Source organism: Phyllobates terribilis, unplaced genomic scaffold (assembly GCF_046119375.1).
Source record: "Phyllobates terribilis strain yellow unplaced genomic scaffold, ASM4611937v1 Scaffold_5__5_contigs__length_657084704, whole genome shotgun sequence".
In the NCBI taxonomy this organism is placed as follows: domain Eukaryota; kingdom Metazoa; phylum Chordata; class Amphibia; order Anura; family Dendrobatidae; genus Phyllobates; species Phyllobates terribilis.
In genome coordinates this window covers 383,592,477-383,736,655 of record NW_027362765.1, presented here as the reverse complement: position 1 = coordinate 383,736,655, position 144,179 = coordinate 383,592,477, and the positions used below count along the sequence as shown (strand labels likewise).

Genomic DNA, 144,179 nt, shown 5'->3' with positions numbered 1-144,179 from the left:
TTTTTACTGCACCTAGTGAAGTAAAATCTTTTGGGCATAGCATCATTCTATTAGTCCATCTATACTGACCTCCATCAGGTTGCAAACTGAATATAATTTTTTTCTGCATCTAGCTCTGAAAAAATATTGGGCTTCTAGCTGTGTGTGGGTCTTGTTCTATTAATCCATCTATACTGACCTCCATCAGGTTGCAAACTGAATATAATTTTTTTCTGCATCTAGCTCTGAAAAAATATTGGGCTTCTAGCTGTGTGTGGGACTTGTTGTATTAGTCCATCTATACTGACCTCCATCAGGTTGCAAACTGAATATATTTTTTTCTGCATCTACCTCAGAAAAAATATTGGGCTTCTAGCTGTGTGTGGGTCTTGTTCTATTAATCCATCTATACTGACCTCCATCAGGTTGCAAACTGAATCTAATTTTTTTCTGCATCTAGCTCTGAAAAAATATTGGGCTTCTAGCTGTGTGTGGGTCTTGTTCTACTAATCCATCTATACTGACCTCCATCAGGTTGCAAACTGAATCTAATTTTTTTCTGCATCTAGCTCTGAAAAAATATTGGGCTTCTAGCTGTGTGTGGGACTTGTTCTATTAGTCCACCTATACTGACCTCCATCAGGTTGAAAACTGAATATATTTTTTTCTGCATCTACCTCTGAAAAAATATTGGGCTTCTAGCTGTGTGTGGGACTTGTTGTATTAGTCCATCTATACTGACCTCCATCAGGTTGCAAACTGAATATATTTTTTTCTGCATCTACCTCTGAAAAAATATTGGGCTTCTAGCTGTGTGTGGGACTTGTTGTATTAGTCCATCTATACTGACCTCCATCAGGTTGCAAATTGAATATAATTTTTTTCTGCATGTAACCCAGCCAATAGTTTTGGCCTAATACCACAGTTTGGCCACTCAGCTCTGCTCGGTTACCATCCATTGTTTTTTTGTGCAAACAGCTCCAGAGTTGTGAATTAGTTAACCACCAAAATGAGTGGAAAAAGGCCTGCTGCTGGTGGAAAGGGGAATAGGCGTGTTGGGAAGGGGAAAAAAGGTTGTGTCCGTGGGGTAGGTGTTAAAGCAACAGTAACATCTGCAGAAGAAAGACCATCTTCCAGCCAAACTAAAATGTCTACTTCTTTTAGCGGACAATGTGATAAGATCCCTTTCTTACGGCCACGCCAATTGCTACAAATTCCAGATGAGGCACAAAAACAGCAGGTGCTTCAACGGATATCAAGTGCTCCTTTAAGTGGGCTCTCCTCCACATCAACTTCAACATCACAAATACTCCAGTCCTCAAAGGTGTCACCCAAATCGCACTTGCTTCCTCACAGCTCCCAAATCTCCAGCTGCCCGTCTGAGTATGAGGTAGAACAGATGGTTGAGTCTGCAGAGCTGTTTACTCATACTATAGCCTGGGAATCAGAGGTCGACTCCAGCGCTTCTGTGAATCCAGACGAGGAAATGATCTGCACTGATGCCCAGAATCTTTATGAGTCGGATCCAGGACCAGACGCAGAAGGTTCTGACCATAATGTAGACCCTCATTCCCAAACTGTAACTCCTGTTGGTGGAGACAATGAGGAAGATGATGATAAGACTCAAATACCTGATTGGAGCGACAACTTTAGATTTTTGTCAGGGCAGGAACAGGTTGGCTCTGAGGACGACGGGTGTGATAACACACAGGGTGATGATGATGAGGTTGGAGATCCCACTTACTGTCAACCCACAGTCAGCCAAGAGATGAGGTCAGCAGAGGAGGTGGAGGAAGATGCTAGTGACGACGAGGTCAGGTTGCGCCTTCCTGGACAGAGACGTAGTACTGGAAGCACGTCAACAACTGCATCCTCAAACACAACTCTGCCTCTCACCACAAGTCGTGGTGGCTCTTCAGGTCGCATGGGTACTAAGCCTTGCATAGCCTGGGCATTTTTTCAGATCGATAAAGATGACCCAACTTGTGTTATCTGTAACATTTGTCAGCAAAAGCTAAGTAGAGGCCAAAAAATACATAGTTTGAGTACTTCATGCATGAACCAGCACATGGACATGAAGCATAAGTTGCAGTGGGAAGCTCAGTGTGCTACAATGCGGCCTAGCCGGCCGGGCCAACCACCGTCTGCCATATCTTGTGCATCCGCGGCCTCTTCATCCTCTGTGACTGGGGGGACAGCAGTCACACCTGTTTTGGGGCGCAGACCTGCCACCTCTTTACCCGCAACAGCCAGCGTGATTGGCAGATCATCATTTTCTTTGGAGGTGGGAACACCAGCTGGTGTTGAGCGCTGTCCGACATCGATAGCACCACCTTTGGATCAAGGCAACCTAACATGTCCGCCTGCATCTTCCTCACAGACCGGCAGTTTGCCGGGGACACCCTTATCAACCCCGTCTAAGCACAATAGCCAGCCCTCGGTCCCTCAGATGTGGACAAGTAAAAGACCATTTCCTCCTAGCCATGAGAAAGCTAAGAGGTTGAATTTCACCATCTGCAAGCTCTTGGCTACAGAAATGCTGCCTTTCCGCCTGGTGGACACAGAGGATTTTCGAGACCTTATGTCCGTCGCAGTGCCCCAGTACCAGATGCCCAGTCGGCACTACTTCTCAAAGAAAGGTGTGCCTGCGCTCCACCAGCATGTCGCACACAACATCACCGCTTCTTTGAGAAACTCTGTGTGTGACAGGGTGCATTTCACCACAGACACTTGGACGAGTAGGCATGGACAGGGGCGTTACATGTCGCTGACTGGGCACTGGGTAACTATGGTGACAGCAGGACAAGGGGCTGCTGTCCAAGTCTTGCCGTCCCCACGAGTTGTGCGTCAATCCTCTTTATGTCAAAGTTCCTCCACTGCTTCTGCCTCCTCAACCTCCTCTCGGTCTTCCACCTGCACCCAAAGCCTGTCTGGTCATGCCACAAGCTTTCTAACTGCGCAGAAGGGATCCTGCACACCTCCTTACTATGCTGGCAGTAGGGCTCAACGTCATCAGGCGGTTTTTACATTGAAATGTCTGGGAAATGTGAGTCACACAGCTGAGGAGTTGTGGTCAGCTCTGGAGAACCAATTTCATGAATGGTTGTCTCCACTGGACCTGAAACCAGGGAAGGCCGTGTGCGACAATGCTGCAAACCTGGGTGCGGCCCTTCGCCGGGGCAATGTCACACACGTGCCTTGTATGGCTCACGTGTTGAACCTGGTTGTCCAGCAATTTTTAGCCCACTATCCCAGACTAGATGGCCTTCTGCAGAGGGCACGGTCACTGTGTGCTCACTTCCGCCGTTCGCATCCCGCAGCTCAGCGACTTACATCTCTACAGAAGTCGTTGGGCCTGCCACTTCACCGGCTAAAATGCGATGTGCCTACCCGGTGGAATTCAACTCTGCACATGTTGCAGCGACTGTGGCAGCACCGACAAGCCCTGGTGCAATACGTTCTGACGTATAGCCTGGGCCAACGAGATTCAGAGGTGGGGCAAATCACGCTGGAGGAGTGGTCTCAGATCAGGGACCTATGCACCCTTCTGCACAGTTTTGAAATGGCGACGAAGATGTTTAGTGCTGACGATGCCATTATCAGCATGACTATTCCGGTGATTTACATGCTGGAGCACATGTTAAACAGAATTCGGAGTCAGGTGGTGGCACAAGAGGAGGTGGAGGAAGTAGAGGAGGAGGAGTTGTATGCGGAAGGGCTAACATCTGCAAGGTCCAGACGGTCGGCAGCACCAAGGTGGCAGGCATGTGAGGGTGGGGGAGATGGTTTTACCAGGGCGCATGGTAGCAGCCAAACTAGTGAGGAAGGTGCAGGAGCCCAGGAAGAAGTGGAGGACGAACTGATGGAAGACTCATCAGATGAGGGAGACCTTGATCACATTTCTGTTGTGCGAGGTTGGGGGGAGAGGACAGAGGAAGGAAGCATGATTGTTACCTCGCCACCAACACAACAGGTACTTGGTGCTCCTGGATGCGCAACACACATGAGTGCCTTCTTGCTGCACTACCTGCAACATGACCCTCGAATTGTGAGAATTAGAAATAATCCTGACTACTGGGTTGCCACACTGTTAGATCCCCGGTACAAAAGTAAATTTGCAGAAATTATTCCTGCCATAGAAAGGGATGCACGCATGCAGGAGTATCAGCAGAGACTGTTGCAGAATCTTACATGTGCTTTTCCACAAAATACCAGTGGTGCACGTAGTGAATCTCACAGTTCCAACTTGCCAACCGTGGGACCGTCAAGTGTTCAGCACTCAAACCGTAACAGAACCACAGTATCTGCTGGTAACATCAATTTTGCGGAATCATTTCACCACTTTTTTAGCCCATCCTTTGCAAGGCCACAGGAGACAAGAAGTCTGACACATAGTCAACGCCTAGAGACGATGGTACAGGAGTATCTCCAAGTAAACATTGAAGCCACGACTGTGTCACTGGACCCTTGCTCTTTTTGGGCTTCCAATCTGGATAAATGGCCGCAGCTAGCCACTTACGCCTTGGAGATCTTGTCATGCCCCGCAGCCAGCGTTCTGTCTGAACGTGTGTTCAGCGCTGCTGGTGGTGTGCTGACAGATAAGCGCACGCGGCTCTCCACTGATAATGTAGACAGACTCACGTTCATAAAGATGAACAAATCATGGATCCGAAACGACTTTTCTACCCCTGTGTCATCCTGGGGAGAGTAAAAGCTTGATGATTGGTTAAAATCACCCTACCAACCGTTTTAAGCTTTCAAATTACTAATCATGTTTATCTGTATCTTGACTGGAAAATAATTTGGGCTTTGTAGCAGTGTGCAGCACTGATCCTATTAGGCCATCTATACTAAAGCTTCACCAGATTTAAAATTTAAAATAATTTTTAGCTGCATCTAGCCCGGAAAATAATTTTGGGGCTCCGAGATGCGCAAGACACATAAGTGCCTTCTTGCTGCACTACCTGCAGCATGACCCTCATATTGTCAGAATTCGAAGTAATCATGACTACTGGGTTGCCACACTCTTAGATCCCCCAAACTTTTCGATCAACCTTTTCATTTTAATAAAGACCAAAAAAATGGTCATTTTTGAAATTATAAGCATTAGCAGGTTGTTAGAAACTGAAATCAAACAGTTTTCAACTCAAAACTTTATTCTAGGTGATGTTACATTTTCACATAGGACCCCTTGTTCGAAAGGAGCTTCTGAACTCTCTCGTCCATTTAATTTGTCAGGTTTTGGATGGTTTCTGCTTCAATTGTTTTGCATGAGGACAGAATACCCTCCCAGAGCTGTTGCTTAGATGTGAACTGCCTCCCGCCATCATAGACACTCCTTTTAATGATGCTCCAAAGGTTCTGAATGGGGTAGAGGTCAGGGGAGCATGGGGGTCACACCATAAGTTTGTCCCCTTTTATGCCCATATCAGCCAGAGATGCAGATGTTTTATGTGCAGCATGAGATGGTGCATTATCATGCAGAAAAATGATCTTGCTGTGAAATACACGGTTCTTCTTCTTGAACCATGGCAGGAAGTGCTGTTTGAGAAAATCCACATACATTATGGAGTTCATCTTTAGCGCCTTCAGGGATCCTAAAGGGGCCGACAATCTCTCTCCCCATGATTCCAGCCCAAAAACATTACTCCACCTCCTCCTTGTTGGCGCTGTAGCCGTGTTTGCGTGGGGTGTCCATCAACCAGCCATCCTCCACTCCATCCATCTGGACCATCGAGCGCTGCACGGCACTCATCCGTGAACAAAACTGTTTTGAAATCAGTCTTCATGTAATGTTTGGCCCACTGGAGCCATTTCTGCTTGTGTGAAGTGGATAGAGGAGGTCGACAGGATGGCGTATGCACAGCTGCAAACCTCTGAAGGACCCTGCATCTTGTTGTTCGGGGGACGTTGGAGGCACAAGCAGCTTCAAAAACTTGTCTGCTGCTATGACAAGGCTTTTTGGCCGCTGCTTTTTCAACCTGACGTAATTGCCTGTAGGAAAGAGTCCTCAATTTGCCCTTATCAGCACGCACACGTGTGTACTGTGAATCAGCTACATACTTCTTGATTGCCAAGACACTTCATCCTGATCATCGCACAATGTTGATTGTAGTCATGCCTTGACCTAAACACTCCACAATTTGTTGCTTCTCAGCAGCCGACACATCCTTTTTCTTTCCCATTTTGGCAGAAAATGTAGGCTGCTTAATAATGTGAGAGAGCCTTCTTAAGTAGTCTTGCCTTTCATTGGACACACCTGACAAACTAATTAGCACAGGTGTCTGCAATTGCTTACAGTGATATAAAGAGCCCTGACATACATCACCATCAATGAGTTTAACTGACAAACAAACAAATTCTTCCCTTATCACTCCTAAACACTTTTTGCATAATAATTTGGAACGCTGTGTACATGTGCTTTTCCACAAAATACCAGCGGTTCACGTAGTGAATCTTACAGTTCTAACTTGCCAACCGTGGTCTGTATGGAGTTGTTCAATAAAGGGCCCAAAATTAAGATAACATAGATGGGAGAGGTCTCTATGAATAGGAATTCCTAAGTATTTGATACCCTGTGAGGGACAGGCAAAGGGAAAGTTGGACTGGATGGAATCCTATATGGATTTGGGGAGGGAGACATGGAGGGCCTCAGACTTCGCTGCATTGATTTTAAAATTTGACCATGTAACAAAGTGATCTATTTCAGCCATAACAGCATGGATGGATATATGTGATTGAGTGATATATACTAGGACATCATCAGCAAATAGAGAGCACTTGTACTCGGTGCCTCCCACCTCAATCCACCTAATATTGGGGTTATGGCGAATTGATGAGAGCAGGTGCTCCGTCACTAGGATGTATAAGAGAGGGGACAGAGAACATCCCTGCCTTGTCCCATGGTGATTGTGAAAGGTGATGAAAATGTTCTGACGCACCCCCTGGGCCTTGGGACACCCGGAGCCGGACCCTTTTTGGTGGATGCTGGTGGTTGTAGTCTCCGTGGCGGCAACCCGGTTCCGTGGCTCAGGGCGGTCAAACCAGTGGCGGAACTATTTATGTAGTTTTGATGTTTAAATGTCCGACCACGCCACCCGTGGATTGCGGTCAGAGTGAACCGCCGCTCCAGGGCAGACCGCTGAGGCTGGTGTTGTGGGTGCAGCAGAGCGTAGCATAACTCCCCACGGGAGGAGTATAGCCTCAGGGCAGTGTATGCGGAGGATGGGGGTGATGGTGCAGGGCAGCAGCAGTAACGACACGGAGTCAGTGATGCAGTCCAGGGCCTTTACTCACAGTTCTTATTATCCAGACCACGTCTGCAGGTAACGGCTGCCCACGTCGTAGTGTGCTCACCAGGTGAGGGGCTCAGACAACTCCCAGATAACTTTGGAGCACTTCACAGGACCCCCTTTGTGTGTCCTTTGTCTGGCCTTTCTTACCAACACTTCTGTCCGGCTGCCTCGGGCCTCCTCTTGGTAAACTTGGCGCCAGTTTCCCTGACCCTATGTGGTGCCTTCCTAGCGGGTGTAGTGAGGGGGCTGCGCCACATAAAATGTCAGAGCCTCCGGTTTCTAGCTGAGGGTCGTTTCCTGCCTCCACTAGTTCGGGGACCGGTCTCCCCCTTTGGCCTGACCCCTCCACGCAGGTGGATTCGGGTGTGCGGTGGCGACTCGCCCGTCCGCACCCCTGGGATCCCTTCATTCCTCGTTCCTGGAGCCTTCTCCGCTCCTCTTCCTTCCTTCTGCCTCTTCCAGGCCTGGGCCTCTGTTACTAGGCCCGCCTCCGGAGCAGAGCTCATGCAGAGTCCCTGCTCCCTGCCACTTCTGCTCAGACTTCTCTGCACTGAACTAAGATGGTGCCCACCTTTTATACTCCCTTCTCAATGCACCCAGGAACTGCTTCCTCCCTGCTCCTGCACTACAGGGTTCCCCTTCCTTGGTGTTCCCTCCCCCCACTCCAGCCAGGGACAGGGACTGTCGTGCCCATCTCAGGGGCATATTGGTCGCCCTGCCCCACGGCAATGTGGTGTAATGCATGCAGGTGTCGGGTCCTGATCCACACTCCATCCTTACCTGAGAGTGAGATATCACACCTCTGGGTGAGGTGCAATACGTCTGTAGCAACCGAGCCCTCAGGGTGCTACAGTTCCATTTATCTTCAGCCTAGGTGACGTATTGCGATACAGGGCCGTGATTTTGGCTATAAAAGGGTCCCCTAGACCCCTACCCCAAGCTTTTTAAGAGAATCATATATGGCGTGCCAGGAGACTCTATGGAATGCTTTCTCAGCATCCAACGAGAGTATCTAATTACAAATTTTTAACTGCATCTAGCCCAGGAAATACTTTGTGCCTAGTAGCAGTGTCTGCTAGTCAGCGGATTATCCCGGCTGTTAAGCAAGCTACACCACCTGTAGTTTAGACACTTAATTTTTTCAAAGGAAATGATTCGGGACCATGGAATACTTAGTGAAGAGCATCAGGAGGCACCCCAAGGCATAGGGGCTGGGACTGGCATTAGGATGCCTTGCGGTGGACAGCCGAGCTCGATCCTTATAAAAGCTTTTTAACTGCAGTAGCTTTAGTGGACGCTACTGGAGCTGGAATTACGCGGCTGCTGGCATGAGACTTGCCCTCCAATAGATCCTTGTAAATGGATTTAAAGTGTATTCATTCAAATTAGAGAGACAATTTAAATTAAAAAGCTTAGAGCTGCCTCCACCACAGGGGGGCTCGCTCGACCCACCAGCGGACAGGCACCAGTATTGGGAGAGGTGGGCTGGCCGTCAGGGTTCACCGCGGCTCTGGCACAAACCCGGCGACACGGAGGTGGCACGGGCAGGAGCGGACTGGCCGTGTCGGCTTCTCACTTTTTGGATTTTAGAAGGGCATGACATGCCTATATCTGTGTCTCCCCCTCCTTTTACTCCTCCACCTCTTTTATTTTCGCATGACTATATGTACTTGTCACTTTTCCATGTGTTAGTTATGTCTTCTGAGCAGTTTGTCAGCTTTTGGACACCTTTGAAGGTGTTTTCTATGTGTTTCTATGTGTTTTTGTTTGCCTGCCATTGTTTTTAACGGTGTTCGAAGGTGTTCGACGAACAGTTCGACGAACAGTTCGGCGAACACACGGGTGTTCGACGAACCGAACCGAACTCGAACACTACGGGGGTGGCTCAACACTAGTCCTGATCCACACTCCATCCTTACCTGAGAGTGAGATATCACACCTCTGGGTGAGGTGCAATACGTCTGTAGCAACCGAGCCCTCAGGGTGCTACAGTTCCATTTATCTTCAGCCTAGGTGACGTATTGCGATACAGGGCCGTGATTTTGGCTATAAAAGGGTCCCCTAGACCCCTACCCCAAGCTTTTTAAGAGAATCATATATGGCGTGCCAGGAGACTCTATGGAATGCTTTCTCAGCATCCAACGAGAGTATCTAATTACAAATTTTTAACTGCATCTAGCCCAGGAAATACTTTGTGCCTAGTAGCAGTGTCTGCTAGTCAGCGGATTATCCCGGCTGTTAAGCAAGCTACACCACCTGTAGTTTAGACACTTAATTTTTTCAAAGGAAATGATTCGGGACCATGGGATACTTAGTGAAGAGCATCAGGAGGCACCCCAAGGCATAGGGGCTGGGACTGGCATTAGGATGCCTTGCGGTGGACAGCCGAGCTCGATCCTTATAAAAGCTTTTTAACTGCAGCAGCTTTAGTGGACGCTACTGGAGCTGGAATTACGCGGCTGCTGGCATGAGACTTGCCCTCCAATAGATCCTTGTAAATGGATTTAAAGTGTATTCATTCAAATTAGAGAGACAATTTAAATTAAAAAGCTTAGAGCTGCCTCCACCACAGGGGGGCTCGCTCGACCCACCAGCGGACAGGCACCAGTATTGGGAGAGGGGGGCTGGCCGTCAGGGTTCACCGCGGCTCTGGCACAAACCCGGCGACACGGAGGTGGCACGGGCAGGAGCGGACTGGCCGTGTCGGCTTCTCACTTTTTGGATTTTAGAAGGGCATGACATGCCTATATCTGTGTCTCCCCCTCCTTTTACTCTTCCACCTCTTTTCTTTTCGCATGACTATATGTACTTGTCACTTTTCCATGTGTTAGTTATGTCTTCTGAGCAGTTTGTCAGCTTTTGGACACCTTTGAAGGTGTTTTCTATGTGTTTCTATGTGTTTTTGTTTGCTTGTCATTGTTTTTAACGGTGTTCGAAGGTGTTCGACGAACAGTTCGACGAACAGTTCGGCGAACACACGGGTGTTCGACGAACCGAACCGGACTCGAACACTACGGGGGTGGCTCAACACTACTTAATACCTCTGACCACGTTGTTGACAGCAGTGACCTGGGGGTCAGAAATGCTTCCTGGGACGATCCCCATGCTGTCCCCATGTCATTTGAGCACTGTCACTATCGTTTTGGGCACTTGTTAGGCTTTTAAAAGACTGCTGGGGGTGCCGCCCAAAAATGCTTGGGTCTCCCATAGACTAACATTGGGCTCGTTGCTCGGGTCGAGCACCCGAGCATCACGGCGAGCTCAGCCTGAGCTTCGAGCACCCGAGCATTTTAGTGCTCGCTCAACACTAGTCATTGCCACTCACCATCTTGGTGGACTCCTCAAAGTTTGTCAGAATGGTACATATGTCAGACATCCAGGTCCACTCCTGAGGTCTTATGTGTGGAGTCTGACCTGAATATCGACGGCCTTGTTGCAGCTGGTACTCCACAACTGCTCTCTTCTGCTCACAAATCCTTTGCAACATGTGGAGGATAGAGTTCCAACGTGTGGGGACATCACACACCAGTCGGTGTGACGGAAGCTGCAAACGCTGCTGCAACACAGCAAGGGCGGCGGAAGCTGTAGCCGACTTGCGAAAATGAGCTGACAGGCGGCATACTTTGATGAGCAGATCTGGCAACTCGGAGTACGATTTAAGAAACCGCTGAACCACGAGGTCAAGCACATGAGCCAGGCATGATACATGTGTGATCTCGCCTCAGAGCCGCCACCAGGTTACGGCCATTGTCACACACGAACATGCCTGGATGTAGGTTCAGCAGTCTCAGCCACAGATCTGCCTGCTCTTTCACAGCTGTCCACAACTCACAAGCGGTGTGAGGTTTATCACTGTAGTGCTTCCAGCTTGTAACTGATGTGGTGATATCTGAGATGGAGGCTGAAAAAGAGGAGGATGATGCGCAGGAGCTGTACACTGTGGGGGCAGCTCTGACTGACATAGGGCCCGCAATCCTCGGTGTGGGGAGGATGTGTTCCTTCCCAAGGTCCGACTGGGTCCCGGCTTCCACTATGTTTACCCAGTGTGCCGTCAGGGAGATGAACTATCCCTGGACACAAGCACTTGTCCACGTGTCCGTTTTCAGGTGAACTCTCCCAGTAACTGCTTTGTTGAGGGCACAGCAGATGTTTTGGGACACGTGATTGTGTAGTGCGGTGATGGCACACCGGGCAAAATAGTGTCGGCTGGGGACCGAGTACCGAGGGACGGCCACCGCCATAAGGCTGCAGAAGGATTCCGTCTCCACCAGCCTAAAAGGCAGCATTTCCATCGCAAGCAGTCGTGAAATGGGCGAATTTAGGACTGTGGCCTGTATGGCATTGGCTGCGAATTTGTGCTTTTGTTCAAAGGTCTGGGATATGGACAATTGAACGCTGCGGTGGGACGTGGACGTGGACGTTGATGCTGTTTCTTGAGAAACTGCCATAACAAGTGAAGACTGAGAGGAGGGGGCATCTTTGCATGCAGTATGGACAGGGGATTGGCTTGCACGCACAACAGGGGGTTCTATTACACGCACTGCATGGAAGAAGCAGTGGTGACACCCGCTGACACTGGTCGTGAACCCTGGGGTTCGCCCCACAAAGTCGGGTGCTTTGATGCCATGTGCCTGATCATGCTGGTGGTGGTCAGGCTGGTAGTTTTGTCACCCCTGCTGATGCTGGCCTGGCAGTTGGTACAAATGGCCTTTTTGGGGTTATCAGCAGAGTCTTTAATAAAATTCCAGACTTTGGAAGATCTACCGGTTGTACTGGCAACGTCCCTCGTGTTGGTGTTACGGGGATCGGTTACCCGCCTTCTGTCTGTGGCCACCACACTGCTTCTTCCTGTCTGTTGGGGTACTCTGCCTCCCTCCCCCTGTATGCTGATGGCCTCACTCTGCTTTCCTCCTGCCACGTTGGGTCAATTACTAGATCATCCACCACCTCCTCCTCTTCCACTTCCGCACCACGGTCCTCCTCCTCACTTCGTGGCAATTGTGTCTCGTCATCGTCCACCTCTTGTGACAAATTGCCAGCGTCACCTTCCTGTGGCCGTGGCTGTTCAAATATTTGTCCATCGCTACATGGGATCTCCTCTTCCACCACTTCAAGCGGAGCAGACGAGGGGCCCAAATATGGAAATGGTCCAGTGAACAGCTCTTCAGAGTGTCCAACTGTGGGATCAGTTGCTGTCTGATGACACTCGGCATGGTGGGAGGAAGGAGCATCAGGGTGAGGAGCAGTATGCAGTCGAGACTCACGGCTACTAACACTTGACCGTGTGGAAGACAGATCGGAGGTGGTGGTGCCCAGGTGACTGGAAGTATTATCTGCTATCCAATTAATAACCTGTTCACACTGATCAGTTTCCAATAGTGGTGCTGTTGTGTGCTTCCCTAGTAATTTGGTCAAGAACTGGGAGCGAGAAGATGTGGCTGTTGGTTGTGGCACATTTTCACCTTGGCCACGGCCCCATCCTCTGCACGCACCATCACCAGAACGTCCAGTTCCACATCCCTTGCCACGCGCCTTGCCCATTGTAAATTAAATAAAATAGCTTACACTCGCACTATCAATGGCAAAAGGGTAATAAAAAGGAGATTTGAACCGTGGAAGAGGAAAAACAGCGTTCTAGTTCTCTGGCCTACACCAGACTCTTTTAAACAGATATATTGGTGTCTGAACAGTCAGCGAAACACTGAAAATGTTTTTTTTTATGCAAAAAAGTCAAAAAAGTGGATAATACAGAGATTTGAACCATGGAACTGCAAAACCACAGTTATAATTTCCTGGTGTATACCAGACTTGTTAAAATAGATATATTGGTGTCTGAACAGTCAGCGACACATTCAAACAGTTTTTTTTTATGGAAAAAAGGCAAGCAGGTTGATAACTAGTGTTGAGCCACCCCCGTAGTGTTCGAGTTCGGTTCGGTTCGTCGAACACCCGTGTGTTCGCCGAACTGTTCGTCGAACTGTTCGTCGAACACCTTCGAACACCGTTAAAACCAATGGCAGGCAAACAAAAACACATAGAAACACATAGAATACACCTTCAAAGGTGTCCAAAAGCTGACAAACTGCTCAGAAGACATAACTAACACATGGAAAAGTGACAAGTACATATAGTCATGCGAAAAGAAAAGAGGTGAAGGAGTAAAAGGAGGGGGAGACACAGATATAGGCATGTCATACCCTTCTAAAATCCAAAAAGTGAGAAGCCGACACGGCCAGTCCGTTCCTGCCCGTGCCACCTCCGTGTCACCGGGTTTGTGCCAGAGCCGTGGTGGACCCTGACGGCCAGCCCCCCTCTCCCAATACTGGTGCCTGTCCGCTGGTGGGTCGAGCGAGCCCCCCTGTGGTGGAGGCAGCTCTAAGCTTTTTAATTTAAATTGTCTCTCTAATTTGAATGAATACACTTTAAATCCTTTTACAAGGATCTATTGGAGGGCAAGTCTCATGCCAGCAGCCGCGTAATTCCAGCTCCAGTAGCGTCCACTAAAGCTGCTGCAGTTAAAAAGCTTTTATAAGGATTGAGCTCAGCTGTCCACGGCAAGGCGTCCTACCGCCAGTCCCAGCCCCTATGCCTTGGGGTGCCTCCTGATGCTCTTCACTGAGTATCCCGTGGTCCCGAAGCATTTCCTTTGAAAAAATTAAGTGTCCAAACTACAGGTGGTGTAGCTTGCTTAACAGCCGGGATAATCCGCTGACTAGCAGACACTGCTAATAGGCACAAAGTATTTCATGGGCTAGATGCAGTTAAAAATTTGTAATTAGATACTCTCGTTGGATGCTGAGAAAGCATTCCATAGAGTCTCCTGGCACGCCATATATTAATCTCTTAAAGAGCTTGGGGTAGGGGTCTAGGGGACCCTTTTATAGCCAAAATCACGGCCCTTTATCGCAATACGTCACCTAGGCTGAAGATAAATGGAACTGTAGCACCCTGAGGGCTCGGTTGCTAAAGAGGTATTGCACCTCACCCAGAGGTGTGATATCTCACTCTCAGGTAAGGATGGAGTGTGGATCAGGACCCGACACCTGCATGCATTACACCACATTGCCGTGGGGCAGGGCGACCAATATGCCCCTGAGTTCAGTGCAGAGAAGTCTGAGCAGAAGTGACAGGGAGCAGGGGCTCTGCATGAGCTCTGCTCCGGAGGCGGGCCTAGTAACAGAGGCCCAGGCCTGGAAGAGGGAGAAGGAAAGAAGAGGAGCGGAGAAGGCTCCAGGAACAAGGAACGAAGGGATCCCAGGGGTGCGGACGGGCGAGTCGCCACCGCACGCCCGAATCCACCTGCGTGGAGGGGTCAGGCCAAAGGGGGAGACCGGTCCCCGAAACTAGTGGAGGCGGGAAACGACCCTCAGCTAGAAACCGGAGGCTGTGACATTTTATGTGGCGCAGCCCCTCGCTACACCCGCTAGGAAGGCACCACATAGGGTCAGAGAAACTGGCGCCAAGTTTACCAAGAGGAGGCCCGAGGCTGCTGGACAGAAGGGTTGGTAAGAAAGGCCAGACAAAGGACACACAAAGGGGGTCCTGTGAAGCGCTCCAAAGTTATCTGGGAGTTGTCTGAGCCCCTCACCTGGTGAGCACAGTACGACGTGGGCAGCCGTTACCTGCAGAAGTGGTCTGGATAATAAGAACTGTGAGTAAAGGCCCTGGACTGCATCACTGACTCCGTGTCGTTACTGCTGCTGACCTGCACCATCACCCCCATCCTCCGCATACACTGCCCTGAGGCTATACTCCTCCCGTGGGGAGTTATGCTACGCTCTGCTGCACCCACAACACCAGCCTCAGCGGTCTGCCCTGCAGCGGCGCTTCACTCTGACCGCAATCCACGGGTGGCGTAGTCGGACATTTAAACATCAAAACCACATAAATAGTTCCGCCACTGGTTTGACCACCCTGAGCCACGGAACCGGGTCGCCGCCACGGAGACTACAACCACCAGCATCCACCAAAAAGGGTCCGGCTCCGGGTGTCCCAAGGCCCAGGAGGTGCGTCAGAACATTTTCATCACCTTTCATAATCACCAATGGGACAAGGCAGGGATGTCCTCTGTCCCCTCTCTTATACATCCTAGTGACGGAGCACCTGCTCTCATCAATTCGCCATAACCCCAATATTAGGAGGATTGAGGTGGGAGGCACCGAGTACAAGTGCTCTGCATTTGCTGATGATGTCCTAGTATATATTACTCAATCACATATATCCATCCCGGCTGTTATGGCTGAAATAGATCACTTTGTTACATGGTCAAATTTTAAAATCAATGCAGCGAAGTCCGAGGCCCTCGATGTCTCCCTCCCCAAATCCATACAGGATTCCATCCAGTCAAACTTTCCCTTTGCCTGGCCCTCACAGGGTGTCAAATACTTAGGAATTCCTATTCATAGAGACCTATCCCGTCTATGTTATCTTAATTTTGGGCCCTTTATTGAACAACTCCATACAGACCACGGTTGGCAAGTTAGAACTGTAAGATTCACTACGTGAACCACTGGTGTTTTGTGGAAAAGCACATGTACACTGTGTTCCAAATTATTATGCAAAAAGTGTTTAGGAGTGATAAGGGAATAATTTGTTTGTTTTTCAGTTAAGCTCATTGATGGTGATGTGTGTCAGGGCTCTTTATATCACTGTAAGCAACTACAGACACCTGTGCTAATTAGTTTGGCAGGTGTGTCCAATGAAAGACAAGACTACTTAAGAAGGCTGTCCCACATTATTAAGCAGCCTACATTTTCTGCCAAAATGGGAAAGAAAAAGGATGTGTCGGCTGCTGAGAAGCAACAAATTGTGGAGTGTTTAGGTCAAGGCATGACTACAATCAACATTGTGCGATGATCAGGATGAAGTGTCTTGGCAATCAAGAAGTATGTAGCTGACTCACAGTACACACGTGTGTGTGCTGATAAGGGCAAATTGAGGACTGTTTCCTACAGGCAATTACGTCAGGTTAAAAGAGCAGCGGCAAAAAAGCCTTGTCATAGCAGCAGACAAGTTTTTGAAGCTGCTGGTGCCTCCAACGTCCCCCGAACAACAAGATGCAGGGTCCTTCAGAGGTTTGCAGCTGTGCGTAAGCCATCCTGTCGACCTCCTCTATCCACTGCACACTAGCAGAAACGGCTCCAGTGGGCCAAACAATACATGAAGACTGACTTCAAAACTGTTTTGTTCACGGATGAGTGCCGTGCAACGCTCGATGGTCCAGATGGATGGAGTGGAGGATGGCTGGTTGATGGACACCCCACGCAAACACGGCTACAGCGCCAACAAGGAGGAGGTGGAGTAATGTTTTGGGCTGGAATCATGGGGAGAGAGATTGTCAGCCCCTTTAGGATCCCTGAAGGGGTAAAGATGAACTCCATAATGTATGTGGAGTTTCTCAAACAGCACTTCCTGCCATGGTTCAAGAAGAAGAACCATGTATTCCACAGCAAGATCATTTTCATGCATGATAATGCACCGTCTCATGCTGCACATAACACATCTGCATCTCTGACTGATATGGTCATAAAAGGGGACAAACTTATGGTGTGACCCCCATGCTCCCCTGACCTCAACCCCATTGAGAACCTCTGGAGCATCATCAAAAGGAGTGTCTATGATGGTGGGAGGCAGTTCACATCTAAGCAACAGCTCTGGGAGGGTATTCTGTCCTCATGCAAAACAATTGAAGCAGAAACCATCCAAAACCTGACAAATTCAATGGATGAGAGAGTTCAGAAGCTCCTTTCGAACAAGGGGTCCTATGTGCAAATGTAACATCACCTAGAATAAAGTTTTGAGTTGAAAACTGTTTGATTTCACTTTCTAATAACCTGCTAATGCTTATAATTTCAAAAATGACCATTTTTTTGTTCTTTATTAAAATGAAAATCTGAGGGTCATGTTGCAGGTAGTGCAGCAAGAAGGCACTCATGTGTCTTGCGCATCTAGGAGCCCTAAAATTATTTTCCGGGCTAGATGCAGCTAAAAATTATTATTAATTTTAAATCTGGTGGAGCTTAGTATAGATGGCGTAATAGAATCATTACTGCACACTGCTACAAAGCCCAAATAATTTTCCAGCCAAGATACAGATAAACATGATTAGTAATTTTAAATCTGGTGGAGCTTAGTATAGATGGCCTAATAGAATCATTACTGCACACTGCTACAAAGCCCAAATTATTTTCCAGCCAAGATACAGATAAACATGATTAGTAATTTTAAATATGGTGGAGCTTAGTATAGATGGCCTAATAGAATCAGTACTGCACACTGCTACAAAGCCCAAATAATTTTCCAGCCAAGATACAGAAAAATATGATTTGTAATTTGAAAGCTTAAAACGGTTGGTGAGGTGATTTTAACCAATCATCAAGCTTTTACTCTCCACAGGATAACACACGGGTAGAAAAGTCGTTTCGGATCCATGATTTGTTCATCTTTATGAACGTGAGTCTGTCTACATTATCAGTGGAGAGCCGCGTGCGCTTATCTGTCAGCACACCACCAGCAGCGCTGAACACACGTTCAGACAGAACGCTGGCTGCGGGGCATGACAAGATCTCCAAGGCGGCCATTTATCCAGATTGGAAGCCCAAAAGAGCAAGGGTCCAGTGACACAGTCATGGCTTCAATGTTTACTTGGAGATACTTCTTGTCTCCTGTGTAGAGATGAGCGTTGTTCTACTCAAACTGTTCGCCAATCTCAAATTCGAGCTGTTTTGGGCGGTGTTCGTGCCGTTCGGCGAACACGAACAATTAGAGAAAAATTCGGCTGTTCGAGCTTATGTTCGATAACTGTTCGTGCACCAAAATCATAACTGGATTTTTTCTCAGTAATGATGAAAATTAATGTTAATACGCAGTTTGAGTGTACAGCGGGGTGGGGGGAGGGGCAGGGGATGGATCTCTGCAGGAACAATGAAGATCTCCATTTTTTTTTTCTCTTTCCCGCATTTACAGTGGGGAGGTGCAATCTGTCAGCCTATCAGCAGCGCACACACGGAGCGAAGTGCTTTTTTTCACACAAGCAAGGGCATGTGTCATTGGCAGTGTATGTCACATGTCCTTGCCCTATAAGACCAAGCCATTTTCCCCGTCGCCACCATTTTCTCACTGCTGCAGCTGCGTGTTAGACGGCACCGCTGTTGCTGTGTGCGCTATACCTTGTTAATTTCAAGCCAATTTTCGCACAAATCTACAGATAGCTTGGGAGTAGGGAATAGTTGTGATTGCAGTCCTTTTAAGGACTAGGTTACAGCATTTCCTACGACTTTTATCAGGCAGGTCTCTGCTCTTAAATAGATAGATTGTGGGAGTAAAGACTAATTGTAATTGGAGTCCTTTTCAGGACTAGGTTACATCAGTTCCTATCAGTTTTTGCCAGGCAGGTCTGTGCCAGTGCTGTGCAAGTTTTTTTCACAGCATTTGGCTGAATCTAGCAAAGCTAATCCTTTTTGGCCTATTGCAGAGTGTGTTAGTCAGTGGAGTAGCCTATCTGTGTTGCAAGATATACCACCTGTGTATAGAATACCAATTTTTTTACTGCACCTAGTGAAGTAAAATCTTTAGGGCATAGCATCATTCTATTAGTCCATCTATACTGACCTTCATCAGGTTGCAAATTGAATATAATTTTTTTCTGCATCTAGCTCTGAAAAAATATTGGGCTTCTAGCTGTGTGTGGGACTTGTTGTATTAGTCCATCTATACTGACCTCCATCAGGTTGCAAACTGCATATATTTTTTTCTTCATCTACCTCTGAAAAAATATTGGGCTTCTAGCTGTGTGTGGGACTTGTTCTATTAATCCATCTATACAGACCTCCATCAGGTTGCAAACTGAATATATTTTTTTCTGCATCTACCTCTGAAAAAATATTGGGCTTCTAGCTGTGTGTGGGACTTGTTGTATTAGTCCATCTATACTGACCTCCATCAGGTTGCAAACTGAATATATTTTTTTCTGCATCTACCTCTGAAAAAATATTGGGCTTCTAGCTGTGTGTGGGACTTGTTGTATTAGTCCATCTATACAGACCTCCATCAGGTTGCAAACTGAATATATTTTTTTCTGCATCTACCTCTGAAAAAATATTGGGCTTCTAGCTGTGTGTGGGACTTGTTGTATTAGTCCATCTATACTGACCTCCATCAGGTTGCAAACTGAATATATTTTTTTCTGCATCTACCTCTGAAAAAATATTGGGCTTCTAGCTGTGTGTGGGACTTGTTCTATTAATCCATCTATACAGACCTCCATCAGGTTGCAAACTAAATATATTTTTTTCTGCATCTAGATCTGAAAAAATATTTGGCCTTCTAGTAGTGTGTCGGACTTTCTCTATTAGTCCATCTATACTGACCTCCATCAGGTTGCAAATTGAATATAATTTTTTTCCGCATCTAACCCAGCCAATAGTTTTGGCCTAATACCACAGTTTGGCCACTCAGCTCTGCTCGGTTACCATCCATTGTTTTTTTGTGCAAACAACTCCAGAGTTGTTAATTAGTTAACCACCAAAATGAGTGGAAAAAGGCCTGCTGCTGGTGGAAAGGGGAATAGGCGTGTTGGGAAGGGGAAAAAAGGTTGTGTCCGTGGGGTAGGTGTTAAAGCAACAGTAACATCTGCAGAAGAAAGACTATCTTCCAGCCAAACTAAAATGTCTACTTCTTTTAGCGGACAATGTGATAAGATCCCTTTCTTACGGCCACGCCAATCGCTACAAATTCCAGATGAGGCACAAAAACAGCAGGTGCTTCAACGGATATCAAGTGCTCCTTTAAGTGGGCTCTCCTCCACATCAACTTCAACATCACAAATACTCCAGTCCTCAAAGGTGTCACCCCAATCGCACTTGCTTCCTCACAGCTCCCAAATCTCCAGCTGCCCGTCTGAGTATGAGGTAGAACAGATGGTTGAGTCTGCAGAGCTGTTTACTCATACTATAGCCTGGGAATCAGAGGTCGACTCCAGCGCTTCTGTGAATCCAGACGAGGAAATGATCTGCACTGATGCCCAGAATCTTTATGAGTCGGATCCAGGACCAGACGCAGAAGGTTCTGACCATAATGTAGACCCTCATTCCCAAACTGTAACTCCTGTTGGTGGAGACAATGAGGAAGACGATGATAAGGCTCAAATACCTGATTGGAGCGACAACTTTAGTTTTTTGTCAGGGCAGGAACAGGTTGGCTCTGAGGACGACGGGTGTGATAACACACAGGGTGATGATGATGAGGTTGGAGATCCCACTTACTGTCAACCCACAGTCAGCCAAGAGATGAGGTCAGCAGAGGAGGTGGAGGAAGATGCTAGTGACGACGAGGTCAGGTTGCGCCTTCCTGGACAGAGACGTAGTACTGGAAGCACGTCAACAACTGCATCCTCAAACACAACTCTGCCTCTCACCACAAGTCGTGGTGGCTCTTCAGGTCGCATGGGTGCTAAGCCTTGCATAGCCTGGGCATTTTTTCAGATCGATAAAGATGACCCAACTCGTGTTATCTGTAACATTTGTCAGCAAAAGCTAAGTAGAGGCCAAAAAATACATAGTTTGAGTACTTCATGCATGAACCGGCACATGGACATGAAGCATAAGTTGCAGTGGGAAGCTCAGTGTGCTACAATGCGGCCTAGCCGGCCGGGCCAACCACCGTCTGCCATATCTTGTGCATCCGCGGCCTTTTCATCCTCTGTGACTGGGGGGACAGCAGTCACACCTGTTTTGGGGCGCAGACCTGCCACCTCTTTCCCCGCAACAGCCAGCGTGATTGGCAGGTCATCATTTTCTTTGGAGGTGGTAACACCAGCTGGTGTTGAGCGCTGTCCGACATCGATAGCACCACCTTTGGATCAAGGCAACCTAACATGTCCGCCTGCATCTTCCTCACAGACCGGCAGTTTGCCGGGGACACCCTTATCAACCCCGTCTAAGCACAATAGCCAGCCCTCGGTCCCTCAGATGTGGACAAGTAAAAGACCATTTCCTCCTAGCCATGAGAAAGCTAAGAGGTTGAATTTCACCATCTTCAAGTTCTTGGCTACAGAAATGCTGCCTTTCCGCCTGGTGGACACAGAGGATTTTCGAGACCTTATGTCCGTCGCAGTGCCCCAGTACCAGATGCCCAGTCGGCACTACTTCTCAAAGAAAGGTGTGCCTGCGCTCCACCAGCATGTCGCACACAACATCACCGCTTCTTTGAGAAACTCTGTGTGTGACAGGGTGCATTTCACCACAGACACTTGGACGAGTAGGCATGGACAGGGGCGTTACATGTCGCTGACTGGGCACTGGGTAACTATGGTGACAGCAGGACAAGGGGCTGCTGTCCAAGTCTTGCCGTCCCCACGAGTTGTGCGTCAATCCTCTTTATGTCAAAGTTCCTCCACTGCTTCTGCCTCCTCTACCTCCTCTCGGTCTTCCACCTGCACCCAAAGCCTGTCTGGTCATGCCACAAGCTTTCTAACTGCGCAGAAGGGATCCTGCACACCTCCTTACTATGCTGGCAGTAGGGCTCAACGTCATCAGGCGGTTTTTACATTGAAATGTCTGGGAAATGTGAGTCACACAGCTGAGGAGTTGTGGTCAGCTCTGGAGAACCAATTTCATGAATGGTTGTCTCCACTGGACCTGAAACCAGGGAAGGCCGTGTGCGACAATGCTGCAAACCTGGGTGCGGCCCTTCGCCGGGGCAATGTCACACACGTGCCTTGTATGGCTCACGTGTTGAACCTGGTTGTCCAGCAATTTTTAGCCCACTATCCCAGACTAGATGGCCTTCTGCAGAGGGCACGGTCGCTGTGTGCTCACTTTCGCCGTTCGCATCCCGCAGCTCAGCGACTTACATCTCTACAGAAGTCGTTGGGCCTGCCACTTCACCGGCTAAAATGCGATGTGCCTACCCGGTGGAATTCAACTCTGCACATGTTGCAGCGACTGTGGCAGCACCGACAAGCCCTGGTGCAATACGTTCTGACGTATAGCCTGGGCCACCGAGATCCAGAGGTGGGGCAAATCACGCTGGAGGAGTGGTCTCAGATCAGGGACCTATGCACCCTTCTGCACAGTTTTGAAATGGCGACGAAGATGTTTAGTGCTGACGATGCCATTATCAGCATGACTATTCCGGTGATTTACATGCTGGAGCACATGTTAAACAGAATTCGTAGTCAGGTGGTGGCACAAGAGGAGGTGGAGGAAGTAGAGGAGGAGGAGTTGTATGCGGAAGGGCTAACATCTGCAAGGTCCAGACGGTCGGCAGCACCAAGGCGGCAGGCATGTGAGGGTGGGGGAGATGGTTTTACCAGGGCGCATGGTAGCAGCCAAACTAGTGAGAAAGGTGCAGGAGCCCAGGAAGAAGTGGAGGACGAACTGATGGAAGACTCATCAGATGAGGGAGACCTTGATCACATTTCTGTTGTGCGAGGTTGGGGGGAGAGGACAGAGGAAGGAAGCATGATTGTTACCTCGCCACCAACACAACAGGGACTTGGTGCTCCTGGATGCGCAACACATGAGTGCCTTCTTGCTGCACTACCTGCAACATGACCCTCGAATTGTGAGAATTAGAAATAATCCTGACTACTGGGTTGCCACACTGTTAGATCCCCGGTACAAAAGTAAATTTGCAGAAATTATTCCTCCCATAGAAAGGGATGCACGCATGCAGGAGTATCAGCAGAGACTGTTGCAGAATCTTATATGTGCTTTTCCACAAAACACCAGTGGTGCACGTAGTGAATCTCACAGTTCCAACTTGCCAACCGTGGGACCGTCGAGTGTTCAGTAGTGTTGAGCGATACCTTCCGATATCAGGAAATATCGTATCGGAATGGATCGGGCCGATACCCAAAAAGTATCGGATATCGCCGATTCCGATACCGGAAACCAATGCAAGTCAATGGGACACAAATATCGGAATGAAAATAAACCCTTTCTTTCCTTGTAGGTTAATTCTACATGAAGTAAAACAACTAAGAATAATGTAGAATGACATGAAAAGCCGGCAATTCATCAGCGGCATTCACCGGTACCCGACAATTTACAACAGAAAGAATAGAGCTTCACACATAGATTAGATAGATAGAAACATGTCAGTCACATATATATGAAGTACAGTGATAGTGTTGCTTACTGTACTTGTCATTTAGTGTAAAGGATTTATTAAAAAAAATATTAGTGTTTTCGTGCACCGTCTCTTTAAAAAAGCCGGCCGGCAATTCAGCAGCGGTACCCGACAATTTATAACAGACAGAATAGAGCTTCACACATAGATTAGATAGATAGAAACATGTCAGTCACATATATAAGAAGTACAGTGACAGTGTTGCTTACTGTACTTGTCATTTAGTGTAAAGGATTTATTTAAAAAAATAATAGTGTTTTCATGCACCGTCTCTTTAAGAAAGCCGGCCGGCAATTCAGCATCTGTACCCGACAATTTATAACAGACAGAATAGAGCTTCACACATAGATTAGATAGATAGAAACATGTCAGTCACATATATATGAAGTACAGTGACAGTGTTGATTACTGTACTTGTCATTTAGTGTTAAAATAAAGGATTTATTTAAAAAAAAATTGGCGTGGGGTTCCCCTTAATTTTAGGCTCTAGCGGAGGTTAAGCAGACAGCTGGGGCAAATGTTTGAAGCCTGGGAAGGGGGTAATACCCACGGAGCTTCCCAGGCTACTAATATCAGCCCCCAGCTGAATACCTAGCCTTTACTAGCTATTAAAATGGGGGAACCCCCCAAAAAAAATAACGTGGGGTCCCCCCTAATTTAATAGCTAGCACAGGCTAGGCAGACAGCTGGGGGCTGATATTAATAGCCCAGGAAGGGTGCCATGAATATTGGCCCCCTCCCAGGCTAGAAACACCAGCCGTCAGCCGCCCCAGAAATGGCGCATCCATAGGATGCGCCAATTCTGGCACTTAGCCTCGCTTTTCCACGCTGCCCTGGTGCGGTGGCAGGGGGTAATAGGGTTGGGGTTGATGTCAGCTTATAATGCCAGCTGACATCAAGCCCAGGTTAGTAATGGAGAGGCGTCTATAAGACACCCCCATTACTAACCCCATAGTCAAAGTTAAAAGAAAACACAAACACCCAGAATAAAGTCCTTTAATTGAAATAAAGACACAATGCTTTATTGTTCTAAATTAAACCATACTTACCATCACGCCCATTCCAGCTGAAGCCAACGATCTCCTGCAATAAAAGTAAAATAATAAAGCAACCTCATCCTTACCTTTCCATGGTTCCCAGGACACCTTCAAAGGTATCCAAAAGCTGACAAACTGCTCAGAAGACACAACTAACACATGGAAAAGTGACAAGTACATATAGTCATGCGAAAAGAAAAGAGGTGGAGGAGTAAAAGGAGGGGGAGACACAGATATAGGCATGTCATGCCCTTCTAAAATCCAAAAAGTGAGAAGCCGACACGTTCAGTCCGCTCCTGCCCGTGCCACCTCTGTGTCGCCGGGTTTGTGCCAGAGCCGCGGTGAACCCTGACGGCCAGCCCCCCTCTCCCAATACTGGTGCCTGTCCGCTGGTGGGTCGAGCGAGCCCCCCTGTGGTGGAGGCAGCTCTAAGCTTTTTAATTTAAATTGTCTCTCTAATTTGAATAAATACACTTTAAATCCATTTACAAGGATCTATTGGAGGGCAAGTCTCAAGCCAGCAGCCGCTTAATTCCAGCTCCAGTAGCGTCCACTAAAGCTGCTGCAGTTAAAAAGCTTTTATAAGGATCGAGCTCGGCTGTCCACCGCAAGGCATCCTACTGCCAGTCTGAGCCCCTATGCCTTGGGGTGCCTCCTGATGCACTGAGTATCCCGTGGTCCCGAAGCATTTCCTTTGAAAAAATGAAGTGTCCAAACTACAGGTGGTGTAGCTTGCTTAACAGCCGGGATAATCCGCTGACTAGCAGACCCTGCTACTAGGCACAAAGTATTTCCTGGGCTAGATGCAGTTAAAAATTTGTAATTAGATACTCTCGTTGGATGCTGAGAAAGTCTCCTGGCACGCCATATATGATTCTTTTAAAAAGCTTGGGGTAGGGGTCTAGGGGACCCTTTTATAGCCAAAATCACGGCCCTGTATCACAATACGTCACCTAGGCTGAAGATAAATGGAACTGTAGCACCCTGAGGGCTCGGTTGCTACAGAGGTATTGCACCTCACCCAGAGTTGTGATATCTCACTCTCAGGTAAGGATGTAGTGTGGATCAGGACCCGACACCTGCATGCATTACACCACATTGCCGTGGGGCAGGGCGACCAATATGCCCCTGAGATGGGCACGACAGTCCCTGTCCCTGGCTGGAGTGGGGGGAGGGAACACTGAGGAAGGGGAACCCTGTAGTGCAGGAGCAGGGAGGAAGCAGTTCCTGGGTGCATTGAGAAGGGCGTATAAAACGTGGGCACCATCTTAGTTCAGTGCAGAGAAGTCTGAGCAGAAGTGGCAGGGAGCAGGAGCTCTGCATGAGCTCTGCTCCGGAGGCGGGCCTAGTAACAGAGGCCCAGGCCTGGAAGAGGGAGAAGGAAGGAAGAGGAGCGGAGAAGGCTCCAGGAACGAGGAACGAAAGGATCTCAGGGGTGTGGATTATTTCTAATTCTCACAATTCTCACAATTCAAGGGTCATTTTGCAGGTAGTGCAGCAAGAAGGCACTCATGTGTCTTGCGCATCCAGGAGCACCAAGTCCCTGTTGTGTTCGTGGCGAGGTAACAATCATGCTTCCTTCCTCGTCCTCTCCCCCCAACCTCGCACAACAGAAATGTGATCAAGGTCTCCCTCATCTGATGTCTTCTATCAGTTCGTCCTCCACTTCTTCCTGGGCTCCTGCACCTTCCTCACTAGTTTGGCTGCTACCATGCGCCCTGGTAAAACCATCTCCCCCATCCTCACATGCCTGCCGCCTTGGTGCTGCCGACCGTCTGGACCTTGCAGATGTTAGGCCTTCTGACTCGCCGTGGGGCACTCGGATCCGGGCAATAGGGGGAACGATGGGAGTAGTAGTGGCAACCCGGTTCCGTGGCTCAGGGTGGTCAGTCCAGTGGTAGTCCGTTATGTGTTATTGATTATGTCCGACTACGCCACCCGTGGATTTGCGGTTATTAGGAACCGCCGCTGCATGCAGACCGCTGGGGCTGATGAGGTGTGCAGCTATGGTAGTGTGACTCCCCACGGGAAGAGTGCGGCCCCAGGGCAGTATAGTGGATGGTGGGAGTGATGGTAGTGAGAGTCCCAGTGCTTATAGTGCTGGAGGAGCAAGGAGCACACAGACAACAGGTTGCAGTCCAGGGTCTTTACTAAAACAGGTAAATTGACCCACAAACAGTCCCGGCTAGGAGGGGACCTGGATGTCTGAGAGCAACGGGGAAATTGGCCCTGTTCAGGGTGAGGGTGTAGGCCTACCGTGCTTTCTGCGCTCCTTCTGGCTATCTCCTCCTGATAGGGTAACAGCCCACGTTTCCAAGCTTTCCGTGTATTCTCGCCTGTATGGCCTGCGACGTGGGTTCCTTTCTGCTCCCAGCCTTGTACGGCTTTACTGGTCCCTTCGGTTGTGGCAGGGCCTCCAGGCTTCTTAGGCCAAGGAATGTACAGTCCCTTGCGGACTGGTTCTCTGCTGGGGGATGTGGAATCCTTCCAGCCTCAGACACCAAAGTCTGGTAAAGTAAGTCTTTTCTCTGCCAAGACAGGCTCTCTTCGCCTCTTGTCTCTGGCTTGTGGCTCTCCTACTGCCACACTTCCTCTTAGGTGCAATCAACTTTCTGTCCCTGCTCCACTCTGGGACACGTCTCAGTGCTGAGACAGGCCATCCAGTTCTCTCTAACCCTGCCCTCAGTACCAGCTTTTATAGGGGCAGCCAGCTCCCCCTACTGGCTTGAGACAGGAGGCATTGCATGCTAATGTTCCCCTGACTAGAGAACCTCCCCCTTGCTCTCAGACACAGCTTTAAGTACACTTGTGGCATCCAGGCCAGGGTGACACACTTCCGCATAGAACTCCTTCTCCTCTACTTCCTCCACCTCCTCTTGTGCCACCACCTGACTCCGAATTCTGTTTAACATGTGCTCCAGCATGTAAATCACCGGAATAGACATGCTGATAATGGCATCGTCAGCACTAAACATCTTCGTCGCCATTTCAAAACTGTGCAGAAGGGTGCATAGGTCCCTGATCTGAGACCACTCCTCCAGCGTGATTTGCCCCACCTCTGGATCTCGTTAGCCCAGGCTATACGTCAGAACGTATTGCACCAGGGCTTGTCGGTGCTGCCACAGTCGCTGCAACATGTGCAGAGTTGAATTCCACCGGGTAGGCACATCGCATTTTAGCCAGTGAAGTGGCAGGCCCAACGACTTCTGCAGAGATGTAAGTCACTGAGCTGCGGGATGCGAACGGCGGAAGTGAGCACACAGCGACCGTGCCCTCTGCAAAAGGCCATCTAGTCTGGGATAGTGGGCTAAAAATGAGCCATACAAGGCACGTGTGTGACATTGCCCCGGCGAAGGGCCGCAACCAGGTTTGCAGCATTGTCGCACATGGCCTTCCCTGGTTTCAGGTCCAGTGGAGACAACCATTCATGAAATTGGTTCTCCAGAGCTGACCACAACTCGTCAGCTGTGTGACTCACATTTCCCAGACATTTCAAAGTAAAAACTGCCTGATGACGTTGAGCCCTACTGCCAGCATAGTAAGGAGGTGTGCAGGATCCCTTCTGCACAGTTAGAAAGCTTGTGGCATGACCAGACAGGCTTTGGGTGCAGGTGGAGGACCGAGAGGAGGTAGAGGAGGCAGAAACAGTGGAGAAACTTTGAGATAAAGAGGATAGACGCACAACTTGTGGGGACGGCAAGACTTGGACAGCAGCCTCTTGTCCTGCTGTCACCATAGTTACCCAGTGTCCAGTCAGCGACATGTAACGCCCCTGTCCATGCCTACTCGTCCAAGTGTCTGTGGTGAAATGGACCCTGTCACACACAGAGTTTCTCAAAGAAGCGGTGATGTTGTGTGCGACATGCTGGTGGAGCGCAGGCACACCTTTCTTTGAGAAGTAGTGCCGACTGGGCATCTGGCACTGGGGCACTGCGACGGACATAAGGTCTCGAAAATCCTCTGTGTCCACCAGTCGGAAAGGCAGCATTTCTGTAGCCAAGAGCTTGCAGATGGTGAAATTCAACCTCTTAGCTTTCTCATGGCTAGGAGGAAATGGTCTTTTACTTGTCCACACCTGAGGGACCGAGGGCTGGCTGTTGTGCTTAGACGGGGTTGATAAGGGTGTCCCCGGCAAACTGCCGGTCTATGAGGAAGATGCAGGCGGACATGGTAGGTTGCCTTGATCCAAAGGTGGTGCTATCGATGTCGGACAGCGCTCAACAGCAGCTGGTGTTATCACCTCCAAAGAAAATGATGACCTGCCAATCACGCGGGCTGTTGCGGGTAAAGAGGTGGCAGGTCTGCGTCCCAAAACAGATGTGACTGCTGTCCCCCCAGTCACAGAGTATGAAGAGGCCGCAGATGCACAAGATGTGGCAGACAGTGGTTGGCCCGGCCGGCTAGGCTTCATTGTAGCACAGTGAGCTTCCCACTGCAACTTATGCTTCATGTCCATGTGTCGGTTCATGCATGAAGTACTCAAACTATGTATTTTTTGGCCTCTAATTAGCTTTTGTTGACAAATGTTACAGATAACACGAGTTGGGTCATCTTTATTGATCTGAAAAAATGCCCAGGCTATGCAAGGCTTAGCACCCATGCGACCTGAAGAGCCACCACGACTTGTGGTCAGAGGCAGAGTTGTGTTTGAGGATGCAGTTGTTGACGTGCTTCCAGTACGACGTCTCTGTCCAGGAAGGCGCAACCTGACCTCGTCGTCACTAGCATCCTCCTCCACCTCCTCTGCTGACCTCATCTCTTGGCTGACTGTGGGTTGACAGTAAGTGGGATCTCCAACCTCATCATCATCACCCTGTGTGTTATCACACCCGTCGTCCTCAGAGCCAACCTGTTCCTGCCCTGACAAAAAACTAAAGTTGTCGCTCCAATCAGGTATTTGAGTCTCATCATCGTCTTCCTCATTGTCTCCACCAACAGGAGTTACAGTTTGGGAATGAGGGTCTACATTATGGTCAGAACCTTCTGGTCCTGGATCCGACTCATAAAGATTCTGGGCATCAGTGCAGATCATTTCCTCGTCTGGATTCACAGAAGCGCTGGAGCCGACCTCTGATTCCCAGGCTATAGTATGAGTAAACAGCTCTGCAGACTCAACCATCTGTTCTACCTCATACTCAGATGGGCAGCTGGAGATTTGGGAGCTGTGAGGAAGCAAGTGCGATTGGGGTGACACCTCTGAGGACTGGAGTATTTGTGATGTTGAAGTTGATGTGGAGGAGAGCCCACTTAAAGGAGCACTTGATATCCATTGAAGCACCTGCTGTTTTTGTGCCTCATCTGGAATTTGTAGCGATTGGCGTGGCCGTAAGAAAGGGATCTTATCACATTGTCCGCTAAAAGAAGTAGACATTTTAGTTTGGCTGGAAGATGGTCTTTCTTCTGCAGATGTTACTGTTGCTTTAACACCTACCCCACGGACACAACCTTTTTTCCCCTTCCCAACACGCCTATTCCCCTTTCCACCAGCAGCAGGCCTTTTTCCACTCATTTTGGTGGTTAACTAATTCACAACTCTGGAGTTGTTTGCACAAAAAAACAATGGATGGGAACCGAGCAGAGTTGAGTGTCCAAACTGTGGTATTAGGCCAAAACTATTGTCTGGGTTAGATGCAGAAAAAAATTATATTCAATTTGCAACCTGATGGAGGTCAGTATAGATGGACTAATAGAACAAGTCCCACACACTGCTAGAAGCCCAAATATTTTTTCAGAGCTAGATGCAGAAAAAAAATATATTCAATTTGCAACCTGATGGAGGTCAGTATAGATGGACTAATAGAACAAGTCCCACACACTGCTAGAAGCCCAAATATTTTTTCAGAGCTAGATGCAGAAAAAAATTATTTTCAATTTGCAACCTGATGGAGGTCAGTATAGATGGACTAATAGAACAAGTCCCACACAGTGCTAGAAGCCCAAATATTTTTTCAGAGCTAGATGCAGAAAAAAATTATATTCAATTTGCAACCTGATGGAGGTCAGTATAGATGGACTAATAGAACAAGTCCCACACACTGCTAGAAGCCCAAATATTTTTTCAGAGCTAGATGCAGAAAAAAAATATATTCAATTTGCAACCTGATGGAGGTCAGTATAGATGGACTAATAGAACAAGTCCCACACACTGCTAGAAGCCCAAATATTTTTTCAGAGCTAGATGCAGAAAAAAATTATATTCAATTTGCAACCTGATGTAGGTCAGTATAGATGGACTAATAGAACAAGTCCCACACACTGCTAGAAGCCCAAATATTTTTTCAGAGCTAGATGCAGAAAAAAATTATATTCAATTTGCAACCTGATGGAGGTCAGTATAGATGGACTAATAGAACAAGTCCCACACACTGCTAGAAGCCCAAATATTTTTTCAGAGCTAGATGCAGATAAAAATTATTTTTAATTTGCAACCTGATGGAGGTCAGTATAGATGGACTAATAGACCAAGTCCCACACACTGCTAGAAGCCCAAATATTTTTTCAGAGCTAGATGCAGATAAAAATTATTTTTAATTTGCAACGTGATGGAGGTCAGTATGGATGGACTAATAGAACAAGTCCCACACACTGCTAGAAGCCCAAATATTTTTTCACAGCTAGATGCAGAAAAAAATTATATTCAATTTGCAACCTGATGGAGGTCAGTATAGATGGACTAATAGAATGATGCTATGCCCAAAAGGTTTTACTTCACTAGGTGCAGTAAAAAAATTGGTATTCTATACACAGGTGGTGTAGCTTGCAACACAGATAGGCTACTCCACTGACTAACACACTCTGCAATAGGCCAAAAAGGATTAGCTTTGCTATATTTAGCCAAATGCTGTGAAACAAAAACTTGCACAGCACTGGCACAGACCTGCCTGGCAAAAACTGATAGGAACTGATGCAACTTAGTCCTGGAAAGGACTGCAATTACAATTAGTCTTTACTCCCAACCTATCTATTTAAGAGCATAGACCTGCTTGATAAAAGTCGTAGGAAATGCTGTAACCTAGTCCTTAAAAGGACTGCAATCACAACTATTCCCTACTCCCAAGCTATCTGTAGATTTGTGCGAAAATTGGCTTTAAATTAACAAGGTATAGCGCACACAGCAACAGCGGTGCCGTCTAACACGCAGCTGCAGCAGTGAGAAAATGGTGGCGACGGGGAAAATGGCTGGGTCTTATAGGGCAAGGACATGTGACATACACTGCCAATGACACATGCCCTTGCTTGTGTGAAAAAAAGCATTTTGCTCCGTGTGTGCTCTGCTGATAGGCTGACAGATTGCACCTCCCCACTGTAAATGCGGGAAAGAGAAAAAAAAATGGAGATCTTCATTATTCCTGCAGAGATCCATCCCCTGCCCCTCCCCCCCCGCCCCGCTGTACACTCAAACTGCGTATTAACATTAATTTTCAGCATTACTGAGAAAAAATCCAGTTATGATTTTGGTGCACGAACAGTTATCGAACATAACCTCGAACAGCCGAATTTTTTTCAAATTGTTCGTGTTCGCCGAACGGCTCGAACACCGCCCAAAACAGCTCGAATTTGAGATTGGCGAACAGTTCGAGTCGAACAACGCTCATCTCTATTGATAACACCCAGATTTGAACCATGTAAGAGGAAAAACACAGTTCTAGTTCTCTGGCCTACACCAGACTCTTTTAAACAGATATATTTGTGTCTGAGCAGTCCTCTGAGGCAGATGGTAGGGCAGCTTGTGATGGAATGGCTCCCCACAGGTGGAGCGGGCCTCAGGGCAGCGTGGGGTGTACTGGATGGTGTTGCAGGGGAGAGACGGCAGGACGGTCCCGGAGGAAAGATGAACACTCACACGGGGGTAAGCTTCAGTACCTTTACTGGTGATGCTGCAGGCACGGTCCAGGGTACTCCAGGTGAAGGGCACTCTTTTGGACTCTCCCCAGTGAGCGGGTATAGGGCCTCCTGATCCGCTGCTTTACTCGCTAAGCTTCTGGCCTGCCTGGAACTAGGCCTAGCTTGGTTACTGTCTCTCTCTGCACCTGCTGACCTGGTGGTAGGGCCTTCTCTTTGGAGATCACTCTCCCTGGACACTGGGACCTCCGTGACTCCTAGCCCTGGTACTGTAATCAGCGTTTGGTGAACCTGGGACCTGTAGTCCTCCAGGGGTTCCGGTTGTTCCTACTGGGTATAAGGAGTCTCTGTAGGCGCGGACCTGGTGTCCGGTATACATATCGGGGTGAGCCTGGTATGCTCCTCTGCCCCCTTGCTACTTCTTCCTTCTCCTCTCGCCTTCGGCCCACTCAAGGCCCTCACTAGGCTTTCACACGTGCTGTAGGCCTTGGCTCGCCTAAGCACTGCAGCCAGCTTGCTGCTCTTCACTGCTTTCTGAGCGTCAGCACGCTCTCTGCTCAACTCTGAACTGTGTTTCTCTCTGTGTCTGAACACTAAACTGAGAACTCACTGAGCTACCTGGCTCCACCCTCCCTATATATCTCCCTAACAGGCTGCCTCTGGTGGTCTGAGGTGGTAGGGTGGAGGTGTGTGAATGTGTGAGGGCCTCTTGTGGAGAAGTCCATCCATGCACCCTTCTGGGTTCTGTGGCACCAATGCGTAGCAGGGCGCCACACTATACATACCAGGAAGAAGGATCAGGGGTGCCATGCATACCAGGAAGAGGGATGAGGGGTGCCATACATACCAGGAAGAGGGATGAGGGTTCCATACATAACAGGATGAAGGGTGCATTACATACCAGAAAGAGGGATGAGGAGGCCATACATACCAGGATGAGGGATGAAGGGTGCCATACATACCAGGATGAGGATGAGGAGGGCCATACATACCAGGATGAAGGATACATTGCATACCAGGAAGAGGTATGGGGGGGCTATACATACAAGGATGAGGAATGAAGGGTGCCATGCATACCAGGATGGGGATGAGGGCCACATATAACAGGAAGGAAGGGGCCATATATATCAGGATGGGGGATATTAACAAAATTAGGTGACATTACCCCTATAACAGTGTCAGCAGCAGACCCCCTCCCCCTTAACAGGGCATTATGACCACATTTTTTGCTTACATTTTTTTTCTATTTTCCTCCTCTAAAACCTATGTGCATCTTATGGTCCGATGCGTCTTATAGTCCGAAAAATACGGTAATATGACTACAGACATCAGATATTACACCAGTCGCATATTATCCTGTATATAACATCTGCTGTCTGTGCACACAGTACACATAGTATAGCACATACAGTATACATGAAAATACATGACTGGTACATAGAGAAGAGTGCATTAATTCGCAGGACCCAGGTAAGGTCATTATTCTGTGGCTGCTGAACGAGAGCCCTGCGACACTCCTCCTACCTGCTGACATACTTGGCTTTTCCTTTAATTTGTAGCCTGGCTCCAATGTCATGGATGTGTCACACTGCAAAAATGAGGAGGAAATGCTGGCAGGTAGGAGAAGGTCTGCAGGGTCCTTGTCTGGTGGCCACGGACTGCTGATGTTTGGCTCATCTGTATGCTGTGCTGTGACTACAGAACATCAAATATTATACTGGCCATATATTATCCTGTGTATAATATCTGAAGGGGCATAAACGATAGGAGTCACAGAGGATGCAACCGCGCCAGGCCCAGGGGGCACGCTGACGCCTGCCTAGTCTACAGCTGAATGCGCCCTTGTGATTGCTGGCCTATCAGAAGCGGTAGCTGACGTCTGCATGCCTGTTGTGTATAGCTAATGAGGTTACACCATGAACCATCTGATGTCTGCGCACATAGTACAGCAAAGCTAGTATACAGATTAGCATATGATGTAATGTGGCTACAGACCTCAGATGGTTTATAACAATGTGTAGACTGGATGTGTTATACTGTGCACAGGTATACAGTGTTATATGCACTAACTGATCCTCAGCCTACAGGACCTCACATGCTGTAATATATCGTTATATGTATACTATGTGATGTCCTGTAGGCTCAGGATCAGATAGTGCAGGGTGCTGTATACACTGCCTGCATTCTTTATCTGACCCTCACTGTGATTTATTCCTGCCGATGCCTCCCATTGACAGTGCGGACCCGATCTGTGTGTAGGTCCAAGTTGTTGCAATAAATCAGACAATACCACAGCACAACTGCAGACAGAGCAGTAGCTGTGAACATACCAGGAGGTGAGTGTGGTGCTGTCACTGTGGGAACATCAGAGACCTCCTGCCTCGCCTCAGCCTGTGCTGATCCTTTCCAGGCTGCTTTGTGCTTTCAAACTCCTCTCCTGTCGGGCGCGCTGGGTGACGTCAGTTGTGCAGACACGCCCACACTGTGCGCAGTGCGGGCTTGTATGCAATACAGGGATCCGGTCAGCACATGGCTTGAAAGCAAAAGACAGTCGGGTGGCCCGAAACAGCTGCTGGGGAGACCGGCCCGGGGGGCATTTGCCCCTCTGCCCCCCGGCCCAGCCCGCCCCTGTGCACACCTCTGAAGAGTTGTTCACAGGTGTAACAGAGCAGACAGATCTGTGGCTGTCACCACTGAACCAACAGCCAGGCTTGGTTGTGTGTGACAAAGGCCAGAACCTGGTGGCGGCTCTGATGCTAGGCAAGCTTGCACACATACCATGCCTGGCCCATGTGCTCAATCTAGTTGTTCAACAGTTTCTCAAAACCTACCCAGATCTGCCTAAGCTGCTTGTTAAAGTACGCCACGTTTGTGTCCATTTTTGAAAGTCACCTACAGCTTTCACCGCCATTGCCGTGCTTCAGCAGCGTTGCAGCTTCCAGCTCACCGACTGATGTGCGATGTCACCACGTGTTGGAACTCAACATTGCAGATGTTGGGAAGGATTTGTGAGCAGCAGAGTGCAGTTGTTGAGTACCAGCTTCAACACACCCGTCGTTATTCAGGTCAGCCTCCGCACATAAGAACTGATGAGTGGGCATGGATGTCAGACAAACTTTGAGGATGCCACCAAGATGGTGAGCAGCGATGATGCCATAATTAGCATCACCATCCCTCTTCTCTGTCTTCTGAAACGCTCGCTGCTCACAATTAAAGAGGAGGTATTCCAGGCGCAGCACGATGAGGTGGCACACGTAACAATACAGGGTGATGCTGCAGAGCCCAGCATAATCACATCCCAACGCAGATTGGGTGATAATGAGGAGGAGGAAGAGGTACTACCCACGCAACTGTAACTGTCATACAATCTGTTCAGCATGGATGACCTTAGGAAAGGGAGAACGAGGAGGAGGATGAGGAGGAGAGCATGGACAGTCGTCCTCTTGGTCAGGACAGGGAAGACTTGGCTGTTACCAGTCTGACACACATGACTGACTTTATGTTCCTCTGCAGTCACTCTGTGTGAGTGCAGACTTCTAAATCTCCCCCAAGTGCACTCACTGTGTGCTGCGAGGATTCGCCGATTTCTGAGCCCCGACCGGAGGGTACGTATGTGTTATATGTGTCACCCCAGGCCTGGATGCCACAAATGTCTTTTAATGTTGTGTCTGAGAGCAGGAGGGAGGTTCCCTGGTCAGGGACAATTAGCATACAGCACCTCCTGTCCCAGGCCAGTAGGGGGAGCTGGCTGTCCCTATAAAAGCTGGAACTGGGGGCAGGGTTAGGGAGAACTGGACGACCTAGCTCTGGAGTGAGACTAGTCCCAGAGAAGGAGGGACAGTTCAGCTGTAGCTGAGGAGTCCGTGAGGCAGAGGAGAAACTGCAAGCCAGGGACAGAGGCGACGAGAGCCGGTCCTGGCAGAGAACCAATCTACCGGACATTGGGGTACGAGGCTGTCAGGGTTACAAACCCAGCAGCAGAGAACCAACCTGCGAGGGATTTCAGGTCCCTTGGCCTAAGAAGCCTGGAGGCACCTCCACACAGAGGGACCAGTACAGCGAGGAGCAAGCAACAGATACCCAAGGCCCGAGTCACAAGCCATACAGGCGAGAAGTACACGGCCAGCTCAGGGACGTGGGCTATTACACCATGAGGAGGGGGATAGTCAGAAAGAGCATAGAGAGAACGGTAGGCCTACACACTCACCCTGACCAGTGGGGCTCGCCCGAATACTCTCAGACACCCAGGCCCATTCCTAACCGGTACTGTTGGGTCATTAATAACATCTACAATAAAGACCCTAGACTGTTTGAAGCGGACTCTGAACTCTTACTATTGCGGCCTGCACTATCACCCCCAACATCCACCTACACTGCCCTGAGGCTACACTCTTCCCGTGGGGAGTTATCCTACCCCTGTGCTGCACACCAACACCAGCCTCAGGGGTCTGCCTCGCAGCGGCGGTTATCCCTGACCGCAATCCACGGATGGCGTAGTCGGACATTTAAAGCACTGATTGACAGACTGCCACAATTTGGTCTGACCACCCTGAGCCACGGGATCGGGTTGCCACTACTACCCCAGCATCGTACAGAAGGCCCGGTTCCGGGTACCCCACGGCCCAGGGGGCGAGTCAGCTTTGGCATAGTCGGCAGGATTGTGACCAACCCGCCACAAACGGGTATTGCGTGCCTGAAAAGACTTTATACTTACCTGAGCGAAGTTTCCCGCCATTCGGAGCCGTTTCCCGCCATCTTCAGCCGTTTTCCCGCCATCGGACGCCATCTTCGGGACGCCGAGCGGGAAGAAGAGGGGCGTGGACGTCAAAACCGCGTGAGACCTGAAGCCCCGCCCTACGCTGAGATGCTGCGCAAGGTCCTGGAAGGAGAGAGAGCGACGCTGACATCACCAGGACGCGACGCAAGGTCCTCGCCCAGAGCAGCGCAAGCGGAACCGCGGCCTACGGAAGAGGATCAACGGAAGGTAGGCCACGGTTAACTAGGGGGGAGGAAGATGTCGGTAGCGGAGGGGCCCACTACCACCAGCGTGGCTGCAGCAGCGGTGATGCCGTTTTCCATGCCCTATATCCCCGGAGCGGCCTGGCTGCCCCAGTACTCAGGGGAATCCCATACATTAAGTGACTTTAAGGAAAGACTGCACAGTTTATTTAAAGTCTATCCCCTAACAGAAGAGCAGAAAATCAGCATACTGACAGGGCAGTTAACTGGTGCGGCCCAGCGGGAGGTAAAATCATGGCCAGCTGAGGAGAAAAACACTGTAAAGGACATTTTGACCCGGCTGCGGGGTACCTTTGATATCCGTACCTCCGCAGAAATCAAGATGCGGTTCTATGGCTGTAAGCAGCGAGCCCAAAATAGTATCAGAGACTATGCCTTAAACCTGCAGGAGCAATCAAACAAGCTGACCCTGGCAGCGTGCAGGATGCTGATAAACTATTGACTGATCAGTTTATAGAAGGTCTGCTGTCCAGCGCCCACAGAACTCAGCTGCGCCTCATGGCCCTACAGAACCCCGATTTGACTTTTGCACAGTTCAAAGATAGGGCCATCCGGGTGCTCCGAGAACCCGCGCCAGGTGGCGCTGTAGCTTCCCGGTGTCCTGCCATCACTTACCACCAGGGGGTGGCGCCCTATCCTGCAGACCTTGTGGGGGCTGATGCGCAGGCCCTAAATCCACCTCCGCCTGCAAACCTGCACCATCAGGTCCAAGAACTAACAAAGAGTGTTGCTGCATTGACCAGGACCGTACAGTCGTTACAGATGGACCCGTCAGGACCAATCAAGCTGGCTTCCAGTCCGGAGGATGTCCCGTGGCGTCGACAGAGGAGGATCCCGTCGTTCAGAGGGAGGCCCGCCGATCGTTACACTGAGGATGGACAGCCGATTTGCCGCCGTTGCAGCCAGCCGGGACACGTAGCCAGGTACTGTACTTTAAATGGGTCCGACCTGGGGCAGAGGGCCAACCCCCAGGCATAAGGTCATCAGGCCCGTCTAATTGGTGTGATAAGTATGTAGGGGGACGCCCGGTTTTACCCGTAGTGCTGGACGGTATCCCCATGAGTGCACTGCTGGACACCGGGTCCCAAGTGACTACCATCCCCTATGTACTTTTCAAGCAGTACTGGAGTGACACTGATATAACTCGTTATCCAGACGATGACTTGAGCATCATCGCCAGCAATGGTCAACCCGTGCCGCAGGTGGGGTTCAGAGAGATGACCATTAAGATTGGTAAAGTTGAACTGCCGGTACAGGGAGTGATCATTGTGGACATTGACCGTCGAGAAAGTCACCCTAAAATAACCTTGCGTACTAACGTGAAAATTGTCTTTCAGAAGTAATTGTAATTTTGCAGCAGGTGGCGATAAATGCGAGCTCCAGCCAACAGAGGGTCCTCCAGAAAGAGATAAGAGCCCTGATGAGACGGCAACAGGTAGAACTGTCTGGTGGTGAGATCGGTAGCGTGAGGATGAGCGACCCGTTCCCCATTGCCTTGCCTCCCAAAAGTGAAATGATGATCTGGTATCGGACTGCAATCGGGTTAAGAGGGAGAGACTACCAAGCCATGGTAGAACCCGTGTACTCAGACAGCAGGCCCACCATTTTGACAGCCCGGGGGGGTGGTTGATGTCCACCATGGAATGGTGCCCGTACGGATCTTAAACATTGGGGAAAGGGAAGTACACTTGCCCCGGTACGCTACACTAGCCAAATTGTATACTGTTGAACACAATGCTGTCAGGGCCGTGGAACCCTTGCCTCCATCTCCCCAGGCGGAGGGTAATGGCTCCCAGAAACCCAAGGAGGACTGGTGCAGGAAACTCCACGTGGGTGCTGACTCCACTCCCTTGCACCAAAAACAAGGAGTCTACCGGGTGGTTCAAGAGTACGAGAGAATCTTTAGTAAGCACCCGCTAGACTTCAGCAGAGTAAAAGGGGTAGAACACCACATCCCCACGGGGAGCCACCCACCAATAAAAGAAAGATACAGACCTGTACCCCCCCGCACACTATCAGAACGCAAAGGGCATGCTGAGAGAAATGAAAGAAGCTGGGGTCATTAGAGATAGCTGTAGCCCCTGGGCAGCTCCCTTAGTTTTGGTAAAAAAGAAAGACGGTACCATGAGAATGTTCATGGACTATAGAAAGGTCAATCGTATCACCCATAAAGACGTGTACCCGTTACCTAGGATAGAGGAGTCTTTAGCCGCGCTAAAATCAGCTAACTTCTTCTCTACTTTGGACCTTACTAGCGGGTACTGGCAGGTTCCTGTGGCAGAGGCTGACAAGGAGAAGACCGCCTTCACCACCCCGATGGGATTAAGTGAATTCAACTGTATGCCATTTGGGCTCTGCAACGCACCCGGGACCTTCCAGAGGCTGATGGAATGCTGTCTAGGGCACCGAAACTTTGAGATGGTCCTACTTTACCTGGACGACGTGATTGTCTATTCGAAGACTTACGAGGACCATCTAAAGCACCTGGCCGAGGTGTTCGAGGCCCTGGCATGCTTTGGCATGAAAGTGAAACCCTCCAAGTGCCATCTGTTAAAGCCGAAGGTACAGTACCTGGGACACGTGGTGAGTGCAGAAGGAGTAGCCCCGGACCCTGACAAAATCACGGCAATAAAGAACTGGCCAAGCCCCTCTAACATAAAAGAAGTGAGGCAGTTCCTCGGGTTGGTAGGCAACTACCGAAGGTTCATCCCCGGGTTTACCAAGATGGCAGCCCCTATGCAGGACCTCCTTATAGGACAATCGAAGACCAGAAGCTAAAAGCCACCCTTCAAGTGGGACAAGCCAGAAGAGGAGTCCTTCCGCCAGCTGAAGATGGCCCTCACGGGGGATGAGATCCTGGCCTACCCCGATTATGGCCAGCCTTTTATCCTCCACACAGACGCCAGTAATGTGGGTCTGGGAGCCGTACTGTCACAGAACCAACAGGGCAGAGAAAGGGTGATCGCATACGCCAGACGGAAGCTGAGGCCCACCGAGAGAAACCTGGAGAATTACAGCTCCTTTAAGCTGGAGTTCTTGGCAGTGGTGTGGGCCATAACGGAACGTTTCAAGCATTACCTGGCCTCTGCGAAGTTCACTGTGTACACGGACAACAATCCGTTGACGCATCTGGACAATGCGAGACTTGGTGCCCTAGAGCAGCAGTGGATGGCCCGGCTAGCAAACTATGACTTCACCATCAAGTATCGGGCAGGCCGAGCCAATGCCAATGCAGATGCCCTATTGAGAATGCCCCACTTGCCCGATGAGGGAGAAGATCCAGACAAGTTGGAGGAAATAGAGCTCCCTGCATTCCACCGGTATGGGGCCACTCAGTACTCCCACCGTGTAAGAGACAAAGACTTGACCACCGTCATGTTCAATCCCTTACCTCACCACGGTTGGGCTGAAACGCAAGCTAGTGACCCTGCAATTCGCCTGGTGAAAGACCTGTTGACCCAGGCAGACGCTAGCCCTGGCTCGGACGCTCCAGAGGAAGCCAAGCAGTTATGGAAGGAGAAAAGCAGGCTATTCCTCTACGAAGGTAAGCTGTGCAGAAGGCTTGTCAACCACCGGACGCACGAGCTGACCTGGCAGGTAGTGGTCCCAAGACGAGATGCAGCAATGGTCCTGGAGGCCTACCATGACAGAGCGGGACACTTCGGGTGGAAGAAACTGGAGTTCCTACTGAGAGAGCGGTTCTACTGGGTCAGAATGAGAGGGGCCATAGAGAAGTGGAGCAGGGACTGCGGCCCATGTAACCTCAGAAGGAAGGATGGTACCAGCCAGAAGACACCCTTGATGCCCATCGTCACCAGGCAGCCTCTTGAGCTGGTAGCTCTGGACCATGTGAAACTGGCTCCAAGTCGGTCCGGCTATGTCTATGCCCTGACAATAGTGGACCACTATTCCCGGTTCCTGGTTGTGGTTCCTGTTAAAGACTTGACAGCCCAAACAGCGGCCAGAGCCTTCCAACAACACTTCTGCCGTCCACACGGGTATCCGGAACAGGTCTTGACAGATCAAGGTCCAGCGTTTGAGGCTGAAAGCTTCCAGGAGTTCTGCAACCTCTACGGCTGTAAGAAGATTCGGACAACGCCTTACCACCCGCAAACCAACGGGCTGTGTGAGAAAATGAATAATATCATCATTGATCTCCTCAAGACGTTGCCCCTGGAAGAACGCAGCCTGTGGCTGGAGAAGCTGCCAGACCTGATTGACTTATACAACCATATCCCGGTGAATGCTACAAATTTCACCCCGGCTTACCTGATGCGAGCAAGACCAGGTAAGCTGCCGATCGACCTGGAGATGGGAGTCCTGATACCCGAGGACACCTCACCAGACGCGGACTGGGATACGGAACGGCGGCTACAGTACAAGAAGGTACAGGAGAGTGTGGAGAGGAGTCTGGCTCAAGCGAGAGAAAAGCAAGAGAGGCTCTTCAACCAACACGCCCCTGCTGGTCCCCTGGAACCTGGTGAGCAGGTCCTGAAGCGGAAGAGAAGGCTTCACAAGCTAGATGACCAGTGGGAGAGCGACCCGTACACAGTGCTGCAGTCCGACCACAACAACCCGAAGGTATGTGTAATTACCAAGGATGGAGGAGAAACCACTAGCACCGTCTCCAGAGACCACCTAAAAAGGTCCCCCGAGCAACTACAGAGTGCAGAAGAAGATCAAGATGACCTTGAACCCGCAGAGGACAAGGAAGAAATGATCAGCACAGTTCTTGGAGAGTTCCCCCAGTCCTGGACTCGGATAAATGATGCAATAGTGGTACCCGTCCTACACTTCCTTCAGCCAACTCAGCAGGAACCTACAGGAGAGCAGGAGGAATCAGAAGACCAAGCAGCCCCAGAGGCAGAAGAACCCATGCCAGCAGCCCAGGAGAGTCAACCCTCTGCTGACAGTGAGCCCGCCATGCCTGCGGTAAGCCAAATGACCCGCAGACAGCTGGCTGCTCTGCCTGTAAACCCAGCTAGTAGCTGTACCCTAAATGCTAGTGGGGAGAGTCGGGTTAGACCACCACCAGACAGTGGGTTGCGCAGGTCAACCCGGAGCACTAAGGGGCAAATACCAGCTCGCTGGAAGATCTAAATGCTGTATATTGTAAATGTTTTATGTTTGTTACCTGGTTGCTAATTATGTTTTTCCAGTCTTTCTAGTTCATGGACTGACAGGTTATGGACGCTGAATAACCGGAACTGCGTTGTAGATAGTTGCACTTGGGTGCCCTCTTTCGAAGATAGCCACGGAAGAAAAACCTGTCCGGCGTGGCCTCCTTGTGGCCCAAAGTAGGTAGCTCAGCCTTGTCGCCACGCCCAAGGTCAGGAACTTGGGGTTTATAGAGACAGGTCCCCACACCGTGGAGAAACTTCACCTTGTTGGGAGAAATGGACACCCGGTCACGGAAGCACCGTGACCTCAAAGACAAAATATACTTGTACATATGTTATGTTGTCATTTATACCCTGTATTTGTGTTTCCTGTTTAGTCCGGAGTACTAAATTTTAATAGGGGGGAATGTGTCACCCCAGGCCTGGATGCCACAAATGTCTTTTAATGTTGTGTCTGAGAGCAGGAGGGAGGTTCCTTGGTCAGGGACAATTAGCATACAGCACCTCCTGTCCCAGGCCAGTAGGGGGAGCTGGCTGCCCCTATAAAAGCTGGAACTGGGGGCAGGGTTAGGGAGAACTGGACGACCTAGCTCTCGAGTGAGACTAGTCCCAGAGAAGGAGGGACAGTTCAGCTGTAGCTGAGGAGTCCGTGAGGCAGAGGAGAAACTGAAAGCCAGGGACAGAGGCGACGAGAGCCGGTCCTGGCAGAGAACCAATCTACCGGACATTGGGATCCGAGGCTGTCAGGGTTACAAGCCCAGCAGCAGAGAACCAACCTGCGAGGGATTTCAGGTCCCTTGGCCTAAGAAGCCTGGAGGCACCTCCACACAGAGGGACCAGTACAGCGAGGAGCAAGCAACAGGTACCCAAGGCCCGAGTCGCAAGCCATACAGGCGAGAAGTACACGGCCAGCTCAGGGACGTGGGCTATTACACCACGAGGAGGGGGATAGTCAGAAAGAGCATAGAGAGAACGGTAGGCCTACACACTCACCCTGACCAGTGGGGCTCGCCCGAATACTCTCAGACACCCAGGCCCATTCCTAACCAGTACTGTTGGGTCATTAATAATATCTACAATAAAGACCCTGGACTGTTTGAAGTAGACTCTGAACTCTTACTATTGCGGCCTGCACTATCACCCCCAACATCCACCTACACTGCCCTGAGGCTACACTCTTCCCGTGGGGAGTTATCCTACCCCTGTGCTGCACACCAACACCAGCCTCAGCGGTCTGCCTCGCAGAGGCTGTTATCCCTGACCGCAATCCACGGGTGGCGTAGTCGGACATTTAAAGCACTGATTGACAGACTGCCACAATTTGGTCTGACCACCCTGAGCCACGGGATCGGGTTGCCACTACTACCCCAGCATCGTACAGAAGGCTCGGTTCCGGGTACCCCACGGCCCAGGGGGCGAGTCATATACATACTCCCAACCAGAGCCCGTATAGTGGGCGCGGCCTTGCTCCATACACTTATATTGAGCAAGGCTGTGTCCACTGGATGGTCATATCACTAGACTGGGCATAGCCTCACTCTATACAAGAGTATGGAGCGAGGCTGCGCCCACTAGACGGGCTCTGGCCAGGAGTAAGCATAACCATACATAACCGCCGATCGTGGCTCAGAAACCCTTGCAGCGCACAGTGTGTGCATTAAGGCGATTTAGAAGTCTGCAGTCAAACAGAGTGACTGCAGACTTATCAATTTAGACCGGACAACACCTTTAAGTAAATCAGAAGTTGGGGTGATAGCCTATGATACACAATCACAAAATTTATTTAAAAAAAAGATGAATGGAAATTAAATGATTTGGGAAATTAACATATTAAGGCTACTTAAAAATTGTGGTCAGTGATCCTCATTGCTATGTAAGGGCGGATCATGGTTACTGACCACTGCAGTGATTTCCTGTTTTCTATGTAATAATATTATATGAGATCTTACCCAGGAAGAGCCGACACTCTGGGCCCTGACCATAGACCACAGTCACTACACTCTGAGAAGGACCAGAACATTTACAGCACACAGAGAATTACATTGTGCGGCTACATACATGGAGACAACAGGTAAGATCAATCAAAAATTATAGAAATAATAATTATATTAAATCAACCAAGAGATAAATTATAAAAAATGGGAAAAGTTTGTGCACATTCTACGAAATGTTACATTTTTTGTTAAAGATGTAAAATCAAATATTTAATTTGAGTAAATGATGGAAACACTTTAGGTTTACATAGGACATAAACGTAAACAGTAAAAAAAGATATATTTTAATGTAAAGAAGTTCAAATGAATCCACATTATGTAGATTTTTTCCATTTTTATGTAAAAGTAGATATTGATTAAACAGCACAAGATAATCAGAGCTTCAGTGACTTTAATAAATCGACAATAGATATCAGTATATCAATCAGATGTAGCTGATCACTAAACAATGTAAAAAATGACAAAGTTATAAACAAGGAAATATATACAGTTGTGCTCAAAAGTTTAAACACCCTGGCAGAATTTTTGCTTTCTTGGCATTGTTTCAGAGAATATGAATGATAACAAAAAAATATTTTCCTCCACTCATGGTTATTGGTTGGGTGAAATGATTTATTGTCAAACTACTGTGTTTTCTATTTTTAAATCTTAATGACAACCAAAAACATCCAAATGACCCTGATCAAAAGTTCACATACCCCAATTCTTAATACCATGTATTGCCCCATCTAACATCAATGACATCTTGAAGTCTTTTGTGGTAGTTGTGCATGAGGTTCTTTATTTTCTCAGATGGTAAAGCTGCCCATTCTTCTTGGCAAAAAGCCTCCAGTTCCTGTAAATTCCTGGGCTGTCTAGCATGAACTGCGCGCTTGAGATCTCCCCAGAGTGGCTCAATGATATTGAGGTTAGGAGACTGAGATGGCCACTCCAGAACCTTTACTTTGTTCTGCTGTAGCCAATGACAGGTCGACTCGGCCTTGTGTTTTGGATCGCTGTCATGTTGGAACATCCAAGTACGTCCCATGCGCAGCTTCCGGACTGATGAGTGCAAATCTTCCTCCAGTATTTGCTGATAACGTGCTGCATTCATGTTTCCTTAAACCTTAACCAAGTTTTCTGTGCCTTTGTAGCTCACATATCCCTAAAACATCAGCGATCCACCTCCGTGCTTTACAGTAGGAATGGTGTTCCTTTCATCATAGGCCTTGTTGACCTTTCTCTAAATGTAACGTTTACGCCTTGTGGCCAAAAAGTTAAATTTTGGTCTCATCACTCCAAATTACCTTGTTCCAGAAGTTTTGAGGCTTGTCTCTGTGCTGTTTGGCGTATTGTAGGCGAGATACTTTGTGGCATTTGAGCAGTAATGGCTTTCTTCTGGTGACTTGACCATGCAGCCCATTTTTCTTCAAGTGCCTCCTTATTGTGCATCTTGAAACAACCTCACCGCTAGTTTTCAGAGAGTCCTGAATTTCAGCTGATGTTATTTGTGGGTTTTTCTTTGCATCCCGAACAATTTTCCAGTTGTGGCTGAAATTTTTGTTGGTCTACCTGACCATGGTTTGGTTTTTACAGAGCCCCTGATTTTCCATTTGTTAATCACAGTTTGAACGCTGCTAACTGGCATTATCAATTCTTGGATATTTTTTTGCATCCCTTTCCTGTGTTATACAGTTCAACTACCTTTTCCCGTAGATCCATTGTCAATTCTTTTGCTTTCCCCATGAATTCACAATCGTCAGTGGCTGGATGAAAGATGACAGAGTCTGTCTGGATCCTAGAAACTCACTCAGCTTTTATGCACACACACGGATTACAAGCAAACAGGTCACAGGTGAGGATGTTACCTTTAGTAGCCATTCAAACCTATTTGTGTCAAATTCTGAGCTTGTAATCAGGCCAAAATCACCAGGGTATGTGAACTTTTGATCAGGGTCATTTAGATATTTTTGGTTGTCATTAAGATTTAAAAAGAGAAAACACAGTAGTTTGACAATAAATGGCTTCACCCATAACCATGAGTGGAGAATATGTTTTTTTGTAATTATTCATATTCTCTGAAACAAGGCCAGGAAAGCAAAAATACTGCAGGGGTATGTAAACTTTTGAGCACAACTGTATGTGATTTTCAAATTAATCAGAAACAAATATTTTTTATGAATTCTATATTTCATCATTCTGATTTGAAGTTGTTTCAGATTTTGAACTGAACTATACAAAAAACTAGATTTATTATTCATAATATTAAAAATATTGAGACAATACATATTGCTAAAAAAAAATCTATAGTGAATCCATTGTCTAGAGCAGTTTGTCCTAACCTGTGGCTCCCCCATTATGGACTCATTTTTATTTTTTTGTAAAGACCATAGAATGTGACTTTTGATTTTCTGGATTAATGTATCATCTCTAGAACACTACTGTAGTATTAATATTTTGTAATATTAGAAATTTTAAGAAAAGCATCCAGTAGAGCTGAAAAAAATTATTCACACGACACTAGTCTAGTGATCCCGTCAGTAGTCAGTCCCTGCCGAACCAGAGGCTTGTGAACCTCCTCATATCTGCCGGAATCCGTTGGGTCTCTTCGGATTAGTAAAGTAATGATGATGTTGTGCCAGACCTACTTATCAGAAGAAGAGCTGGGTAGGAGGTTTGCAGGTCTTTAGTCCGGTACTGACGGACTACCGACTTGGCCACTGAACCAGGGTCCTGAGAAAAATTTTGTTCAACTCTATCATCCATGACTTTTTTGTACTTGTCTAAAGGGGTTTCCTCTTTCAACGTTCTGTACTCCATCTGGGTGTTAAAAATAACAGAAACAGCCAGTCCAGACTGCAATCACTTGGCTCAGCACAATTTTTGACTACAATGTTGCAGTCATGATTAGTGTTGAGCCACCCCCGTAGTGTTCGAGTTCGGTTCGGTTCGTCGAACACCCGTGTGTTCGCCGAACTGTTCGTCGAACTGTTCGTCGAAAACCTTCGAACACCGTTAAAAACAATGGCAGGCAAACAAAAACACATAGAAACACATAGAAAACACCTTCAAAGGTGTCCAAAAGCTGACAAACTGCTCAGAAGACATAACTAACACATGGAAAAGTGACAAGTACATATAGTCATGCGAAAATAAAAGAGGTGGAGGAGTAAAAGGAGGGGGAGACACAGATATAGGCATGTCATGCCCTTCTAAAATCCAAAAAGTGAGAAGCCGACACGGCCAGTCCGCTCCTGCCCGTGCCACCTCCGTGTCGCCGGGTTTGTGCCAGAGCCGCGGTGAACCCTGACGGCCAGCCCCCCTCTCCCAATACTGGTGCCTGTCCGCTGGTGGGTCGAGCGAGCCCCCCTGTGGTGGAGGCAGCTCTAAGCTTTTTAATTTAAATTGTCTCTCTAATTTGAATGAATACACTTTAAATCCATTTACAAGGATCTATTGGAGGGCAAGTCTCATGCCAGCAGCCGCGTAATTCCAGCTCCAGTAGCGTCCACTAAAGCTGCTGCAGTTAAAAAGCTTTTATAAGGATCGAGCTCGGCTGTCCACCGCAAGGCATCCTACTGCCAGTCCCAGCCCCTATGCCTTGGGGTGCCTCCTGATGCTCTTCACTAAGTATCCCATGGTCCCGAATCATTTCCTTTGAAAAAATTAAGTGTCTAAACTACAGGTGGTGTAGCTTGCTTAACAGCCGGGATAATCCGCTGACTAGCAGACACTGCTACTAGGCACAAAGTATTTCCTGGGCTAGATGCAGTTAAAAATTTGTAATTAGATACTCTCGTTGGATGCTGAGAAAGCATTCCATAGAGTCTCCTGGCACGCCATATATGATTCTCTTAAAAAGCTTGGGGTAGGGGTCTAGGGGACCCTTTTATAGCCAAAATCACGGCCCTGTATCGCAATACGTCACCTAGGCTGAAGATAAATGGAACTGTAGCACCCTGAGGGCTCGGTTGCTACAGACGTATTGCACCTCACCCAGAGGTGTGATATCTCACTCTCAGGTAAGGATGGAGTGTGGATCAGGACCCGACACCTGCATGCATTACACCACATTGCCGTGGGGCAGGGCGACCAATATGCCCCTGAGATGGGCACGACAGTCCCTGTCCCTGGCTGGAGTGGGGGGAGGGAACACTGAGGAAGGTGAACCCTGTAGTGCAGGAGCAGGGAGGAAGCAGTTCCTGGGTGCATTGAGAAGGGAGTATAAAAGGTGGGCACCATCTTAGTTCAGTGCAGAGAAGTCTGAGCAGAAGTGGCAGGGAGCAGGGGCTCTGCATGAGCTCTGCTCCGGAGGCGGGCCTAGTAACAGAGGCCCAGGCCTGGAAGAGGGAGAAGGAAGGAAGAGGAGCGGAGAAGGCTCCAGGAACGAGGAATGAAGGGATCCCAGGGGTGCGGACGGGCGAGTCGCCACCGCACGCCCGAATCCACCTGCGTGGAGGGGTCAGGCCAAAGGGGGAGACCGGTCCCCGAACTAGTGGAGGCAGGAAACGACCCTCAGCTAGAAACTGGAGGCTCTGACATTTAATGTGGCGCAGCCCCTCGCTACACCCGCTAGGAAGGCACCACATAGGGTCAGGGAAACTGGCCCGAGGCAGCCGGACAGAAGTGTTGGTAAGAAAGGCCAGACAAAGGACACACAAAGGGGGTCCTGTGAAGTGCTCCAAAGTTATCTGGGAGTTGTCTGAGCCCCTCACCTGGTGAGCACAGTACGACGTGGGCAGCCGTTACCTGCAGACGTGGTCTGGATAATAAGAACTGTGAGTAAAGGCCCTGGACTGCATCACTGACTCCGTGTCGTTACTGCTGCTGCCCTGCACCATCACCCCCATCCTCCGCATACACTGCCCTGAGGCTATACTCCTTATGCTACGCTCTGCTGCACCCACAACATCAGCCTCAGCGGTCTGCCCTGGAGCGGCGGTTCACTCTGACCGCAATCCACGGGTGGCGTAGTCGGACATTTAAACATCAAAACCACATAAATAGTTCCGCCACTGGTTTGACCGCCCTGAGCCACGGAACCGGGTTGCCGCCACGGAGACTACAACCACCAGCATCCACCAAAAAGGGTCCGGCTCCGGGTGTCCCAAGGCCCATGGGGCGCATCAGAACATTTTCATCACCTTTCACAATCACCAATGGGACAAGGCAGGGATGTTCTCTGTCCCCTCTCTTATACATCCTAGTGACGGAGCACCTGCTCTCATCAATTCGCCATAACCCCAATATTAGGTGGATTGAGGTGGGAGGCACCGAGTACAAGTGCTCTCTATTTGCTGATGATGTCCTAGTATATATCACTCAATCACATATATCCATCCCTGCTGTTATGGCTGAAATAGATCACTTTGTTACATGGTCAAATTTTAAAATCAATGCAGCGAAGTCTGAGGCCCTCGATATCTCCCTCCCCAAATCCATATAGGATTCCATCAAGTCCAACTTTCCCTTTGCCTGTCCCTCACAGGGTATCAAATACTTAGGAATTCCTATTCATAGAGACCTCTCCCATCTATGTTATCTTAATTTTGGGCCCTTTATTGAACAACTCCATACAGACCACGGTTGGCAAGTTAGAACTGTAAGATTCACTACGTGAACCGCTGGTGTTTTGTGGAAAAGCACATGTACACTGCGTTCCAAATTATTATGCAAAAAGTGTTTAGGAGTGATAAGGGAAGAATTTGTTTGTTTGTCAGTTAAACTCATTGATGGTGATGTGTGTCAGGGCTCTTTATATCACTGTAAGCAATTGCAGACACCTGTGCTAATTAGTTTGGCAGGTGTGTCCAATGAAAGGCAAGACTACTTAAGAAGGCTCTCTCACATTATTAAGCAGCCTACATTTTCTGCCAAAATGGGAAAGAAAAAGGATGTGTCGGCTGCTGAGAAGCAACAAATTGTGGAGTGTTTAGGTCAAGGCATGACTACAATCAACATTGTGCGATGATCAGGATGAAGTGTCTTGGCAATCAAGAAGTATGTAGCTGATTCACAGTACACATGTGTGCGTGCTGATAAGGGCAAATTGAGGACTCTTTCCTACAGGCAATTACGTCAGGTTGAAAGAGCAGCGGCCAAAAAGCCTTGTCATAGCAGCAGACAAGTTTTTGAAGCTGCTTGTGCCTCCAACGTCCCCCGAACAACAAGATGCAGGGTCCTTCAGAGGTTTGCAGCTGTGCATACGCCATCCTGTCGACCTCCTCTATCCACTTCACACAAGCAGAAACGGCTCCAGTGGGCCAAACATTACATGAAGACTGATTTCAAAACAGTTTTGTTCACGGATGAGTGCCGTGCAGCGCTCGATGGTCCAGATGGATGGAGTGGAGGATGGCTGGTTGATGGACACCCCACGCAAACACGGCTACAGCGCCAACAAGGAGGAGGTGGAGTAATGTTTTGGGCTGGAATCATGGGGAGAGAGATTGTCGGCCCCTTTAGGATCCCTGAAGGCGCTAAAGATGAACTCCATAATGTATGTGGATTTTCTCAAACAGCACTTCCTGCCATGGTTCAAGAAGAAGAACCGTGTATTTCACAGCAAGATCATTTTTCTGCATGATAATGCACCATCTCATGCTGCACATAAAACATCTGCATCTCTGGCTGATATGGGCATAAAAGGGGACAAACTTATGGTGTGACCCCCATGCTCCCCTGACCTCTACCCCATTCAGAACCTTTGGAGCATCATTAAAAGGAGTGTCTATGATGGCGGGAGGCAGTTCACATCTAAGCAACAGCTCTGGGAGGGTATTCTGTCCTCATGCAAAACAATTGAAGCAGAAACCATCCAAAACCTGACAAATTCAATGGACGAGAGAGTTCAGAAGCTCCTTTCGAACAAGGGGTCCTATGTGAAAATGTAACATCACCTAGAATAAAGTTTTGAGTTGAAAACTGTTTGATTTCAGTTTCTAACAACCTGCTAATGCTTATAATTTCAAAAATGACCATTTTTTTGGTCTTTATTAAAATGAAAAGGTTGATCGAAAAGTTTGGGGGATCTAAGAGTGTGGCAACCCAGTAGTCATGATTACTTCGAATTCTGACAATATGAGGGTCATGCTGCAGGTAGTGCAGCAAGAAGGCACTTATGTGTCTTGCGCATCTCGGAGCCCCAAAATTATTTTCCGGGCTAGATGCAGCTAAAAATTATTTTAAATTTTAAATCTGGTGAAGCTTTAGTGTAGATGGCCTAATAGGATCAGTGCTGCACACTGCTACAAAGCCCAAATTATTTTCCAGTCAAGATACAGATAAACATGATTAGTAATTTGAAAGCTTAAAACGGTTGGTAGGGTGATTTTAACCAATCATCAAGCTTTTACTCTCCCCAGGATGACACAGGGGTAGAAAAGTCGTTTCGGATCCATGATTTGTTCATCTTTATGAACGTGAGTCTGTCTACATTATCAGTGGAGAGCCGCGTGCGCTTATCTGTCAGCACACCACCAGCAGCGCTGAACACACGTTCAGACAGAACGCTGGCTGCGGGGCATGACAAGATCTCCAAGGCGTAAGTGACTAGCTCCGGCCATTTATCCAGATTGGAAGCCCAAAAAGAGCAAGGGTCCAGTGACACAGTCGTGGCTTCAATGTTTACTTGGAGATACTCCTGTACCATCGTCTCTAGGCGTTGACTATGTGTCAGACTTCTTGTCTCCTGTGGCCTTGCAAAGGATGGGCTAAAAAAGTGGTGAAATGATTCAGCAAAATTGATGTTACCAGCAGATACTGTGGTTCTGTTACGGTTTGAGTGCTGAACACTTGACGGTCCCACGGTTGGCAAGTTGGAACTGTGAGATTCACTACGTGCACCACTGGTATTTTGTGGAAAAGCACATATAAGATTCTGCAACAGTCTCTGCTGATACTCCTGCATGCGTGCATCCCTTTCTATGGCAGGAATAATTTCTGCAAATTTACTTTTGTACCGGGGATCTAACAGTGTGGCAACCCAGTAGTCAGGATTATTTCTAATTCTCACAATTCGAGGGTCATGTTGCAGGTAGTGCAGCAAGAAGGCACTCATGTGTGTTGCGCATCCAGGAGCACCAAGTCCCTGTTGTGTTGGTGGCGAGGTAACAATCATGCTTCCTTCCTCTGTCCTCTCCCCCCAACCTCGCACAACAGAAATGTGATCAAGGTCTCCCTCATCTGATGAGTCTTCCATCAGTTCGTCCTCCACTTCTTCCTGGGCTCCTGCACCTTCCTCACTAGTTTGGCTGCTACCATGCGCCCTGGTAAAACCATCTCCCCCACCCTCACATGCCTGCCGCCTTGGTGCTGCCGACCGTCTGGACCTTGCAGATGTTAGCCCTTCCGCATACAACTCCTCCTCCTCTACTTCCTCCACCTCCTCTTGTGCCACCACCTGACTCCGAATTCTGTTTAACATGTGCTCCAGCATGTAAATCACCGGAATAGTCATGCTGATAATGGCATCGTCAGCACTAAACATCTTCGTCGCCATTTCAAAACTGTGCAGAAGGGTGCATAGGTCCCTGATCTGAGACCACTCCTCCAGCGTGATTTGCCCCACCTCTGAATCTCGTTGGCCCAGGCTATACGTCAGAACGTATTGCACCAGGGCTTGTCGGTGCTGCCACAGTCGCTGCAACATGTGCAGAGTTGAATTCCACCGGGTAGGCACATCGCATTTTAGCCGGTGAAGTGGCAGGCCCAACGACTTCTGTAGAGATGTAAGTCGCTGAGCTGCGGGATGCGAACGGCGGAAGTGAGCACACAGCGACCGTGCCCTCTGCAGAAGGCCATCTAGTCTGGGATAGTGGGCTAAAAATTGCTGGACAACCAGGTTCAACACGTGAGGCATACAAGGCACGTGTGTGACATTGCCCCGGCGAAGGGCCGCACCCAGGTTTGCAGCATTGTCGCACACGGCCTTCCCTGGTTTCAGGTCCAGTGGAGACAACCATTCATGAAATTGGTTCTCCAGAGCTGACCACAACTCCTCAGCTGTGTGACTCACATTTCCCAGACATTTCAATGTAAAAACCGCCTGATGACGTTGAGCCCTACTGCCAGCATAGTAAGGAGGTGTGCAGGATCCCTTCTGCGCAGTTAGAAAGCTTGTGGCATGACCAGACAGGCTTTGGGTGCAGGTGGAAGACCGAGAGGAGGTTGAGGAGGCAGAAGCAGTGGAGGAACTTTGACATAAAGAGGATTGACGCACAACTCGTGGGGACGGCAAGACTTGGACAGCAGCCCCTTGTCCTGCTGTCACCATAGTTACCCAGTGCCCAGTCAGCGACATGTAACGCCCCTGTCCATGCCTACTCGTCCAAGTGTCTGTGGTGAAATGCACCCTGTCACACACAGAGTTTCTCAAAGAAGCGGTGATGTTGTGTGCGACATGCTGGTGGAGCGCAGGCACACCTTTCTTTGAGAAGTAGTGCCGACTGGGCATCTGGTACTGGGGCACTGCGACGGACATAAGGTCTCGAAAATCCTCTGTGTCCACCAGGCGGAAAGGCAGCATTTCTGTAGCCAAGAGCTTGCAGATGGTGAAATTCAACCTCTTAGCTTTCTCATGGCTAGGAGGAAATGGTCTTTTACTTGTCCACATCTGAGGGACCGAGGGCTGGCTATTGTGCTTAGACGGGGTTGATAAGGGTGTCCCCGGCAAACTGCCGGTCTGTGAGGAAGATGCAGGCGGACATGTTAGGTTGCCTTGATCCAAAGGTGGTGCTATCGATGTCGGACAGCGCTCAACACCAGCTGGTGTTACCACCTCCAAAGAAAATGATGACCTGCCAATCACGCTGGCTGTTGCGGGTAAAGAGGTGGCAGGTCTGCGCCCCAAAACAGGTGTGACTGCTGTCCCCCCAGTCACAGAGGATGAAGAGGCCGCGGATGCACAAGATATGGCAGACGGTGGTTGGCCCGGCCGGCTAGGCCGCATTGTAGCACACTGAGCTTCCCACTGCAACTTATGCTTCATGTCCATGTGCCGGTTCATGCATGAAGTACTCAAACTATGTATTTTTTGGCCTCTACTTAGCTTTTGCTGACAAATGTTACAGATAACACGAGTTGGGTCATCTTTATCGATCTGAAAAAATGCCCAGGCTATGCAAGGCTTAGCACCCATGCGACCTGAAGAGCCACCACGACTTGTGGTGAGAGGCAGAGTTGTGTTTGAGGATGCAGTTGTTGACGTGCTTCCAGTACTACGTCTCTGTCCAGGAAGGCGCAACCTGACCTCGTCGTCACTAGCATCTTCCTCCACCTCCTCTGCTGACCTCATCTCTTGGCTGACTGTGGGTTGACAGTAAGTGGGATCTCCAACCTCATCATCATCACCCTGTGTGTTATCACACCCGTCGTCCTCAGAGCCAACCTGTTCCTGCCCTGACAAAAAACTAAAGTTGTCGCTCCAATCAGGTATTTGAGTCTTATCATCGTCTTCCTCATTGTCTCCACCAACAGGAGTTACAGTTTGGGAATGAGGGTCTACATTATGGTCAGAACCTTCTGCGTCTGGTCCTGGATCCGACTCATAAAGATTCTGGGCATCAGTGCAGATCATTTCCTCGTCTGGATTCACAGAAGCGCTGGAGTCGACCTCTGATTCCCAGGCTATAGTATGAGTAAACAGCTCTGCAGACTCAACCATCTGTTCTACCTCATACTCAGACGGGCAGCTGGAGATTTGGGAGCTGTGAGGAAGCAAGTGCGATTTGGGTGACACCTTTGAGGACTGGAGTATTTGTGATGTTGAAGTTGATGTGGAGGAGAGCCCACTTAAAGGAGCACTTGATATCCGTTGAAGCACCTGCTGTTTTTGTGCCTCATCTGGAATTTGTAGCGATTGGCGTGGCCGTAAGAAAGGGATCTTATCACATTGTCCGCTAAAAGAAGTAGACATTTTAGTTTGGCTGGAAGATGGTCTTTCTTCTGCAGATGTTACTGTTGCTTTAACACCTACCCCACGGACACAACCTTTTTTCCCCTTCCCAACACGCCTATTCCCCTTTCCACCAGCAGCAGGCCTTTTTCCACTCATTTTGGTGGTTAACTAATTCACAACTCTGGAGTTGTTTGCACAAAAAAACAATGGATGGTAACCGAGCAGAGCTGAGTGGCCAAACTGTGGTATTAGGCTAAAACTATTGGCTGGGTTAGATGAAGAAAAAAATTATATTCAATTTGCAACCTGATGGAGGTCAGTATAGATGGACTAATACAACAAGTCCCACACACAGCTAGAAGCCCAATATTTTTTCAGAGGTAGATGCAGAAAAAAATATATTCAGTTTGCAACCTGATGGAGGTCAGTATAGATGGATTAATAGAACAAGACCCACACACAGCTAGAAGCCCAATATTTTTTCAGAGCTAGATGCAGAAAAAAATTATATTCAGTTTGCAACCTGATGGAGGTCAGTATAGATGGATTAATAGAACAAGACCCACACACAGCTAGAAGCCCAATATTTTTTCAGAGCTAGATGCAGAAAAAAATTATATTCAGTTTGCAACCTGATGGAGGTCAGTATAGATGGACTAATACAACAAGTCCCACACACAGCTAGAAGCCCAATATTTTTTCAGAGGTAGATGCAGAAAAAAATATATTCAGTTTGCAACCTGATGGAGGTCAGTATAGGTGGACTAATAGAACAAGTCCCACACACTGCTAGAAGGCCAAATATTTTTTCAGAGCTAGATGCAGAAAAAAATTATATTCAGTTTGCAACCTGATGGAGGTCAGTATAGATGGATTAATAGAACAAGACCCACACACAGCTAGAAGCCCAATATTTTTTCAGAGCTAGATGCAGAAAAAAATTATATTCAGTTTGCAACCTGATGGAGGTCAGTATAGATGGATTAATAGAACAAGACCCACACACAGCTAGAAGCCCAATATTTTTTCAGAGCTAGATGCAGAAAAAAATTATATTCAGTTTGCAACCTGATGGAGGTCAGTATAGATGGATTAATAGAACAAGACCCACACACAGCTAGAAGCCCAATATTTTTTCAGAGCTAGATGCAGAAAAAAATTATATTCAGTTTGCAACCTGATGGAGGTCAGTATAGATGGATTAATAGAACAAGACCCACACACAGCTAGAAGCCCAATATTTTTTCAGAGCTAGATGCAGAAAAAAATTATATTCAGTTTGCAACCTGATGGAGGTCAGTATAGATGGATTAATAGAACAAGACCCACACACAGCTAGAAGCCCAATATTTTTTCAGAGCTAGATGCAGAAAAAAATTATATTCAGTTTGCAACCTGATGGAGGTCAGTATAGATGGATTAATAGAACAAGACCCACACACAGCTAGAAGCCCAATATTTTTTCAGAGCTAGATGCAGAAAAAAATTATATTCAGTTTGCAACCTGATGGAGGTCAGTATAGATGGATTAATAGAACAAGACCCACACACAGCTAGAAGCCCAATATTTTTTCAGAGCTAGATGCAGAAAAAAATATATTCAGTTTGCAACCTGATGGAAGTCAGTATAGATGGACTAATACAACAAGTCCCACACACAGCTAGAAGCCCAATATTTTTTCAGAGGTAGATGCAGAAAAAAATATATTCAGTTTGCAACCTGATGGAGGTCAGTATAGGTGGACTAATAGAACAAGTCCCACACACTGCTAGAAGGCCAAATATTTTTTCAGAGCTAGATGCAGAAAAAAATTATATTCAGTTTGCAACCTGATGGAGGTCAGTATAGATGGATTAATAGAACAAGACCCACACACAGCTAGAAGCCCAATATTTTTTCAGAGCTAGATGCAGAAAAAAATTATATTCAGTTTGCAACCTGATGGAGGTCAGTATAGATGGACTAATACAACAAGTCCCACACACAGCTAGAAGCCCAATATTTTTTCAGAGGTAGATGCAGAGAAAAATATATTCAGTTTGCAACCTGATGGAGGTCAGTATAGGTGGACTAATAGAACAAGTCCCACACACTGCTAGAAGGCCAAATATTTTTTCAGAGCTAGATGCAGAAAAAAATTATATTCAGTTTGCAACCTGATGGAGGTCAGTATAGATGGATTAATAGAACAAGACCCACACACAGCTAGAAGCCCAATATTTTTTCAGAGCTAGATGCAGAAAAAAATTATATTCAGTTTGCAACCTGATGGAGGTCAGTATAGATGGATTAATAGAACAAGACCCACACACAGCTAGAAGCCCAATATTTTTTCAGAGCTAGATGCAGAAAAAAATATATTCAGTTTGCAACCTGATGGAAGTCAGTATAGATGGACTAATACAACAAGTCCCACACACAGCTAGAAGCCCAATATTTTTTCAGAGGTAGATGCAGAAAAAAATATATTCAGTTTGCAACCTGATGGAGGTCAGTATAGGTGGACTAATAGAACAAGTCCCACACACTGCTAGAAGGCCAAATATTTTTTCAGAGCTAGATGCAGAAAAAAATTATATTCAGTTTGCAACCTGATGGAGGTCAGTATAGATGGATTAATAGAACAAGACCCACACACAGCTAGAAGCCCAATATTTTTTCAGAGCTAGATGCAGAAAAAAATTATATTCAATTTGCAACCTGATGGAGGTCAGTATAGATGGACTAATACAACAAGTCCCACACACAGCTAGAAGCCCAATATTTTTTCAGAGGTAGATGCAGAGAAAAATATATTCAGTTTGCAACCTGATGGAGGTCAGTATAGGTGGACTAATAGAACAAGTCCCACACACTGCTAGAAGGCCAAATATTTTTTCAGAGCTAGATGCAGAAAAAAATTATATTCAGTTTGCAACCTGATGGAGGTCAGTATAGATGGATTAATAGAACAAGACCCACACACAGCTAGAAGCCCAATATTTTTTCAGAGCTAGATGCAGAAAAAAATTATATTCAGTTTGCAACCTGATGGAGGTCAGTATAGATGGATTAATAGAACAAGACCCACACACAGCTAGAAGCCCAATATTTTTTCAGAGCTAGATGCAGAAAAAAATTATATTCAGTTTGCAACCTGATGGAGGTCAGTATAGATGGATTAATAGAACAAGACCCACACACAGCTAGAAGCCCAATATTTTTTCAGAGCTAGATGCAGAAAAAAATTATATTCAGTTTGCAACCTGATGGAGGTCAGTATAGATGGATTAATAGAACAAGACCCACACACAGCTAGAAGCCCAATATTTTTTCAGAGCTAGATGGAGAAAAAAATTATATTCAGTTTGCAACCTGATGGAGGTCAGTATAGATGGATTAATAGAACAAGACCCACACACAGCTAGAAGCCCAATATTTTTTCAGAGCTAGATGCAGAAAAAAATTAGATTCAGTTTGCAACCTGATGGAGGTCAGTATAGATGGACTAATAGAATGATGCTATGCCCAAAAGATTTTACTTCACTAGGTGCAGTAAAAAAATTGGTATTCTATACACAGGTGGTATATCTTGCAACACAGATAGGCTACTCCACTGACTAACACACTCTGCAATAGGCCAAAAAGGATTAGGTTTGCTAGATTCAGCCAAATGCTGTGAAAAAAACTTGCACAGCACTGGCACAGACCTGTCTGGCAAAAACTGATAGGAACTGATGTAACCTAGTCCTGAAAAGGACTCCAATTACAATTAGTCTTTACTCCCACAACCTATCTATTTAAGAGCACAGATCTGCCTGATAAAAGTCGTAGGAAATGCTGTAACCTAGTCCTTAAAAGGACTGCAATCACAACTATTCCCTACTCCCAAGCTATCTGTATATTTGTGCGAAAATTGGCTTGAAATTAACAAGGTATAGCGCACACAGCAACAGCGGTGCCGTCTAACACGCAGCTGCAGCAGTGAGAAAATGGTGGCGACGGGGAAAATGGCTTGGTCTTATAGGGCAAGGACATGTGACATACACTGCCAATGACACATGCCCTTGCTTGTGTGAAAAAAAGCACTTCGCTCCGTGTGTGCGCTGCTGATAGGCTGACAGATTGCACCTCCCCACCGTAAATGCGGGAAAGAGAAAAAAAAATGGAGATCTTCATTGTTCCTGCAGAGATCCATCCCCTGCCCCTCCCCCCACCCCGCTGTACACTCAAACTGCGTATTAACATTAATTTTCATCATTACTGAGAAAAAATCCAGTTATGATTTTGGTGCACGAACAGTTATCGAACATAACCTCGAACAGCCGAATTTTTCTCAAATTGTTCGTGTTCGCCGAACGGCTCGAACACCGCCCAAAACAGCTCGAATTTGAGATTGGCGAACAGTTCGAGTAGAACAACGCTCATCTCTAGTCATGATGTCACCATTGCAGCCAGAAAACAACCATCAGAGCAGTGGCAGAGATGGCGTGCAGCATGCTGAAAGGGGAAAACCCCTTTATTGAATGAAATTTCTTGCTTTGCATGGCTGTGACAGTGACACTGCTCTTACAGTAAAGAATCCCCATCTATTTTGATTGTGAAACCTTTTTTTCTTTTAAATGTTGGACATACAGTGGTGGCCAAAAGTATTGGCACCCCTGCAATTCTGTCAGATAATACTCAGTTTCTTCCTGAAAATGATAGCAATCACAAATTTTTTGGTATTATCTTCATTTAATTTGCTTGTAAGGAAAAAAAACAAAAGAGAATGAAGCAAAAATCAAATCATTGATCATTTCACACAAAACTCCAAAAATGGGCCAGACAAAAGTATTGGCACCCTCAGCCTTAAACTTGGTTGCACAACCTTTAGCCAAAATAACTGCGAACAACCGCTTCCAGTAACCATCAATGAGTTTCTTACAATGCTCTGCTGGAATTGTAGACCATTCTTCTTTGGCAAACTGCTCCAGGTCCCGGATATTTGAAGGGTGCCTTCTGCAAACTGCCATTTTGAGATCTCTCCACAGGTGTTCTATGGGATTCAGGTCTGTACTCATTGCTGGCCACCTTAGAAATCTCCAGTGTTTTCTCTCAAACCATTTTATAGTGCTTTTGGAAGTGTGTTTTCGGTCATTGTCCTGCTGGAAGACCCATGACCTCTGAGGGAGACCCAGCTTTCTCACACTGGGCCCTACATTATGCTGCAAAATTTGTTGATAGTCTTCAGACTTCATAATGTCATGCACACGGTCAAGCAGTCCAGTGCCAGAGGCAGCAAAGCAACACCAAAACATTAGGGAACCTCCGCCATGTTTGACTGTAGGGATAGTGTTCTTTTCTTTGAATGCCTCTTTTTTTTCCTGTACATTCTATGTTGATGCTATTTCCCAAAAAGCTCTACTTTTGTCTCATCTGACCAGAGAACATTCTTCCAAAACGTTTTAGGCTTTCTCAGGTAAGTTTTGGCAAACTCCAGCCTGGCTTTTTTATGTCTCGAGGTAAGAAGTGGGGTCTTCCTGGGTATCCTACCATATAGTCCCTTTTCATTCAGACGCCAACGGATAGTACGGGTTGACACTGTTGTACCCTCGGACTGCAGGGCAGCTTGAACTTGTTTGGATGTTAGTCGAGGTTCTTTATCCACCATCTGCACAATCTTGCGTTGAAATCTCTCGTCAATTTTTCTTTTCCGTCCACATCTAGGGAGGTTAGCCACAGTGCCATGGGCTTTAAACTTCTTGATGACACTGCGCACGGAAGACACAGGAACATTCAGGTATTTGGAGAAGGACTTGTAGCCTTGAGATTGCTCATGCTTCCTCACAATTTGGTTTCTCAAGTCCTCAGACAGTTCTTTGGTCTTCTTTCTTTTCTCCATGCTCAATGTGGTACACACAAGGACACAGGACAGAGGTTGAGTCAACTTTAATCCATGTTAACTGGCTGCAAGTGTGATTTAGTTATTGCCAACACCTGTTAGGTGCCACAGGCAAGTTACAGGTGCTGTTAATTACACGAATTAGAGAAGCATGACATGATTTTTCAAACAGTGCCAATACTTTTGTCCACCCCCTTTTTTTAGGTTTGGTGTGGAATTGTATCCAATTTGGCTTTAGGACAATTCTTTTTGTGTTTTTTTTATTGAAGACAAATTAAATGAAGATAATAATACCAAAGAATTTGTGATTGCAATCATTTTCAGTAAGAAACTGAGTATTATCTGACAGAATTGCAGGGGTGCCAATACTTTTGGCCACCACTGTATGCTTAGGTCACGGTTAAAGATCTACAGTAAGTATAAAAGGAAGATTAGAAAAATCTGTATAATATTCTTTTTTTAAGGGGTCACTCACACCACCATATAAATCCGATGAGTGCTATTCATTTTTTTTTATCAGCTATCACTCGGACCAATGTTTTTCATTGAAGCATTTCTGATGACCGTTTATTTTTCACTGATAGAATCTATCAGTGAAAAAAAATTGCAGCATGCTGAAAATTCACTCCGAAATTGGATGAGACTCCCTATTCAAATCTATGTAATTCCAGCAGTACTCGCGGGTGTATCCCATCCGGGCCCGGGGATTTCTCAACTTTAGTGATTTTTAGACGCCGCCGTACTTCCTGCTGGGTTAAGCAAGTGACATTTAATGGAGAATTTTTGTTATCACTGATCATGTTTTCTGTCATGGGATTTTCTTGTGTAAATACGGTTGAAAAAAAATCATTTAGTATATTGGCTTTTTCCTCATCCTCATCCACCATTTCACCCAGACTATTTTTAAGGGGGCCAACACTATCATTTTTTAGTTTCTTACTATTTATGTAGTTAAAGAATATTTTGGGATTATTTTTACTTTCTTTGGCAATGATTCTCTCTGTCTCAATCTTTGTTGCCTTGATTTGGTTTTTGCAGAATTTATTTAATTTTCTGTATTTATTTAATGCCTCATCACTACCTACTTGCTTTAGTTCTCTAAATGCTTTCCTTTTGTCACTTATTTCGCCCCTTACAGCTCTATTTAGCCATAGTGGTTTCCTCCTATTTCTAGCATGTTTATTCCCAAAGGGTATATATTGTGCACAGGTCCTATTCAGGATGCTAATAAATGTCTCCCATTTGCTTTGTGTAGTTTTATGTCTCAGGATATCATCACAGTTTATTGCACTAAGATCATCTCTCAACCGTTGGAAATTTGCCTTCCTGAAGTTTAGTGTCCTTGTAACCCCTCTACTACACATCTTATTAAAGGATACATGAAAATTTATTATTTTTTGATCACTATTACCCAAGTGACCGCCAACTCATATATTTGATATGCGGTCTGGCCTGTTGGTTAATATTAGGTCTAGCAGTGCCCCCCTTCTTGTTGGGTCCTGAACCAGTTGTGAAAGGTCTCTCATAGTTGTCAAAAACCTATTACCTTTGTTTGAACTACAGGTTTCTGTTCCCCAATGTATTTCCGGGTAGTTAAAGTCCCCCATAATAATGACTTCCCCTTGAGTCGCTGCTTCATCGATTTGCTTTATGAGGATATTCTCCGTAGCTTCCATTATTTTTGGAGACTTATAACAACCCCCTATCAGTAATTTATTATTTTTTCCCCCTCCCCTTATCTCCACCCACAGGGACGCTACATTTTCATTAGATTCACATATATTATCACGCAAGATGAGTTTTAAGGATGATTTTACATATAAACACACACCCCCCTTGCTTGTTTGTACGATCATTTCTGAACAGACTATAGCCCTGTAAATTAACTGCCCAGTCATGGCTCTCGTCCAGCCACGTCTCAGATATTCCTACCATGTCATAATTATTTTCTAACAAAATTAATTCTAATTCCTCCATTTTGTTGGTGAGGCTTCTGGCATTAGTGTACATGCATTTATGCATCTCTCTGTACCTCTATTCCTTCTTACTATATTGACTGTTCTAACCCCACCCCCAATTTCTTTATTTATGTCCAGGTCACTATCTTCCCCACATATAAAATGAATACCCTCCCCCCAAATGCCTAGTTTAAATACTCCTCCATCCTTCTAGCCATTTTCTCCCCCAGCACAGCTGTACCCTCCCCATTGAGGTGAAACCCTTCCATACCATAGAACCTGTAGCCAACTGAGAAGTTGGCCCAGTTCTCTAGGAACCCAAACCCCTCCTTCCTACACCAATTCCTGAGCCACTTATTTATCTCCCTAATCTCCCATTGCCTCTCTGGCGTGGCATGTGGTACAGGCAGTATTTCAGAGAATACCACCTTGGAGGTCCTTTCTTTAAGCTTGCAGCCTAATTCCTTGAAATCATCTTTAAGGACCTTCTACCTACCTCTAACTTTGTAATTTCTGGCAAGGTGCACCATGACCGCTGGGTCCTCACCAGCCCCTCCCAGTAATCTGTCAACCCGATCAGCGATGTGCCGGACTCGAGCGCCAGGTAGGCAGCACACTGTTCGACGATCCCTGTCTTTGTGACAGATTTTCCTATCTGTTTCCCTAATAATTGAGTCCCCCACTAGCAGCACCTGCCTGGCCTGCCCTGCTCTCCTATTTTCTACCTTACTGGAGCTGACACTCCTCCGGCATTCAGAGAACATGCCTTGCTGCAGCAGTGCTACCCCTGTACTGACACCCCCCTCATCTGCCAACTTTGCAAACTTATTGGGGTGTGCCAGATCAGGACTAGCCTCCCTGGCATGCTTCCCTCTACCCCCCCCCCTTCTTACTGTCATCCAGTTAGCTGCCTCACTGTCCTGCAGCTCCCTACTACCACCCTCCCCCACATCTACCCCAGTGAGCAGCTGCTCAGTGAGCAGCAGACTCCTTTCCATATTGTCAATGGATCTCAGTGTTGCCAACTGCTCATTTAGATCCAGTACCTGGGCTTCCAAACGCACAACGTGCACACATCTCGCACAGCAGTATGCACCCACGACCGGCTGTTCAAGGATTGCATACATGTGGCAAGATGTACACTGGATAGCATTGTTGTCAATAATGGAGCTAATTTCCTAATGGGGATTGCTCTAGACAGAAATGTTAAGTAAAAAGAAATGTAAAGAATTAATAAAATACAGACAGCAATTCAGTCCAAATTCCTCCCTTCCAAACTCCCTGTATCCAAAGTCACTGAATCAAAAGTCACACACTTACTTCCGTTCCCACTTACGCTCCGGTCACACTCAGCTCGTTCACACTCGCTAAGGAAGAAGATTTAAAGAGTTTTTTTGTTTGTTTTTTCCCCTTTAGCAGAAATCCAACCTACAGTTCAATGCACTTCCAAAGCCGGTCACTTTTTGTGTGGATCATAAAAATGCTATTTTTAAACAAAAACAAATCAAAGTTTACATTTATGCATTATAAATCTAAAATTGTTTACACTTACATCTCCATTTCCTGTCTTATTTCTATTTCATATTTGCATATTCTGGTTAGTATTTTGCATCAGTATTTGTCAGCCACAATCAGGATATACCTACAGAAGATTACACAACAATGATATATTCAAAAGAGTTGTTTATTTATTAATTATAAAATTAAAATCAAATGGAGGCTAAAAACAACAGGTGGAAAAACAAGGCAGGGGACAGATGGAAAATATCACAGAACTGATGGCGGATTAATATATAAAAAATACCCTATATAGTAATAGTACACATAGACTAAATAAATACAGAAGAAAAGAATACGTCAATAGCAAAATTAATCTGAAACAGGGATAAGGGGCAATTTGTGTAGACAGCCTGGTCCCAACGCACATTTCACGGCCAGAGGGGCTTTAGCGCTTTATCCCTCTTTAAAGCCCCTCTGCCGGCGAAACGCGCGTTGTGACCAGGCTCTGCGGACACCACTTTTCCCTGACTGTGGAGGTATGTTCATTGACTTTAATTATCCATTATTCTGGTACTATGCACTGTCACTTTACAGTGCTCTGTTAGTTTAACCAGTACACTATCTACCTCACCTTTTACTACTATCTACCTCTTGCTATTACTCTTTTGCATCATGCACTGCCACTTTAACAGTGCACTTTTTACTTTATCTTATCTGCTTTATTAGCCTCTCCTTACATTGCGATGCCACTTTATCAGTGCACACTGTACTTTAGTCTACTGACTCCTACTGGTGAGTTTACCTACATTAATAACACTGTGGACTATATTTATAGTATCTATCTCTGTGGCACTGCCATTTGTTATATTTTTTTGTATCTATTTATATATTACTTGGTGTACACAAATTGCCCCTTATCCCTGTTTCGGACTAATTTTGCTATTGACGTATTCTTTTCTTCTGTATTTATTTAGTGTATGTGTACTATTACTATACAGTGAATTTCTTGTATATTTATCCACCATCAGTTCTGTGATATTTTCCATCTGTCCCCTGCCTTGTTTTTCCACCTGTTGTTTTTATCCTCCATTTGATTTTAATTTTATAATTAATAAATAAACAATTAACTCTTTGTTGTGTAATCTTCTGTAGGTATACTCTGTCATTTATGGTTACACAAGAGTCTCCAATATGCACATTTTCTTTTTGAAGTAGCCACAATCAGGAGTGGAACCAATAGAGGGACCAACTTTGTTGGAATGATTAGTAATTTCCTGTTTTGGACCCACGCATATCCTTTACATACTGCATCCATGTGCACCAGGTCCAGCCACCACCAATGACAACACATGCCCATGGATCTAGCCCATGCCCGATGTACTTGTCACTGCAATTGCGCAATAGAAACTATCACACTTGTGCTTGATCTTTTTTTTCTAAAGACATTAGGCACCCCTGAATAAGCTGTAACTATTAGGCCACGCCCTTGAATAACCTGTAACTAATAGACCACATCCCAGAATAATCTATAACTAATAGGTCATACCCCGGAATAAGCTGTAATAAGTACACCACACCCCTGAATAAGCTGTATCCAAATGACCACACTCCTGAATAAGCTGTAACAAATAGGCCACGTCCCTGAATAAGCTATAGCTAATAGGACACACCCCTGAATAAAATGTAATGAATAGGCCACACCCCTGAATAAGCTGTAACTAATAGGTCAAACCCTTGAATAAGCTGTAACAAATAGGCTATGCCCCTGAATAAGCTGTGAATAACAGGCCACACCCCTGAATAAGCTGTAACTAACCCCTGACCTTCTTCTGTCACACCCCTTCTTGTAATTTATGTTTAAAAAAGATTTAAAATTATAGCTCACAACACCTGGGTCATATACTTGGACCTGTTACATCTAACCCCTTACTCATTGTATAAATTATATACTTTGAAACAGAACAGAAATGTTATTAGAAATATATTGCGTCATTATAAGTTAATATGATTGCATATTTCCTGACTGATGGTATAGAAGAGTCCTATACTGCCTATACTCACCATAGGAACAGTTGCACTAACATGTTAAAGTTTTGCTGACATGTGCCACCAGGACAGAATCACGTCACTTGGAGTTAACATCAAACATTGCTCTTGTGTCGTGGATTCTGAATTCAGCCCCCGTATTCTGCCATTGGTCTATACTAAGCCTCCATGTATCTCTGATTTTATCAGTGATAGAAAAGAAAATCATATTTCATCACAAGTCATATCTGAGTGTGGCTCAAACATTTGAACTTAAAAATAAGAAGGTCATACGGCCATATGCTAAGAATATTACGTTAGTCTGTCCTTCAGATTATTATTTATCATTATTATTTATTATTATAGCGTCATTAATTCCATGGCGCATTACATGTTTAAAAGGGGGTATACATAGCAAATAACAAGTACAATAGTCGTGAACAAAACATGGCGGCGACTGGTACAGGAGGAGAGAGGACCCTGCCCGCGAGGGCTCACAGTCTACAAGGGATGGGTGAGGATACAGTAGGTGAGGGTACAGCTGGTCATGGAGCGGTATGGTAGATCCGTGGTTACTGCAGGTTGTAGGCTTGTCGGAAGAGGTGGGTCTTCAGGTTCCTTTTGAAGGTTTCCACGGTCGGCGAGAGTCTGATGTGTTGGGGTACAGAGTTCCAGAGTAGGGGGGATGCATGGGAGAAATCTTGTATGCGATTGTGGGAAGAGGAGATAAGAGGGGAGTAGAGAAGGAGATCTTGTGAGGATTGGAGGTTGCGTGCAGGCATGTACCGGGAGACTAGGTCACAGATGTATGGAGGAGACAGGTTGTGGATGGCTTTATATGCCAGGGTTAGGATGATGTTGTTTTTGCAAGTCGAAAGTAATCCCTCTTAATAAAACTGAGCATGGCAAATTAAGAAATAAAATATTTCTATACTGTAGGAGTTCATAGGCGTTATACACCTTTATTCTACATCAATACATATATTTGGGTCTAAAAATTAATTTTACAATTGGGTTTTATTAAAAATTTAGCATTTTTTTTTACACTTCTTTTTGGTTCCCTTTGTATTTAACATTGATGTGGTCATAAATCAGATAAAACAGATAAAAGAGCTAGAAACTCCTCACCAAACCTTCAAAACGAGCTTACTGACAGGTTCTCAGTTAACTCGCAGTACAACACAGAAGTTATAGAAGGCAAACGGTGCAAATTTGTTAATGAATCCTCATTGCAAACATTATTTTAACCTCAATTACATGCATTTAAGAAGAAAAAAATTCCCAAAGGTGGACAACCCCTTAGCTAATGATAATGACTACTATTACTCTTGGGAGTTCACAGTCTTACTCCCTATAGAATATGAGATCTATAGAATTGTAAAATAATGAATACTTCCCATATATTTCTTAATGAATGTATCATATTCCTAATCATCACAGATAAGCGGAGGGTCTGGACTCCTTCCTGGAAAGGTGTGATTATTACTGTCCTTTTAGGAGTCAACATTATTCTCATCCGCATTATTGAAGCACTTGGTAAGTCTGACAAGTCTTACACCTATGCATTTTAAAAGGAACCTGTCACATTGATCAAGCAGTTCGAACTGTGGACAGCACGGTATATAGAAGGAGAAGCTGAGCAGAATGATATATAGGGTTGTTGGAAAAGATTCAGTATAATTTGTGTTTTATTCATTGAAATCCCTGCTCTTTATGAGTAGATGAGTCCAGTGGGCGGTCTGTACTCAGTGATTGACAGCTATGTCAGTGTGCACAGTTAGAGGGAAGAGTGGCAATTACAGAAAAGGACCGCCCACTGGACTCTTCTCACAAGCAGCAGAGATTTCAATAAATAAAATGAAAGGTTTACTGAAACTTTTCCTATAAAATGTATATCAATCTGATCAGCTCCTCCTGTTCAGCTAATTCTGTTATATAAGATTCAGCCTACAGATCAAAGACTATATTCATCATCACAAGTTCCCTTTAAATACCATTGCTATATATTGCTATATCTGCTACGACTACACTCAGACTCTTTTAGCACAACAGCTTTTTCCAGTTGTCTTACGTATAACATTCAAGTAACTTGAGTTCTGTTTTTACTCCCTTTATGTGTCTCTTGGAAATCTCACTAACCGCTTCCTGACATATGACGTACCGTTATGTCATATGCCGCTCCCTGACTTTGATGCAGGCTCACACGCCGAGCCCGCATCTTTCCCAGCAGGTGATTATTCAGCCATCATCTGCCTCTAACAGGAGCTCTATCCACCGCTATTAACCTGTTAAATGCTGCTGTCAATCTTGCACAGCAGCATTTAATGCACGTCTGCAAAAGAGCACGTTATTCCAAGCGTGATCGGGGGCCACCGATGACTGTCAGGGGTCTGCTGATGACTGTTCTCCTGTGAAAGTCAGCTCGTACCTGAAGTTCATAGGAGACCGTGATTTTCTCTTTACATAGCAGTGCTTATGCATTGCTATGTATAAGACAAGCAATCAGATGATTACAGGTTCAAGCCCCCTAAGAGGACTAAGAAATGTAAGAAAAAGTGACAATTTTTTTTTAAGAAAAAAAAAAAAAAAATAAAAAATTATATATATATATATATATATATATATATATATATATATATATATATATATATATATATATATATATATATATATATATATAAAAGTTCACCACCGATTTGTCCCATTGAAGTCAAAGTAATTAAAAAAACAACAACACATATTTGGTATCGCTATGTCCATAAAAGTCCAATGTATCAAAATATATTAAACCAACCGCTAAACAGCGTAACAAGAAAAAAAAATTAAATTATGTGTTTATAGTCACTGCAAATGCATAAAATGCAATAAGAGGCAATCACAACATCATAACTACCCCAAAAAGTTATTAGTAAAAACATAAGCTCAGAGAGCAAAAAATAAATCCTCACCCAGCCCCAGATCCCGAAAAATGAAAAAGTCTCAGAAAATAGCGACAAAAGATATTTTTTTTTGTACAAATTTCCGATTTTTTTTTCACCACTTAAATAAAAAAAACCTATGCATGTTTGGTATCTGTGTACTTGTACTGACCTGGAGAATCATATTACCAGGTCAGTTTTACCACATAGTGAACATGGTGAATAAAAAAAAAACAATTGTGGAATTGCACTTTTTTTGCATTATGAACTGGAAATTTTCCCCGCTTTCCTGTGCATCACATGATAACATGAATGATTTCATTCAAAAGTACAACTCGTCCCGCAAAAAATAAGCCCTCAAACAGCGATGGGGACAGAAAAATAAAAAAAAAATGTTTCTTGGAAGATTTGGTGTCATTATTAGCCTGAAGAAGAGACTTGAGTGGTCTCGAAAGCTTGCTATGTTTACCATCTTTTCAGTTAGCCATTAAAAGGTATCAACCACTGAGGACTCTCAGATTCCAATATTGTTCTTGGAAGAAAGGGAGGAAAAATGAAATGAAAAAAAAGTAAATTGGCCACGGTGGGAAGGGGTGAAATCTATATCTACTAATCAAAATGTCTTTGCTCCAGCCTACAAATTTCAACATTTTTTTTTTCAGTTTATAGATGGAGAAATTATGAGACTTGTGAACCTCACCTTAAAAAATTTGACCATTCTGCAATCAAGGAGCTGTGTGTGACCAGGACAAATATGTCTACAGGTAAGGCCATGTTCACACGTTCAGTGTTTGATCAGTATTTAACATCAGTATTTGTAAGCCAAAATCAAGAGTGGGTGATAAATACAGACGTGGTGACGTTTCTATTATACTTTTCCTCTGATTTTTCCACTCCTGGTTTTGGCTTACAAATACTGATGTAAAATACTGAACATGTGAACGTGACCTAAGTATAATAAAAGGCTTAGTCTCTGTTAATATTAGCCTCTCTCCTGCTGCTTACTTTCCACTTGTTCATTGATGCACAAATAAGCTGAGCATCATCACCCCTACTCCTCTCATTCCCAGCATACAATGTCACTGCTGCGTCTCCCTCTTCCCCCATTAGAAGCAGCAAATATTTAGGTGACCCCAGTACATTGTACCAATGCAATAAACAGAAAGTGTTGTCAGACAAGCTGAGATCAGGGCAAGGTGAATTATTTTACAACAATGGACAGGCGGAATGTTAAGTAGCTGCAAATGGGTAGATATTTATTTATCTTACTGTCTTATATAGCGCTAAGATATTCCACAACGTTTTGCAAACATCATCATTATCTCTGTTCCCATTGGGGCCCACAATCTACATTCCCTATCAGGATGTCTTTGGAGTTTGGACAAAGTAGTGGACAACCTCTTTAATTTATTTAGGACACAGTTGTTTGGGGTATGAAGATACAGAGGTTTTTTTTTCTATTGCTCTCCTTTATAACTGTTCTGTCATCATGGCTATATGAGGACTTGTATTTTGTGAGGAGCATTGTATTTTTTCTAACCTACAACAACTACGACTGTGCTAACCAGGTATTGGATTTTTCCTCATTGCTTGAAAATTAGAAAGGAAATGGTAGCAGATAGGGGATATTGTGAGTAATTCCTATCATCATGTTCAATTAAAATGTGACTGCACACATTGTCACATTGTCACACTGCACACTAGAAGTATTTGCACTCTGAATAATCCATCTCAAAATGCCCCAAACCAGTGATTAGAAAAAGGTGCATTCAGGTAAATGTTGCCTAGAAAACACCTGGTATTATATAGCAGGTGCCGTGTATGCTACAGCTAAAAGGAGTAAGTGAAAATACTTACGGTGGGAAGATAGGTAAGCGCCAAAGGGTAATGGCCCAGGTATCAGGAACACACTGCAGAAGAAGCGACCGTCAGATCCAAAGCAGTGGCTCTTGTCTGTTGGCACTGCGCAGTATGCCTGTGTGAGTCTTGCTTGAGCCGGAGGTGTGGTGCAGTCCGACGTACCCCAGCGATTCTTCCAGGTCACGCGGATTGACGGACTGCCAGGACCCAGGCGGTATGAAATGATGTATCCTCACTGTGGTTACATTAGTTCATTGCAGGCCGGTCTCTCGGAGCAGCGTGCCAGGCAGTGGTGGTTGCGAAAGCCTATGGAGCATCTTTACGGCGCTCCATACACTTCAGACGACGTGGGACTCCTCTCCATTACTAACCCCAGGGGTTGATGCCAGCTGTTATTTTTGACAAATCACAGCTGTCATCAAATCCAAATCCCATTACCCAGCTTGTCATCGCACCAGGGCAATCGGGAAGAGCTGATATAGGGCGCCAGAATTGGCGCATCTAATGTGATGTGTCAGTTCTGGGACTATTGCGGATTGGTATTTTTTATAATATCAGACTGCAGCTGTCTGCTTTACCTTAGCTGGTTATTAAAAATAGTTGGGACCCCACATCATTTTTTTAATTATTTATTGCCTAAAACAACAGGGAAATAGGGTGAGAGGTGGCATTTTTTTTCTCTTTTTTTTTTATTTTGCCTTACACAACCCCTGTCTGTAGCTGCATGGGTGACAGAGCCATGGTTATTGTTTAAGAGGAGTGACGTGCCTCTAAATCAGACTGGAATGCCTTAGGCTTTTACTCGTGTTGACTTCTCCTGTTACCCAAAATTCACCTCTTGCAGCTGCATCCAGATAAGCCCCAGAGATGTCCCTTTCTCTACAGCTGGCTATTCAGAGTGTAATTGGTTTTCTACCACCATCACACAGTGTGTAGCGGTCAATGCCACTCTCAATCCCAGGCTTCACTGTGTAAGGCTATGTGCCCACGTAGCAGATTTGATGCAGAGCGTTTTTGCCTCTCTCTGGCAGAAAAAAACGCATGCAGATTTACATGCATTTTTTTCTGCCAGAGAGAAGCTTTTTTTCAGCATTTTCGCATGCCTTTTTTCAAGCACTTTTCCAAGCGATTTTGTAAAAGTGCTTGACAAGTTGGTCACACAATATAAATCCATGCAATCGGCATGGATTTATAATGTGTGACCAACTTAGATACTTTAAATGCAGCATCTATAGTAAAAAAAAATAATAAAAAGTTAAAAATAAAAAAAAACTGTATACGCACGTCACCTTGCAAAACCTATTATCAGATTTTACCTCAAATAACACTCAGAATCAGGAAAAGATTATGGACCTAATTTCACAATCCTATAGAACAATATTTACTATACAGGGTATTAATTGAGTTTTGTGTATGGGATCAATAATGACTTCCAAGGAAAACAACCCAAACTGGAACATTATAGGACTGGACATAGCTAGCACAAGAACAAAAATCACATTTGCTCAAGCATCTACTGCAATTCATAGTTATTAAAGGGCACCCGTCAGCACAGTGACCTGCCATAAGAGCATACGGCTCAATATGTAATCAGAGCACCAGATAGAGCTCCCCCCACAGGCCGTCCCAGAGCACGAGCATATCATTATCTCCAAACTGAAAATAAAGATTACACAAGAACAACAGGACGGATTTCATCAACCAAGGTATCATTTTAATCAGTGTAATGTCGCCCACCTGACAGTGTATGCAGTTTACTGAGCACAATCCTGCTAACAGGTGCGCTTTAAGCACCACGTTGTCGTCTATATGGATTGCTAGTAGTGATGGTCGAGCACTAAAATTCTCGGATGCTCGTTACTCAAATTGAGCAAATCGTAATGCTTAGGTGCTTGTTTCGAGTAACAAGCATAATGGAAGTCAATGGGAAACTCGAGTATTCTTCAGGCCAACCCTACCAGGAGGTCTGGGATGGCCGTAAAAATCGCTGAAATGGATGGAAACACCACTTAAATGGAATAGGGAAGACTCCTGGATGCATCTCTGACTCCAATGTCATTGCTGGGAACAATGTTGTCAGAGTATTGCTCCACTTTTACGGACTGACAATAAAATATACAAAACCGAAGATAAAATGGATTTTGCAGTAAACTTTCTTTCCTGTATAATGACTTGTATACAACCCCTGGCAAAAATTATGGAATCACCGGGCTTAGAGGATGTTCATTCAGTTGCTTAATGTTGTTGAAGAAAAGCAGATCACAGACATGGCACAAAACTAAAGTAATTTCAAATGGCAACTTTAGGGCTTTAAGAAACACTAAAAGAAATCAAGATAAAAAATGTGGTACTCAATAAGGGTTATTTTTTTCAGACCAAGCAGAGGGAAAAAATTATGGAATCACTCATTCTGGGGAAAAAATTATGGAATCACCCTGTAAATTTTCATTTCCAAAACTTACACCTGCATCAAATTAGATCTGCTTGTTAGTCTGCATCTAAAAAGAAGTGATCACACCTTGAAGACCTGTTTCTCCAAGTGGACTGACATGAATCATGGTTCCAACATGAGATATGTCAATTGAAACAAAGGCGACGATTATCAAACTCTTAAAAGAAGGTAAATCATCACACAGTGTTGCAAAAGATGTTGGTTGTTCACAGTCATCTGTGTCTAAAATCTGGACCAAATACAAACAACATGGGAAGGTTGTTAAAGGCAAACATACTGGTAGACCAAGGAAGACATCAAAGCGTCAAGACCAGAAACTTAAAGCAATATGTAGCAATAAAGCAGGAATTGACCAAAACCTCTGAACAAGTGATAGACTCAGACAGGACCTTTACCCTGCTCGGGTTAGATAAATCAGGGAGACAGTCCTCTCTAACAACACAAATCACCATAAGGAAAGAATTCAAGATCCTGGGACAGATTGGAGAGTGTGAACAGAAAGAGAGACTGTCTTATAGGAACTTGTTGCACCATCAAATCAATGCAGGCTTACAGAAAGGCTATGAGCCAGATGAGATCGTTGAGGGGATGGTGAAAGCGATCAGCCCAGGACTGAACATCCGTAGTATGCTAGAAATGAACTGAAGGATAGACTGTTGTTTGCATCCAGAGATGTAGAAGCGAAAGAGAAGTTTGATGCTGGACTAGTCCAAAAGAAGTTCTTGAGATCATTGGGAACGGGATTAATCAGCAAAGATATCAAGTTGCAGCTGAAACAGTACCTAGAAGATCCTGGCATTTTGAACAAAGTCCTAATTGAAAAAATGAATGAGGTTGCTAGTTTGGAGTCAGAGAGCGAACACAAGTTAAAGAAAGGCTCTGCTCCTAAAATCACCAAAATGAGTCAGCTAAAGTCGGAAAACCCCGGTGGCCAGTCCAAATATCATCATAGAGACCCTCCAGTGTCACCTCCGAGAGGGAACCTTAAAGCACCAACAAAAGAGAGGCCTGCAGCGCTGACTGGGAAGAAGTAATAGGAGAACTGTGAGCCGAGTTGATTGAAGTGAAAAAGTTGATTCGTTCCAGGCCAGAACCAGTATCTCTCAGATCCAGGAGTGGGTTCCAAAACAGAAGATACCCGGCTTGTGAAGCGTGCCGTTCATCAAATCAGACTACGATGTGCGTCCACTGTCTAAGATGTGGTGAGGAAGGACATTATGCCAAGGAATGCCAAAGGTCACGGTCGTTTGAGTTAAAAGACAGAAGGTTACCAGTGTGGGGCAACTGGTAACCGCGACACGGAGGAGGCCCCAGAAGCAAATCCAAATCTCACCAAACTTCAAAAAGGCGCATGAGGTAAAACGGCTGCGTCAGTACTATCCCCAAGTGTGTTCCCATCTACAACTGCTGCAAGGGAGACAGGGGCATCAGTTACTTAACGTCCAGGTCAAACGATGTACTTCTGGGTGGAGGATTCCTCAGTCAGTTAAAGATAGCCTCATCAGCCTTATTGGTGAAAGGTGCTTTATACAGTGCCAGCTAGTTGGACTCCTAGTAAAAGCACTGTGGGACACAGGAACCCAAACAAGCCTTTTAAATGAAGAATGGAGAAGGCACTACCTGCCACACACTAGCCTTTGGTCACTAAAAGAACTCTTGGGACCAGTGGAACTCCACGGCAAAGCCATCAACAAGACCGAAATCCCTTTCATAGGCTGGATGAAAGTGACTTTCCAACTCAGAGCCACAAAGAACAGCAACAGCATCGAGCTTTTGGTGCCTTTTCTCGTGACCAATGATCAGAACGTGGCAGAGGATCCTATCCTGGGTTATAATGTAATCAGTGAGGTCATCACGAAACACAAGACAGGGGCGTTGGTGGTGGATGCAATCGCCACATTGCTCGCCATACCCAATGCCGTGACTGAAAACGTGATTCATAGAGTAAAGAAAGCACAGAATACAATGAACCTAAAAGAAGGTAGGCTTGCGCCCAATCATTATCCCTGCAAATCAATTAATGGGGGTGAGGTGTGGTGTTCGGCTAGGACCCGGAAAAAAAGTCCAGAGAAGATTTTTCATGCCAAAAGACTCCTCAGAACTTCCGGAAGGCCTAGTTCAAGGTGAGATTGTGCTTTTGATTCCTACTAATGGGTTTGCCCGAGTGACAGTACCGGTAATGAATACTACAAAACACGAAATTAGACTGGATCCAAAATCTGTGTTAGGTCACATCGAAACCGTTAAAATGGTATATCCAACCAGTATGAGACCAGCCCTGGGGTCTACAGTGAGTTCAGTCTCCCCACCAAGGAACACGAGTTGCCCAGGAGAGGAAATTGCACAACCCACCTTGGGGTGCCGGGATCCCCCAGTACCCCTGGAACACTTGTGTGCTGAAGATCTAGCGGTAGCAAAACAGATGCTGAGAGAAGAGTGTCATTCGTTCTCCAAAGATTACTCTGATATAGGCTGTATCCCGTCGTTGCATTTGAAAATCAATTTGGAAGACACAACCCCAGTCTGATTTCTAGGGAAAATTGTGTCCGGAGAAGGATATACCATGGACCCAGCAGAAATCGCTCCGGTACTGGCCTTAAAAGACAAGTGGCCCTCTACCATCGGGGAGTTGAGGCAGATATTAGGCTTCCTCTCCTACTATCGTACTTAGGTTCGGAACTTCTCCAGGATCGCTTCCCCATTATACCTCCTCTTGGGGGGGACGACAGAGACAACAACACCCACAGAGAAAAAGAACGCGGGCAGGACTGGGCTTAAAAGAAACAATGCTGTTTCATCGCAACAGCCCATTCTCTGGACAGCAGACCACCAGGAGGTATTGGAAGAATTAGTAGACTAACTGGTAAAACCACCCATCTTGGGATATCCTGATTTCAATTTACCATTTGTTCTTCATTGTGACACTTCTTAAATTGGACTGGGAGCTTCCCTGTATCAGTATCAAGATAGAAAAATGAGAGTCATTGGTTACGGTTCTAGAACGTTGACAGACGCTGAGAAGAATTGCCTTCTACATTCCGGAAAATTGGAGTTCCTGGCATTGAAATGGGCTATCTGTGAACGATTTAGAGATTATCTCTACTACAGAAAAGAGTTTGAGGTATACACTGACAACAACCCTTTGACTTATCCTTACTATAGCCAAACTAAATGCAACGGGTCAGAGATGGGTGGCTGAACTAGCTAACTTCAATTTCAGCATCAAGTACAGGCCAGGAAAATGCAATGCGGATTCTGACGGATTGTCAAGAATGCCACTAGAGCCTGAGGAATTCATGCAAGAAATCTCGGAGGAAGTCAATCTGAAAGCAATTGAGAGCACTACCCAAGCAGTACAAGCTTATCAGGATGAAGACACACAATTGTGGTGTCCGTTGATGGTGGAAACCACCATAAAAGTGAGAGAACAAGATCACCCCGAGTCTATTCAACAACAACCAAAAGGGAAAATCCATAGAGCACAAAAGGAAGATCAGATAATAGGTAGAATACTACTTTATGTGGACCAAAATCGGTTTCCAGGTAAACAGGAGAGACACAATGAGTCACCAGTATCTGTTTTAATTAAAGAATGGACGAAGCTCTACCTCAGTGAATACGGTATCCTGTATCATAAAGGAGGACAAAACCGGCAGTTGGTACTACCCAGAGTATTCCCTAGGTTGGTCTTCTAAGAACTCCATGAAAACATGGGATACCTGGGGGTGGAAAGGACAACAAATTTGATCCATGAACGTTTCTTCTGACCATACATGAAGAGAGATATTGAGAGGTACGTGACCAGGGAGTGTGGGTGTCTGAAAGATAAACGTCCCAAGACTCCCAACACATCAATCTGGGCACCTATTGGTAACATTCAAACTACGTATCCGTTTGAGATGGTCTCAATAGACTTTCTACATCTCGAGACGTGCAAGGGTGGTTACGAATACATCTTGGTGGTGATGGACCATTTCACTCGATTTGCTCAAGCATATGCCACCACCAATAAATTGGGTCGAACAGCAGCAGAGAAGATCTTCAATGATTTTGCTTTGAGGCTTGGGTTCCATATGAGGTTACACCACGACCAAGGAAGAGAATTTAAGAACCAGCTCTTTGCCAAGCTAGGAAAGTACTGTATAATTCAGAGATCCCACACAACGCCGTATCACCCCGAGGGTAATGGACAAGTGGAATTGATGGGAACAGTACTCAAATGACATGAGAACAGCATGGGGAAGACGCCTGGAAGCATTTCTGACTCCCAGGTCACTTCCGTCAAAAACGTTGTCAGAGGTATTACGCCACTTTTACGGACTCACAATAAAGCATACAAAACGAAACCAAAATGGATTTTCCTGGGAAATATGTTGAGGAACATCATTTCCAGGGTAATGGCTTGTAAATAAAGCAAAATAAATCACGAAAATCAAAAATACTCCTCCACACCTTGGGCTATGTTCACACTTAGCGTTTTTGAAGCATTTTTGCACTTTTGTATTGCTTTCAACTGTGACAAATGCATTCACCAAGGAAATGTCATTTTAACATTTTACTACCTTATCTGACCATGTGGTGTGTGAGATATCATCAGACACATTGTGTTTCATTTATGAAGGAGGGACTCTGAAAGTCACAAAGCCTATTTTTATAGGGCCATCAGGCTGCCTTTACTATTCTTAAAGGGCCAGCAGTCGTCCCTCACTATTCTTAGAGAGCCATCAGCTGGCTATGTTTTATTGTTCCCGTTATTAAAGAGTGGGTCTCATATACTGTTATTGTGTATGCAGTGAGTGGCAGGGCTGCCCAAAATTTTGACGCACCTCAATACCACTTTGAAAATTTGGACGCACCTCAATACCCCTTTGAAGAGACCTAGACGAGGGCCTCCTGAAAACAATGTTCCCATTATTAGGAAGTAGGTATCCCATTGTGTTTGCCTATGCAGTGAATTCAAGAGTTGCCAAAAATTTGGAGGCACTCCAATGCCCCTTGGAAGAGACTTGGAGGTCAGAGGGCATCCTGAAAACAATGTTCCCATTATTATGAAGTAGGTCTCCCATTGTGTTTGCCTATGCAGTGAATGCAGGGGTTGCCAAAAATTTGAAGGCACTCCAATGCCCTTGGGAGAGAGGTGGAGGAGGAACCTCCTGAATTTTTTTTCCCCATTATTAGGAAGTGGGTCTCCCATAGTGTTTGCCTATGCAGTGAATGCAAGGGCTGCCAAAAATTGGGAGGCACTCCAATGCCCCTTGGAAGAGACGTGGAAGAGGGCCTCATAAAAAATGTTTCCATTAGAAAGGAGCGGGTCTCCTATACTTGTAATGCCCATGCACTAAGTGTATGGGCTGACAAACATTTAACCCAAGGGGTATAAATGAACATACTGTATAAAAACATTTTTTACGGGCATCATAAACACCCTTTAAAAAAATTATGTGGGTGTTGCATTACGGACCACAGTCACCCTGGTGATATGGTGGTGGAGGATGAGGATGAGGGGAAGGAGGAGGACAAGAGCAAATAGCCAAAATCAGGAAGCATATACCCATGTGTGGGTGTGAAGAGGTGCATGGGAATACACCTCCCAAAAAAAGACACTGGATTTAAATTTATGTTACGCTGCTATCATTCGGTGGTGTTTGAGAAGTCTGGCCCAATGCAGCCCTTGTTCATTTTCATAAGAGTCAGCCTGTCAGCATTTTCAGTTGACAAGCGGATGCGCTTATCAGTTATAATTCCACCAGTGGCACTAAAAACCCGCTCTGATAGAACGCTGGCAGCAGGGCAGGCCAGGACCTCCAAGGAGTAGAGAGTTAGTTCATTCCATGTATCCAGCTTGGATACCCAATAATTATAAGGCACAGAGGAATCATAGAGGACATTGGTACGGTCGGCAAGGTACTTGCTCAGCATCTTCCCAAACTTTGCACTCCTTGTGAGAGTACCCCGTGCCTCAGGGCCTGTGCGATGGGAGGGGCTGAGAAAATTCTCCCAGAACTTTGAAATTGTTCCCCTATCTCTGCTGGATTGAAGTTGTGTCTCTCTCGCCTGTACTCCTTTGTTGTCCAACGAACTGTGACCTCTGCTGCCAGCGTTTTCAGATGGGACATTTTTTAATAGTTCCGCAACAAGGGCCTTCTGGTACTGCCCCATTTTTGTAGACCTGTCCGCCTCAGGAATAAGAGATAGAAAGTTCTCCTTGTAGCGTAGGTCTAGAAGTGTCACCAACCAGTAATGACTGTCACCCAAAATTTTGAGAACGCGAGGGTCATGGGAAAGGCAGTGTAACATAAACTCAGCCATGTGTGCCAGGCTGCTAACAGGCAAGACTTCCGTGTCCTCACCAAGTGGATGACTGACCATGCTCTCCTCCTCCTCTCTGTCCTCTTGCCATCCACGCTGAACAGACGGTATGACAGTTGTGCAGGTAATACCATCTATAGCACATGAAACTAGCTCCTGTTCTTCCTTCTTCTCCTTCTCTTCCTCATTGTCACTCAATCCACTTTGGGATGAGATGAGGCTTGGCTGTGTGTAATCACCCTGTATGGTTCCATAGTCCATCTCATCGTGCTCCGCCTGCAATGCATCTTCTTTGATTGTGAGCAGAGAGCATTTCAAAAGACAGAGAAGCAGGATGGTGACGCTAATTATGGCGTCATCGCCGCTCACCATCTTGGTGGAGTCCTCAAAGTTTTGGAGGATGGTACATATGTCTGACATCCATGTTCACTCCTGAGGTCTTATGTGTGCAGTCTGAACTGAATACCGACGGCCTTGTTGATGCTGGTACTGAACAATTGCCCTCTTCTGCTCACAAATACTTCCAAACATCTACAGTGTAAAGTTCCAACGCGTGGGGACATCACATACCAGTCTGTGAGCCAGAAGCTGCAAGCGCTGCTTAAACACGGCAAGGGTGGCGGAAGCTGTAGATGACTTTCTAAAATGGGCACAGAGGTGGCATAGTTTAACATGAAGATCTGGCAGCTCCGGGTAGGATTTGAGAAACTGCTGAACCACAAGGTTAAGCACATGGGCCAGGCATGGTACGTGTGTGAACTCGCCTCACCTCAGAGCCGCCTCCAGGTTCCGGCCATTGTCACACATGACCATGCCTGGCTGTAGGTTCAGCGGTGTGAGCCACAGATCTGCCTGCTCTTTCAGAGCTGTCCACAACTCTTCAGCATTGTGCGGTTTGTCACCTAAGCTTATTAGCTTCAGTCACTTGGCCGAGGCAGTGCTACAGTGCTTCCAGCTTGTAACTGATGTGGTCATTTCGGAGATGGAGGTTGAAGAGGAGGAGGCTGAGGAGGATGAGGTGCAGGAGCTGTAGACTGTGGGGGCAACCCTGATTGACCTAGGGCCCGCAATTCTTGGCGTCGGGAGGACATGTTCGGTCTCAAGGTCCTACTGGGTCCCGGCTTCCACTATGTTAACCCAGTGTGCCGTCAGCGAGATGTACCGTCCCTGCCCACAAGCACTTGTCCGTGGTTAGGTGGACTTTCCCGATAACTGCGTTGTTGAGGGCATGGCTAATGTTTTGGAACACGTGCTTGTGCAATAAGGGGATGGCACACCGGGAGAAATAGTGGTGGCTGGGGACAGAGTACCGAGGAATGGCCGCCGCCATCAGGTTGCGGAATGCTTCCTTCTCCACAAGCCTAAAATGCAACATTTTGAGCTCAAGCAGTCGTGAAATGTGGGAAATTAGTAGTGTGGTCTTTGGGGCGTTGGCTGCGTATTTGCTTTTGCGTTCCAAGGACTGAGGTATGGACAACTGAACGCTGCGCTGGGACAAGGACTTGGACGTGCTTCTTGATGCTGCTACTTGAAAGTGTGCAACGACAGGTGCAAGGCAGGATCTGTAGACTGTGGAGGCAACCCTGATAGACCTAGGGCCCGCAATTCTTGGCGTCGGGAGGACGTGTTCGGTCTCAAGGTCCTACTGGGTCCCGGCTTCCACAATGTTAACCCAGTGTGCCGTCAGCGAGATGTACCCTCCTTGCCCCCAAGCACTTGTCCATGGTTAGGTGGACTTTCCTGATAACTGCGTTGTTGAGGGCACGGCTAATGTTTTGGAACACGTGCTTGTGTAATATGGGGATGGCACACCGGGAGAAATAGTGGTGGCTGGGGACAGAGTACCGAGGAATGGCCGCCGCCATCAGGTTGCGGAATGCTTCCTTCTCCACAAGCCTAAAATGCAATATTTTGAGCTAAAGCAGTCGTGAAATGTGGGAAATTAGTAGTGTGGTCTTTGGGGCGTTGGCTGCGTATTTGCTTTTGCGTTATGGACAACTGAACGCTGCGCTGGGACAAGGACTTGGACGTGCTTCCTGATGCTGCTACTTGAGAGTGTGCAACGACAGGTGCAGGGCAGGAGGCATCTTCGCATGCACCATGGACAGGGGATTGGCTTGCATGCACAACAGCAGAAGAAGCAATGGTGTCACCCGCAGACACTGTTCCTGGACCCTGGGGTTCGGCCCACAAAGTCGGATGATTTGCTGCCATGTGCCTGATCATGCTAGTGGTGGTCAGGCTGCTAGTTTTTCCACCCCTGCTGATGCTGGCCTGGCAGGTGGTGTAAATGGCCTTTTTGGGTTTATCGGCAGAGTCTTTAAAAAACAACCAGACTCGGGAAGACCTAACAGTTGTACTGGCAACTTCCTTCGTGTTGGTGTTACGGGGAATGGTTGCCTGCCTTCTGTCTGCGGATACCACACTGCTTCTTCCTGCTTGTTGGGATGCTCTGCCTCCCTCCCACTCTGTGCTGCTGTCCTCACTCTGCATGTCTTCCTGCCAGGTTGGGTCAGTTACTATATCATCCACCACCTTGTCTTCTACTTCTGCACCCTGGTCCTCCTCCTGACTTTCTGGCAATTTTGTCGCATCATCGTCCACCTCTTGTGACACTTTCCCACCGTCACATTCATATGACCATGGCTGCTCAAATATTTGGGCATCGCTACATGCGATCTCCTCTTGACCCACTTCAAGTGGACCGGGCTAGAGGCCCGAATCTATAAATTGAAAAGTGAACAGCTCTTCAGAGTGTCCAAGTGTGGGATCAGTTGTCTCTGGGCACTCGGCATGGTGGGAGGAGGGAGTATCAGGGTGAGGAATATGCAGTCCAGACTTACGGCTACTGAGACTTGACCGTGTAGAAGACAGCGTGGTGGTGGTGGTGGCTAAGTGATTGGAAGCATTATCCGCTATCTAAGCAACAACCTTTTGACACTGCTCTGGGTTCAATAGTGCTGTGCTATTGTCCTCTAGGAATTGGGACCGGAAGGTCAGGCGAGAAGATGTGGGTGTGTGTTGTGGCACAATTTCAGCTTTCCCACGGCCTCGGCCTCTGCATGCACCATTACCATTACGTCCAGTTCCCCGTCCCTTGCCACGCGCCTTGCACATTTTAAATGGAGGACAATATCTTCCACGCTCACTACAAATGGCTGAATTTGGAGCAAAGTTACAGTATATGTAATCCGTGTGATGGAAAAAACACAGTTTTAAATACCTGGCCTGTAGCTAACTATTTTGAACAGCAAACTGGTGTCGAAAACTTTGCTGACACACTGAAAAAAAATTAGAATGGAGGCCAGAAATGGCAGAATTTTCAGCGCAATTATATGTGATCCGTGTGACGGACAAACCACCATTTTAAATAGCTGGATTTTTAGTGCGGTAATATTGAAAGGATCTGGCTGTATTCTGAAGTGCCAACAAGCAAATGGAGCAGAAAAACGGTGTTCTCTGGATTGCTTTTTAAGCAAATAATGAGGATTAAGATCCCCAAAAAATTTTTCCTGGCCCTTGAGACCTGGGCCTTTGTCTGCTAACAGTAGCAGAAGGCAGAACTGGAATGAAGCCTCTTGTGCTATATGCACTGCCTGCCTGCCTATATACACTGCCTGCCTGCCTGCCTATATACACTGCCTGCCTGATATCTCTGCAGATGGATTAGTCCTCAGAAGGACTGTTTGTTGAGATGGATATGTGTAATGTACTTGTTCTCTCCCTACACCACCTAATACACAACCAAATCTCTCCCTAGCTCAGCAGCACCTCTCCCTACTCTGCCTGATTGCGGAGTGGACTGACGAGCACAGCAGCGCCAGGTCTGATATAGACCTGATGATGCTGTGCGGCCAGCCAATCACTGTAATGCCATAACCAACATGGCTGCGGCATTACAGTGAGTGTCAGGCAATCCCTGCATGTTGATTGGCGCTCTCGCAAGTACTCGGCGAGCTCCAAGCATTTTGCGTACTGAGATGCTGGGGCGAGTACAGAGTACTTGCGAGTATGCTCGCTCATCACTACTGTATAATCCTTAAAAAATAAAAAGCAAGTCCCCAAGGCCACTTAAAAACCCTACAAAAATCCAGTATACAAACTACAAGATACCCTTCTGTTGAGTTGATCCTTCTTAACAGCCAAACAAGACACAGCAACACTAGCATTCCTCCAAGTTTGAGTACCACTATGTTTCACACTTAAAAACTAATCACATCACCTGCACAGCTAATTATCCAGTTCTTGGACTAGACAATTTAATACAAAAGAATTCACTTGGAATGGAGGTTGAAAAGCTCTCAGTAAAAGTGAAATACAAATGTAAGAATAAGCTTCTTACTTTATGCTGCAGTATTAGAATTTATACTTCCTGGAGAGTCCTCCTCACTCAAGATCTAGATGGTACAATGCAACTCTAGTCTCGGGTTTCGGCACCAACTTTATGTGATTGAAATTCACTCTCTTCTATGCCATTCGAACTCCAAATATTAAAGTATGTTTCGAGATCTCGAGGAAATCAATAGAGCACTGCCTTGAATGCTGTAGTAGATAGGACTTCTGCTTTATTAGCACATGTATGCACTTAGATAGTATTAAAAGACAAAAGAAAAGTTCCCTCCGAACTATGAACCAATATGAACTTTAGAGGCGTGAATAGACACTTTCCCGCCCATCAGTGTTACTTGATCTCCATTAAACAAAAGTTGTAGGACAATATTGATACCCAGGGCTGGTGTCAGCACCCGGCATACCCGGGCAAGTGCCGGGCCCTGGACCATCAGGGGGGCCCACTATTTATCGGGGCCGGGCCGCTTCCCGGCATCTGTGCAGGACCGCCGGTGCTGTCCCAGCTTTGCTTCATGCAGCAGCAGCAGTGTGCGGTCAGTGTGCTGCTGCTCCACCAATCAGGCCCAGTGCTGTCACTTTCCAGACATGTCCGTGCGCTGTGCGGCTGTGTCTGGTAGTAATGACATGCTGATTGGTGGAGCAGCAGCACACTGACCGCTGCTGCATGAAGCAGAGCAGGGCTTGAACAGCACGGCGGCCCTGCACAGATGCCGGGGAAGCGGCCTGGGCCCTGACTGTGAGTGGGCCCCCCTGATGGTCCAGGGCCATGTGACACGCCTGAGGCCCTGCACTGCCACATGACTGAGGAGCTGGACGGGACACAGGCCAGGGGGCAGGTGAACAAGCTTCCCCAATCCCCATATAAAAAGTATTTCTAATGTGTGTGTGCATGTATGATGTGAATGTCTGTCTATGTCACTGTGTATGACTGTGTATATATATTTATGTCTGTTTTATATGTTTTTAAGAATGTGTTCAAATATGTATGTGTACATCTGTGTGTGTCTGCGTATTGTGTGTGCATATTTGTATACCATGTTCATGTGTGTATGTGTGAACACGCCTGCGTACCGTGTGCATGCACATGTCTGTGTACTGTGTGTGCGTGTTTGCGTATTGTGTGTGCGTGCCTGCATATTGTGTGTGCGTGTCTGCGTATTGTGTGTGTGTGTGTGTGTGCGTGTCTGCGTATTGTGTGTGCGTGTCTGTGTATTGTGTGTGCATGTCTGCGTATTGTGTGCGTGTACGTGTCTGCGTATTGTGTGTGTGTGCCTGTCTGCGTATTGTGTGTGTGCGTGTCTGCGTATTGTGTATGTGTCTGCGTATTGTGTGTGTGTGTCTGCGTATTGTGTGTGCGTGTCTGCGTATTGTGTGTGTGTGCATGTCTGCGTACTGTGTGTGTGTCTGCGTACTGTGTGTGCGTGTCTGCGTACTGTGTGTATGTGCGTGTGTGACACCCCAGGGGTCTGGTTGCCACAGTGATAGAGATATTACGTCTGAGAGCAGGTGGGAGGTCTCTTGGTCAGGAATCCTATGCATGCCACACCTCCTGCCCAGTCCTGGGAGGGGAAGGACTTCCCCTATATAAACCTAGGGCTGAGGCAGGGTTAGTGAGTAGAGAAGAAGTAGAGACAGAGAAAAGAAGCAAATATAGGAACAGAACATCAGGAGCTCTGTGGGAGCAGTGTTACAAGGAGTCAGGGACTGGCAGCTGCAGAGCTCGCCCTGACTGAGAAGATTTCTTACCGGACCCGGAGTCCGAGGCTGTGGGGACTAACTCCTACCCAGCAGCAGAATCCGTCAGGCAGGGGATTCCAGGTCCTCTGGCCAAGAAACCCGAAGGCACGGTCACACGCATGGGACCAGCACCGCCGTCGTGGAGCGGAAGCTACTAGAAGGCCTCGAGTCACCGGCCATACGGGTGAGCACCACACGGTACACTGAGGGACGTGGGCTACTTATACCCGCCTCTAGCAAGGTAGCCAGAAGAGTACAGTTAGTTTGGGAGGCCTACAACTCCGCCTGGCCAGGGGAGATCCCATCTGCTCAAGGACTGACCAGGCCCCAATCGCTAGCCAGTACTCCGGGAGGGTCTATCTTTGTCACCAGTAAAGACCCTGAACTACACCGTACCGTCTCCGAGTGGTTCCTGCTACCCCCATCATCCACGTCGGCTGCCCTGAGGCCATACCCCTCCCGTTGGGGGTTATACTATCACGCTGCACAATCCTACCACCGGCCTCAGCGGTCTGCCCTGCAGCAGCAGCTCCTTAGCTGTACTCAACGGGTGGCGTAGTCGTCCAACATCTACCGCTGATACATCGCCGCTCAGTTTGACTCCCTGGGCACGGACCGGGTCACCGCCACGAGACTACAACCCTCAACAGATCCGGCTCCGGGTAAGCTCCCGCGTGCGCAACGCAGCGCGACACAGGCCCAGGGGCGCGTCACGTGCATGTCTGCGTACTGTGTGTGTGCGTGTCTGCGTACTGTGTGTGTGTGCGTGCGTGTCTGCGTATTGTGTGTGTGTGCGTGCATGTCTGTGTACTGTGTGTGTGCTTGCATGTTTGCATATGTGAAGGATGAGGGGGCAGGCTGGGCACTGTGTTGTATACCAATATTTCTCCGCAGTATCTGTGCATCATGAATCGTAGTACGTGCTAAAGGGGCCCACTAAGACTCTTTCACCCGGTGCCCACAAAAACCTGGAGCTGGCCCTGTTGATACAACAGACACAAAATAGAATCTCTTCTCTCACAGGTTCCATTGTTAGGCCCCTAGTTGTGACAACAGCGAATCAGCAGCAAGTGATTTCATCGCATGATTGAAGTGCTATGAACTAATTTCCACTTAGATGCTAAGATCACTATTGACCACAACATGTAATGGTTTAAACTGTAGGATTCAAAGCTTCAGCAAGAATCTTTCTATGTGCATCAGCCTGCCTCCTGCTGCTAACCAAATACATAAAAGTTTAGAAATTTGCTGTGCAAATTATTGTTGCTGTATTCCAGATTGTCATCTGTGTCCTCCTCATTGGCTGCTACATGGAGATCACTGTTATTACTACTCAGAGGTAACAGAAAGAACATGGAGCCAGAGCCGGGATGATTGTAAGATGATGGGAGCCGATCTACTGGTCATAAAGGACCAGGAACAGCAGGTATGGTTTATATACAGTTGCAATAATGGTGTTCAGTCACTAATCTCACTGTGAGGCTATGTGCCCACGATGCAAAAATGAAGCAGAAAATTTCTGCAGCATTTCTGCATCTCCCTGGCAGAAAAAAACGCATGCAGATTGACAAGCGCTTTCCAGGCGATAGCATCACTTGGAAAGTGCTTGACAACTAGGTCACACTGTATAAATCCATGCAAGTGAAGGGCCTGCGGTCACATGACTGTGACGTCACCGCAGGTCCTTCAGCGCTGCTGGCAGTCAGAGAGAAGCCTTCGGAAAGGTGAGTATACACTTTATTTGTTATTTTATTCTTTTTTTACAGGTACAATGGTACCCAGGTCTGGATGAGAGTCTTCTCTCCTCCAGAACTGGATACCATCCGCACATAGAGACGCATAGAAGCCGCTTGTACAAATGTACAGTCGCGGTTTCTATGCGTCTCAATGCAAGTCAATGGCGGGAGTTCCGCTGCGCTTCCGCAAAATTAAATGACATGCTGCGGATTTTTGTACGCAGCATAAACGCTGCGGAAAAATCCGCAGCATGTGCATAGAACATGCGGAATCCCCTTGGGGACCATGGGGTGCGGATTACCTAGTGTTTCAGAAGCGTTTATGCTGCGGAAATTCCGCAGCATAAACGCTTGAAAAACGCTACGTGGGCACCCAGCCTTAATCCTTTCCTTTGCCTAGGAATAGATATAGTGCACCTATTACATTATTATCTGGTGCTACTAAATGATAGAACCTACTGATATGGAAATTCCAGCAAAAATTCATCCTTCACAGGTGATTTGAATGACAGGAAAATTTATTTACAATAAAGTTACAATTAAAAAAGATAAAGATAAAATATAAAATGTGCATAAAGGACCCCTATGAATAAGGGAGAGAAATGTGACCTGTTGAAAAGGGTGCAATATTTAAAACAAATTCTAGCTTGACCAGACCAAAGAATGTTTAACATCATAAACAAAATATAAACAATTAGCAGTATCATCAGTCGCAAAAGACTTGGGGGAGTCTCATTTCTGTGAGAACATCTTATCTTTTGAACAACATTTTACACAACATTCTAACAATATCTGCAGGCTTAGCTTTGGTTTCTTGTAGCTGAAACTAAGCATAATTTTAGAAATCTGGTATATAACTGGCATATGACAAATAGTATAACATATTGGTAAATTATGGATTATAATAGCTGAACTGATTATTTTCTTATTTTCTTTATTCCTACTTCAACAGTGATGGGAACTGAGATTAAATTTACACTTTCTATCATAGTGTTTTTGCACCTGTATGGCCAGGAACCTTATTTCAAGCTTTGGTCGTAACTAGTGTTGAGCGAGCATGCTCGACACTGCTCGGTACTCGCCCGAGCATCTCACTACTCGGGATGTTCGGCGAGCACCGAGCATTTCCGGGTTACTCGGGCGGGAGCTCGGGTCTCCGCCCTGCAAGTTTGGCGCTCTTTACAGAGCCAATGAACATACAGGGATTGCCAGCCAGTCACTGTAATGCCGCAGCCATGTTGTTTGTAGGCATTACAGTGATTGGCTGGCCGCACAGCATCACCTCGAGTATTTAAAACCGGGCGCCGCCATCTTGGACACAGTCGCCCGGGATCAGACAGTGTAGGGACAGCGCTGCTGAGCTAAGGAGAGATTTATAGTGCGAAATAGTTAGTGTAGGGTCTCTAAAGCCTGCCAAATCAAACAAACAGTCCTTCTCAGGAGTTGGACTAATATCCATCCCAGATATCAGGCAGGCAGGCAGGCAGGCTGCATAGGAGACACAGTGGTTATACCAGCAAATGCTTCATTACAGTCCTGTGTGCTGCTCCTGCTGCTGAAATTGCTAGACTTCGCTCCAGGTCTCGGGGGCCAGGAAAAATCCTTTTTTTTCATCTAAATCCTCTTTTTTTTTTCCCTCCTTCACACTGTACAAATACCCATCTTATTGACCTTTTGGTGTTACCCCCCCCCCCCCCCCCAAAAAAAAAAAGTGTGTCTGTGACTGCTCAGACACAAATATATCTGTTTAAAAGATTCACATGTAGGCCACAAAACTATAACTGTGGTTTTGCAGTTCCACAGTTCAAACCTCTGTATTATCCACTTTTGGGCCATTTTTACCTAAAAAAAAACTGTTTGAGTGTGTCGCATACTGTTCAGCCGCAAATATATCTATTTAAAAAAGTCTGGTATACGCCAGTAAATTATAACTGTGGTTTTGCAGTTGCACTGTAAAAAAATCTCTGTATTATCCAGCTTTTGGTATTTTTTCCGTAAAGAAAAACAGTAATAGTGTCTCCCTGATTGTTCAGACACAAATATACAGTACAGACCAAAAGTTTGGACACACCTTCTCATTTAAAGATTTTGCTGTATTTTCATGACTATGAAAATTGTACATTCACACTGAAGGCATCAAAACTATGAATTAACACATGTGGAATTATATACTTAACAAAAAAGTGTGAAACAACTGAAAATATGTCTTATATTCTAGGTTCTTCAAAGTAGCCACCTTTTGCTTTGATGACTGCTTTGCACACTCTTGGCATTCTCTTGATGAGCTTCAAGAGGTAGTCACCGGAAATGGTCTTCCAACAATCTTGAAGGAGTTCCCAGAGATGCTTAGTACTTGTTGGCCCTTTTGCCTTCACTCTGCGGTCCAGCTCACCCGAAACCATCTCGATTGGGTTCAGGTCTGGTGACTGTGGAGGCCAGGTCATCTGGCGTAGCACCCCATCACTCTCCTTCTTGGTCAAATAGCCCTTACACAGCCTCTTTATTATCCAGCTTTTGGCATTTTTTGCCGTAAAAAAAAACCTGTAATAGTGTCTCCCTGACTGTTCAGACACCAATATATCTGTTTAAAAGAGTCTGGTGTAGGCCAGAGAAGTAGAACTGTGGTTTAGCAGATCCACGGGTCAAATCTCTGTATTATCCTGCTTTTGGCATTTTTTGCCATAAAAAAAAACTGTAATAGTGTCTCCCTGACTGTTCAGACACCAATATATCTGTTTAAAAGAGTCTGGTGTAGGCCTGAGAAATAGAACTGTGGTTTTCCTCCTCCACGTTTCTAATCTCCTTTTTATTACCCTTTTTCCATTGATAGTGCAAGTGTAAGCTATTTTACTTCATTTACAATGGGCAAGGTGCTTGGCAAGGGACGAATTACTAGGGAAGCACACTACAACACCAGTATTGCGAACTGATAAGAGTGAACAGCTTATTAATTGGATAGCAGATAATACTTCCAGTTACCTGGGCACCACCACCTCCGGTCTGTCTTCCACACGGTCAAGTTTTAGTATCCGTGAGTCTCGACCGCATACTCCTCCTGACCCTGATGCTCCTTCCTCCTACCATGCCGAGTGTCATCAGACAGCAACTGATCCCACACTTGGACACTGAAGAGCTGTTCACTGGTCCATTTCCATATTTGTGCCCCTCGCCTGCTCCGCTTGAAGTGGTGGAAGAGGAGATTCCATGTAGCGATGCCCAAGTATTTGAACAGCCACGGCCACAGGAAGTCGACGCTGGCAATATGTCACAAGAGGTGGACGATGACGAGACACAATTGCCAGGAAGTGAGGAGGAGGATCGTGGTGCGCAAGTGGAAGAGGAGGAGGTGGTGGATGATCTAGTAACTGACCCAACGTGGCAGGAGGACACGTAGAGCGAGGCCAGCAGCACACAGGGTGAGGGAGGCAGAGCACCCCAAGAGGCAGGAAGAAGCAGTGTGGTGGCCGCACACAGAAGGCTGGCAACAGTTCCCCGTAACACCAACACAAGGGACATTGCCAGTACAACCGGTAGGTCTTCCAGAGTCTGGAATTTTTTTAAAGACTCTGCTGATAACCCCAAAAAGGCCATTTGTACCACCTGCCATGCCAGCATCAGCAGGGGTGACAAAACTACCAGCCTGACCACCACCAGCATGATCAGGCACATGGTAGCAAAGCACCCGACTTTGTGGGGCGAACTCCAGGGTCCACGACCAGTGTCAGCGGGTGTCACCACTGCTTCTTCCGCTGTTGTGCGTGTAATAGAACCCTCTGTTGTGTGTGCAAGGCAATCCCCTGTCCATACTGCATGCAAAGATGCCCCTCCTCTCAGTCTTCACTTGTTATGGCAGTTTCTCAAGAAACAGCATCAACGTCCACGTCCACGTCCCACCGCAGCGTTCTATTGTCCATATCCCAGACCTTTGAATGAAAGCGCAAATTCGCAGCCTATGCCCCACAGGCCACAGTCCTAAATTCGCACATTTCACGACTGCTTGCATTGGAAATGCTGCCTTTTAGGCTGGTGGAGACGAAATCCTTCCGCAACCTTATGGCGGTGGCCGTCCCTTGGTACTTGGTCCCCAACCGACACTATTTTGCCCGGTGTGCCATCCCCGCAGTACACAAGCACGTGTCTCAAAACATCTGCCGTGCCCTGAAAAATGCAGTTACTGGGAGAGTCCACCTGACAACGGACACGTGGACAAGTGCTTGTGGGCAGGGACGGTACATCTCCCTGACGGCACACTGGGGTAAACATAGTGGAAGCCCAGACCCAGTCAGACCTTCGGACGGAACACGTCCTCCCTACACCGAGGATTGCGGGCCCTATGTCAGTCAGAGTTGCCCCCACAGTGTACAGCTCCTGCACATCATCCTCCTCCTCCTCCTCATGTTCAGCCTCCATCTCAGATATCACCACATCAGTTACAAGCTGGAAGCACTGCAGTACTGCCTCAGCCAAGCGGCAACAGGCTGTGCTGAAACTCATAAGCTTAGGTGATAAACCTCACACTGCTTGTGAGTTGTGGACAGCTGTGAAAGAGCAGGCAATTCTGTGGCTGACACCGCTGAACCTACATTAAGGCATGGTTGTGTGTGACAATGGCCAAAACCTAGTGGCGGCTCTGAGGCGAGGAGAGATCACACACGTACCATGCCTGGCTCATGTGCTTAACCTTGTGGTTCAGCGATTTATTAAATCATACCCCGAGTTGCCAGATATGCTCGTAAAAGTACGCCGCCTGTCAGCTCATTTTCAGAACTCGGCTACAGCTTCCGCCGCCCTTTCTGTGTTTCAGCAGCGTTTGCAGCTTCCGGCACACCGACTGGTGTGTGATGTCCCCACACATTGGAACTCTACCTTCCACATGTTGCAAAGGATTTGTGAGCAGAAGAGAGCAGTTGTGGAGTACCAGCTGCAACAAGGCCATCGATTTTCAGCTCAGACTCCACACATAAAACCTCAGGAGTGGACCTGGATGTCTGACATATGTACCATCCTGACAAACTTTGAGGAGTCCACCAAGATGGTGAGTGGCGATGACGCCATCATTAGTGTCAGCATCCCACTTGTCTGTCTTTTGCAACGCTCTCTGCAGAGAATTAAAGAGGAGGCATTGCAGCCAGAGTATGATGAGATGGATCAAGAAGCCGTAGCGGGCGATTAAACACAGCCCAGCCTCATCTCATCCCAACGTGCATTGGGGGACAATGAGGGAGAGCAGGAGGAGGAGGAACAGGAGCTGGTATCATGCGCTGTAGACGGTAGTACCTGTACAACTGTTATACCGTCGGTTCAGCGTGGGTGGCCTGAGGACAGAGGGGAGGAGGAGGAGGAGGAGGAGAGCAAGGTCAGTCGTCATCTTGGTGAGGACACGGAAGTGTTGCCCGTTACCAGTCTGGCACGCATGGCTGACTTTATGTTATGCTGCCTTAAACTTGACCCTCGCATTGTCAAAGTGTTGGGTGACAGTCATTACTGGTTGGTGACACTTTTAGACCCCCGCTACAAGGAGAACTTTCACTCTCTTATTCCTGAGGTGGAGAGGTCTACAAAAATGGGGCAGTACCAGAAGGCCCTTGCTGCAGAACTGTTAAAAAAATTCCCATCTGAACACGCTAGCGGTAGAGGTCACAGTTCGTTGCTCAACCAAGGCGTACAGCTGAGAGAGACACAACTCCAATCCAGCAGAGGCAGGGGAACACTGTCAACGTTCTGGAACAGTTTTCTGAGACCCGCCCAGCTTACAGGCCCTGAGGCGCGGGGTACTCTCACAAGGAGTGCAAAGTTTCAAAAGATGGTGAGGGAGTACCTTGCTGACCTTACCAGCATCCTCCGTGATTCCTCTGTGCCTTTTAATGTTTGGGTATCCAAGCTGGACACTTGGAATGAACTCGCTCTGTACGCCTTGGAGGTCCTGGCCTGCCCTGCCACTAGCGTGTTATCGGAGCGTGTTTTTGGTGCCGCTGGGGGAATTATAACTGATAAGCGCAGTCACCTGTCAACTGACAATGCTGACAAGCTGACCCTTATCAAAATGAACAAGGGCTGGATTGGGCCAGACGTCTCATCACCATCAAATGACAGCAGAGTAAAATAAAGTCAAATCCACTGTGTTATTTTGGGAGGTGTATTCCCATGCACCGCTTCACACGCACACATAGGTATACGCTTCCTCATTATGACTCTATTTTTCTCTTCTCCTTATCCTCCGCCTCCTCCACCACTATAACACCAGGGTGATCTTGGTCCGTGTTGCCAGCATTGCAAGTTCCTCCGTCCTAATTTTTGGCATCTTTTGCTTGGAAGGCATAGGCAAAGACTATGGGAGACCCACTCTCCAATAATGGGAATAATGTTTTTAAGATGCTGTACAGCATGGCTCTTGTAAGGGGCAGTAAAACCATCTTGTTAAGCTACTGTGACCTCCACGACTCTTCCACGGCGCATTGATATGTTTTTTTATTCCACTGCGACCTCCACCACTCTTCCAAGGGGCATTAAAACCAACTTGTTAAACCACTCTGACCTCCACGTCTCTTCCAAAGGGCATTAAAACCATCTTGTTAAGCTACTGCAACCTCCAAGTCTCTTCCAAGGGGCATTAAAACTGTCTTGTTAAGCTACTACGACGTCCACCATTCTTCCAAGGGGCATTAAAACCGTCTTTTTAAGCTACTGCAACCTCCACGTCTCTTCCAAGGGGCATTAAAACCATCTTGTTAAGCTACTGCGACCTCCACCACTTCTCCAAGGGGCATTAAAACCATCTTGTTAAGCTACTGCAACCTCCACGTCTCTTCCAAGGGGCATTAAAACCGTCTTGTTAAGCTACTGCGACCTCCACCACTTTTCCAAGGAGCATTAAAACCGTCTTGTTAAGCTACTGCGACCTCCACCACTTTTCCAAGGGGCAGTAAAACCATCTTGTTAAGCTACTGTGTCCTCCACGTCTTTTCCAAGGGGCATTAAAACCATCTTGTTAAGCTACTGTGTCCTCCACGTCTTTTCCAAGGGGCATTAAAACCGTCTTGTTAAGCTACTGCGACCTCCACGTCTCTTCCAAGGGGCATTAAAACCGTCTTGTTAAGCTACTGCGACCTCCACGACTCTTCCAACGGGCTTTGCATTTCCTTCTAATTTTAGTCAGCTTTTGCTTTTCATTGCATAGGCGAACACTAAGGGAGACCCAATCCCCAATAATGGGTAGAAGGTTTTTAGTATGCTGTAATCCACGTCTGTTTCAAGGGGCATTGCAGTTCCTCATAATTTTTGGAAAGCCTTCCATTCACTGCTTAGGCCAACAGTGCACAGGAGACCTAGTTGCTATAAATGGAAAAAATGGTTTAGTTAAGGCCCTCTGACCTCCATGTCACTTCCAAGGGGCATTGGAGTGCCTCGAAATTTTTGGTAGGCATTGCACTCTCTGTATGCCCTATAACTGTGTAGCCGAACCGCTCCTTTTGTTACAGAAATATATCCTACAAGACGTGTGTGGTTGACTGGCCTGATATTGATGTGAATGTTCCTGTTCCTTCTGCTCTTTCTCCTTTGCCACCACCTCATCCATCATTCATCACCTGAAGCTTTGTTTTAACGGGATAGAAGCAGGAAAACATCCAGCAATCCTCAGAGGAGGTAGGATATACGCCAAAACGCTGACCACCTCAGGCCTAGCCGCTACTACATATTCGCGCTTCCATTCCAAGAAAACAAAGCAGATGCTAAATTCTATCATAATCATCATGCTCCTCACCTTGACACTCTTAACTCCCCTGATGGAGAGGCCAGGGCCCACCGGAGGAGTCTGATTCTCTGGTGGGCTCGTCCAATGCTGCCCTAAAGCAGGCCAGGTAAGAAAAGTGTGGGGGAAGTTCACAGGAGAAATAGGGGTGGCTGGGGACTGTCTATGGACACCCGGCCGCGGGGCGGCTGGGGACCGAGTATGGACACCTGGCTGCCCCCTGGTGGCTGGGGACCGAGCGTGGACACCTGGCCGCCGGGCGGCTGGGGACTGAGTATGGATACCTCGCTGCCGAACAGCCATGTGGTAGTGGCCAGCTTCGGCCTCCTCCAAACTAAAAGGCCCCATTTCAAGTGCAAGCTAGTGGTATGGTATTGCAGCTTGGGGGTGGGTGGGTGGCAGGTTGCACACTTACGCTTGCATTTCAAAAAAACAAAGCAGATGCTAACTTCTATCATCATCATCATGCTCCTCACCTTGGCACTCTCAACTCCCCTGATGGATACCAGGCCGCCGACGCAGCCATGACATGGTGGCCGGCGTCTGCCTCCACATGCCTAAAAGGCCCAATTTCAAGTGCAAGCAAGCTAGCAGTATGGTATTGCAGCCTGGGGGTGGGTGGGTGGCTGGCTGCATACTTGCGCTTGCATTGCAAGGAAAAGGGGAGGTACAATTGAACACTGCCCTGGGACAAGGAATTGCATGGGGATAGTTGCAAGTCTACATCTTCTGATGCGGCAAGGATCACTTCTGATGGGCACACTTTTAGGCAGTGACCTGGGTGTCAGAGATGCTTCCAGGGGTCTTCCCCATGCTGTTCCCATGTCTTTTCAGCATTGTATGCATGTGTCACAGAGCACATGGCCAGATAAAATTGTAAAATGTTAAAATTACATTTCCCGGTGAATGCATTTGTCACGGTTGAAAGCAATACAAAAGTGCAAAAACGCATAAAAAATGCTACTTGTGAACATAGTCCAAGGTGTGGAGGAGTATTTTTGTTTTTGGTTATTTATTTTACCTTACACACAAGTCTTTACCCTCAAAAGGAAGTTCCTTAACATATTTCACAGGAAAACCGTTTGAGTTTCGTTTTTGAACGTTTTCTTGTGAGCCCATAAAAGTGGTTTAATACCTCTGACCACGTTGTTGACAGCTGTGACCTGGGGGTCAGAAATGCTTCCTGGGGCGATCCCCATGCTGTCCCCATGTCTTTTGAGCACTGTCACTATCATTTTAAGCACTTTTTAGGCTTTCTACAGACTGCCGGGGGTGCCACCACAAAAATGCTCGGGTCTCCCATAGACTAACATTGGGCTCGTTGCTTGGGTCGAGTACCCGAGTATCACGGTGAACTCGGCCCGAGCTTCGAGCACCCGAGCATTTTAGTGCTCGCTCAACACTAGTCGTAACACATTAGTTGGTGTAAGGATATTTTCACATGTTGCATATTTGGTGTAAACATTTCTTATACTGTCACATCATTGATCTTAATATAAAAGGATTTAGATATTACAGAACGAAGTCCTGGGGTTTCATCCAATTGTAATGGATACACACGAATTGTGCCAATGAAGCAGGGGACAGCACACACAAGCATAACAGTCAAACTAATTGTATGGTCCTCGGCTTCCCAGCAAAATGAGAAATCACCAACTTTCACTAGACTGTTCTCTTGGGCAATTCAAAGAATCCTTTTATTATCTAATTAGGCGACTACAACTGCTTAATATGATGCATTACTTTCCTTTTGAAACATATGTGGCATGGCCTAATAAAGTAATGAAAAGCAAGCTCACCACCTCAATACTAGATCTTAAAGTTCTTTGGGATTTCGATAAATTATAAGAATTTCTTAACCTCAACATCTGGTTGCTCTGTGGCATAATTTAGTACACAACATTCTTCTCCCCATCAAAAAAGATCTTAGGCAACAAAAACTATTTATGAGTAAAATTGTTTTTGTTGCAATATAATTTCCTGAAAAAAATGTTGCACTGTTTGTCTTCCATAGCTTCTGTGTTAGGGCTCGCTCACACAAGTGTATAGCACAGCTGAGTGCTAGCCGATGTTTTATCAGTTTGCACTCGCTCCATTGTTATACTATGGGGCAGTGCAGATCAGCGATAATTTTCTCATGCCTATTTGACATGAGAAAATAATTTTTTTGCATGCTGCACGTGCATTGAAAAATCAGATCGCACGGACCACTACAAGTCTATGAAACATTGATTACCGTCGACACCATCAATGGATGAGATGGAAAAATTAATGGAGGTGATTGAGGTTAATGGTGCAAAGTTTTCAATGAATCTCAATTGCAAAAAAATATTTTTAACCAAAAACTTATAGACCATGTTCCCACTTTCGATTTTTGGCCAGTCTTTACATGAGTATTTGTAAGCCAAAATCAGGAGTGAAGTAATCAGTGGAAACACGTGCACCACTTCTGTATTTCTCACCCACACCTGGTTTTGGCTTACAAAATACTGATAAAATACTGAACATGTGAACGTGGCCTTAAAGTGAGCCCGTCAGGTAATTCATGCTATCTGAACCACATTAATCAGCATTAATCAGGGATAGGCTCTCTAATTACATACGCCTATGGTTTACTCTAAAACAGTACAGTCTTGTAGGCCATGGCCCCACTATCAGTATTCGGTCAGTATTTGGTCAGTTTTTGTTCTCAGGAGTCGGAGCCAAAACCAGGAGTGGGTGATAAATGCAGAATTGGTGACTTGTTTCTATTATACCTTTTCTCTGTTCCTCACCTGGTTTTGGTTCCCACTCCTGAGAAAAAATACTGACCGTATGCTGACCAAATACTGATAGTAGGGCCGTGGCCTTAGAGAAAACATAGCTTGGATACAAGCCAGGAACAGGGAGAATGGTCATTAAGGAGTGTCCCCAATGGCTGCTCCTGCACATCTCATCTAGATCAACAGGCCTCGCCTTGTTTGGATATAAGATGTCCAACCGGGGAGGTTACACAGCATAGATAAGGTGGCACTTACTAATCTGTCTCTTGTCGGCTTTAGTCAGAGTAATGTTCTATGCATGCAGTGTCAAACTGGGCTGCCACGGGCCCACCAGTAACCAACTCCAGGGCCCCACTTTTCAGCTAAATGCAAATGTGACATTATCCTCAATCACAAAATTATATAACACTGAACTAGGTAGATTATTACATGAATAAGAAGCTGCCTTTGTCTGTATATAGTGATTCAAGTATATTGTGCCAACTACTGCTCATATAAGAGGGTGGTGGCACAGGGGCCCACCAGAGGATTCCCCTGTTCTCCTGTAGGCCAATACAAACCTGGTTGCATGTACAGTGACGAGCAAAAGGGTAACAGTGTTTTGAACTTTTGACTTTCAGGCTCCATATCTCACCATCCTCTACTGCTTCAAACTTGAGACTTCCATCATTTTATAGACAACCATCTTGGCTACTGTATCTCATACATACATTTGACTTGAAACTATTTAGCATATGATTAGTTCGATTCTTGTCAGGTCTCTGCATTGTTACCGTTTTGCTCCTAAAGATTTAAATTTTATTTTTATAATTTGTTAGTATTTTATAAATCCACCTTTGGCTTTCAACACTGCCTGAATCCTGGTTGGCATGCTTGCGATCAGATTCAAATATGTCTCAACCAAAATCTACTCCCAAGTCTTTTCTACATGTTCCCAAAGTTGGTGCAAACTGGCCAGCTCTCTTAGGTATGTATACAGTTTTTTCTTCAATTCTACCCATAAGTTTTCAATTGGGTTGAGGTCTGTCTGAGGACTGTGTGCTAACTTGAGCCGACACTTCTTATGGCGATATTGAAGTCGAGGTTTCATCTTTTTTCGGGCCACCATTCCAGACTTGTGTAATGTGCATCGCATGGTGCTTGCATTGATGTCTGTGATCTCACTATTATGAAGCATACAAGCCTCCTCCACTTCCATGTTTGTCACACCACAACTGATAGGCCATGTGATGAGCTGACTTGTTGATTCCAATATTTTGCCTGGATATCCATTTCTTGGCTTCTGAATGGATGGACGGACTTCATTTCATATTCTTCCAGCAGTCATGGTGCTCACATGATGCAGTTTGGCAATTTTCTTGGCCAAGAGACTGCTATCGATGAGCTGGATGACGCTGTTTCTCTTTTCTTGGGAAATCTTCTACATGGCTGCTCCTCGATTTGAACCAATGACCTTTCACTTGGGAATTAACCTAATAACACACTGAGCTATTAGGGAATGTGAGAACAGGTTGCAATTTGTAGTATACAGGGAAAAAAAGATTTTTCCACCACTAGGAATAAAACAGTAACAATGCAGTGACATGACAAGAATCTGCATAACTAATCAGACACTTAATAGTTTCAAGTCAGATTTATGTATGAGATAGCCAAAATGGTTGTCTATAAAATGATGGTAGCAGCAGTAGTGGATGTGAGATATGGAGCCTGAAAGTCAAAAGTTCTAAACATTGTTACCCTTTTGCTCTCCACTGTAGTTCTTCCTCTCAGGGTGCTGCTTTTTTATAGTGTTCCCTGAAGGAGGTCTCCCTACAGTCCTACAGCTCAACTTCTCCTGAGCCACCATGAAAAACTTCTCCATGTACATGCTGCAGGACATGACTGTTTAGTTGTGTTCTAGCTTTCTATTGGCCAGACCTTCTTTTCTGACAGAATTTTCTTTTCCTGTAATCATGGCCGCTTGACATCCATGATAAAGATCTAGTAGTGATCCAATGCCCATGTTTTACTCATGGATTTGACGCCCCCCCAGGGCCATGGGGTGCTCGGCAGCCGGGCCTCTGGATGCCGGTCAGAGGATATCACGGTGGCTGGCCCAGTCCGTGGCCCAGGGCGGTGAACAAAAAGGGGATAATTATTTATAGGGGATTTTGGGTGAATTGTTCGTGATGCCACCTGTGGTGTCTGGTAAGGATTACCAGTGCTGCGACAGTCCTCTGAGGCCGGTGTTCGGGCAGCTTAGTTGGGACGGCTCCCCACAGGTGGAGCGGGCCTCAGGGTAGTGTAGGTTGGGTACGTTACGCTGGGCGTTGTAGTGCGGAGAGGGAGAGGTGACGCAGTTGAAAGAAATGGACGGAGGCAGTGCAGTGCGGTCAGCCAAGGTTTTTACTCACAGTTCTTTATAGTGGTTCCACTGGTGCTCTGTACTGGTGTCGGCCTCCCACGTCGCGCTGCATTCACCAGGCAGAGGTTCAAGCACTTCTTCAGGAAAATTAGGAGTACTTGACAGAACCCCACTTTCTTGTGTTCCTAGCTAGACCGTCTTCATGCTGGGTCTTTCTCCCTCCTGCCCTGCGTTTCCCCACTCTCAATCCCGCTCGGGTACTCTGAAGTCCCTCCTGTCTCGTCAGAGTGCCCGGACCTGCTTGACCCTCACAGGGATTAGAATGAAGCTTTGGCAACTGACTATATAAGCCAGAAGCCTCCGGTTTTCCCAGCCGAGACCTGGAGTAACACGGCTGGACCAGGGGCCGGTCCCCTTCTTGTGGCCTGATCCCTCCTGCCTCCGGGCAGTTTCGGGCGTACGGGTGGCTTCCTGCTCCTTCCGTACCCCTGGGATCCCTTCTGTAGATCGAAGCCCTACTCCTCTGCTCCCCTCCGGGGCCTCTATCACTAGGCCCCACTTGTGGAGCAGAGCTCCTAAAGAGACTCTGCTCCCGGACTTACAGTCCTCACTGACTGTACACACTCTCCATCACCACTCTCCACTTCTCCTGCTACCACAAGATGGCTTACTTTTATATTTCTCCTACTATGGTGCTCCCCTACTCTATTTCCTCCACCCACACCCACTACTGGTTCCCCCTACCTTTGGTTCCCCCCACTCCAGCCAGGGACAGTGCAGCACACACAGTGCATATCGCCCTTCCAGCCAGCCTGGAGCAGTGTAGTGTTGGATCCAGGTGTTGGGGTTCCAGGCGGCACTCACTTCTTACCTGAGAGAAGGAGGTACCACCTCTGGGTGAGGTGCAGTAACTCTGTGGCGATTGAACCCTCAGGGGTGCCACATTCCCCCCTGGTAAAATACAGCACGTCCGCAGGCAGGAGCTGAGCAAAAACAAGGTAATTTAGACACACAAATTTTTAGAATGCATTCACATATAAGAGTTTAACAAAAACATTTCTTCCCTTTATGGGAGACACTTTTCTTTAACGTTACAGGGCATGATTGCACTAAAAACACTTTTAATAACATTCTGTAACAGGTTACAGCATATTCTGTAACCGGGTGTCCATTTTACTTACCACACAGGTGCAAAAGTAGCAGCATGAGGGACCCGTCCGCAAACCCTCAACATAGGCCCTGGGCGTGGCTGCATTCAGATGTTGGACCACGTCTTCTACCACGCCAAACAGGTTTTTGTTCTGAGGTCATACGTTGCAGTTTATAAAACCAATAGAGAGCACCTTAAGAAGTGCAGAACTATATACATAAAGTTTTAGCTGTTCACTGTCCACAGGCTAATGTCTTTATACCCTTACGGGTAACTAAAGTGCACACAACAATAGTGATGTACCCTTACGGGTAACTATTTACAGTCCAGTCCCACCTACTTTTCTAGTAGTGGTATCCCCACCGGGGATATTTCTGGTGCTTGCCGACTGACCCGTCCGGGCCACCAGCCTCAGGCTGCAGGGGCATGTCCTCGCCCTCCTGGAACACGTGGTGAACTTGGAGGGCATACTTCTGTGTCACCCTGCCTGGATGCCACAAGTGTAATTAAAGCTGTGTCTGAGAGCAAGGGGGAGGTTCTCTGGTCAGGGGAAAATTAGCATGCAATGCCTCCTGTCTCAGGCCAGTAGGGGGAGCAGGCTGCCCCTATAAAAGCTGGTACTGGGGACAGGGTTAGAGAGAACTGGATTGCCTGTCTCAGCTTTGAGACGTGTCCCAGAGTGGAGCAGGGACAGAAAGTTGATTGCACCTAAGAGGAAGTGTGGCAGTAGGAGAGCCACAAGCCAGAGACAAGAGGCGAAGAGAGCCTGTCTTGGCAGAGAAAAGACTTAATTTACCAGACTTTGGTGTCTGAGGCTGGAAGGATTGCACATCCCCCAGCAGAGAACCAGTTCGCAAGGGACTGTATTTTCCTTGGCCTAAGAAGCCTGGAGGCCCTGCCACAACCGAAGGGACCAGTAAAGCCGTACAAGGCTGGGAGCAGAAAGGAACCCACGTCGCAGGCCATACAGGCGAGAATACACGGAAAGCTCGGAAACGTGGGCTGTTACCCTATCAGGAGGAGATAGCCAGAAGGAGCGCAGAAAGCACGGTAGGCCTACACCCTCACCCTGACCAGGGCCAATTTCCCCGTTGCTCTCAGACATCCAGGTCCCCTCCTAGCTGGGACTGTTTGTGGGTCAGTTTACCTGTTTAGTAAAGACCCTGGACTGCAACCTGTTGTCTGTGTGCTCCTTGCTCCTTCAGCACTATCATCACTGGGACTCTCACTACCATCACTCCCATCATCCACTATACTGCCCTGGGGCCGCACTCTTCCCGTGGGGAGTCACACTACCCTAGCTGCACACCTCATCAGCCCCAGCGGTCTGCATGCAGCGGCGGTTCCTAATAACCGCAATCCACGGGTGGCGTAGTCGGACATAATCAATATCACATAACGGACTACCACTGGCCTAACCACCCTGAGCCACGGAACCGGGTTGCCACTACTACTCCCATCGTTTCCCTAATTGCCCGGATCCGAGTGCCCCACGGCTCATGGGGCGAGTCACTTCCTCCACCCACACCCACTACTGGTTCCCCCTACCTTTGGTTCCCCCCACTCCAGCCAGGGACAGGGCAGCATACACAGTGCATATCGCCCTTCCAGCCGGCCTGGAGCAGTGTAGTGTTGGATGCAGGTGTTGGGGTTCCGGGTGGCACTCACTTCTTATCTGAGAGAAGGAGGTACCACACCTCTGGGTGAGGTGCAGTAACTCTGTGGCGACTGAACCCTCAGGGGCGCCACAGATTTCTAATTACTTTTATTTGGATCTCTAATGACTTCCACGCTAATGGAAATCCAAAGATGCATACTGCAGTTTACTTTGTGTGAGTCTATGCAAAAATGTCTCATGTGAACAGATTAGACAGTATTGTGCTCTTTGCAGACTAGGATATCACATAGCCTTTAAAAAACGTTGTGTGAGTTAACCAAAATATTTTAAAAAAATGAAAAAATATTTCTTCTTCTAGAACTTTATACAGATAACTCTGAAGAAGCAGGAAGACGACACATATTGGATAGGACTTTACCATGATGGAGACGTCTGGAGATGGGTGGATGGAGAACATTATTCCGGCAGCTTGTAAGTGACTCCTGACACCAGCACACACCGGTCATTACTGCGACTGTGATACATCCGATCACCGGGGTCTGGACCTCCCTTATAATTACTGATTTCTCATCATTTCCTCTTGTTTTGTTTTCTCGTTACTCAGGTTGCAGATAAATGGAGACTCATCAGGAAAATGCGTATTAATGACTAGTTCCAGTTATTATAATATCAGCTGCAATTCTACATACCCATGGGCATGTATAAAGAAAGCTGTGAGGATCTGACCCTCGGTATTGACATTAACAATATGGTATTAATATGGACATTAATGTGCAGCAGAGGTAATGCTTAAATTCCTGTACACTCACAGGAAATCAAAAAAAACAAGTGAAATTTGGCAAAATATTGGTTTAAAATCATTCAAAATCCAGCAGCATTTCGCTAATACCAGACTCGTATTAGCCCAAAGGGTAGCAGATGAATCCCCCGATGGGCCCCTGTGCAGGAGTCAGCCCTCACCCACCCTATATGAGCAGTAGTAGCAATACAATTGATTTTTTATGTACAGACAATGGCAGCATCTCATTGTTCATTTACCAAACTACCCATCCAATGTATTATTATTCAGAAGCAGAGGGACATTTTTCAATGCAGGTAATGTAACATTTTGCTTTTAGCTAAACTCTGGGCCCCCAGAGTCATTATTACTGGTTGATCATTTGCACCTCATCCAACACTGGTTTACACGTTTCAAACACATAGAGGGAAGATGCATTATTAATAGAGACGAGCAGATAAATCCGAGGTGGATCGAGTTTTAGTCTAATTTCCAGAAATTCACGGTATCACATACTTTTGAACAATTTGAGATTCGATTTGCGTTTTTGTGCTGCTTCCTCATAACGCCCTGCAGCTATGACATCTAGCGCATTATTACACTTTGTGCCAGAGGTGTATCTAAGTTTTCTGGCACCTAGGGCAAGAATTTATTTTGCCGCTTCCCCCACACCAAGCACATATTCAATTTGCACACTGTCACGTTCTGGCGAGCTGCTCTCCCTAATTCTCTCAAAGTTCAGGGAAAAGCAGAGAAGCAGGAAGAGAATCTCACTGTCACGTGACGGTAAGTATGAGAAAACCATATGAGTGAAGGGGCCATGTGATAACAGATGGAACCAGCAGCAGAACTGAATCCTGACAGTGAGTATATTACACACCGTTAGGATTGGCTACAGGGCTTCATTTTATAATTAACCCCTTTACCCCGAGGATGGTTTGCACGTTAATGACCAGGCCAATTTTTACAATTCTGACCACTGTCACTTTATGAGGTAATTACTCTGGAACGCTTCGACGAATCCCCCTGATTCTGAGTTTGTTTTTTTGTGACATATTGTACTTCATGATTGTGGTAAAATTTCTTCGATATCTCTTGCGTTTATTTGTGAAAAAAAACGGAAATTTGGCGAAAATTTTGAAAATTTTGCAATTTTCAAAATTTGAATTTTTATGCCCTTAAATTAGAGAGATATGTCACACAAAAGAGTTAATAAATAACATTTCCCACATATCTACTTTACATCAGCACAATTTTGGAACCAAATTTTTTTTTGTTAGGGAGCTATAAGGGTTAAAAGTTGACCAGCGATTTCTCATTTTTCCAACAAAATTTACAAAACCATTTTTTTCGACCACATCACATTTGAAGTCACTTTGAGGGGTCTTTATGACAGAAAATACCCAAAAGTGACACCATTCTAAAAACTGCACCCATCAAGGTGCTCAAAACCACATTCAAGAACTTTATTAACCCTTCAGGTGCTTCACAGGAATTTTTTGAATGTGGAAGAAAAAAATGAACATTTAACTTTTTTCACAAAAATTTTACTTTAGACCCAATTTTTTTTATTTTTGCAGGGGTAACAAGAAAAAATGGACCCCAAAATTTGTTGTGCAATTTCCCCTGGGCACGCAGATACCCCATATGTGGGGAAAAACCACTGTTTGGGCGCACGGCAGGGCTCGGAAGGGAAGGAGCGCCATTTGACTTTTTGATTGTAAAATTTGCTTGAATAATTAGCGGACGCCATGTTGCATTTGGAGAGCCCCTGATGTGCCTAAACAGTGGAAACCCCCCACAAGTGAAACCATTTGGAAACTAAATCCCTCAGGGAACTTATCTAGATGTGTGGTGAACAACTTGAACCCCAAGTGCTTCATGGAAGTCTATAACGTGGAGCCGTGAAAATGAAAAAATTCTAATTTTTCCCACAAAAGTGTTTTTTTTTAGCCCCAAATATTTTATTTTCAAAGGGGTTAGAGGAGAAAATGGAGCACAAAAATTGTTTTGCAATTTCTCCTGAGCATGCAGATACCCGATATGTGGGGGAAGACTATTGTTTGGGCGCACGGCAGGGCTCAGAAAGGGAGGAGTGACATTTTGGAATTTTTTTTCCACTTTTTCATTTTTACGAATCAATTTGTGAAGCACCTGAGGGTTCCAAGTTGCCATATCGTCATCTTTTTTTTTTTTTTTTACTTTTGAAAAAAGAAACAACCCCAACCGTAACATTAGCACAACCCCAACCCCAGCCCAGGCGTTTATTTTTAACACCGTTCCTCATGCGGTATAAGTGATGAGATTACTTTATTCTTCGGGTTGGTGCGATTACAGCGATACCAGAATCCTATCGGGTTTTTATGATTGACAGCTGTCACACACTAAAAGACGCATATTTTGTAAAATCTAGTTTTTGCATCGCCATATTTTGGCCGACAGAGTCATGTTACAGCTTGTTTTTTGCGGGATGAGTTGATGTTTTTATTGGTGCCATTTTCAGGCACGTGACATTTTTTGATCGCTTTCTATTCCAGCTTTTGGGAGGCAGAATAAACAAAAACCAACAATTCAGGAATTGTGTTTTTTTACATTTTTTTATTCTGTTCCGCATGTGGTAAAATTGATAAGGCAGCTTTATTCTTTGGGTCAGTACATTTACAGCGGTGCCACATTAATATAGTTTTTTATGTTTTGGCGCTTTTACACAATAAAAGCTATTTTATAGAAAAAAATATTTTTTTGCATCGCTTTATTCTGAGAGCTGTAACTTTTTGATTTTTCGGATGATGGAGCTGTATGGTGGCTTGTTTTTGCGGGACAAGATGACGTTTTCAGCGGTACCATTTTTATTTATATTCGTCTTTTTGATCGCGTGTTATTCCATTTTTTGTTTGACGGTATGTTGATAAAGCATTGTTTTTTGCTTTTTTTTTACCGTGTTCACTGAAGGGGTTAACTAGTGGAACAGTTTTATAGGCCAGGTCGCTACGGATGCGGCGATACCAAATATGTGTACTTTTATTGTTTGTTTGTTTTTTTTTCTTAATAATATTTATTGATGGGTACATTATATTTTTATTTTTAGTGGATTTTTTTTTTTTTTTTTTTTTTTTTAGATTTTTACAATTTTTTTTTCATTTTTTTTCACTTTCTGGGAGTTTTTTTTTACTTTTTTACTTTGTCCCACTATGGGACTTTCACTTTTTTTATTCTGATCGCCTGCATGGCACAGGAATGCAGCACCATCCCTGTGCCATGCAGGCAGTCAGCGCTGGACAGGGAGAAGATAGTTTGGAGATGCACTGCGCATGTCCAAACAATCTTACTGCTGTCTGGTGACCCGAATGTTGTCATGACGACATCGGGTCGTCACGGCAACACCCGAGAAGCCGCGGCAGACAGCGCTGGAGGCCGGAAGAGGAGGTGAGTATACCGATCACCTCCCCTTGCCACCGCAATGCTGCGATCGACTTCGATCGCAGCATTGTGGGGGTTAATGTGCTGGGAGCGGTGCGGGACCTTCAAGTGCCGTAGCCACAATCCACACATAATCACTGAAAAGGTGGCCATATAGGACGAAGGGGACTCAGAGGATGTCACCCAACAAGGTCCGTGGCCACTGGCTCGGGACACTGTGTGTGAGGCGCAGGGCAGGAGGGCGAGAGCAGCGCAGAGAGACGACCTGGGAAGGTACATAAGAAAGGGGTCCCGTTCAAGTGCTTCCAAGTTATCTGAGAGTTGGCTGGATCACTTCCCCGGAGGACACAGGACGACGTGGGCGGTTACAAACCGGTAACTGTAACTTGGAGAACTTAATAACTGTGAGTAAAGCCTTAAGACTGCACCCCACTGTGTCCTTGACTAATTACTGCGTCACCTGTCCTGCACTACACTGTCCCTGCCGACAACATTTACAACATCCATCAAATATACTGCCCTGGGGCCTAGCTCTGCCCGTGGAGAGCTGAATTATCTTTGCTGTCTCACCATCAGCTCCAGTGGATCTGCGCCATATAGCCGCATACCACTGGTGGCGTCACGAACATTATCCCAAAATCTTTATTTCCTCAATTGACTATTCTTTATTTGACCGCCCTGGGCCACGGACTGGATCACAGCCACTGTGACTTCCCCAATACAGGACCGGCCCGGCTACCGAGTACCCCACGGCCCAGGGAGCGTGTCATACTTGGCGTCATGACCAGGGTGAACCGACCCGTTACAAAGGGTCCCTTTCACCTATAGACTGTGCTTGTTACTAAAGCAGTGGAGCCCGCTCCAGAAGAACGGGCGCCATTATGTGTGTGAAAGAAGACGAGAAGAAACCTCCCATCGTGGGCCGGGTACCGGAATGGCGCCAAAGCGGAGCCTGCCCCATGCACCTGCGGCCATATACCTAGACTTGTCCATAAGTCTGGGGGCGCCGCCCCTTGGTGTGGCCGACAGCAAGCTGGAGTGGGACCGCCCCCGAAAGGGGAGATTAGAAGGAAAACCTTGCAGAGAGGGCGGGGCCCCAGGCTGTGGAAGCAGAATACACTCGGCAGGCGCCATGGACGGAAGCAAGGATCAGACTCCTGCCCGTGCCCTGCAGCCAGAAGATTCCCCCCTTAACCTGGAGGGGGTTCTGGGCAAGCTGCCCCTGGAAGATATGGGGTTCCTACGTGCGGAGGTACAGGAGCTGGGCTGGCGAATGGAGGAAGCCCAGCAGGCCACCGTCATGCAGTGGAAGGACGAGCTGCTGGTAAAGCTAGTCCGGCAGCGGACCACGCTCGGTCCTACCACCAGCACCCTAGCCCCGGCGGAGCCTGTCCTGAACCCGGAGGCGCCGCGCAGTACCGGAGAGACGGAGAGCGCAGGTAAAAACAGCACTCCTGCCCCGGGCGCCGACGACACTGGCACCCTCCTAGGCCCTTTGGGAGAACCGTCAGCCCCTACACCCAGCTAGGTGTACGGGTGTGCCACGTGGGACTGGTCCGCGAGAGTTGAGGATCAGCAGAGTGCCCCTTTACTGCCCACGCCAGTGCCCCAGTTTGCCTGCAAAAGAGAAGGAGAGAAGTTCAGGTGGGACAACCCGGAGGGTGATCTCATGCGATCCCCCTAGGCGCTTCTTGTTGGTTTTATTGACCATTGAACAAAAACCCATTTGGCGTGGCCGAAGACGTGGTCCAACGAGTGGATTGGCTATGCCCTGCAGCCACGCCCAGGGCCTATGTTGGGGGTTTGTTGTGGATGGGTCCCCCCCCGACTTTGCACTTACACCAGTGAGCTGGACACCCTGATCAGGATCTCACTACAGCCTGTTGAACTTACTTGAAAAAGCGATAGAATGTTTTATGTTTGATAAAATGTTATTTAAAGTGATCTTATATTGAATTATATACCTAGTAGTTATATGTAACGTTCAAGAAAAGTGCCTCCCATAAAGGGAAGAAAAAAAAAAGTTATCTATTTACAGTCTACAGTCCAGTTCCAGGAATTTACAGGAACTGGAGGCTTTTTGCTAAGAAGAATGGGCAGCTTTACCATCTGAGAAAATAAAGAACCTCATCCACAACTACCACAAAAGACTTCAAGCTGTCATTGAAGTTAAAGGGGGAAATACACGGTATTAAGAACTAGGGTATGTGAACTTTTGATCTGGATCATTTGGTTGTTTTTGGTTGTCATTAAGATTTAAAAAGAGAAAACACAGTAATTTGACAATAAATGGCTTCACCCAACCAATAACCATGAGTGGAGAAAAAGTTTTTTTGTTATCATTCATATTCATATTCTCTGAAACAAGGCCAAGAAAGCAAAAATTCTGCTGGGGTATGTAAACTTTTGTACCTTCAGATAATGTCGGACTTGGGTGCCTGGGGCCAACAGGAGGAATTGATCCTCGGGGCCCACCCTACGGCTATGTGCAAATACCTATTAGCTGCTATCCCTGTTATATTGGAGCATTGACTGTAAATCACTGGCAGCTCCTGCACATCTACTGTGCACCGCTATAACTGGGATGTACAATTATGGTAGTTTGCATTAAAGGGGTTCTTTGATTAAAACAAGTTATCACCGATCCATGTACTCTACAGTATAGGTGATAACATTGATCGTTTGGGTCCGAACATTGGAAAACGCACCTATCGGAAGAATGGGGAAGTTTTATCCCTGTCAGAACACTTATCCCCATTTTAAAATGCAGCAGAAGGTGGGACATCATTCATTCTCTTTGGGGCTTCGAGAAAAAAACAAGAACAGCCACTGAGGGAATGAATGGATCAGTGGTCAAGTTGCACATGGGCTCCAGTCTAATGGGGATAAAAGCTCCACATTCTACCATTCGGTGCAGGTCCCAGCATTCAGACCCCCACTAATCAATAATTTATCACTTATCCTGTGGAGAGGTGATTACTTGTTTTCACTGGAGAACCCCTGTAAGTGCAGCTCTGCTGCTCTGTTCCAGATACTAAATCACTAATGGAAATAAAGAATCTTCTCCTAATTAATATCAGAGAGAAGAAATGACTGCCATACACAACACAACACAATCCACTATACTAACACTATTGAATAATACCACATACAAGGGAGAAATACCACCATTAGTGAAGAGCGAGCATCTCACTGCACGGGGTTGCTTGGCGGAAGTTTGGGTACCCTCGCTGAATGTTTGGCGCTTTTTAGAGTGCCAATCAACATGCAGGGATTGTCTGCCACACACTGTAATGCCACAGCCATGTTGGTTGAGGCATTACAGTGATTGGCTGGCAGCACAGCGTCATCAGGTCTATATCAGACCTGGCGCCGCCATGCTCGTCACAGTCACTCCGGAATCAGACAGTGTAGGGAGAAGTGCTGCTGAGCTAGGGAGAGATTTGCTTGTTTCTAGTTAGTGTAGGTATACCAGACTATAAAGACACATATCCATCTCAACTAACAGTCCTTCTGAGGACTTATCCAGCTGCATAGATACCAGGCAGGCAGTGTATATAGGCAGGCAGGGTATATAGCAGACTGCAGTGCACATAGGACAAGAGGGTCCATTCCAGTTCTGTCTGCTGGTGCTTTTACAGATATTTGTTGAAACAGCCCCAGATATCAGGATCCAGGAATAATTTTTATTTTAATCCTGTTTATTTGCTTAAAAAGCAATCCAGGGAACACTGTTTTTCTGCGCCATTTGCTTGTTGGCATTGCAGAATACAGCCAGTTCCTTTCCATATTACAGCGCTAAAAATCCAGCTATTTAAAACTGTGGCTTGTCCGTCACACAGATCACATATAATTGCACTGAAAATATTGCCATTTCTGGCCTCCATTGAAATTTTGTTTCATTGTGTCAGTGAAGCTATTGACACCAGTTTACTGTTAAAAATAGTTACCTACAGGCCAGGTATTTAAAACTGTGGTTTGTCCATCACACGGATCACATATAAAGTTCGCTCCAACTTCAGCCATTTGTAGTGAGCGTGGAAGATATTGTCCTCCATTTAAAATGGGCAAGGCACATGGTAAGGGACGGGGAACTGGACGTGATGGTGATGATGATGATGCATGCAGAGGCCGAGGCCGTGGACAAGCTGAAATTGTGCCACAACAAACACCCACATCTTCTCACTCGACCTTCCTGTCCCAATTAATAGGGGACCACAGTACACCACTATTGATCACAGAGCAGTGTGAAAAGGTTATTGATTGGATAGCAGATAATGCTTCCAGTCACTACCACCACCCTGTCTTCCACATGGTCAAGTCTCAGTAGCCGTGAGTCTTGACCGCATATTCCTCACCCTGATCCTCCCCCTGATCCTCCTTCCTCCCAGCGAGGACAGCTGCACACAGGAGGAGGGAGGCAGAGCACCCCAACAGGCAGGAAGAAGCAGAGTGGTGGCCGCAGACAGAAGGCGGGCAACCGTTCCCCGTAATACCAACACAACGGAAGTTGCCAGTACAACTGTTAGGTCTTCCCCAGTCTGTTTGTTTTTTAAAGACTCTGCCGATAACCCCAAAAAGGCAATTTGTACCACCTGCCAGGCCAGCATCAGCAGGGGTAGCAAAACTACCAGCCTGACCACCACCAGCATGATCCAGCACATGGCAGCAAAGCACCCGACTTTGTGGGCCGAACCCCAGGGTCAAGGAACTGTGTCTGCAGGTGACACCACTGCTTCTTACGCTGTTGTGCGTGCAAGCCAATCCCCTGTCCATAGTGCATGCGAAGATGCCTCCTGCCGTGCACCTGTAGTTACATACTCTCAACTAGCACAATCAGCAAGTACGTCCTTGTCCCAACGCAGCGTTCAGTTGTCCATACCCCAGTCCTTGGAACACAAGCGCAAATATGCAGCCAACGCCCCACAGGCCACACTACTAAATTCCCACATTTCGCGGTTGCTTGCGCTAGAAATGTTGCCTTTTAGGCTCGTGGAGACGGAAGCCTTGCGCAACCTGATGGCAGCGGCCATCCCTTGGTACTCAGTCAGCAGCCGCCACTATTTCTCCCAGGGTGCCGTCTCCGCATTACAGAAGAACATGTCCCACAACATTAGCCGTGCCCTCAACAATGTAGTTACAGGGAAAGTCCACCTAACCATGGACACATGGACAAGTGCTTGTGGGCAGGGACAGTACATCTCGCTGATGGCACACTGGGTTAACATAGTGGAAGACGGGACCCAGTCGGACCTTGGGACGGAACACATCCTCCCGATGCTGATGACTGCGGGCACTAGGTCAATCAGGGTTGCCCCCACAGTCTACAGTTCCTGCACCTCCTCCTCCTCCTCCTCTTCAGCCTTCATCTCCGAAATGACCACATCAGTCACAAGCTGGAAGCACTGCAGCACAAGCGGCAACAGGCTGTGTTGAAGCTAGTATGCTTAGGTGACAAATCGCAAAATGCTGAAGAGTTGTGGACAGCTCGGAAAGAGCAGTCAGATCTGTGGCTGACACCGCTGAACCTACAGTCAGGCATGGTCGTGTGTGACAATGGCCGAAACCCGGTGGTGGCTCTGAGGCGAGGCGAGCTCAAACATGTACCATGCCTGGCCCATGTGCTTAACCTCGTAGTTCAGCGGTTTTTAAAAACCTTCCCGGAGCTGCTGGATCTGCTTGTCAAAGTACGCCGCCTGTGTGCCCATTTTAGAAAGTAAGCTACAGCTTTCGCCGCCCTTGCCGTGCTTCAGCAGCATTTACAGCTTCCGGCTCACTAACTGGTGTGTGATGTCCCCACGCATTGGAACTCTACACTGCAGATGTTGGGAATGATTTGTGTCAGCAGAAGAGGGCAGTTTTTGCCTACCAGCATCAACAAGGCCGTCGGTATTCAGTTCAGACTCCACAAATAAGATCTCAGGAGTGGACATGGATGTCAGACATATGTACCATCCTCCAAAACTTTGAGGACTCCACCAAGATGGTGAGCGGTGATGACGCCATAATTAGCATCACCATCCTGCTTCTCTGTCTTCTAAAACGCTCTCTGCTCACAATCAAAGAGGATGCATTGCAGGTGGAGCACAATGAGATGGAGCAAGGAACCATACAGGGTGATTACACACAGCCCAGCCTCATCTCATCCCAATGTGGATTGGGTGACAATGAGGAAGAGGAGGAAAAACAGGAGCTATTTTGATGCGCTATAGATGGTACTAACTGCACAACTGTCATATTGTCTGTTCAGCGTGGATGGCCTGAGGATGGGGGGAGGAGGAGGAGGAGAGCATGGTCAGTCGTCCTCTTGGTGAGGAAACGGAAGTCTTGCCTGTTAGCAGTATGGCACGCACGGCTGAGTTTATGTTACGCTACCTTTCCCGTGACCCTCGCATTCTCCAAAATTTGGGTGACAGTCGTTACTGGTTGGTGACACTTCTAGACCCACGCTACAAGGAGAACTTTATATCTCTTATTCCTGAGGCGGACAGGTCTACAAAAATGGGGCAGTACCAGAAGGCCCTTGTTGTGGAACTATTAAAAAATTTCCCATCTGAAAACGCTAGCGCAGAGGTCACAGTTCATTGGTCAACCAAGGAGTACAGGCGAGAGAGACACAACTCCAATCCAGCAGAGGCAGGGGAACACTGTCAAAGTTCTGTGAGAGTTTTCTCAGCCCCTCCCATCGCACAGGCCCTGAGGCACGGGTTACTCTCACAAGGAGTGCAAAGTTTGGGAAGATGCTGAGGGAGTACCTTGCTGACCGTACCAAAGTCCTCTGTGATTCCTCTGTGCCTTATTATTATTGGATATCCAAGCTGAACATGTGGAATGAACTGGCTCTCTACGCCTTGGAGGTCCTGGCCTCCCCTGCCGCTAGCGTTTTATCAGAGCTGGTTTTTAGTGCTGCTGGTGGAATTATAATTGATAAGCGCATCCGCCTGTCAACTAAAAATGCTGACAGGCTGACAAGGGCTGGATTGGGCCAGACTTCTCAACACCACCTGCGCACGGCAGGCCTCGGAAGGGAAGGAGCACCATTTGACTTTTTGAATGTAAAATTTGCTGGAATAATTAGCGAACGTCATGTCACGTTTGGAGAGCCCCTGATGTGCCTAAACTGTGGAAACCCCCCACATGTGATACCATTTTGGAAACTTGACCCCTCAGGGAATTTATCTAGATGAGTTGTGAGCATCCTGAACCCCCCAAGTGCTTCACAGAAGTTTATAACATTGAGCCCTGAAAATAAAATGTTCACATTTTTCCCATAAAAATGTTTTTCAGCCCCAAAATTTGCATTTTTATGAGAGTTACAGGAGAAATTGCACATACCTTTAGTTGTGCAGTTTCTCCTGAGTAAGATGATACCCCATATGTGGAGGAAAGCCACTGTTTGGGAACACGGCAGGGCTCGGAAGGGAAGGAGCGCCAGTTGACTAACAGGAGAAATTGCACTGTAAAGATCTGAGATTGTGGGTTTTAATAATCACCTAGGCCGGTTAACGATGCAAAAATATTTTATTCCTCACATCCATGGTAATACAGCAATTCCAGGTAAATGTCCAAAATACAATTGTCTCAATCCACCAGATCCCCTTCCCGGAATGGTAATTCCACTACTTCTGTGCCAGTATAGTCTGTAGTCTCAGTCCCCGATCCTCCAGACGACAGGTAAAACGATGAAATCACAGGTATCCGGTAGCAACAATCCTTTAAGAAAGTGTAAATCCAAATGACAGATCCCACAACTGTAGCATGTTTATCCTGTCCAGTCGGTAACTGATCTCCAACACTCCATATGCCATGCATCCATCCCTTCTTCCAGGTCCTCAGTCTCGATCCTATTCCTTCAATGTCATTCCACCAACTTCCCATTAAAACATGTGGATTCTTTTTTCCTTCACTGGGATCAGCTCCCTGAATGGGCAGAACTGCTCTCACCTTTCCCCCCATAGCTAAGCTATTTTCTCAGGTCGAACCCATCACCTGAGTCCACATGTAAGGCTATGTGCCCACGTTGCATTTATGAAGCAGAAAATTTCTGCTGCATAAATGCAAGTCCTCTCCCGGAAAAACGCATGCGGAATTCCGCACGCGTTTATCGCGCATTTTTCGCGCGTTTATCACGCGTTTTCCACATGCGGAATTGCCTTGCGTTTTTTATGCATTGGACAAAGGCAATTCCGCTTGCGGAAACGCAAAATTAAATGACATGCTGCGGATTTTTGAACGCGGCATAAACGCTGCGGAAAAATCCGCAGCATGTGCATAGAACTTGCGGAATCCCATTGGGGACCATGGGGTGCGGATATACATGCGTTTTTCATGCGTTTACGCTGCGGAAATTCCGCAGCATATACGCTTGAAAAATGCTACGTGGGCACACAGCCTTAGACTCCCTGTGGTGATGGCTCCTTCTTTTAACTCTCACACAATGGGCCTAGATGCTGTTTGAACAATGGCTTAAAGATCCTGAGATACTGATGAGATTACTGGTATGCTGGACACTTTACAAGTAAAATTAGTGTACACAAACTGACGAGCAAGCAGAACATTAAACAGAGCAAGCAGATCTCTAATAAAACACAATAATAATATCTATGGAAACGGAGCTCCGTGATGGAAAAGTCTCATAGTCTTTAGTACATGGGCAACTCCTCACACACACCATACAATTTATTGTGCAATTTCTCCTGAGTAAGTCGATACCCCGTATGTGAGGGAAAACCACTGTTTAGGCACACGGCAGGGCTCGGAAGGGAAGGCGCACCATTTGACTTTTTGAATGTAAAATTTGCTTCAATAATTAGCGGACTAAATGTTGCGTTTGGAGAGCCCCTGATATGCCTAAACAGTGGAAACCCCCCACAAGTGAAACCATTTGGAAACTAAATCCCTCAGGGAACTTATCTAGATGTGTGGTGAACAACTTGAACCCCCAAGTGCTTCATGGAAGTCTATAACGTGGAGCCGTGAAAATGAAAAAATTCTAATTTTTCCCACAAAAGTGTTTTTTTTAGCCCCAAATATTTTATTTTCAAAGGGGTTAGAGGAGAAAATGGAGCCCAAAAATTGTTTTGCAATTTCTCCTGAGCATGCAGATACCCCATATGTGGGGGAAGACTATTGTTTGGGCGCACGGCAGGGCTCAGAAAGGGAGGAGTGACATTTTGGAATGCAGACTTTGATGGAATGGTCTGCAGGTGTCATATCGTGTTTGGAGAGCCCCTGATGTTCTAACACAGTGGGAAACTCCCACAAGTGACCCCATTTTGGAAACTAGATCCCTCAAGGAATTTATTTAGATGTGTGGTGAGCACCTTAGACTAAGTGCCCACGATGCATAAATGCTCCAGATTTTTCTTTAGCGTTTTTGCATCTCCCTGACATAAAAAACGCATACGGATTTTACATGCGTTTTTCCTGCCAGGTAGAAGTGTTTGTGAAGCATTTTCACATGTGATTTCGCATGCGGGTTGTCAAGCACTTTTCCAAGCGATTTTAGCATCACTTGGAAAGTGCTTGACAACTTGGTCACACTATATAAATCCATGCAACCGGCCAAGTTACGATGCTGCAAATGCAGCATCAATAGTAAAAAGAAAAAAAAATGGTGAAAAATAAAAAAAAACATTATACTCACTTTCTGATGGCCCCCGGTCTCCTTCTCCGGTGGCTCACGGTAGTGTAAAATGACCTTCCATGACGTCATTTAGTCATGTGAGAGGTCACATGACCCCCGACGTCAGCAGTCGCGTGAACTCTCACATGCCTAAATGATTTCATGGAAGGTCCTTTTCACCAGCCATTGAAGACATCAGACGCACCGTACAGGAGACTGGAGACCAGAAGGTGAGTATAATTTTTTTTTAATTTTAATTATTTTTTAACTACAGGTACTATGGTACCCGGGTCTGGAGGAGCGTCTCTTCTTCTCCAGACCCGGGTACCATCCGCGCATTGGAACGTTTAATATCCACATGACTGCATGTAGTGATGCGAATATTAAGTGATTCAATGCAAGTCAATGGCGGCGATTACGCCGCAAATACGCAAAATAAATGGTAGTGTTGCGGATTTTTCTGCAATGATAATCCGAAGCGGAAATCTCCACAGCATGTGCACAGCACATGAGGATTATCATTGGGGATCATTGCAGACCTTCTACCAAGCATTTTTTAAGGGTTTCTGAGGCGGAATTGCAGCTGCAGAAACACTTAAAAAATGCATAGTGAGCAAGCATAGGTGCTTCACAGAATTTTACAACATGGATCTGTGAAAATGAAAAAAATATATTTTTCCTACAAAAATGTTCTTTTAGCCCCAAATTTTTTCAGTTTCACAAAGATAGCAGGAGAAATGGACCCCAAAACTTGTTGTGCAATTTTTCCTTTGTACGCCGATACCCCATATTTGGAAGAAAGTAGGGGGTGTGTCTTATTGTCCGATATACATAAATACTGTGGCTGTGGGTGGTGGAGGATGTGGGGGAAGCAACAGCGGTGGAGTAGTGGGGCACAGGAGGCAGTAGCCCGCTGCTGCAGCCTATACTGTGCCTGCTACTAAAGAAAATTAATATTCGCTGCTCCCCACGCCCCTGTGGCGTGGGGAGCAGTGAATATTCATTTTCCTTAATAGCCAGCACACTGTGCCTGCAGCACGGCTCCTGGTATGTATTGTCCCCCCATCCCTCTTCCTGGTAAGTATGGCACCCTTCATCCCTGTATGTATGACCCCCTCATCCTGGTGTGCTTGGCACCCACTGATCCCCGTCGCACTGCACACAAAAAAATAATTATACTCACCTCCTCTCTCCTCCAGCGCTGTGTGCCGCTCTGTGCAGGAATAATCACTGCTCCCCACGCCAGGACTGCATGCGTGGGGAGCAGTGACCATTCATTCTTCCTAATAGTGCGCACACTGTAGCCGCAGCGCAGCTCCTGCAGCAGCCGGTGGTCTGTGTGCCCGCTATTAAAGACCATGAATATTCACCACTCCCATGGTGAATCTACCAACTGGCGTACTTGTCTAAACCGGCCACCTGTTATCTATTACACCCTGGGAATTGGAACAATCAAGTGAGGGTCGGACTGGGGTGTCTGGGGCCAACAGGAGGAATTGATCCTCAGGTACAGTTATATGCAAATACCTGTTATCCCTGTTATAGTGCAGCGTTGACTGTAAATCACCAGCGGCTCCAGCACGTCTACTGTGCACCACTATAAACTGGGATGTACAATTATAGTAGTTTGCTTAATGCAAACCACGATGCGGTATTAATGCACTTCCGAAGGCGCTTTTCCACCGCGGAAACGCATTAAAACCGCTTGTTAAAGGTCTCCCATTCACTGCAATGCAAATCCGCATGTGCTGTGCACATGATGCTGTAATTACCGCACCGGATTTGCATTGCAGTGAAAACTGCAGCATTACCATTTTTCCAGCGATTCCAGCGCGAATTCACGCCCATTGACTTGCATTGAATCGCAGCAAAACCGCAGGTAGAATAGAAACCTGCGGTTTTGCTGTTATTCAATCAAAATCAATAGGCACAAAATCACGCCAGAATCTGTACTACTACTGATAACAGCAGAGGAGAATAGTAGTACCTACTCTCCCAACCCGGGTACCCACGGTGTTAAAAAAAAGGAATGAATTAAATCCAAAAAAATCTCTATACTCACCTGTCTGGCGGCCCCCGGTGTCCTCCCGGTCCCCGGTGGCAATGCGCTGATCCCAGCGGCCGGCGATTTTCTGCAGGTCCGGGGAGAAGCACTGTACTGTGCTTCCAGGACCTGCGGTGACGTCAGACATTAGCTGATCGGTCATGTGACCAATCAGCTGATGCTCAGTGACCTGACCATGGGAAAGTTCAGCAGAACTTTCCTACAGTCTCTAGCTCACTGGGGCTCATCAGCTGATCAGCAGCACTGTATACTGATAGAGGTGATTTTACACCCCTATCAGTATACAATGCTGTATTCTACAGCTGTGTAATCAGTGATGGCTGATGTCACAGCTGTGGAAATGATCCTGATCATTGTGGGACAATCATGATCGCGGACTTCGTCTGACAGGTGAGGGATATGGTTGTGTGTTTTTTTCATGGTTTTTGCCGGAGATCGAGGACTTCGCGGAGGCGAGTAATAAAAGAAATTGCAGAACTGTGTATGCTTTATTTCATTAAAATAATTTATTCTGGCCGTGTCTTTTTTTGAAAAAGCGCCAACTATTTTACCATGTGGTTAGTAATGGGGGCGTCTTATAGACGCCCTCCTTACTAACCTGGGCTTCACATCAGCCGCCAATACAAGGCTGACGTGAACGTGAACCCTAACCCCATTACCCCACTCGCCACTGCTACAGGGCAGTGAGAAGAGCGGAGGCTAAGCACTACTCTGGAACTGCTGAGTAGTGATATTAATAGCCGCAGAGGGAGATAGTATCCATGGCCCCTTCCATGGCTATTAATATCAGCCCATAGCTGTCTAGTTTAGCCTTTGCTGGCTAGATTTTATAGGGGGACCCCACGTCAATTTTTTTCTGGGGATCCCCTGTAATCTAGCCAGTAAAGGCTAAACAAACAGCTGTGGGCTGATATTAATAGCCATGGAACATTGTTGGCAAATGGCCCCTTCTGTGGCTACTAATAGCATCCCCCAACGGTCGGCTTTCCCTCTGCTGGTTATGAAAATGATGTGGGAGCCCACTCCATTTTTTTAAAAATTTTAGGCTTTGTGCCCATAATTCTGACGTAGCAGCACTTTGGATGCATATTTTTGCTGCGTCCAAAATGTTGCATTCTATTGAACGCAGGTAAATCCACATGTGTTCACTGAACCATGTGGAATCACCGCATTCAATACTTTCTAGTGGTCAAATTTCTGTCGTGCAGACTAGCGACTCCGCAAGAGAATTTGACATGCTGCGGTCCTGAAAGGCGCGCCGCACGTCAGTGTCCACAAGTGATTCGCAACCTCTGATGCACACATAGCAGACATGGAATTTCAAGAGATCCCATCCACTATAACATAACATCTGGACTCTGCGGGTTTGACGCTGTATAAACACGCAGCGTCACACCTGCAGCAGCTCCTGATCATGGCCACATACCCAAACTCACCCGCAGAGTATCAATTTCTGTAGCAGACACGCTAGCCTCCACTGCAGATTTTGACAGATTGAAGTGTCATTATATGCGGTGGATTCATATTTACCGACAACAAAAGTGCGGCATTAGAACACCGTGTTTTGGACGCAAAAAAATATTCTGCGTCCAAAGCGCTGCTTGTTGCTGATCGGGGGATGTAGCGGCTAATGAAACAGCTGTGAGATGTTAATTATGGCCAGGGAAAATGTTTGCTTAGTGGCACCTTCCTAGGCTAACAATAACAGCTCACAGCAGTCGCATAAATTACGTGAATAAAAATGCTAATGAGGATTGGGTGACTGGGGCTAGCTGACACCTAGCTCTTTTGTTTGGTTATGACAAAGTGTCAATCAGACACCTTGTCATAACCTCAGACTTTTCATGACCAAACAAAGTAAAAGAAACCACACAGACACAGTGTAAACACTTTATTTGAAATACAACAGACCCATAATCATTTAAATGAACCAATATACTGGCCCCAGTTCTTCTGGTAGTCCAAGGGCTTAGCAATGTCCCACCAACTTTATTTAGGTCCAAAAATCATTCCATTGGTGCTCAAAAACGCGTCAAAAACGCTTGCAAAAACTGCATGCATTTTTCTGCGAAGGAGAGACAAAATGGCGCAGAAAATTTCTACTTCAAATCTGCATCGTGGGCACACAGCCTTAAAGGGGTTCTTTGGTTAAAACAAGTTATCACCGATCCATGGGCTCCACAGGATAGGTGATAACTTATTGATTGTTTGGGCCCCAACATTGGAAACCGCACCGATTGAAAGAATGGGGAAGTTTTATCCCTGACAGGACACTTATCCCCATTTTTAAGATGCAGCAGCAGGTGGGACATCTGACCGCAGCCTCATTCATTCTCTTTGGTGCTTCCAGAAAAAAAAAACAGGAACAGCCACTGAGGGAATGAATAGATCAGTGGTCAAGTCGCATGTGAGCTCCAGTCTAATGGGGATAAAACCTCCACATTCTACCAATCGGTGCAGGTCCCAGCATTCAAACCCCCACTAATCAATAATTTATCACTTATCCTGTGGAGAGGTGATTACTTATTTTCCCCAGAATACCCCTCTAAGCGCATCTCTGCCGCTTTGTTCCAAGTATTTAATCACTAATGGAAATAAATAATCTTCTCCTAATTAATATCAGAGAGATATTACATACACAACACAACACAATCTACTATACCAACACCAATAGTACCACATACAAGGGAGAAATACCACCACACCATGACTGGCCTACATATTTCCGGGATATAGTGACCAAATAATACCACATACAAGGGAGAAATACAGTGACACCCATGACCAGACCACATAGTGACCGAATAATACCACATACTGTACAAGGGAGAAATACCACCACACCGTGACCAGACCAGATATTAACAGCATATAGCATCCAAATAATTCCCCATCACTGTTCTCCCCTTCCTCCATCATTGCTCTCCACCCCTCCTCCTTCATTGCCCCCCTTCTCCATCATCATTACCAGCTCTCCCCCACCATCATCATTGCCACCTCTCCCCCAACCTCCTCCATCATTGCCAGCTCTCCCCCCCACCTCCTCCATCATTGCCAGCTCCCCACCTCATTATTGCCAGCTCTCCCCCCACCTCCTCCATCATTGCCAGCTCTCCGCCCTTACTTTCTACATTATTGCCAGCTCTCCGCCCCACCTCCTCCATCATTGCCAGCTGCCCCCCAACCTCCTCCATCATTGCCAGCTCTCCCACCAACCTCCTCCATCACTGCCAGCTCCCCCCACCTCCTCCATCACTGCCAGCTCTCTCTCATCCCAGGTGTTAGTTAAAAAAAATTAAAAAAACACCCTTCAGCCCGCACCCCGCAGCATCCTTGTTGTCTGCAACTTTCTCCCTGACACAGGTGCACGCTGCATGATGACTTCATCAAGCCACGTAAGCCTGTGTCAGGGAAAAAGAGGCGGTCAGGAAGCAGAGGACGGATCCCTCAGCTCTGCTGCCATTTTCTTCCTGTCTGCAGCGGAGCTGGAGGGATTGCTCCCTGCCTGCCACACACGATGAGGGCAATCTGGCCATGGGCCCCCCGGAGCCTGGGGGTCCGAAAAGCAGGTCAGATTGCCCTCATCAGCCAAACTGCAAGAGCCTCCCTGCACCTCCGGCCCCAGTGCAGGTGCACTGGCGGCCATGTTAACCAGCGGGCCCCCGTGTATCCTGCTCGGGGGCCCACCAGAGAATTCTCCAGTGTCTCAGTGCCCCAGCCCAGTCCGACTCTGAGTGTAATGTACGGGCTTGTCTGCGGTACAGCACAACACTTTACAATCTTACAATTAATTACCGATATCCCACAACCAAATATTCCTCTCCAATCCCGATATGACTTCAATGAATTCAGAGGAATAGTCCATTCTTAATTATACCAAGAATATCTTAACAGTTAACCGACTGCGATGGCTATTTAACCGTAAACAAAGTCTATCGAAGTTGAACAATTATCCATATTATAATGTTTCTCAGTAACTCTTTCCTGAAACAAAAAGAAGTTCAAGTTTGGTCTGAAGTCTGTTGTGTGCTGTGTTGGCACCTAGACGTCGATTAGGATTCTTAATTATGGAACAAACCAGAAATGTGGCCTGAAACAGTCAGTATGCTTATCTAACTAACCAACTAACTACAGGGTCTCTCTCAGTCTTGAGTATTTTGGTGCCAGAATGTAGTGAGGTCCGGGTCTGCTCCGGACAAACAATCGGTGTATATGGACGGATGCGGGGTTCCTCCAGCAGGTGAACTTTATCGCTGATGACTGACTTAACTCCTCAGCAGCGTCCAACACCTCTCATGCTAGGTTCTGGCCTTTTCCATCTCTCAACAGCATTCCTAGCAGAAATCTCCTCACATCTGGACAAGTTCTGGTCACGGACACAATCAGCTCTACTCTGTCGCTGCTCTGATTTCAGTGGGATGTTTCTATGAGAGGATGTTGCTGGAATCTCCTCAGGCATGTCTTCTCCCTGTTCACAATAACTGCAGACTGTCCTCAAGATGGATGCTCTTCCTCTTCCTGTGTTTTGCATCATCTTCGATGATGATGATGTAGCTCCACCTCTGACATTCTGTAAGCATCTTGCAATCTTTCAGTAATGTTTAGGCAACAGTGACATCTTGTGACCGAATAATGACATTACTGCAAATGATCAAACCTATTTACAACAGGTACAGTATTATACTGATGTGGACACAAATGTACAAATTTATACCACCCTGGTGAGTCGATACACATCTCACACCTAAATGAGCCATACTCCATTTTAACGTTGTGCAGAGCATTTAAAATCTGGTGCTTCACTTGAAATGCTGATTACTCTCATCAGTTGCCAGCCTGTATCTGCTGTTCTCTATTAACTGGTGCCTCTTTATCCTTCTTGTCACCCTCCCACCATTTTCCTCCTGGTAATTGCTGCCCATTTTACCGTGTGCTGTCATTCTAGTTCCCCTCTGATGATGTATCTCACTATCCTTGTTGCCCCTTCCCATCCTGTTGTGTTCCTCCCACAGGTGCTTTACTGTCTGTGTTCCCCCCTCCCTATAGGTGTCTGAATTTAATTTTTTACCAATAAACAAATCCCCAGTATATAACCTTTATTAATGTAATTTAAAACTACACTGGAATCCTGTACGGATCATGTCAGTGGCTTCACCTTTGCAAACTTTAAGGGTATGACCAATACTTTAATATCGATGAACAATCCAATAAAAAGGTTATAAAGTGTCAGAATGGTGGAGATACCAGTTGTTGGAAATGCAGCTGATGGCTGAATGTAAACTGTGTACGCAGCAGAACATCCCAGCTCTGTACATTATGTAGAGGGTTTTGCAGAGAACTGAACTCTGTTGTCATTCAATGTAATAGGAGCTGAGCTACAGCATCCAGGACAAGCCACAAAACAGTGTATGGACCTAGCAAAACTAATAACAGCTGATCGGTGAAGGTGCCAGGTGTTCGACTCTCAACAATCTAATATTGATGACCTATCCCATGGATAGTATACACCATCAATGTCAAAGTAGTGGACAATGCTCTTAAGTCTTCCTTTTCATACATACTCATAATATTCATTGTCAGTAATATTTAGTTAATATTTATATTTTATCATTTTCAGTGTCAATTTCAAGTTTTTTGTTTTGTTACCTACTGTATGCACTGAAATTACATTCTTGTAATGGTCAGGCTGATGTACACGTACCACAAATGTTTCCAGCCACAACTGTTTCCCTTGTCTAAAGAAATGAAACATAAAGGACTGAACATAAACATTACTTGAAACTAGATCATAAATCATGAATAAAAACATGATGGCCCAGATTCAAGAAATTACTCAAGAAATCTGGAATGAAATGCTTGATAAGTTGCAAATTTTTGCAAAAGGCGAGGTTATGAAAAAATGCTGCGACTTTTGCAGTTTTCATGCCAGCTTTGTTCAGCTCTGCCACAATGGACTGGGGTGGAATGGGATGGTGGTGGAAGGGGGGTGGGACACCACAGCTTGTCTAATTCACGATGAACAGTGGTGCACCTTACACCAGAAATCTTACTACAGTCCCTGAGTGGAGTGAGATTTCCTTGCACATTATTTTTATATGTGCCTAATTCATTAAAAGACGTGCACCTCTTCATGAATCAGATGCCTCTGCCTCTAGCACACCCCGTCATCAATACCTGAATGAACAATGCTGGTCTTAATGAATCACTGCCTACATCTCCCAGCATGATCAGCCATTGGACATGACCGTAATAAAATTCTAAAATGACATAATTATAGATGTCCGTTTCCTTTGTGTAGCTTTTAGAGGATAATGAATAATGGAAGAATGATGTAATTAAACATTAGAGAAGATGTTAAAAGTCCAAATCAAATCTGAGCCCTGATTGCTTGCGGTAGGCAACAAAACCAGTTTTACTTTAAGACAGTTTTTGTTTCTTTTCCCTTTAACTTTACTATTCCACCCCTGTTTTTTTATTTTTTTATTAAAAGATTTCTTACAAACCCAATCTATCTTTCCATGGCTGAAGCCTGAGGCTGACCCTCTAATTTTTGCTGCAGCTGTGCTGTGGATTTGCAGTTTGCAATGTCACAATCTGTTTGAGCATTATACCTATTGTCATTTAATAGCACCTAATGCTCAGGTTTTCACTAGTGTTGAGCGAGCACTAAAATGCTCGGGTGCACGAAGCTGGGGCCGAGCTCACTGTGATACTCAGGTGCTCGACCCGAGCAACGAGCCCAATGTTAGTCTATGGGAGACCCGAGCATTTTTGCGGCGGCACCCCCGGCAGTCTGTAGAAAGCCTAAGAAGTGCCCAAAACGAATGTGACAGTGCTCAAAAGACATGGGGACAGCATAGGGATCGCCCAGGAAGCATTTCTGACCCCCAGGTCACTGCTGTCAACAACCTGGTCAGAGGTATTAAGCCACTTTTACAGGGCTCACAATAAAAAGTTCAAAAACGAAACTGAAACGGTTTTCCTGTGAAATATGTTAAGGAATTTCTTTTCCAGGGTAAAGACTTGTGTATAAGGTCAAATAAATAACCAAAAACAAAAATACTCCTCTACACCTTGCGCTATGTTCACAAGTAGCATTTTTTATGCACTTTTGTATTGCTTTCAACCGTGACAAATGCATTCACCGGGAAATGTCATTTTAACAGTTTACAAACTTATCTGGCCATGTGCTGTGTGACACATGCATACAGCGCTGAATAGACATGGGAACAGCATGGGGAAGACCCCTGGAAGCATCTCTGACACGCAGGTCACTGCCTAAAAGTGTGCCCATCAGAAATGATCCTGGCCGCATCAGAAGATTCAGACTTGCAACTATCCCCGTACAAGTCCTTGTCCCAGGGCAGTGTTCAATTGAACCTCCCCCATTCCTTGCAATGCAAGCACAAATATGCAGCCAACCACCCACCCGCAGGCTGCAATGCCATACTGCTAGCTTGTACTCATGGCTGCTTCAGCAGCGAGGTATCCATACTCAGTCCCCAGCCGCCCGGCGGCCGGGTATCCATGCTCGGTCCCCAGCCGCCAGGGGGCGGCCGTGTTTCCATACTCGGTCCCCAGCCGCCCCGCGGCCGGGTGTCCATAAATGGTCCCCAGCCACCCCTATTTCTCCTGTCACCTTCCCCCACACTTTTCTTAGCCTGGCCTGCTTTAGGGCAGCATTGGACGAGCCCACCAGAGAACCAGACTCCTCCGGTGGGCCCTGGCTTCTCCATCAGGGGAGTTGAGAGTGCCAAGGTGAGGAGCATGATGATGATGATAGAAGTTAGCATCTGCTTTGTTTTCTTGGAATGCAAGCATAGGTGTGCAACCTGCCACCCACCCACCCCCAGACTGCAATGCCATACTGCTAGCTTGCACTTGAAATGGTGCCTTTTAGTTTTGAGGAGGCCGAAGCTAGCCACTACTTCATGGCTGCTTCGGCAACGAGGCATCCAAACTCAGTCCCCAGCTGCTCGGCGGCCGGGTGTCCACGCTCGGTCCCCAGCCGCCAGGGGGCGGCCAGGTGTCCATACTCGGTCCCCAGCCACCCCGCGGCCAGGTGTCCACACACGGTCCCCAGCCGCCCCTATTTCTCCTGTCACCTTCCCCCACACTTTTCTTAGCCTGGCCTGCTTTAGGGCAGCATTGGACGAGCCCACCAGAGAACCAGACTCCTCCGGTGGGCCCTGGCTTCTCCATCAGGAAAGTTGAGAGTGCCAAGGTGAGGAGCATGATGATGATGATAGAAGTCAGCATCTGCTTTGCATTCTTGGAATGAAAGTGTAAGTGTGCAGCCTGCCACCCACCCAACCCCAGGCTGCAATGCCATACTGCTAGCTTGCACTTGAAATGGGGCCTTTTAGTTTGGAGGAGGCCGAAGCTGTCCACTACCACATGGTTGCTTCGGCAGCGAGGTATCCATACTCAGTCCCCAACCGCCATGCGGCCGGGTGTCCACGCTCGGTCCCCAGCCGCCCCGCGGCCAGGTGTCCACACACGGTCCCCAGCTACCCCAATTTCTCCTGTCACCTTTCCCCACACTTTTCTTAGCCTGGGCTGCTTTAGGGCAGCATTGGACGAGCCCACCAGAGAACCAGACTCCTCCGGTGGGCCCTGGCTTCTCCATCAGGGGAGTTGAGAGTGCCAAGGTGAGGAGCATGATGATGATGATAGAAGTTAGCATCTGATTTGTTTTCTTGGAATGCAAGCGTAAGTGTGCAGCCTGCTACCCACCCAACCCCAGGATGCAATGCCATACTGCTAGCTTGCACTTGAAATGGGGCCTTTTAGTTTTGAGGAGGCCGAAGCTGGCCACTACCTCATGGCTGCTTCGGCAGCGAGGTATCCATACTCGGTCCCCAGCCACCCCTATTTGTCCCAGTGCGCCTTATACATAAGATTAAGCGCGCATACCAAAACATTACCTGTGCCCTCCCCAGTGCATTTAATGGGAAGGACAGCCTATTCTGCTGTAGTGTGTGCATGCCAACCCCCTGTTCATGGCACATGCGAAGATGCCTCCCACCCTGCACCTGTCGTTGCAGACTTGCAACTATCCCCGTTCAAGTCCTTGTCCCAGGGCAGTGTTCAATTGTACCTCTCCCATTCCTTGCAATGCAAGCGCAAGTATGCAGCCTGCCACCCACCCACCCCCAGGCTGCAATACCATACTGCTTGCTTGCTTGGACTTTAAATTGGGCCTTTAGGGAGGAGGCGGAATTTGGCCACCACGTCATGGCTGCGTCGGCGGCCTGGTATCCATACTCAGTCCCCAGCCGCCGGTGGCCGGGTGTCCACACTCGGTCCCCAGCCGCCAGGGGGCGGCCGGATGTCCATACTCGGTCCCCAGCCGCCCCGCGGCCAGGTGTCCACACACAGTCCCCAGCTGCCTGGGGGCGGCCAGGTGTCCATAAGCGGTGCCCAGCCACCCCTATTTCTCCTGGGAGCTTCCCCCACACTTTTCTTAGCCTGGCCTGCTTTAGGGCAGACTTGGACGAGCCCACCAGAGAACCAGACTCCTCCGGTGGGCCCTGGCTTCTCCATCAGGGGAGTTGAGAGTGCCAAGTTGAGGAGCATGATGATGATAATAGAAGTTAGTATCTGCTTTGTTTTCTTGGAATGCAAGCGCATGTATGTAGTAGCGGCTAGGCCTGAGGTGGTCAGCATTTTGGCGCATATCCTACCTCCTCCGAGGATTGCTGGATGTTTTCCTGCTACAATCCCAGTTCTATGACTCCCATTAAAACAAAGCTTCAGGTGATAAATGATGGATGAGGTGGTGGCAAAGGAAAAAGAGCAGGAGGAATGGGGACCATTCACAGCTTAACAAGATGGTTTTAATGCTCCTTGGAAAAGTGGTGGAGGTCACAGTAGCTTAACAAGACGGTTTTAGTGCCCCTTGGAAGAGACGTGGATGTCGCAGTAGCTTAACAAGACGGTTTTAATGCCCCTTGGAAGAGACGTGGCGGTCACAGTAGCTTAACAAGACGGTTTTAATGCCCCCTTGAAAAGTGGTGGTGGTCTCAGTAGCTTAACAAGACGGTTTTAATGACCCTTACAAGAGCCATACAGTACAGCATCTTAAAAACATTATTCCCATTATTGGGGAGTGGGTCTACCATAGTCTTTTCTTATGCCTTCCAAGCAAAAGCTGCCAAAAATAAGACGGAGGAACTTGCAATACTGGCAACACGGACCACGGTCACCATGTTGGTATAGTGGTGGTGGAGGCTGAGGATAAGGAGAAGAGCATAAAACAGCCGAAATGAGGAAGCGTATACCCATGTGTGGGTGTGAAGCGGTGCATGTGCATACACCTCCCGAAATACCACAGTGGATTTAACTTGATGAGACTCTGCTGTCATGTGGTGGTGATGAGAAGTCTGGCCCAATCCAGCCCTTGTTCATTTTGATAAGGGTCAGCTTGTAAGCATTCTCAGTTGACAGGCGAGTGCACTTATCAGTTATAATTCCCCCAGCGGCACTAAAAACACACCCCGATAACACGCTAGCGTCAGGGCAGGCCAGGACCTCCAAGGCGTACAGAGCGAGTTCATTCCAAGTGTACAGCTTGGATACCCAAAAATTAAAAGGCACAGAGGAATCACGGAGGATGCTGGGAGCGAGAAGATGTGGCTGTTGGTTGTGGCACATTTTCACCTTGGCCACAGCCCCGTCCTCTACACGCACCATCACCAGAATGTCCAGTTCCACGTCCCTTGCCACATGCCTAGCCCATTGTAAATGAAGTAAAATAGCTTACACTCGCACTATAAATGGAAAAAGGGTAATAAAAAGGAGATCAGAACCATGGAAGAGGAAAACCACAGTTCTAGTTATCTGGCCTACCCCAGAATCTTTTAAACAGATATATTTTTGTCTGAACAGTCAAGGAGACACTATTACTGGTTTTTTTTACGGAAAAAAGGCAAAAAGCTGGATAATACAGAGATTTGAACCGTGAAACTGCAAAACCACAGTTCTAGTTATCTGGCCTACACCAGAATCTTTTAAACAGATATATTTGTGTCTGAACACTCACAGACACACTCAATTGTTTTTTAAGGAGGGAAAAAACACCCAAAGGTTAATAAGACGGGTATTTGTACTGTTTGACTGAGAAAAAAAAAAAAAGAGGATTTAGATGAAAAAAAAAGGATTTTTCCTAGCCCCCGAGACCTGGGACTAAGTCTAGCAATTTGAGCAGCACCACACAGGACTGTAATGCAGTGTTTCTTGGTATAACCACTGCGTCTCCTATACAGCCTGCCTGCCTGCCTGATATCTGGGATGGATATTAGTCCTGAGAAGGACTGTTTGTTTGATTTGTCAGGCTTTAGAGACCCTACACTACCTATTTTGCACTACAGTGGTGGCCAAAAGTATTGGCACCCCTGCAATTCTGTCAGATAATACTCAGTTTCTTCCTGAAAATGATTGCAATCACAAATTCTTTTGTATTATTATCTTCATTTAATTTGCTTGCAAGGAAAAAACACAAAAGAGAATGAAGCAAAAATCAAATCATTGATCATTTCACACAAAACTCCAAAAATGGGCCAGACAAAAGTATTGGTACTCTCAGCCTAATACTTGGCTACACAACCTTTAGCCAAAATAACTGCGAACAACCGCTTCCAGTAACCATCAATGAGTTTCTTACAATGCTCTGCTGGAATTGTAGACCATTCTTCTTTGGCAAACTGCTCCAGGTCCCTGATATTTGAAGGGTGCCTTCTCCAAACTGCCATTTTGAGATCTCTCCACAGGTGTTCTATGGGATTCAGGTCTGGACTCTTTGCTGGCCACCTTAGAAGTCTCCAGTGCTTTCTCTCAAACCATTTTATAGTGCTTTTGGAAGTGTGTTTTGGGTCATTGTCCTGCTGGAAGACCCATGACCTCTGAGGGAGACCCAGATTTCTCACACTGGGCCCTACATTATGCTGCAAAATTTGTTGGTAGTCTTCAGACTTCATAATGCCATGCACACGGTCAAGCAGTCCAGTGCCAGAGACAGCAAAACAACCCCAAAACATCAGGGAACCTCCGCCATGTTTGACTATAGCGACCGTGTTCTTTTCTTTGAATGCCTCCTTTTTGTTCCTGTACACTCTATGTTGATGCTTTTTCCCAAAAAGCTCTATTTTTGTCTCATCTGACCAGAGAACATTCTTCCAAAACGTTTTAGGCTTTCTCAGGTAAGTTTTGGCAAGCTCCAGCCTGGCTTTTTTATGTCTCGGGGTAAGAAGTTGGGTCTTCCTGGGTATCCTACCATACAGTCCCTTTTCATTCAGACGCTGACGGATAGTATGGGTCGATACTGTTGTACCCTCGGACTGCAGGGCAGCTTGAACTTGTTTGGATGTTAGTCGAGGTTCTTTATCCACCATCCGCACAATCTTGCGTTGAAATCTCTCGTCAATTTTTCTTTTCTGTCCACATCTAGGGAGGTTAGCCACAGTGCCATGGGCTTTAAACTTCTTGATGACACTGCGCACGGAAGACACAGGAACATTCAGGTCTTTGGAGATGGACTTGTAGCCTTGAGATTGCTCATGCTTCCTCACAATTTGGTTTCTCAAGTCCTCAGACAGTTCTTTGGTCTTCTTTCTTTTCTCCATGCATGCTCAATGTGGTACACACAAGGACACAGGACAGAGGTTGAGTCAACTTTAATCCATGTTAACTGGCTGCAAGTGTGATTAAGTTATTGCCAACACATGTTAGGTGCCACAGGTAAGTTACAGGTGCTGTTAATTACACGAATTAGAGAAGCATCACATGATTTTTCAAACAGTGCCAATACTTTTGTTCACCCCCTTTTTTAGGTTTGGTGTGGAATTATATCCAATTTGGCTTTAGGACAATTCTTTTTGTGTTTTTTCATTGAAGACAAATTAAGATAATAATACCAAAGAATTTGTGATTGCAATCATTTTCAGGAAGAAACTGAGTATTATCTGACAGAATTGCAGGGGTGCCAATACTTTTGGCCACCACTGTATATATCTCTCCCTAACTCAGCAGCACTGACCCTACACTTTCTGATCCCGGGCGACTGTGTCCAAGATGTTTTAAATACTCGAGGTGACGCTGTGCGGCCAGCCAATCACTGTAATGCCAACAACCAACATGGCTGTAGCTTTACAGTGACTGGTTGGCAATCCCTGCATGTTCATTGGCTCTGTAAAGAGCGCCAAACATGCAGGGCGGAGACCCGAGCTCCCGTCCGAGTAACCCAGAAATGCTCGGTGCTCGCCAAACATCCCGAGTAGTGAGATGCTCGGGCGAGTACCGAGCAGTGTCGAGCATGCTCGTTTAACACTAGTGGTTAGCAGTGCAATGAAGCCTTGCAGCGCTGGGATCCTGGGTGCAAATCCCAACAAGTACAACATCTGCAAGTATTTTGTATGCTCTCCCCGTGTTTACCTCAGTAAAAAAAGTAGCCACAGTGTGTCCGGGAAACTTCCCACACACTTTTCTTAGCCAGGACTGCTTCTCGGCAGGGTTGGACAGTCCCACCAGAGAATCCTCTGGTGTGCCCTGGCTTCTACATCAGGAGAGTTCATGATAGCGCTAACTTTTCAGCTGCTATGGGGCTCTTGAGTGGAGGAGAAAGTTGAGCCCTCAGAATCAAATCCTCTGGTGGGCACAATGTTTTTCAATCTGAAACAGCTTCTCAGTGGGAGTTGTATTTCACCACAGCCATATTCTTTAGCTCGGTGAAACGACTGGCATAAAGGGAAACCGTATCTACTCCGACTGTCATTTCTCCGTCACCAGGTTCCGCCCATTCTCACACACAACCATGCCTGGCTGTATGTTCAGCGGTGAGAGCCACAGATCTGCCTGCTCTTTCAGAGCTGTCCACAACTGTTCAGCATTGTGCGGTTTGTCACCTAAGCATTAAGCATGTTATCTTCAGCACAGCCTGTTGTCGCTTGGCCAAGGCAGTGCTGCAGTGCTTTCAGCTTGTGACTGATGTGGTCATTTCGGAGATGGAGGAGGAGGTGCAGGAGCTGAACAATGTGATTACATTGAGGTTACATTGGCGACTCTGTTTTTTATGCTAAAGAAAGATCCTACTTTTTTTCCTTTTATGTTATTTTTTAAGACAAATGCATTCACCGGGAAATGTCATTTTAACATTTTACAACTAGTGTTGAGCGAGCACTAAAATGTTTGGGTGCTCGAAACTCGGGCCGAGCTCACCGTTATACTCGGGTGCTTGACCCGAGTAACGAGCCCAATGTTAGTCCATGGGAGACCCGAGCATTTTTGCGGCGGCACCCCCGGCAGTCTGTAGAAAGCCTAAGAAGTGCCCAAAACGAATGTGACAGTGCTCAAAAGACATGGTGACAGCATGGGGATCGCCCCAGGAATCATTTCTGACCACCAGGTCACTGCTGTCAATAACGTGGTCAGAGGTATTAAGCCACATTTACGGGCTCGCAATAAAAAGGTTCAAAAACGAAACTGAAACGGTTTTCCTGTGAAATATGTTAAGGAAATTCCTTTAAAGGGTAAAGAGACTTGTGTATAAGGTAAAATATATAACCAAAAACAAAAATACTCCTCCACACCTTGGGCTATGTTCACAAGTAGCATTTTTTATGCGTTTTTGCACTTTTGTATAGCTTTCAACCGTGACAAATGCATTAACCGGGAAATGTCATTTTAACATTTTACAATGTTATCTGGTCATGTGCTGTGTGACACATGCATAAAGTGCTGAAAAGACATGGGAACAGCATGGGGAAGACCCCTGGAAGCATCTCTGACACCCAGGTCACTGCCTAAAAGTGTGCCCATCAGATGTTATCTTTGCCGCATCAGAAGATGCAGACTTGCAACTATCCCCGTGCAAGTCCTTATCCCAGGGCAGTGTTCAATTGTACCTCCCCCATTCCTTGCAATGCAAGCGCAAGTGTGCAGCCTGCCACCCACCCCCAGGCTGCAATACCATACTGCTAGCTTGCTTGTGTAGCACCCTGAGGATTCGGCTGCTACAGGGGTATTGCACCTCAACCCAGAGGTGTGATATTCCACTCCCGGGTAAGGATGGAGTGTGGAACTGAGCTCAGTTAGCTGCATGCACTACACACATCCCATTTCCGAGGAACAGACCAACGGTACTCCCACTTAGAAATGTGCAGGTACGACCGAGTCTGTTCCTGGCTGGAGTGGGAGGGGGGTGGTACATCCCAGTAGTGTAGGGGCAGATAGGGGGAGCAGCCTGGGTAAAGTTAGGAGCTCATTGGGTGCTGGTCACCTGAGCTCACACATAGAGGGAGTATTTAAGGTGGGCACCATCTAAGATCAGGGTCAGTCTGTGAGAAGTCTTTGCAGAGGAGAGGAAGAGAGCAGAAGAGCAGAGCAGCCCCAGCCCAAGAGTGAGAGAGGAGAGCAAGAAAGACCCAGAGGGGGAGACAGAAGGAACTCTGAGAACCCAAGTACAACCCCAGGGTGAAGAGTTGGCAATAGGGTACCGGATCCCAAACTGGTGGGGGCTAAAGCATACCTCAGCCAGAGACCGGAGGCCGTGGGCAGGATCTGCCACGGCCACCCACCACATCCACCCTGAAGGCAAACCACGTGTAGGGTCAGGGAACCCAAGGCCAAGGGTCTCCCAACAGAAGGCCCGAGGGAGCTGGACCTAGGTGGATCCCTGGTGGGGACGGCCAGAAGAAAGGACAAGAAGGAGGGCTCAGGGACACGCTCCGGACTTGCTTGGGGGTTGGCTGAATCCAGGACCTGGTGGACGCAGCACGGCTCGGGTGGTCACTCAAGGCCGGAGTGACCGGAATATCTGCAGTAAGTAAACACCCTGAACTGCACAACCCGACTCTGTCTTTAATTATCATCTACGCTGCACCACCACAACCCCCATCCTCTGCACCTGACCCCCTGAGGCCATACCCCTCCCGTTGGGGGTTATACTATCTAAAGCTGCACCAACACCATCAGCCTCAGCGGACCCTGCTGCAGCGGCGGCCGTAGTGACCGCAATCCAACGGGTGGCGTAGTCGACATAACGAACTTTGTAACATCTGTAGGACTGCCACATACTCTGAGCTTGACACCCTGGGCACGGACCGGGTCACAGCCACTCGGAGACTACAACCCCCATCTGATCCGGCTCCGGGTATTCCCCTAAAGAATATGGCCCAGGGGGTGCGTCAACTTTGGCGTAGTCGGCAGGATCACGTGCCCGCAACACCTGGGTACTGCGTGCCTGAAGAAAAGAACAAGTTTACCTCAAAAAGAAGTCTCCTGCCGGTTCCGGAGGGTCCCCGCCATCGGACTCCATCACAGATCGATTCCCGCCGGTTGTCCGCCATTAACAGCTTTTTCCCGCCATCTGCAGAGTTTCCCGCCACTGGGAGACGATTCCCGCCATTTCCAAAGGTTTCCCGCCTTGTCAGAGCGGACGCCATTATGGGCGTGCCAGAGGGTGGCAAGAGGCCGCCTCCCATCGTGGGCCAGGACCGAAAATGGCGCCAAAAGTGGAAACCGCCCCCACCAACAGAGACTGTGATACTAGAGGTGTCTGTCAGCGTGAAAGAACTGCCCCTGGAGCTGACAATCACCAAGTGGCCCCGGGACCGCCCTCGAAGTGGGAGGACTGAGAAGAAGAGAGCAAAGATGGGTGTCGCCTGGAGCAGTCTGGAGAGAGCGCACCCGGAGACAAGAAGCCTAGAGCTGAGTCCAGAAGAAGCTTACCCGGAGATGGGAGAAGAGCAGAGCAGCACCGGCCCGCTGGCCAGGAGCCTGCTGGAGACAACGGAAGGAGAGCAGAGCAGCACCGACCCGTTGGTCAGGAGCCTGCTAGAAGCAACGACCCCACTAGGCTTAGTGGAGGTCTTGGCACAGCTCCCCCGAGATCGGGAGTGTGCACAGACCGCGCTGGAGGGCCTCGCACGGAGGATGGCCCGGGTGCAGCGAGAGACGTTAGCAGAATGGAGCCGTGAGATGGTCCAGCAGACAAGAACTCGTCAGCGGAGCACGCCACCCGAGACGAGGAGACAGACCGCCTCTGAGGATGGCGCAGGAGGACTGAAGGCCGGAGACGGCGCCGAGAAGGGAGCCGAACGAAAGGAGGCAGGTAAAGGGGACGTCTCTACCCCAAACCGGGAAACCGCGTGCCTGCCCCAGCTCCCCGTCGCAGAGCCCGAAGTACCCCCTGCCGTGCCCGTCGCTGCAACGTCACCGCCGCAGACTAGGCCTCAAACGGAAGCCGCGACCCCTGTGACGTCACACGCCTCGACCCCGAGCGTGACCAAGCAGGAAGTACCACCAGCCTGGTCGCAAGGCCTAGTACCCCCGGGCGCCGCAATACCAACAGCGCCCCCTACCTCCGCGGAGCCACCGGCCTGGTCGCAGGGCCAAGTAGCCCAGGGCGCCGCCGTCCTTACGGTGCCCTTCACTTTCCAGGTGCCCCAGGCCTGGCCGCAAGGTCTGGGCAACCCGGGCGCCACCACCACCGCGCCCATAAAACCAAGAGTGCCGCATCTGGGAGAAGATCTGTTCGCCCAACATACGTGCCCGGATGGGCAGCCCTTTATTTGGCCACCGGAGTTTCACCATCCCCGACTCCGGAAAGAGAGACCCCTAGACGAACCCCTGATTCCGGTTCCAAAGCCCGTAAAAAGGACCTCGCCCCCGCTAGAGGAGGCACAGTTTGAGTGGGACCCCACCGGAGAAGATCTCATGGGGTTCACTCAGGAGACCCGGGCAGCTGCAGCGGAGCGTGCAGAGTGCTGCCGCCAGCAGCTCGAGGTCTTTGAGAGGGAGCGGAGAGAAAGGCGGGTCCGGGAACAACAAGCCCAAATAAAGAGCGCGGAGCAGAAGAGCCGGGCCAGGAGGAGTCCCCGTGCAGCTCATGGTCCCCCTTCCACCGGGACTGTGATCAAGTTTAATATGCAGCACGGGTGGGGCTTCATCCGAGATCACCGCACCCCAGGCGACGTCTTCGTGACCAGGAGAGACGTTGAGTCCCACCTACCGGAGGGACACAGAGGACGTGACCTGTATATAGGGGACGAGGTCACCTTCACCCGGCACAAGTGTGCCAAAGGACCCTACGCCCTCCATGTGCATCGCCTGACGGAGGAGGAGCTGCGGTGTGAGGAGGAGCAAGAGGACCCGGACGGGTCTGAAGCTAAAGTGAATCACAAAGAAAGAGCAGGAGGACGTCGTCGTTGAGTACAGCGGAGTAGAAGCTGTATATAGTTGCCCGTCGGGGCACAGTGAACTGTTGTTGCTATTATAGTCCCCGTTGGGACCAGCAAATTGAACTGTTACCCGTATTTCCCTTAATCCCTCTGACCGAGGACTGAGAGCGGTCATCCCTTTCCTAATACCTGGCCGAGGACTGAGAGCGGCCATATCCCCTTGTAAATAGTTGCGCTTCCTAAAAGCGCCCCCTACCGGTTTTATAGGAAGACCATTTTTCTAGAGAAACTGTTGCACTTTTCCCGGGCACACGTTGCACAGTGTCCGGAGGAGGAGCTAGAAGCAAGAAACGACTACGAGAAAGTTTTATATGAAAAGTTTTATGATGCTGCTAATATATGTTGTTTTATATGTTTTATTATGTTGTTTATGCAAAAGTTGTATGTTTTGGTGTTGTTTTATATCTTACAGCCCGAGGACGTGCTGTGATTTACCAGGGGGGAATGTAGCACCCTGAGGATTCGGCTGCTACAGGGGTATTGCACCTCAACCCAGAGGTGTGATATTCCACTCCCGGGTAAGGATGGAGTGTGGAACTGAGCTCAGTTAGCTGCATGCACTACACACATCCCATTTCCGAGGAACAGACCAACGGTACTCCCACTTAGAAATGTGCAGGTACGACCGAGTCTGTTCCTGGCTGGAGTGGGAGGGGGGTGGTACATCCCAGTAGTGTAGGGGCAGATAGGGGGAGCAGCCTGGGTAAAGTTAGGAGCTCATTGGGTGCTGGTCACCTGAGCTCACACATAGAGGGAGTATTTAAGGTGGGCACCATCTAAGATCAGGGTCAGTCTGTGAGAAGTCTTTGCAGAGGAGAGGAAGAGAGCAGAAGAGCAGAGCAGCCCCAGCCCAAGAGTGAGAGAGGAGAGCAAGAAAGACCCAGAGGGGGAGACAGAAGGAACTCTGAGAACCCAAGTACAACCCCAGGGTGAAGAGTTGGCAATAGGGTACCGGATCCCAAACTGGTGGGGGCTAAAGCATACCTCAGCCAGAGACCGGAGGCCGTGGGCAGGATCTGCCACGGCCACCCACCACATCCACCCTGAAGGCAAACCACGTGTAGGGTCAGGGAACCCAAGGCCAAGGGTCTCCCAACAGAAGGCCCGAGGGAGCTGGACCTAGGTGGATCCCTGGTGGGGACGGCCAGAAGAAAGGACAAGAAGGAGGGCTCAGGGACACGCTCCGGACTTGCTTGGGGGTTGGCTGAATCCAGGACCTGGTGGACGCAGCACGGCTCGGGTGGTCACTCAAGGCCGGAGTGACCGGAATATCTGCAGTAAGTAAACACCCTGAACTGCACAACCCAACTCTGTCTTTAATTATCATCTACGCTGCACCACCACAACCCCCATCCTCTGCACCTGACCCCCTGAGGCCATACCCCTCCCGTTGGGGGTTATACTATCTAAAGCTGCACCAACACCATCAGCCTCAGCGGACCCTGCTGCAGCGGCGGCCGTAGTGACCGCAATCCAACGGGTGGCGTAGTCGACATAACAAACTTTGTAACATCTGTAGGACTGCCACATACTCTGAGCTTGACACCCTGGGCACGGACCGGGTCACAGCCACTCGGAGACTACAACCCCCATCTGATCCGGCTCCGGGTATTCCCCTAAAGAATATGGCCCAGGGGGTGCGTCACTTGCACTTGAAATTGGGCCTTTTAGGCATGTGGAGGCAGACGCCGGCCACCATGTCATGGCTGCTTCGGCGGACTGGTATCCATACTCAGTCCCCAGCCGCCCGGCGGCCGGGTGTCCACGCTCGGTCCCCAGCCGCCAGGGGACGGCCGGGTGTCCATACTCGGTCCCCAGCCACCCCTATTTCTCCTGGGACCTTCCCCGACACTTTTTTTGGCCTGGCCTGCTTTAGGGCAGCATTGGACGAGCCCACCAGACTCTTCTAGTGGGCCCTGGCTTCTCCATCAGGGGAGTTGAGAGTGCCAAGGTGAGGAGCATGATGATGATAGAAGTTAGCATCTGCTTTGTTTTCTTGGAATGCAAGCGCATGAATGTAGCTGCGGCTAGGCCTGAGGTGGGCAGCGTTTTGGCGCATATCCTGCCTCCTCCGAGGATTGCTGGATGTTTTCCTGCTACTATCCCAGTTCTATGACTCCCTTTAAAACAAAGCTTCAGGTGATGAATGATGGATGAGGTGGTGGCAAAGGAGAAAGAACTGGAGGAACAGGGACCATTCACATCAATTTCAGGCCAATTTCAACCACACATGTCTTGTAGGATATGTTTCTGTAACAAAAGGTGCGGTTCGGCTACATAGTTATAGGGCATACAGTGATTGCAATGCCTACCAAAAATTTCGAGGCACACCAATGCCCTTTGGAAGTGACATGGAGGTCAGAGGGCCTTAACTAAACCGTTTTTTCCATTTAAAGCAACTGGGTCTCCTGTGCACTGTTGGCCTAAGCAGTGAATGGAAGGCTTTCCAAAAATTATGATGAACTGCAATGCCCCTTGAAACAGACGTGGATTACAGCATACTAAAACATTCTACCCATTATTGGGGAGTGGGTCACCCTTAGTGTTCGCCTATGAAAAGCAAAAGCTGACTAAAATTAGTAGGAAATGCAATGCCCGTTGGAAGAGTCGTGGAGGTCTCAGTAGCTTAACAAGACGGTTTTAATGCCCCTTGGAAGAGACGTGGAGGTCGCAGTAGCTTAACAAGACGGTTTTAATGCCCCTTGGAAGAATGGTGGAGGTCGCAGTAGCTTAACAAGACGGTTTTAATACCCCTTGGAAGAGACGTGAAGGTCGCAGTAGCTTAGCAAGATGGTTTTAATGCCCCTTGGAAGAGTCGTGGAGGTCGCAGTAGCTTAACAAGATGGTTTTAATGCCCCTTGGAAAAGTGGTGGAGGTCGCAGTAGCTTAACAAGATGGTTTTAATGCCCCTTGGAAGAGACGTGGAGGTCAGAGTAGTTTAACAAGACAGTTTTAATGCCTCTTGGAAGAGCTGTGGAGTTCCGAGTTGTTTAACCAGACAGTTTTAGTGCCCCTTGGAAGAGTGTTGGAGGTCGCAGTGGAATAAAAAGACAATATCAATGCGCCGTGGAAGAGTCGTGGAGGTCACAGTAGCTTAACAAGACGGTTTTAATGCCCCCTACAAGAGCCATGCAGTACAGCATATTAAAAACATTATTCCCATTACTGGGGAGTGGGTCTCTCATAGTCTTTGCCTATGCCTTCCAAACAAAAGATGCCAAAAATTAGGACGGAGGAACTTGCAATGCTGGCAAACAAGAGCAATGCAGTACAGCATCTTAAAAACATTATTCCCATTATTGGGGAATGGGTCTCCCGTTGTCTTTGCATATGCCTTCCAAGCAAAAGCTGCCAAAAATTAGGACGGAGGAACTTGCAATGCCCCTTACAAGAGCCATGCAGTACAGAATATTAAAAACATTATTCCCATTATTGGGGAGTGGGTCTCCCATAGTCTTTGCCTATGCCTTCCAAGCAAAAGTTGCCAAAAATTATGACAGAGGAACTTGCAATTCTGGCAAACAAGAGCCATGCAGTACAGCATCTTGAAAACATTATTCCCATTATTGGGGAGTGGGTCTCCCATAGTCTTTGCCTATGCCTTTCAAGCAAAAGTTGCCAAAAATTAGGACGGAGGAACTTGCAATGCTGGTAAACAAGAGCCATGCAGTACCGCATCTTAAAAACATTATTCCCATTATTGGGGAGTGGGTCTCCCATAGTCTTTGCCTATGCCTTCCAAGCAAAAGCTGACAAAAATTAGGACGGAGGAATTTGCAATGCTGGCAACATGGACCAAGGTCACCCTGGTTGTTTAGTGGTGGTGGAAGCTGAGGATAAGGAGAAGAGTAAAATGCAGCCGAAATGAGGAAGCGTATACCCATGTGTGGGTGTGAAGCGGTGCATGGGAATACACCTCCCGAAATAACACAGTGGATTTGACTTTATGTTACTCAGCTGTCATTTGGTGGTGATGAGAAGTCTGGCCCAATCCAGCCCTTGTTCATTTTGATAAGGGTCAGCTTGTCAGCATTGCAAGTTGACAGGCGAGTGTGCTTATCAGTTATAATTCCTGTTAGAACCCTCCTGTCTGTTTTTTTTTTCCTTCCTGTGTTTTGCGGTCATGTGACCATTTGCCTTTATATTCCAGCTCCGCCCTTTTGGCTGTGCTGGACTTCAGTTTTTGACTGCTTCTCTAGCCAGGTGCTTCTGTGCCTATCTGGCAACTTGCTTGGTCCTTCTGGGACCTTTAGTACCTTTTGTCAGTTTGTATTTTTGTGTTCTGCAACTACTTCTCTGTTTAGGAGGTGTTCCATTTTTGTCCCAGTCCTTAGTTTTATTAGGGACCCCTTCCCTAATGCTATAGGTCTCCGTTCAGACTAGCCGAGGACTAAGGCTGGTCTGTTCACTAGGAACAGGCAGCCCGCTACATCATAGGGATTCAGCTTAGTCTTATTGTAGGGACAGCCTTCTCCTATCTTTCCTTAGTTCATGTTGCAGATCATAGCAGTAAGTCCAGCCCAAAAAACTAAAAGGAAAAAAATCCGGGGATCAGTATGGTTTCCGTCCAAGATTTGGCTCAACGCCTGCAGGGATTATCTCTGGAGGTGGCCGAACTCCAGCAACACCTGAGTAGCTGTTCTGTAGAGCATTTTGTGGAACCCAAGGTAGGACTGCCTGATGTTTTTATGGTAAACAGCAAGTTATTTTTTCCTTTAAAAATGCTTGTTTGTTATATTTTCATTTGAGACCAAGGTCCTAAGGGAATGAATCACAGCGCATTGGTTTTATTATGTCACTTTTGCGCAAGGAACCACAAGGGTGGGCCTTTTCTGTCCAACCTAATGATCCTTGTTTTAGGTCAGTAGAAGAATTTTTTTCTGCTTTGGGGCTATTATATGATGATCCTGATCGAATCTCATCTGCTGAGACAGAACTCAGGCGTCTGAATCAGGGGTCAGGTGATGTTGAAAATTATTGCACACACCTCAGAAGGTGGTCCTCAGAAGTTAAATGGAATGATGCAGTGCTTAAATGTTTATTTCTTGCTGGTCTAAGTGAAAGGGTTAAGGATCTGCTAATTGCATTCCCTACACCTGAGACCTTGCAGGATGCCATGCAATTAGCTATACGTGTGGACAGGAGACTGAGGTCCAGCGTGAAAGATGTAAAAACTCCTGTAACGTCAGGTCCTAGTCCCCAGAAAATCTGCTCGGACGACAGAGAACCGATGGAGATTGGGGCGATGTCACTCCGCTCTCAGGAAAGAGACCGGAGGTTTGCCGAGGGATTGTGTCTTTATTGTGGTAAAGCTGGCCATTTGATTAAGAACTGTGAGCTTCGTTTAAGTAAAGAAAAAAAAAAAGCTTGTTTACGCTCTGCAGGAGTGTTTCTTTCAGGGAGCACTACTCTGCAGGAAGATTTGATTGAATTTCAGGTATTTGTGGATTGTGGTTCAACACTTAATATGATTCATAAGGGTTTTTTGGAAAACCTTAAGTTGGAGTCCAAACATTTGCCATCACCTATTTCTGTGATTGCCATTGATAACACTCCTTTGAAATGTATTACTCACAAGGTTGCTGCATTTCCCCTCACTATCAATGGAATTCACCAAGAAATTTTGGACTTGGTTGTATTAGATAATTTACCCTCTCTGGTAGTTTTAGGTTTGCCTTGGTTAAAACTGCACAATCCTTTACTGGACTGGTCTACTAATGTGATTAAGTCTTGGAGTCTGAAGTGCTATGATAAATGTTGTAATGGTCGCATTGCGGCTGTGGAAAAATAGGAATTACCTGTACCTATTCAGGATTAGAGATGAGTGGTGTTCGACTCGTTTTGGGCAGTGTTCGAGATGTTGAACGATTTGCAATAAATCCGGCTGTTTGAGGTTTTGTTCGATAACTGTTCGTGCACCAAAATCGTAACTGGATTTTTTCACAGTAATACTGTTAATCAATGTTAATAGACAGTTTCAGTGTAGAGTGGGCGAGGGGAGGGGCAGGGGATGCCGATCTCCATTTTTTTTTCTTTCCCGCATTTACAGTGGGGAGGTGCAGTCTGTCAGCCTATCAGCAGCACACACACGCAGCGAAGTGCTTTTTTTTCACACAAGCAAGGGCATGTGTCATTGGCTGTGTATGTCACATGTCCTTGCCCTATAAGACCCAGCCATTTTCCCCGTCGCCACCATTTTCTCACAGCTGCAGCTGAGTGTTAGACGGCACAGCTGCTGCTGTGGTCGCTATACTTTGTAACTGTGTAAATTGCAAGCGAATTTGCTTTTAAATAGACAGATAGGTTTAGGGAGTAGGGACTAGTTGTAATTGCAGCCCTTTGAGGGCTAGGTTACAGCAGTTCCTAGCACTTTTTGCTAGGCAGGTCTGTGCCACTGTTGTGCAAGTGTTTTTCACAGCATCTGGCTAA

At 47.0% G+C, this 144,179-nt stretch overlaps 1 protein-coding gene across 1 annotated transcript; it reads left to right on the top strand.

Moving 5' to 3' along the window:
* Positions 1-44,384: 44,384 nt before the first annotated feature.
* On the top strand, positions 44,385-104,101 carry LOC141271583 (killer cell lectin-like receptor subfamily B member 1C). The gene is made up of 5 exons (XM_073681627.1): positions 44,385-44,494; positions 68,081-68,176; positions 70,221-70,322; positions 87,544-87,692; positions 103,985-104,101. The coding sequence occupies exons 1-5, from the start codon at positions 44,482-44,484 to the stop codon at positions 104,099-104,101; spliced, it is 477 nt and encodes a 158-aa protein (XP_073537728.1). The 5' UTR covers positions 44,385-44,481.
* Positions 104,102-144,179: the final 40,078 nt, after the last annotated feature.

Coding starts and splice junctions, on each gene's coding strand:
- LOC141271583 (XM_073681627.1), top strand. Junction 68,177..70,220: donor CCGCATTATTGAAGCACTTG/GTAAGTCTGACA, acceptor TTTTTTTTTCAG/TTTATAGATGGAGAAATTAT. Junction 87,693..103,984: donor TAAAGGACCAGGAACAGCAG/GTATGGTTTATA, acceptor TTCTTCTTCTAG/AACTTTATACAGATAACTCT.